The 119,997-nt window shown below is 41.2% G+C and overlaps 1 protein-coding gene across 1 annotated transcript; it reads left to right on the forward strand.

Annotated features, from left to right (window-relative positions):
• The first annotated feature begins 26,366 nt into the window (after positions 1 to 26,366).
• NECAB1 (N-terminal EF-hand calcium binding protein 1) lies at positions 26,367 to 114,267 on the forward strand. The gene is made up of 13 exons (XM_053467297.1): positions 26,367 to 26,638; positions 28,831 to 28,855; positions 34,019 to 34,127; positions 58,407 to 58,432; positions 64,863 to 64,960; positions 97,669 to 97,805; positions 104,468 to 104,580; positions 105,548 to 105,624; positions 106,057 to 106,110; positions 108,512 to 108,624; positions 110,597 to 110,674; positions 112,087 to 112,178; positions 114,104 to 114,267. Exons 1-13 carry the CDS (start codon positions 26,540 to 26,542, stop codon positions 114,130 to 114,132), a joined length of 1,050 nt encoding a protein of 349 aa, XP_053323272.1. The 5' UTR covers positions 26,367 to 26,539; the 3' UTR covers positions 114,133 to 114,267.
• Positions 114,268 to 119,997: the final 5,730 nt, after the last annotated feature.

The following is a 119,997-nucleotide window of genomic DNA, read 5'->3' on the forward strand; positions in this document are numbered from 1 at the left end:
CTCACACACACACAGAATTACACATCCATGCTCACACACATCCATGCTCACACACACATAATTACACCTTTATGCTCACATACACACACAGAATTACACCTCCATACTCACACACACAGAATTACACCTCCATTCTCACACACAGAATTACACAATTTGGAACGAGGAGACAGGAACAAGGGGTCGCAATGGTCACACCGCTGCAACCCCTGTCATTAGACCACTGGATCTAGGTTTGTTTAGCTTGTTAAGTACCACAAACTGCACCACATTCCTCATTGACTTGAATGGGCCCATTCTTTTTCTTTTTTAGTTAATAGACCCATCTCTTTCTCTTTGCCTCACTATAAAATCTTGTGGTAGCAATGTTGTTCCTTGGTTTTACATTGACAAATTTTCTTGCGTCCGTTTGAAAGGTGATATCCCAACTGTACTGGTCATTCCAATTAGAAAGCCTGCATAGATGCCCTCAGTTGTGTATAATGGTTTGTTATGCACTGGTATTAAATAACAATGGACTGCAACAACACACCTGACAAGCATGGGCTATTTAATACCATACCCTATTTAACAATTGGAATGGAATGGCCATGCTATAAACTGTAGGGTAAAAAGGATATGGAAAATGACAGGCACTTAAACATTTCCTATCTGTCTAGAATGTTATGTTACAAGAATGTGAGATTAAAGGCAGCTGTAATAGATATCAGGCGCCATTATAGCAATATGACTCTAACAGGTGGAAAGGGAGACTGGGAACTGTGTACATGTATACCAGCAAGGGCACCAACAAATCCATGAGATAAATTATCTGACTGATGGAACCTGAGAACCACGCATGTTCTAGAAGTGCATTGATGGTTTGTAGAGCATTCACACTATAAAACAGAAAAGAAAATCCAAGCAAAATTAGTTTATAATTAGAGAACAGGTCTTTTTGATTGCCATAGATTATTAAAATGTTCTAATTTTGCCCCTCTGGTGACAACGATGATGATCATAAAAATATTTATTATTATTTTTGATTATTGTTTTTATTATTAGTATTATTACTATAATGGGAAATGCACCTGAAACACAAACCAGTTATATTTTGAAGCAAAAACTTACTGTCCCCAAACCCATGACTTTTTCATAACTGTTAACCTACCACGACATTAGTGAACCTAATATATACAGTCTCCTTCACTTGTTGTTGTATGTTGTACTTATGGTACTGCATATAATATAAATTATAGCATAGGTCTACTTTATGGTACAATGTCATTATAGGGAAAGGTATGTTTTGTCTAGCCAGGAAATTATATTTCAAGTTAGTTGTGTAATGGAGCATGCAGAAAAATTACTGCCAATCTGCTTCTATTTATAACATCATTCTCAAGAGACGTGAACTCTGCCATGGAAAACTCATTAACTACACAACGTCCTTTTTTTTAAACCCAATTATCTAATCATCTGTAATCATGGCAACAATAGCTTTCCAAAAGCAAATTACTACTAAGCCTACAGCTCTCCATCAGATTATTATGTCAAAACCATTTCAAGACCATCATAAATCAAGCAAGTGTATTAGAAAACAAAATGTACTGGGAGTATAGACATGGGCAACTTGGAGACACTTGTTTTGGTGTGACTACAACAAGTACCAACAAGTACCAACATTAAGATTATAGCTAATCAAATAAGCAGGAAGATATAAATTATCAGCATTGTCCTGGAGTAATAAAATAATCAGTTTTACAGTTAACACATACAACAAATATATTTCTCATTTACAACAGAATACAAGGAACTATTGTCATAGAAAAAAGTAATTGGGAGATTTAATGAAACAAACTAATCAAATCTGCTACTTTTTTAATATTCAATGCAACAAAGAGCTTTCTTTGTAATTTTCTTTCTTGCCCCTCTACTTTTTTATTCTTGCCTGTGCATAGCACTATGAAGCAGTCCCTCCCCTGCATACAGCAGTATCCAGCCCCTCAATCCCCACACAATGATATCATGCATCCCATCATCCCCACTCTCCCCCTGCATACAACACAGTCCAGCAGCCTCTCTGCATACAACATTATCCAGAAGCCCCGTACACACCTCTCCCAACACTTTACATTTTCTGGACCCCCTCTCCTCCTTACATACAATGCTATCCAGCAGCCACTTATACCTCTCGTTCTTCACACTACAATATCCTAACCATCACATCTCATTTTTTTTGTAACTACCACTACTGCATTATCCCAAAACACCTTTACGATACTCAGCAATATCAAACCCCCACCCACCTGCATCATTAACTAGTACAGCCTCCAACAATCTTAGTGGAAAATCACCCATGAATTTGCAGCCTCACTGGAGACCACATGCTGTCATGCAACCAACTGAAATGTTTTAGTCAGCTGCCATGAAGGCTGGCCAGCGACGTGTGAAATGTGTATGCCCCACTCAAGAAATGGCTGATATGGAAATGTTGCATGGGGACTGATGTCCCGCTTGTCAGTTTATCTGTACTGTCAGGGGTGTACCAAGAGTATTTAGCTCCCTGGGGCAGATTCTGTATGTGGCACCTCCACCCCCACTTCGCAACAAATTAATGTCAGCAAGAATATTTATTGCACATATTTGTGAACTGTATGCCAACTGGAAAAAAACTAGAAATCTGAAAAAAATTAATATTAACTTAAAAATAAAATAGATTGTAAGGTCGTTTGAGCAGGCCCCTCCTCAGCTGTTGTCTCTGTTAGTCAATTTGTTATGTTACATGCTACTTGTTATGTATTGTCTACCCATTGTACAGCGCTATATAAAACAATAAATAATAAAAAAAGTTTTAATAAATAACATTTATTGAACAGATATGGTACAGCATAACTCCTATCACTATATACTGAGCCAGACATTGATGGTGGTACTGTATAACTCCTATCAATATATATTAAGTCAGACATTAACGGTGGTATAGCATAACACTGAGCCAGATATTGATGGTGGTACAGCATAACTGCTATCATTACATACTAAGCCAGACATTGACAGTAGTACAACATAATTCATATCACGATATATAGAGACAGACATTATGGTGGTACATCATAACTCCTATCAGTATATAATGAGCGAGACATTGATGGTGGTAAAGTGTAATTCTTATCACTATACACTTAGCCAGCCATTGGAGTGGTATATAGTTATATGAGTTATGCTGTACCACCGTCAATATGTAACATTCCACCCTTTGCAGCCTGGAATACACACAACCTTGTGCTGCTCATTTCCTTTAGTAACCACTAGTGGCTGTCCTTGTCACTCTGAACCACTCAGACCATCATCATGTACAGCTGCACCTTGTTACCTGATCAGCCTGCCTATATAAACCTACCCAGCCCTTAAGTCAGGGTCTTTGCATTGTAGTTAGTGGACCGTTTGTTGTGGCCCTGTACCTGTTCCTGATTTACTATTTTGCTTCCTGAGTACTTGATCCTGACTTGTCCCTGCCTTGAGCCCATCCAGAGGGCTACCTGTTGTGTGCGCCCATCCAGAGGGCTACCTGTCGTGTGTGTCCCATCCAGAGGGCTACCTGTTGTGTGCGCCCCATCTAGAGGGCTACCTGTTTTGTGTGCCCCATCCAGAGGGCTACCTGTCGTGTGCGCCCCATCCAGAGGGCTTCCAGCTAAGAGACTTACCATCTGTATGTGTTGTTCTTAACATCATCTGCAATACAGATCTTATCTACATATTCTGTCTCTGGTTTGTTTCCTGCGCGTGTCTGTAACAACCCTAAGCAATCATGCATCGCGTGCCCCTTTGGAGCCCATTGTATCCCGTGCACCTGGGCTCCTACCAGACCTGTTTACCTGGTTCGTGACACAATATCTGACTCAGTATATAGTTATAAGAGTTTTGCTGTACCACCATCAATTAGATTGTAAGCTTGTAAGAGCAGGGCCCTCTTCTACTTTTGTGTCGGTTTGTTATGTGATTTTTAATTTTACTGACTGATTCTAACAGCCCTGCAGAATCTGCTGCAACAACATACATTCACATTCATGTAATGATCTATTTTAGAGCATAACGTCATACTGAGCCAAAAATCTCACAACTGAGTGCTATATCCCAACCTTTGTTTCTGTGTCATACTGAGCCAGGCACTGATGGTGGTACAGCATAACTCCCACCACTATTCACTGAAGAAGATATTGATAATGGTACAGCATAACTCCCATCACTCTTGAACACTTACTAAGGCTTTCTCACTCTCTCACTACATTTCCTTTGTCACTGTTACTTTTCCTGCTGCAGCTCCTTTTCCTCCTTTACCTCCTCCTCTAGGCTCTTCTTATCCACTGCGGTGGATGCAGAAAGTGATGGGCGTGGCTTCAATGTTGTGTACCAGGATATGACATCAAATCCTGACACACAGCATCGGTTGCCGGTGTGCATCGCAAGGGAGCAGGATCGGAGGTCTGTATTAACAGACCTCCCGCTCCCTTGATTGATTTTAAGCCGGTTATAGGGAGATCCTTGACCTTCCCAACCGAGTATGCTCCTCTAGCTGCAGACATTATAGTCCATCTCTGAAGGGGTGCACACCCGATGCTGGCCTGGTGGCACCTCCCCCCAGATGAAGGGTGAATTGCCCCCTACGCCCCTGCCCTAGGTAGGCTACTGTGTACTGTTACTACAGAAACAAAAAGATTGTGAAAACTGGCATAATCTGCATTCACACTTAAGTAACTAACAGCTTCTTAACATGGCTAGTCAGCAATGGCTTGAATTGCTGATTAGTGTAAAGACAGGTCATTCTAATTTAAATGGTAAAATGATCTCACAACAGCTCCTTTCAATGTAACTGTAATCCAGAGATACATTTAAAGGTTTATTATGGGACAAAATCCACACACCCTTCTTTCTTTACACTGTGTCTGTAAAAGATATTCCTGAGTGGTTGAAATTTTACTCTGACTTCTTTATTCTCTGGAAGATTTAAGTGATAACAAAGCCATTAATAAAAGCAACACAGATACTGATACTTGTATCAATCTATGTTTTCTCTGGTTGACTTAAAGGGGAACTATCACCTTTATAGATTTTTTGCAAAAATAAGTAATTTTATTAGTCTAAGAATTTATTAAAACTACTTGTATTTTTTTTGGCGAGGGGTATATAGTTTATATATATTGTATATTCAAACGGGTATATTGTTTGAAACTATGGAATTCATTTCTGGAAGACGGTAAGATTTGTGGTTAAAAAAAAAAGCAAAACTATAATAATGAAACAATTTCCAGTCTTTCACTCCCTGTAATTCAGGTATAGATCAAATAAACAACACATGTAAACAGCACGTGCATGTATAGATCAACCGAATAAGAACCCTGTATTTGCAGGTATACAAAAATAATGTATGAAAACATAGCAGGTATATATCAACAGGAAATCACAGGTATAGATCAACTCAATAAGACATACAAACCGTGTATTTGCAGGTATACATAAATAATGTATGGAAACATAGCATAGAGGATATGGATCAACAGCCGACGCCACTGCAAGTCCTTAGACTGCAAAGAAAGAAAGATAGCAGGAACATTTGGAATGCCCAAATCAATACTTTGGTATATTCTAAGGTACAAAAAAATAACGGACTGGTGAGCTGCAGGACTACATCTCCCATAATGCTCTTTCAGCTAAGGGATTGGCTGAGGAGTGCCAATTTAAGGACTTGCTCATAAAAATACTATATTTTATCTTTATATTTAATGGAAACATTTTCTTTTAACTGGATGGCTCCCCTTATGCTTTTATGGCATGCTGCAGGATGTGTGTCTCCATTGGTGAAGTGTTGCTGATGCTGGTGGTCCTTCAGTGCAAAACCGAGTGTGGTTCTCTTCCTTTACCTTGAGATGGTGCTGCTGTAGGTGAAAGGTGAGTACAGAAGGCATCAGAGACCTCCCACAAAATGTTGTCCCTAAATGAAAAAATGCTCCCGAATGTCATCGGAGCCTAATGGTTGGGAAACCAAATTGGTTGCCTTGAAAATGAATGTGGCAAAAAGGAAACAAAATTTTTGCCAAAGTCATGTAGCTGTTCTCCTTATAATGCCTCAGTAGAATCATGTAAGGGTGACTGGGCAGATTTTATATATATATATATATATATATATATATATATATATATATATATATATACATATTCTTTAGGACTTTTTCCCCGAGTGATAGTTCCGCTTTGCCACCAGCTACCCCTTCAGTGCATCTTTCTAATGATGCGCAGTGCTGGGAGAAAGTAAGCTATGGAGGATGTAGCAACTTGTAGAGTAAATGGACCAATTGAAGAGATCTGTGATCTTCCTTTTAGCATTGAACCAGTGGCGGAACTACCGGGGTCGCGACTGCGACCGGGCCCTGGAGTTCTGCAAGTCAGGGGGGCCGACCGCTCGGCACCTCTTGGGCCCCCCTGACTGACAGAAATCCAGGACTCCTCTGCTCCCCGCTGCCGCCGCCTCCTCCCTGAGCGCTGCCCAGAGTACAGTGTTGGGAGCGTGAGGCGTTTGTCTCGGGTGCATATGACCTCATATGCCGGCGCTCAGCAGTGAAGCGCTGGCACCCGAGACAAACGCCTCACATTCCCAACACAGGAGTTGACGGTAAGTGACCTACAAAGGGGGGTAGGGAGGGAGTGGGTGGATCATGAGAAGGGGGGGTAGGGAGGGAGTGGGTAGATCATGAGAAGGGGGGTAGGGAGGGAGTGGGTAGATCGTGAGAAGGAGGGTAGGGAGGGAGAGGGTAGATCGTGAGAAGGGGGGTAGGGAGGGAGAAGGTAGATCGTGAGAAGGGGGGTAGGGAGGGAGAGGGTAGATCGTGAGAAGGGGGGTAGGGAGGGAGAGGGTAGATCGTGAGAAGGGGGGTAGGGAGGGAGAGGGTAGATCGTGAGAAGGAGGGGTAGGGAGGGAGAGGGTAGATCGTGAGAAGGGGGTAGGGAGGGAGAGGGTAGATCGTGAGAAGGGGGGGTAGGGAGGGAGAAGGTAGATCGTGAGAAGGGGGGTAGGGAGGGAGAGGGTAGATCGTGAGAAGGGGGGTAGGGAGGGAGAGGGTAGATCGTGAGAAGGGGGTAGGGAGGGAGAGGGTAGATCGTGAGAAGGGGGGGTAGGGAGGGAGAGGGTAGATCGTGAGAAGGGGTAGGGAGGGAGAAGGTAGATCGTGAGAAGGGGGGTAGGGAGGGAGAGGGTAGATCGTGAGAAGGGGGGTAGGGAGGGAGAGGGTAGATCGTGAGAAGGGGGTAGGGAGGGAGAGGGTAGATCGTGAGAAGGGGGGTAGGGAGGGAGAGGATAGATCGTGAGAAGGGGTAGGGAGGGAGAAGGTAGATCGTGAGAAGGGGGGGTAGGGAGGTAGAGGGGAGATAGTGAGAAAGGGATAGATGGGTTGGGGGGGCCTTAACAGATTCTCGCACCGGGGCCGTGAGGTTTCTAGTTACGCCCCTGCGTTGAACAGTAATGCAACAGGGAGCCTTATCATCCAATAGGTCACTTGGCTCCCTGTTACAGGCCAATAGATATTGTAACAAAAGCATTTAAAAATATTTAAAAAGAAAATGGCACATCTACATTATTTATAGATTTATTTTTAGTTAAAAAAAGGATTTGGGTCATTTCATTGGTTGCTATTGTGATTTTTTTTTTGCACTTTTGCATCAAAATTTCCTGTCCATTTCTTTGTTTAGGGTTAGTTTTACCCATATGTGCAGTTAGACAGACCTGGCCAAATCGACTACACCTACCTTTAGGAGCGGGAGAGAGAAATATCCTGGAGATCAGCTCTGGGAATGTCCCAAGTATATGCAAAGTACACACTCAGATTTGTTTATATAAATACAAGACTGCTACATTCTTCAGAATACATATAACAAATATTAAATCATTCCATAAAAATATAAACAAAAGAGGCATTTCTAAAATACAAGACAGAGCCAAATTGAGCTGCCTGTGTCGAGATTTTAATTATTTAGGTAATTATATACCTTGTTACCAGTTACTTGTTCATTATATATATATATATATATATATATATATATATATATATATACAGTTAGGTCCGAAAATATTTGGACACTGACACAATTTTTTTTATTTTTACCAAAATAAGTTCAAGTTACTGTTAAATAATCCAAATTGGAGGAAGGGTTTGTAAATTACAGCTCTTTAATATGTAGCCCCCTGTTTTTTCAAGTGGCCAAAAGTAATTGGACAATTGACTCAAAAGCTGTTTCATGGACAGGTATCCTTAGTTGTTTCTTCATCAATTAAGCAGTTAAAAGGTCAGGAGTTGATTCGACTTGTGACATTGGCACGTGGAAGCTTTTGCTATGAACCCACAATATGCAGTAAAATGAGCTCTCAATGCAAGTGAACAGTGGTGTCGCCAGCTTTCATATTTACGGGGGCACATGGGGGGACAGGGACCAAAGCAGGGGGGGGCAATTATAAAACACTACATATATACTCTATGTATATATATATATATATATATATATATATCTATATATACTTTAGACATGCATTTTAACTACATAATATGTACTTATCTCTTTGAAGTAAAGATTGTGATTGAAACTGGCAGTTATTTTTCATTCTTTAATATTAGACCCTCTTGCCAATATATATTAATATTAGACCCTGCTGCCGATATACATTATTAGACCCTGCTGCCAATATATATATTAATATTAGACCCTTCTGCCAGAGTCAGTGCAGTCTTCCCTCTTTCTGACCCTACCGTGACATTGAGAGGTCCTCTCCCCGCATAATCATCCCCACAGTCCCTTTGTCCCCTCATTCACTAAGGCATCTTTTACTTACTCCCTGTAATTCAGGTATAGATCAAATAAACAACACATGTAAACAGCATGTGCATGTATAGATCAACTGAATAAGAACCCTGTATTTGCAGGTATACAAAAATAATGTATGAAAACATAGCAGGTATATATCAACAGGAAATCACAGGTATAGATCAACTCAATAAGACATACAAACCGTGTATTTGCAGGTATACATAAATAATGTATGGAAACATAGCAAAGAAGATATGGATCAACAGCCGACACGACTGCAAGTGAAACAGGCCATCCTTAGACTGCAAACAAAGAAAGATAGCAGGAACATTTGGAATGCCCAAATCAATACTTTAGTATATTCTAAGGTACAAAAAAATAACGGACTGGTGAGCTGCAGGACTACATCTCCCATAATGCTCTTTCAGCTAAGGGACTGGCTGAGGAGTATGGGAGATGTAGTCCTGCAGCAGCTAGAGGGCCGCAGGTTGGACACCCCTGGCCTAGAGGTCCATGGAAGACAACAGTAGTGGATGATCGTAGGATCCTTTCCAAGGTTACAAAAAGACAAAAATGTTTCACAACATCCAGCCAAGTAAAGCAAACTCTCCAGGCAAATCATTATTTTAGTCTACCATATAGAGAAGACTTCACAAGAGAAAATACAGAGGGTGCAAACCATCCATAAACTTCAAGAGTAGAAAGGCTAGATTATACTTTGCTCAAAAGAGCATGCCCAGTTTTGGAACAGCATTCTTTGGACAGATGAAACTTAGATTAACCTGTACCAGAATGATGGGGGGGGGGGAAAGTATTTCCGAAGCATGATTTCGTCGATTTGCCCTGAATTAAATAAGGGGGCTGTGTATGAAAATAGTTGCAATTCCTAAACGTTTCCTATGATATTTTTGTACAACGCCTTGAAAGTCTGCACTTCAATCTTGGTTGTTTCATATAAAATCCATTGTGGTGTCGTACAGAGGCAAAATTATGAAAATGTGTTTAAATATTTACGTATATATATATATATATATATATATATATATATATAGCTTTTTAAAATCATTTTGTTACTTTGAGGCAAATACACAATGGTTGTCATCCACTCCTGTATACTGCTAAGTTTTGTCTAAGTGTGGATCTCTTGCCTTTTTTTTTACAGCAGGGTACTTTTTTTTATAAAGCATCAGATAACTTGGCATTGCTCAGTGAGTGTATGTGTTAGAGGGAATGCTGTTAGAATGTGTGCATGTTATTTTATGTCATTATACTGTGCATATATTAGTGTATGGTATTAGCATGAGTGTGTATATGGTAGTGTATATGTTAGCATGAATGTGTGTTAGCATTTAAGTTTAGCATGTGCGGTTGTTAATGTATAGTTTTAGCATTAGCATGTATAGCAGAATATCGAATTAGAGTGTGTGTGTTAATATTTTGTGTCAGCATAGGTGTGTGTGTGGGGAAGGTGTCAGAGTAATGTTTTAGGGTGTCAGGGGTGAGCATTGAGTTAATGGTGTGTGTGTGTGTATGTATGTGTGTATGTGTAAATGTATGGAGTTAGCATAAGTGTGTGTCAGAGTGACTTTGTATCTTAGCACGTGCAAGTATTTTTTATGGAGGGGGAACTGAAGAAATAATGCACTTACTAACTCTAGACTCCATGACAGTTGGCACACTTGCAGCCAAATGTATTTTCTAACTACAGTCTGTATCTTTAGCACTATTCCAGAAGTTAACTCCTTCATGAGACAAGTGACAAAAACTACAGTTTTCAGAGTAGCTGAAGATTTGCTTTTTTTCACATTTTTCACATTCAGACACTTGCTGCTCTTGTAATGTGAGCTGCTCAAGTTACATCACTTAACAATAAGTATCACAGAAACAGCTGTCTCTATTTGCTTGTGTTACCTCCATTGTTTCACCTGTTTTCTGTCTCTCATGAGCAAAAGGCTTCTTTTGAAATGTCTGTTCATATCATACATTTGGATTCTGCACTAAACCATTTAAAAATATACAGTATGCAGAAGATTATTCTGGGTATTAAACACTGTAAAGTAAAAAAGTAAAAAATCTAGATCCAGAGTTTTTTCTTCCAAACTACCTTTCTGGTTAGTCTTGTTGTTGCTTTATTTTGTATTAGTGCAGTAGGTCTGGTTTTGTTCTTTTTCAGTAAATTATACTATTTGTGTTAAACAAATGATAGTTATAGATCCTAAGCTCCTGTTGCAAGTGAGAACAAAGAAATGTGTTGCCTTCTGTTCCCAATAACCCCTTTGCCCAAGCAAAATACATTAGGAGACAACCCAAATTCAAAAGTCAAAGATTAAATGTTGATAATCATCACAGCACAGGGACCCGAAAAGGCATTTTATGCAGGGTCTGTCCTAGACCAAATGGCGCTCCAGACAAGAAGCCCCCTTTTTTGCCCCCCCCAACAAACACACCGTGTTTGTTTCTATAATTTTATAATGCTACATATTTATAACCACATTGTGTTGGCTTCCAGTACACTCCCGTAAAACACCAGACTGACTTCTACACATTGAGGCCTGGCACTAAAATGGCCTTGACCTAATAACGTAGCTTTTTATGCCTGTGTATATATATATATGTGCATGTTTGTTTGTGTCACAGTGTGTATGCGTTAGTGTATGAGCATGGATGCGTTAGTGTATGAGCATGGATGTGTGTGTGTATGAGCATGGATGTGTGTGTGTATGAGCATGGATGTGTGTATATGTGTGAGTATGGATATGTGGGAGCACAAATGTGTATATGTGTATGTGAACATGGATGTGTAAATGTTCGTCTGTGAGCATGTATGTGTTTGTGTAAGGGTGTATGAGCATGTAGGTGTAAGTGTGTGACCATGTTGGCGTATATATATATATATGGTTTGATAATGATAATGAAAAGGTGGAGATATGGGGACAAAGACAATTGATAAAGAAAAAGAAGAGAGAGATAGTAAAGGATTAGGAGAAAGGAGAGCGATAATTAGAAGTAGGACATGGGAGAGATAATGAAAAGTGTAAAAGATAGGGAGAAAAGGATAGGCAAAAGTGAAATAAGAAGAGAGGTAAAGAGAAATGGAAGAGATGAGATAAATAAAAAGTGGAAAGGTGGTGGGGAAAAGGGTGAGGACAAAAAATGGTAGATAGAAAGAGGAGGAGTGATAAAGAGAAGAGGAGAAGAGAGAAAGAGGATAAGAATTAAAGAAAAAGGTGGAACGATGAAGAGGACAAAGAGACATAAAGAAGAAAGGGAAGAGATAAACAGGGAAGCGATATAAAGGATAGATAAAGAGAACAAGGAGGAGAGATAATGAGAGGGTGGATCAAAAAGAAGGGGGAGAGATAAAGAGAAATGAAAGTTATAGAAAATGGAGAGATGAAGGGAAAGAACAGAAGGGTTAAAGAGCAGAGTCAGAGCTGAGATAAAGAGAAATTGAAGAGATAAATATAAACCAGAGGATCAAGAGGATACCTGAGACCCTGTGAGACCATTGTGGGTGCAATGTGAGTGTGGGGACAAATCTTCTGGGTGCAATCTGGGAGCAGGAGAAGTCCTTATGTACATAGATTTAAAACTAGATGTCTAAAACAGATATGTGTGTGCTTGTGTGGGTATATGCAGCGACCATTCTTAAAGCAAGCAGTCTCCACTGCTATCCAATCAGCTGTGGGCTTTTGGAGACCTAGCAACGCCCCTGGCAAACAGTTGTTGTAAATGGAAAATTCCGAAACTGGATCAATCCCTTACGAAAAAATTACTGCAGTTTTTCTGAAGTAATACTGCAGTTTTTTGGACATGAAAAAACTGCAATACTGCACATTTACTGCAGTTTTACTGCATTTGTACTTCACTGTACTGCAGTTATTTATGTACGGAAGTACAAATGCAATAAAGCTGCAGTACATTGAAGTACAATGCAGTATAATTGCAGTAAAAAAAAAAGTGCAGTAAATGTGCAGTAATAATGCAGTACAGTGAAGTACAAATGCAGTAAAACTGCAGTAAATGTGCAGTAATACTGCAGTAAAAGTGCAGTATTGCAGTTTTTCATGTCCAAAAAACTGCAGTATTACTTCAGAAAAACTGCAGTAATTTTTTGTAAGGGATGTATTGAGTGGGGTACCTCAGGGGTCTGTCCTGGGTCCACTACTTTTTAATTTGTTTCTTATATATATGTAGCATTTATGATACAAAATTAGGTTGGGTAATACAGTCTAACCTTGATGTTGAGTGGGGGACTGGGCAGGCAAGTGGCAAATTAAGATCTATACAGACAAATGTAAAGTTATGCAAAAAGGAAAAATAATAATAATGTAGCACAAAGTTTTGTGTGTAAAACTACTAAGGAGAAGGATTTAGAATAATTGTAGAAACAATTGATTCACAAGAGGAGGATATCATCTTTCCTCTTTACAAGTCAATGGTAAGACATCACCTTGAATATGTAGTACACATTAAAGAGCTAGAAAAGGTGCAAAGGAGGGCTACAAAGTTTAAAAAGAGAGACTAAAAAAGTTGCATCTACATACACTTGACAAACGGCATCTTAAAGAGAATATTATAACATTGTATAAATATTTGCAGGGCCAATATAAAGAACAAGAGGTCATTATCTGAGACTAGAAGAGTGATGATTTTATACATAACTACGAAGGAAGGAATTCTTTATAGTAAGGGCAATAAAGGTATGTAATTCACTGCCAAAAGAGGTGATTCTATCAAATACAATGGATTTAAAAAGGGTCTAGACATTTTTTTAAAATCCCCTAAGTGGCAAAATAGCTCAATTGGGGGGGTTTGGTCCTTCTTGTGGAGGAAGTATAGGGTAGACTTTAGGTCTTTTTTCAACCTAAATTACTATGTTACTGTAGTTGTAGCAATTGGGTCGTTTCATTGGTTGCTATTGTGATACATTTTTGCATGAAAATCTCCTGTCCATAGTTTAAAGCTAGTTTGACCTGTATGTGTGTAAATATCCTGAGGATCAGCTCTAGGAATGTCCAAGGTATATGCAAAGTACACACTTAGATTAGTTTTTTTGAAGACTGCTACATTCCACGACTGCTACATTCTTCAGAATACAAATAACAAATACCAAACCATTTTATAGAAAGTATAAACAAAAGTGGCATTTCTGAAACACAGAACAGAGCCAAATTGAGCTGCCTATGTTGAGCTTTAAATTATTTGTGCAAGTATTATATATGTGGTTACCAATTGCGAGATTAAAGGGACAATCTACTGTTGTGTTAGTGTGAGTGTGTGAGTGAGTGTATGATGTTAGAATCAGTGTGTGTGTGTTACTAAATGTAATTAGCTTGTGCACATATTAGCATATGGTGTTAAACTTGTGTGTGGTTATGCTGTTAGTATGTGTGTGTTAGTGTATGGGGATAGCATGAGTGTGTGTGTATGTAGTATATGTGTTAGGATGTGTGTATTTGAGATTAGCATGTGTGGGTGTTATTGTATAGTTTTGGCAAGAGTGTGTATAGCAGCATATGGCTTTGAGTGAGTGTATTGATATCTTGTATCAGCATAGGTGTCAGCATACGGCTTTAAAGTGTCAGGGTGAGCATTGAGTTAGTGGTGGCAGGGTTATAGAAGTGTGTGTATGAATTAGTAAATGTATGGTGTTAGACAAAAACGACAGTTTTCAGAGTAGCTGAAGAACTGCTTACAACTGATTGTTTTTCACATTCAGACACTTGCTGCCTTTGTAACGTGAGCTGGTCAAAGTAGATCAGTTGCCAATAAGTATCACAGTAACAGCTGTCTCTATTTGCTTGTGTTACCACCACTGTTTCACCTGTTTTCTGTCTCTCATGAGCAAAGGCCATCTTTAAAAGTTTCTCTTCATATCACGCCTTATATGCCAGCTCTTCTTGTTGTAATAATAGCTATTATGAGTCTATGCTAAACCCTTTAAAAGTATATATATTATTCTCTGTATCAAACATTGTATTATTTTATCCCAATTTTTAAGTCAAGTAAAAACGCATTCGTACGAAAACGAATGAGCAAGTCTATTCTTTAGTATCCAAACATGTTATTGAAATAATATAATTATTTATTTAGGTAATATATTCATTTTATTTTTTTAGGGCGTTTTTGCTTTTGTTTGATATCTGGGAAGTGGAAAAAAGCAGCATACACTTTAATGCAAAGATATATCTTGTTTTAATAATTTAAGATACTTGTGAAAAGCTATGACAGTTGTTTGTTTTCTTTTATAACAAAATTAATCTAGCCTCAAATAAGTACTTAAACGGGGATTGGCTGTCACATGAGGACCATATAGAGGCAGGGTTTGATCCAGTCGATGACCCTTCACTACATGATTATTCTCACTTATGGTTTTGAACTTCTGTTGGTTTTGCAGCTCACTCTGTGTTTCTTTTTCTTTCTTATGTCACAAAGACATTGTTTTACTGAAGCATTCCTCAAAAATACAGTTAATGGATTAGAAAAGGTTTGTATTTGATTAACTTCATGATCCTTTCATTGTGCTTGTAATATTTAGAGCGGTTCTGACAACTGATCTTGCTCTCCTGTGAGTCAGGCAGTGACAGTGCAGTCAGCTGCAAATTTATCCAGACAGTAGATACGTTTCACTCTGTCAATACAGATAACAAGCGTGACAACACAGTAAACATGTGTGAAAGCTGTCACGATTCACAAAAGAAATGTTAAAAGGAAAGAATTAAAGGTCAGATGATGTTGTCACTGATGGTCCCATGACAAATGCTTTTTTCATGTTCTGATAATGGGAAATCTAGATTGTATGTGTTCTTTTTTTGGGATGTGGTAGTAAAATAGTTTTATATCTCATGTCACAGAGAACCTTATTAAAAGTAAATAATGGTATTGGCCTAATCAGCAAATGCAGTTTATTATCTTAATGGCGTGCTGAAGGCCATTTCGTCCTGTTGATACCACCATGTCGTACTAGCAATAATTCACACTCTTCATTCTGGCTCGTCTTTATCCCCTATTGACTGGGGAAAGAGAAGAGCTTGAGATGTATCAAGAAAACAGAAGAGGTGTTATGATGGAGTGCTACATAGTTATTGGGGACCAGGGTTACATCTCCAGGTCTCCTGGTCTCTTTATCCTGGCAAGGGGGAGCAGTGCTTGGTCATGCCCACCCCCTCACACTTTCTCTCCTACCCAAGACTGCCCAATGCTAGACTGACTCCATGCACAGCTTGCTACCCCCCCATACAGGTCTAGCATTGCCCACCTGACTAGCTTGCCCAACCGGTTGCAAAGAAGATGAAGAGCTCTGGGTAGCCTGCCCATGGAAATTCCCAGATATTCTTACTTATAGTATAGTAATTACTAAGGTTTATACGCTGCGGACGTGTTTACCAGTCTTTTAACTTTGGAAAAAAAGTTTAAAAAAACAGGGCCATAAAATTGTTAATCATCCTGAAAATAGAGATTCCTACCATTTCTTGGGTTCAAAGGTAATGTATTGTAAACAGTGATTAGAAATATCAGTTAGAATCTTTACCCCACTGTCTCAGCCAAGAAATCTATACATGATAAGAGATACAGTCTATAGTACACCGTGTTTTATAATATAATGGAAATAGCTATCAACACCCTACTATTACTATTATATATATATTATATACTATTATAAAAAAAGGCCAACATGGTATTCTTCTGTTGTTCAGAGAGCTATGTAAGTGTTCGGCTTGGCCAAGGCAAGTCTCAACTCTCGCTGCCTCCATCCTTCGCTGTATAGGGGGGTATTTATGAGGAATTCTGCCTTAGACTTGATACTGGGCGGCACCCCTAGCATCTACCTTATGCAGGGTATTTTCTTTGTGTACCAAGTCCTCTATGTTGGTTGCCAATCATTTTACCGCAGAAGGTGGCAGACAAAGAGACACTACAGAGGCTGTACAGCCAGGCAGATCTAAATCTCTGGTCTCTTTTACAGACCCATTGAACAGCGATCTGTTTTCAGTAATGTGGCACATGAGCTTCCACCTCTAGACCTGTATTCCTAGGACTAGAACTGGATGGCCTAGGTATGAATTCATTGCTACCACTTACGCCTAACATTATTCACCCATTTCACCATTGCAACACCTTCCTATGCTTTGCAACATAGATATCTAAAATTTCTCTATTAGAGGGTCTCCTAGAATATCAAACTGATCAAACTGTAGGGGGCGTATATAGGATGTCACATCTCAACACTTTGTGTTGTAAGGCCACTGAAGCAATGTGAAGGATTAATATGAGACCCATTTACTAGAAGAGGCATGCTGAATGAGAACCTGTTATGGAATAGTGCAGAATGTGTTGTCCTACAGCTTGTCAGCTATAGCTTAAATATATACCTCGACTAGATCTCTGGTCAGACCACACCTATTCAGAAGGATATTGACATTTTGGAGAGAGTTCAGAAGAAGACTTTGCAGGATACAAAAACATTAGGAAAGACTAAGGGAACTCAATGAGAATGAAGGATAAACATTTATATATATATTAAAAAAGGGATTTAACAGAAGTTAAGTTTATTTCAAAGGAGAAGTAATGTTAGTACAAGAGGGTCAGAGGTTTCTATTTAATGTAACAAAGGATAACTTGACTAGGGGAATAGCCTCCCGTCAGAAGTGGTAGAGATTAATACAGTAAGGGAATTTTGGCATAGGCATAAAGCTATCCTATATCTAAGACAAGATCAAGGATAATAAAGATTACATTTATTTATATAGCACAAGCAGATTCTGTGGCGCTTTACAATCAAAAACAGCAGGATAAATTTAAAATCACAAACTAAATCATAAACTGGTAGAAAAGGAGAAGAGGGCCCTTCTCTTGTGAGCTTACAAATGTTTTTTTATCTGCCATCAGATTTTATGTTTTCCTGTTTCAATGTCAGTCCAATGGAAAACATTGTTCAATTACCGGTGTTTTCAATAACAGAATGAATACTGTGTTTGGCAGACTATGTATAGAGTCATGTATTCATAAGATAATCAAAGTGTGTGTTACATAAAAGTCACTTCTGCCCTGTGCAGTGTAGGATGAAACCGATGAAGAGAATTAGTCCAGTGGGGTAAAATATTTTACAAAAATAACATTTAATTATTGAAACACCTATATAGATGCAGGTCTACAAATAATATTCTATTGTGAATGCTGTTTTTACTAATTCAGTTTTCAAAATACATTTTTTGCACCAAAGCATTACCTACATAATAAGCTCAGTGAGAGTATTGATCCTCGACTCCCCCTAGTGGTAATTTTCTGTTACTTTTTAAATGAAAGTGTTAATTGTTTGGTTTCACCATTGTATTTCCATCAGTGTAATGAAATAACTTATCTTCATACAATATTTTACCAAACTATACATTTAAATAACATAGTGCATGTGCACACTAAATGTAAATATTTTAAAATTTCCCACTTCAAATCCATTTTAGCACACTGTACGCACTGTAAACAGAATGCCCTGTTTTAGAAGGCTGGGAGGAAATATAGATTAAGCATTAACTTTTTCCACTGATAATATTGTTTGGATGAGAACCAAATGACCTTGATTGATGCAACTGTTATTCATATAGAAGTGTTCATTGCGCAATGACTGAGAACACTCAAAAGTCACATACTGTAACTAAATTCTGGATAAAGATAGGGTTGAGTGTTACTTTAATTGACAACTATAAAACTTGAAAACTAATTGAAAACTACATTGAACACAAATCACTGGGTTGTAGTATGTTGCATATCATACTGTGCTGCCTGGGTCCAAGCATGAAATGCTACCGGCATAAACATACTCACACACTCACTCTCCCCCGTTTCATTTACTCAATATCTTCCTTCTCCGCTGACTGCTTCTGTGTCCCTGTCTTTCCCACAGCTCTGCTTCTTCTCTTGGCTCTCCTTTTTCTTCTGCCCTCTTTCTTTGCCTCGCACACTCACATACACACCCAGACATACAACACGCGACTCACAACACACACAGTCACATATGAACAAATGCAGACACACACAAACTAACATACCCAATGACACATGTTAGCACACTAACATACCCAGACACACACACTTTCACTAAAATACCCATATACACACTTTTACTAACATACCCAGACACATTCTCAGACACACACACTAACGCATATCCACACACTAACCCCTTACAAAAAAATTACTGCAGTTTTTCTGAAGTAATACTGCTATTTTTTGGACATGAAAAAACTGCAATACTGCACTTTTACTGCACATTTACTGCACATTTACTGCACATTTACTGCATTTGTACTTCACTGTACTGCAGTTTTACTGCAGTTATTTTTGTACGGAAGTACAAATGCAATAAAGCTGCAGTACATTGAAGTACAACTGTAGGTTTGCAATATAAAAAAAAAGTGCGGTAAATGTGCAGTAAAACTGCAGTACAGTGAAGTACAAATGCAGTAAAAGTGCAGTATTGCAGTTTTTTCATGTCCAAAAAATAGCAGTATTACTTCAGAAAAACCGCAGTAATTTTTCGTAAGGGACATAACAAGGCACTCACACTAACATACCCAAGCACTCACACTAACATACCTAGACAAAGACACGTTCACCCACTGACATGCCAAGACAACCACACTAAAATAACCAGACACACACTTTCACTATATTACCCACACACTAGCATACCCGAGGACACATGTTCATATACACCTTTCCATACATACTCAGACACCGACACTAAAAACATGTTCACACACTTCCTAGATACGCAGAGTAACATACCTAAAGACACAGTTTCACTAAAATACCCCCAACACATACTAACATACACAAGCTAACAGACCCATATGTACTCACAAACATGTACAGACACACAAACACACCCAGACACACAAACATTGCCACCCCCATCATAGCGCTGCCTGGGTCCCATGGACTCTATTGCCTCTGCCTCCATCCCTGCCCTGTGCAATTGAGGGGTACTAATTAAATTTTAAAATAATAACAATAATTATAATAATCTAGTGTAATTAAAATAAACTGCTTTCCTTACTACCCTACCTCATGGTAGGAACTTTGGGTGCTAGGAGGATGTACAGTGCAAATCACTGTCCACCTCTTTGGCCCATTTCGAATCCTGTCCAGCATTGCAGATGACTCCCAGAAAAGGCCTTCCTAAAGGCACCCTCCCACACAACCAGCAATTTTACAATCCAGTGCTATGGGGTGCAGGTAGGATTAATTTTCTTTTTCATTTCACTGGCTGAACATGTGCAGTGCATATTTTACAGTGAAAAATGGTTTGCGCAGTGGCCACACCTTAGATTAGCTGGGAACTTGAAGGCTCCGGCTACCCCAGCCTACTCTTTTGGGACATGGCCAGGACTGCCCACTGGCATTAGTGGGCAGTTCTGCTGACATCGGTGTGGGGTTTTACTGATGTTGGGATTGCCCACTGACGTCAGCGGGAATGCATGTGAACATGCAATGTTTTACTTGTGCTGATGTGGAATATGTGGGCACTAGAAAGGAGGGTCTCTTTTGTAGAAATGCTACAGGGCCCCAATATCTTTAATCTAGTCTTGCACAGGATGGAGTTTGGAGCAGGAGTCCAGTTTGAGTAACCAAACAGAAGGAAGGCTGCCGTGGCACTGGAGGCTCAAGACTAGAATTTTTAGAGAGCTGGAGGATAAGCAGCAAAAAGAATAGCTCCAGAGGAGGTCAGGATCAAGCTTAGACGACAGCCTGGGTGCTAAACAAACGAAAGATTAGGTCTAAAACAAACCAAAAGTCCATAAGTTACAAAGCCAAACCGAGGGCAAAATGGGTCAGGAACGGCGAGGACAGGGACAATACAAAAAAATCCAAGTTGAGGTAGCAGACCACCATAAACAACAAGTGCCCTTAAGAAAGATGCTCAAGGTAAAATATGGTCAGGAGTACACTGCACATGACTGCTTAGGCCCATAGCCACCAAAACCATAACCTGGCACTGCCCTTAACCTCCCTAAAAATACACAACACAACATATGTGGGTAAGGGTGTTGGCCACAGCTTTATTTAAAACATCAAGAACCAGCACATCATAACCATAAACATCCTGCCAGCTGTCGGGTTTACTGACAGGCAGATACCCCAAGATATTACCAAGAGCTCTCATTCTGGGTACCGTCAGTCTCCACAGAACTCGTCTCCCCAAGCGTTCTCCGGATATCGGATATTCCAGCGAAAAGGGGCTGGCCATGCGTCCCTTCTGTGACTTAAAGAAAAACAGAAACAAAATCAACACCAGCAAAAGAAGATACATGACATGAACAAAGTATACAGGAGGGTGAGAGGGAAGCTTGTCAAGAGTGTCAGAACGACTGAAGCCCAGACACAAGGTAAGACCCCTTTATTCCTCCCCTACACCTCTGCAACAATGTTCCTCAAACTTCTTGAAGCAGGATAAAATGAGCTTTTGACCCCAGGCAAGGGCCAGCAGTCACGTACCCCCACTTGGGCATGCGCACAAGACATGCACTAGAAAGGTGATTGGAGCGCTGCATCCTTGTGGAGCCTGTTTACACAGTGGACGGTCACCACCATGGTAAATACTGACAGTAAAAGGTGGGCTTGTAATGTTGGAGTTAGTTGGAGATAGTTTAAAAACAACAATAAACCGAGAGCAGTGGATTATGGGCAGAATACCACACCTTGAATAAACTCCAGACCTTTTACCTGCTTAATTGATGAAGACATAACAAAGGAATTTGATATAGCGTCACACGCACATAAAAAAACAAAACTGTTCCAGTGCTCTCCCTTCTATGCCAGCAGCACCTTAATGATGTGGTTTCCCATCCACATACAAATGTGAGTACCACAAAAAATAGTGCAAAACAAATATTAAGTGCGCTTAGCATACATCCACTGATAATAAAAAATATTTATACACAACCTGTATGTGTGGTCTAAAAACGGGTAGTTTCTTGATATGATATATCTTAGTATAAAAGAGAAAAGAAACAGAGAGCACACAGTAGTGTAACAAAGAATAGCCTACAGCTGTCTATCAAAACAGCCTTTGAGTCAATTGTCCAATTACTTTGGTCCTTTGAAAAAGAGGGGCTACATATTAAAGAGCTGTAATTCCTAAACCTTTCCTCTGTATCTATTTTTGTAGCCCATGGAACCAGCGTAGCTAAGTGGAAGGGGCCTTGACTGGGTGAGTAGGTGGGTGTAGGATAATGGGATTAAGGGACATTGGTTTGGGGACTTTGGGAGGTCGTGTATAAACAGGTCCCTTCATTTTGTGACTGTCACTTTTAATTAGTTTTTCTTACCTGAATTTCCCTCCCTGTTATTAGTAGGATGATTGAGGGTCTTCTCATCAGTGTCACAGTGGCAGGGCTGGTCAGTGTAAGGTGGGGGTGGAATAATGGTTGGTTAATAGGAAATAGTGTGTTTCTGGTTTGGTCGGTGTTGGTGGTTTCGAGCTGGTCGGTGGCTCAGAACCTGGTGTGGAAAATGTGCGTCTCGGTATGCTCTATCCTGATTGTTTTTTTGTTGGGGTTAATGGTGTTGTTGTATGTATGGGAATGGGGGTGTCATTGTCAAGGGGATGATTGGAAAACAATGGGGAATGTATGCACTGTATTACTTGTGGTGTTAATTCTGACAATGACTTTATTGTGTTAATAATTGTGTTTCTTTCCCATACATTCCCATTAAAATCTGTGACCAACTTTTATCCAAAACAGTTGGTGTCCGTGTGTTATTTGGTAGGTTAAGGTATTGGATATCCGGCGCCCACGAAATCGACGATTCCTCACTCATGTAGTTTTTCACTTTTTTTTCTTATTCTCTGTGTGTAAAAGAGACAATGTGGAATAGCCCGGAAGCACCAGGGTTAAAGCACTGGAATAACTCAGGAACAGCTACATTAAAAATATCAAAAACAATCATTTTTAGAAGTCATGAGTTTTAATCTTGTTTTCCATGAAGAGATTCCTTTCCCCCAGGGCCCAGATCATTTGTTTGCAGGAGACGCATTCAGTTGAATATTTATACTTAGAAAGTACTTTACACAATTACAACATACAACAAGAAAGAGAAACTGAGGTCTGACTTCTGCCAAAGTGCATTTATTATTTGTTTTTAGATTTACTTACGCAATCCATTGCAGTTTGTCTAAGTTTTTTCTAATGGTTTGATAGTATGTGATAGTTTGTGCAACAATAAAACTGTGTCTTATGGAAGGCTGATGCAGCCCTTCTCGCTTAGGAAACATGTAAGAATCGACCATTCTTAATACACCGATCAGCCATAACAATATGACCGCTAACCAGTGGCGTCTCCAGCTTTCATATTTAGGGGGGGCACATGGGGGGCCAGGGACCAAAGTAGGGGGGCCAATTATAAAACGGTACATATACACTATATATATATATATATATATATATATATATATATACACACACACGTTAGACGTGCATTTTTAACTACATAATATGCACTTATCTCTTTGAAGTTAGCCCCTGCTGACAATATATATAAATATTAGACCCTGCTGCCGATATATAGAAATATTACACCCTGCTTCTGATATATATTAATATTAGCCCCTGCTGCGGATATATGTTGATATTAGCCCCTGCTGCGGATATATACTTATATTATACCCTGCTGCTGATATACATAAAAATTATACCCTGCTGCTGATATATATAAATATTTGACCCTGCTACCAGTATATATTAATATTAGCCCCTACTGCCAATATATATTATTAGTCCCTGCAGCCAATATATAAAATTAGCCCCTGCAGCCAATATATATTAATATTAACCCCTGCTGCCGATATATAGATAAATACTAGACCCTGCTGCCAATATGAATATAAATACTAGACCCTGCTGCCAATATGTGTTAATATTAGCTCCTGCTGCCAATATATGTTAATATTATCTCCTGCTGCCAATATATATTAGCCCCTGCTGCCGATATATATTAATATTAGCCCCTGCTGCTGGTATATATTAATATTGGACCCTGCTGCCGATATATATTAATATTAGACCCTGCTGCCGATATATATATAGTATCGGTCCCTGCTTCCTATATATATTAATATAAGCCCCTGCAGCCAATATATATATTAATATTAGACCCTTTTGCCAATATATAAATATTAGCCCCTGCTGCCAAAACATATATAAATATTTGCCCCTGCTGCCAATATATTTTATAGTGAAAAAATTGGACCCTATCCAAGCATTTCCTTGGGCCCCGCTCAACACTTCCTTGCATGCAATCACTCCCTCCGCTACCACAACAAAAAAAAGAAATATTTCCCACACTGACTGCAGATCAGGGAAAGACCGTGAGAGTCAGTCCTGCACCGTGACATTGAGAGGTCCTCTCCCCTGTAATCATCCCCAGAGTCCCTTTATCCCCTCATTCACTAAACCATACCGCTCTTTTACTTACACCCTGTAGTTCAGGTATAGATCAAATAAACAACACATGGAAACAGCACATGCAACTAAATGAGATATAAAAAAACAACTTGTATTTGCAGGTATACATAAATAATGTATGGAAACATAGCATTGCAGGTATAAACCAACAGAACACACAAACCCAGCATTGCAGGTATAGATCAACTGGAAATCACATGTACACTCAGCACTGAAGGTATAGATCAAATAAACAACACATGGAAACAGCACTCCAGGTATTGATCAACTGAATAAGACATACAAATCCTATATTTGCAGGTAAACATAAATAATGTATGGAAATATAGCCGATACAGATGAACAGAATGACACAAAACCCAGCTTTGCAGGTATATATCAATTGGAAATTACATATAAAGTCTGCATTAAAGGTATAGATAAAACACCCTAAATTACAGGCATAGATCATTGGTCACACACCCCAAAGCCAACCCTGGTGTCCACACTTCCCACATAAAACCCGACCAGCACCCAAATTACATATTGTGTCAACTTTGTCCCCAAACAGCTGAACGTACGCCAAGTTTGTCCCATAAACACCTCTCCCTCCTAATCTATCCTATCTACCCCCTCTCCCTCCCAATATATCCTATCTACCCCCTCTCCCTCCCAATCTATCCTATCTACCCCCTCTCCCTCCCTATCTACCACCTCTGCCTCCCTATATACCTACTCTCCCTCCCAATCTATCCTATGTACCCCCTCTCCCTCCCAATCTATCCCATCTACCCCCTCTCCCTCCCAATCTATCCCATCTACCCCCATCTCCCTCCCTATCTATCATATCTATCCCATCTACCCCCTCTCCCTCCCAATCTATCCTATTTATCCCCTCTCCCTCCCAATCTATACCTATCTACCCCTTCTCACTTCCTATCTACCTCTTCTGACTCTCTAACCCCCAACCTAACTTTCTACCCCCCTTTGAAGTTCACTTACCTTGGGCTTGTCCAGCGGTGAGATCGCAAGGTCTCTGTATCCCTGGCTTGAAATGCCGGCACTACGACCAAAGCAGAGGCCTCGCGGTCGCGGAGAAGAGTGAGAGGCGCCGAACGGTTGCTGAGAACTTAATCCTCAGCGACCGCTCGGCGCCTCTCTTTCTCTCCTCCGGGTCTATTAAAAAAAAGCCGGCGTTTCAATTGGGGGGGCACACCGGGGGGCACAGCATGATGTTGGGGGGGCCATGGCCCCCTCTGGCCCCCCCCGCCTACGCCACTGCCGCTAACAGGTGAAGTGAATAACACGGATAATCTTGTGATCATGGCACCTGTCAGTGGGTGGGATAGATTAGGCAGCAAGTGAACATTTTTTCCTCAAAGTTGATGGGCTAGAAGCAGGAAAAATGGGCAAGCATAAGGATCTGAGCGGCTTCGACGCCTGGATGGCCGGGTGCGTCGCTTACCTGGAGAACAAATGGCACCGAGATGCGTCCACGGAGGCCCCACCTCGCAAATTACAGGACTTAAAGGACCTGGTGCTACTGTCTTTTAAGGTGTTTCCGATACGACAGCACACATTCAGAGATCTAGAGGAGTCCATGCCTCGATGGGTCAGGGCTGTTTTGGAGGTAAGAAGGGGGCCTACACAATATTAGGCAGGTGGTCATTATGTTATGGCTGATCGATGTATATTATTAAGGGAATGCATTGTTCTATTTTACTACAGCTCATTTCTAGCTTATTGTATAGCTAAATGGTAAAGATTGTGCTCTAATGCAAGATACTTGAGGACTAGTGGATAATGCATAACTTACATTATCAACAGTTTCTAAAAATTTACTGAAATGCTAAACAAAGCCACTAGATGGCGCACGAATACCGACAAGAAACAAAGTATGAATGACTATTTTTTGCCATAAGATTTAAAAATTACATAATAGCCAATGTAATTAAGACACAGATATGACAGTTTACTTTGTCAATACTGTAAAATGTATTTTATATAATAAGAAGATTCTAGAAGTAGAACACTGGGAATAGTGGGAGAGGAGGTTTTCTCTGGATTCTGTTGATAGAGGATGATCACACTTGGGAGGAGCTCAACGAAACTGAAGGAGGATCTGCAAAGAGGAGATGCCAGCTGAAAGTGAGCATCACACATTCCCAGACCTGTATTAGCCCATACTAAAAAGCACTAGTTAGCCACCTATATCCAATACATAGCACTGGTAAAGGAAACCTCGGACACCTCTTCCACAAGCCATGGATGGTCAGGAGATGCCCTCTCCATCACGGACGGATTCTTCAGAGGAACTCAGCTCATCAGCGCACCTGACTAAAGGAATGTCTATCTTCCTAGATGTAAGTATAATAATTAGACAATGAACATTTCTTGTGTGTAATAATAACAAATAACCAAACTTGTTTCTTTTGTGTTCGAAGTCCTTATTTCTGAACTTCTGTTAAACACATGCAAACTATATGTTATCTTCCTTCCATCCCCAACCTCTGAACCAGTGATCTTTAAGAGGTTTTTTTTCTTTCATCATTTGCTGTTATATGACTTATATGGCATTTTGAAATAGAATGTTATTATTTATAATATATACACTTTCTAATTAATTTACATTTCCTTCTTTCACTCAAAAATACATACAGAGAACATACATCTTGAAGGAGTGTGTATGTGTAGATGGATGGATAGATAGATAGATAGATAGATAGATAGATAGATAGATAGATAGATAGATAGATAGATAGATAGATAGATAGCAGCATAGCAGTAGATGTATAGCTATACAAAAATATAAAACATCTATTTTAAATATATGATTAAAGTATTTTTTAAAAAGCAATACATATGGTTTTTTTTGCCATTGTGCAATTATTTCCATGTTTGCTTTTTTCCCTGTTATCATGGAGCCCTTTTAAATGCATCATGTGTTCTGACTATTATGTAATATTCTCCATTACATTTAAAATCATTGCATCTCAACAAGAAATATTTCAAGACCAGTCCAATGGAACTAATGGAAATGAGTAATTGCTAAATGAACTTTAATAAAAGAACAGATTGTTTTGCTCTGCAATTAACCTAGATATAGAGCAAATATTATGAAGTCATGCTAAAAAAATAGATTTGTGAATTTACATACCTGCATTTGTACATATGACATATACGGTATTAGCCTATGACTAAAAACACAAAAATATTAGAGCAGGAATGATAGGTACATGAATACGTAATAGTAAATGAATATAGTACATTAAAAACACAGGTTATGAATTATTTCACAAGTGTCTAAGACATCAAATCCACCTACACAATAAGAATATTTATGTATGGGTAAAATTATTTCCCCAATATTATGATTAAATAAATACCATAAAATTCATAAAACTGTTTTCAAGGAGCAGTGTTTCTCGGCTTGTGGCATGTGTTTTTAATAAAAATATCAGTAAATGCGGACCATATTATTCAATATTTATTATTGTGTACGAGTGAAAGCCAAGCATCTGTGTATTATGCAAACCACAGGGTGCGCATTCTCTGCACCACATTTTTACATTGGTTACAAATCCTAGGGTTATTAACCATGGGTTGAGCCAACCCGAGAAAACCCATAAAGGCAATAAGTGTTGAGGTCCAGGCCTTGGGCCATGAGTTAACCTGTTATTTTCCACATTTTGTGTGTTTCAATGAGGTTAAGTTGTCCGAACTTACCTCATGTGCTTCATCAATTGCCACATCAATAGCCAATCATTTAGGGAATAGTGAGCAGATAGACAATAATGAGGACCTTTGTGGATTGAAAAGTGCCCAAGTCAACGGCAAGAAATGAAACAGGTTGCATCAAGTGGAATCAGTTACCTAAATTCTTTATTAATCCTCTCGCAGATATGCAAATTTATATGTCATACAGTCTCAACGGATTTAAACGTGTAATCTCATATAGCTGACTACATGAATTCTTCTAACCTCAATGAAAGTCATGAATATGCAAAAGAAATTATACATTTAGGTCAAAATAAACTGTTCCATATGTGCATCACCGTAGGAATTTTCAGATCTTATATAAAGAATATCTCCCATTTTTTGTTCTAAATTCAAAATTGATTGTTGAGACATTCCTTATTTCCCTGAAGCATTTAATTGAGGTTATATATAAAGGGACATTGGTTTCACATTTTCTTTGAATATTAGATGTTTTAAGAATATTACATTATTGTTTTCTCTTCATACTTGCATAGCTTCAGGAATTCTAACTGCTGTGTATTTAGACTTTTTTTGTGTTATATACTGTATAACTTTGGCTTTAATGCATAGAACTATGATGATAACTTCCCATTCATTATGTTTGGCTCTTTGTGGCCCCTGCAGCTTGCATATCTGTGTTCACTGTCCACAGAGTAACTGTTGCTATTTCACAGATGGGCTCCTCGGATGGGCTCCTGGGCATACCCTGGGTAGTGAAATATGGCAACCAAGTTTAAATTAATAAGCACCTGCGCATACATGCCAGCTGACTTTTTATTTTATTTTGTTATTTCAGATACTGAGACGAGCAGACAAGAACGGTAAGAATATTACATCACAAAAATATAACTAAATGCACTTATATGCAGTAAGTGTTTCCTTTGTTGTGGTGAATAAAGAATCTGGTAAAGTCCTATTCTATGGGATACATGATACAAGGTTTAGAATTCTCATTTTAATGCAGTATCACTGCTATAGTATCACAGGGTAGTAGTAGATATAGCAAATCAGATGGCGTTTTAAAACTCTGTCTAATATTAATTGTACGTAAAGCAAAAACAAGTTACTTCCAAAAAAATATATATATCTCTAGACCAAAATCGGGTTCAGAGGACATTAATGTAGTAAATGTTTTAATCTTGTTACTGACCCCTTTAAAACTGGAACATTTAAACTATTATTAATGTTTAATTATATAGACAAGACGGCTGGCAAGGGGAGCTGGGGAGAATTTGCCACCCAGGCTCGTAGTTCAATACAAGATTTTTTACCATCAATGGTTTTATGCAGCATTTACCCCATGTCTAGATCCTTAGAGTGCTTTTATTGAACCTCTTATTCTATGCAGCCTCCTTTTAGTGAATTTATGATGGACAGGACATATATATATTATATATATTAAGTATGTTCTGGGGGCCCTTTTCAAATGCAAGTGATGAAAATGATAATGATGCTTAAATTAAGGAACACATTTCTGACGCTCGCAGCTTTCTTAAAAAATACATTATAATGATAAAAATTTAAGAGCAGTCCGTATCTCGCCTATCCCGATATCTTCCTTTAAGGTCATTATATGTGTGTTATTTATTGCTTTGAATGTACGTAGTCCTAAATTACCATTATAGACTGCAAGATAACAGATCATTCTGTCAGGGCCAATTATATGGATAGTGGTCGGGATTCACAATACAGAGAAGCCGTTATGAAGAGAAGCAATAAGCTTCAGTAGGAAAAGAGCTAGAATCTTCTTTCTGCCTGAGGTTAATAATGCACACACGTTATTTATGTGGAAGTTCCAAGAAAAAGAAAAATGCACTATTGTGATACATTTCAAATTTGAAAATCATATCATTGTTTATGACACTTCTGTTTCAAATGCTATCGCAAGAAGATAAAAGCCGGAACATTCTGCGGAGTAATTTTATTTCAAAGTCACCCATCAAAGCAAAAGAGATTTAGGAACTTCTCTGTGTAACAACAAAGAAAGGAAAAAAACCAGAGCAATTACCAAACAAAGTCTATTTTATCCAAGGAGCGTAAATACATTCTGATTTTTTTCTATAAATTGCAATGATATTGGCATGTCGTGTTTGCAAAAATGGCTAGGGACAAAGTATAAATGTACAAATAAATGGTATTGTATGTCTTAATGAGAGGAAATACAGGATATTAATAGGCACAGATTAAAATTGTTAGTTTCTTAGAATAACCATCATCTGGGGTATTTCTTGACCGCATTTCTTGACCGTGGTGAAATACAGTATTTGCTTTGCAAGCTCAGCGATGTCCAGATACCTATTTTTGAATATAGATTATATAAACATATAGGAAGACAAGAAGAGCAGAATGTTGTGGAGCAAAAGAGTCTAGAGGGCTTTAGAGGAGGGTTCTTCAAACTGTAAGTTGCAGGCTGGTACTGGGTCTTGCCACCACTTTACTGGCGAATAGTTCTTGCAAGCCCACACGTGCTGAGATTGACACTAGGTCATGGGAAATGATATGGAATGGACATCACAAAACTAGGTACTATTTATGTAACACAATGAGTGATAGATGAGTTAGTTGAATCCTCAACCCAACCTTGGCCAAGGAAATCTCATTCTAGCACCACAAAGTCCTAGGATGAATTAAGTGTGTCATACAGCCTGCACAGAAACATCAAAGTAGTGCCTCACTAATGCATTGCTGACACCACTCAACTTCGTACACACTGAGGGGTCTATTCTCTAAAGAAGGAATTCGCTGGGGAGCTCCTGAAAATACAAGATAAAGCTAAGAAACACTGCTTATTGAAAAGCCTAGAAGAATATTTAGGCATAATATGAGGAAAATAATTTTGCCCATATATGTGATTCTCACATGGTCCGTACTACAACAAAGCAGGGAGATAGGAGACGGAAGAGACAACTGCAAGAGAAGTCGCTGCTCCATGTTCAGCCTGATGAGTGCATATGAGTGCATATTTTGCACACCACACACATGCATCACATTTGGGTTCAGTCTGCCCTGGCGGGGGTTTGGGGAAGTTGTGGCACAGAGCTGGAGGGCTTGGGTTTTTGGGAACTGCCTGGGTCTGACATAGCAGCATCTGGGGTTGACCGAGAACAGTTCTCGCCCCTCAGATCAGATTGCAGAAGGGACAAAAAAAAATGGAAAGTTAAAAGGAAGGTAAGGAGAAGGAGCAGGACCGTTTCTTGGACTCTACAAGATGGGAAATCTATGTATGCTTAGGGGTTGGGTTAGCATGTATTTTAGGGACAAAGAGATTACTTTGTGACAGATGCAGTCTCTTAATTTTTTACAGATAGCTTGTGATTGTCACATCATTATGTTAGGCTGACCGGGGATCTCAAAGATGTTTTCCTTAGTGACTGCAACAGGCAGTTTGTCTTTAATGATGGGTTGGAGCTGTTTACTGATGTGGCAAAAGCAGACGACTACAGGGACTATGTCAGAAGGAGTTGGAACGTGGTGCACTGGTAGGGACATTACTTTGCCATAATGGTGAAGCATAAGAAGCTTAAGTTTTGATGAGACAATATTGGGGTAGTTGAGGTCATTACTCACCTTTCCGCTTCTTTCCTGGTTGGTGCCACTGTGTCTGCAAATAAATATCTGTATTTGGGACATTTTCCGTGTTTTTCTAATGCAGCAAAGGGCTCATTTTCAGCAGTTGGCTCCTGGAGCCCAAGCAGATGGGGTGGTCTGTCCGGACATTCAAGGACAAAATGCCTTGAACTTGTTTGAGGGCCAAATCTCCTTGTTGCTTTGGTTCGTTGGGGATGCTTTTGAAAAAGGGTACTCCAGACTGAATGTTTCCATGTTTATGTCTGCCCTTTTACTTTAGTTTGCCGAATGTGATCTGATCAAGGAATTTGTGGTGCAGCAGGCTTTGAAAGGTTATCCTCTTTTGAACTTTAAGAATGGGCAAGCTAGTCTGTCCCTCACAGTCTTTTTGGGGTGGAATACGAGTTTGGTTGATATTTCACTTCAGGAACAGTTATTGGTTATATTTTTGAGAAGTTCCAAGGCAGTCCAGGGTTATGGGTTCCACATTACGTCGGGGTCTTTGGCAGTAAATTGGTAGTTTGGTACGTCCCGTAAGGTGTGTGGCAGAGTATATTGTTGTCATGTGGGGGCCCACTCTTCCTTCACAGAGAGGATTTTTCTCACTCATTCCACCTTGGCATGGAGGCTGCACTTGAACTGAATATTAAATAAAAATATAAATAACAATGTGTGTGAGCATGAATGTGTAAGTTTTTGTGTGTTAGAATGGATGTTTATGTTTAAGTGTCATGATGGTACGAACAGCTATTTCTTGCTTGGGATACTTGGGGACCTTGTAACTAATTGAGAGCCAGGAGGGAAAGAGGCCAATCAGTTCGAAAATGAACAGATCATGCAGAGTATGAGAAGAGCTAAGCACTACCCATTCTACCCAATAAGTGAAAGAAAGTCATGAAGTCCCCTTATTCATCTGTTCTTGTGCTATAATTCTTTTGTATTCCCTTAGAAAAATAAATATAAAAAAAAACAATATAGTTTTCTTTGTTTTGAATAATGTTCTCTTCCACAAGATTCAAATTGTTTTTTTTCTCAATTGAAATGCCAAACGGCAAAGCTTCCCAAACCTCATAAATATGTTGATTAGAAAGATGTTTGATATTCAGATTTGGCCAAGAGAGACTGCAGTCATCTAGCAAAGTAACAGCTTCACAATATTTTTTTTCCCAATCCTAATGTGTTTTGCTTTTCACACCTGTGTTTACTATTATGGTAAACAAATTTAGAACACATACAGCCTACAAAATCAGTAATGTATAATTCTAATGATGCCAATACTGATTATTTGAAATGTTCTTTAAAACAGTGGAAAAATGTCACCTTTAGGTTGAGCAGCATTGTCCATATACACCTACAGAATCAATTTTGTAGTGTATACTTTTGTTGTATTCTTAAACAATTCAATTATTTTTCAGTTTAATAAGGATTTGTTCCATAGGTTATGTGAAACTAAAAAGCAAAACAAAAGAAAAAAACAACACAAACATTATGTCCAGCAATATACTTTTCTTACAGTAGTTCCCTACATACAGTACAATGTTTAGAAGGCCAAAATGATCCCTGATGCCATTTTTAGCACAATTTACATTTGTGGTCAGAAGTGTATAAGGTGTTTTGACAAGTTTTCTTAAAAAAAAAAAAAAAATATATATATATATATATATATATATATTTATTTATTTTTTAAACTTTTCATCACTGGATATCCCTTTGGGATCTCTCCTGTAACCTCCACAGCCCTGCAATCCTGATCTCATGTGTGATCAGTCAGAAAGGGTCATCAGAAAGGCCAAACTCTCCTGGTTCTTTACGATATTGATCCATTCAGAAAGGAATGCCCAAGCATGGTTACATTTTATCTGTCAGCCTTGAGCCAGAGATGCTGGCTCCTGATGACTGGGTTTTGCACAAGAGTTTGAATTAAAAATAAGATTCATTCGTGTAGATCAGCTCATGTTGCCTACTTTTTGTGCGACCCCGTGGCTGCCAACAGTAGAGCCACTGGCAGTGTCCATAGCTCAACGTTGAATCCTCACGGGAAGAAGTGTATGGGCAGTTAGTGGCACCACTTAGTAAATCCCACTATATATCAGCAAATATGAAAACCTGATTATTAATCCCAAATTAAATTATGCAAATATCATTTAATGTGCTTGCCTGTGTCATCCAAAGATAAAATAGAACAGGCAGGAGTGCAAGACAATAGAAAAACCAAGAGAGAAAAACAACATTGATTAACTACAGACAGAAACTGTGCAATCTAGGTCTTTGGTAAACCTTCGGATCCATAAATATAATGATTTTCCTTTCCTCAGACTGTAATGGCAGAAGTGGTTAACTTTCGCTTTGTAGAAAAGAATAGAATGGGTGTTTCACATGCATCTACTAATTACCTGGCTTTTTTGTTCTGATTGCAGATGATGGGAAGTTATCCTTTGAAGAATTCAAGGCTTACTTCGCTGATGGAATTCTAAGTGCCGACGAACTCGGCGAACTTTTCCGCAAGATCGATACTCACAAAACTGAGTAAGAGACAATTGTATTTTTGATATCTTTTGTCACTCTGGTAAATAAATACTGTAAAATACCGTAGCAAAAAGGAGATATTAATGTCTGCTGCTCTTTGCAGCCATACTTTGTGGAGGATGATCCCCTGGAGTGATTTGAAATAAGTGAGAATATTGCTGTGCATTTTCCAAACATTATCAAGACATATTCCTTTTTAGCGAAAAAACAGGAGACATTACATGCGCTCTAATATTTTCCTTATCTCTTAACACATGCTGCAAATCAATGCATTTCTCATAGACATGCATCCAGCAATGATCTGCCTTCTGGATTTAGCCTTATCTTTTTACGCAGGTTTAAAGTGAGTTTAGTAAGAATAAATATTTAGGCATCCAGTATGTAGATTGTAAGGTCATTTGAGCAGAGCCTTCTTTTACCGCTTGTTTCTGTAAGTCAGATTGTTATGTTATATACTACTTGTTATGTCCTGTTTACCCATTGTACAGCACTGCGGAATATGATGGCGCTTTATAGAACAATAAATAATAATGATAATAATATATGTTAGCATTAGAAAAACGAGTTTTATTATATTATATTTTATTATATTATATATATGACTGTTCAAGCATCTTACCAATTCCCAAATGTGGTTTGAAAAAAGGGAGATTGGGTGACTGTCTGCGCCGTCTTTTTCTTCTTTGTATTTTTTGCCGTTCCAACTATAGCTGCCAGACATAAAGAACTTTAGGCAGCCTTTGCGTCCTGACTGGGTCATGTCTTGCATGTGTTTTTGGTTTTCTATGCAATGTTTTTCAGTTTATGTATAGGAGGCTAGAGAGCACTGAGGTGTTTTAGGTCACCATATTAATGGGCTAATTGTGCCAGTCGCCTCCGGCCCTTGTGCTGAACGCTGCCAGCTGCCCCTTGTTTTTTAACCCATACGTCTAAACATTATAAATAGCCAAGGGCAGAGTGTGCCCTTGAGTGAACGTGTATTATGCTGTTTATATAGTCTTGTATTACATGTTCGCTCAGGCTCATCCTCTTTTAGCGACATTATGGCTGGAGAAATATGCGATATACTCTTGCCCAACTGATTATTTTGTTTTTACTTGAACGGTGCCCTCTCATTCCATAGCACAGTACAGTGTGCAAGCAGAACCTAATAAGTAAGTACACGACATAACAATTTGGACTTACACGACTGTGCATAGAGTGCGGAATGGCTGATAATCAGAGGTTTATCGGAGGTTTGCTATAAATATATCAGGGTAGATTTTTAATGTATGCTGATCCCAATAAAATGTTGCTGCTGAACAGATTCCCCCCCCCCGATTATTTGATTTTCTAGGAGGTAAACAAGTAATTTGAGCTGCAAGGGGTACCCGTGTATATATTATACACCCAGGATATTTTTGCTAATGTGCTCTTTACATCCTAAGATTATTATAGGGCTTCTTTTCTCGTGGTTGCCCTTTCTTATTGATTTTTTTTAAAATTTCTGTATATGATTCACTTCTTATATTTCCTCCTTTTCTTGTCATACCAACATATCCTTATGTGTTACATAGGATTTAGTGATGTCAATCATAGGCAATTTAAATAATAATAATAACAACCAAAAAAATGAAGCTAATATAATTCATGGCTTGGTTGTACGCTCGCAGAGTTTCTGATTCCCTCCAGCAGATTGATACTTTAAGCATCTGGTTTCACGGATCTGACTGCCTGCATTTCTCAGGTTTATGGGTCACCAGTCATGTATAATTCATTACATGGCGCATCTCGAGTGAGGTCTGAATACCTGTTTTAACACGAAATGAAGCAGGGAATAATCAATTACATTTTGTGTAGCCATGAGCTGAAGCAAACACTAAAATATTTTTTCCACACGGCACGATAGTATTTTTGCTTCAATTCAAAATGCTATATCTTGCGTGCAGCTATTAAAATATATTGCAAACATGTGAATGAGTTTGTTGTTAAAGCAAAGCCTATATGTACTTTCATGCCTTCTGGCTAGAGATTGCTTTATACGACCCATTTAATGTTTTGAAAATGCATCAAAGCAATTTAACACATTTTACTGTAGCCATCATAATATTTGATATGCGGTATGTGTGATATATCTTACAAGGTTTAGAACATCCCACAGATTTTGTGCCCTCTATGATTAACCGTTGTAGACGTAATATTGTGTCTAGGGGGATATAACATATATCATATAAGAATGATCTTGTTGATAGACGTTCATTTAAGCCTTAAGAGGGGAGAACAGTGTGTTCTGGCATAGCCCAGATAGGTGGGGAGCTAGCGCCTTTACCTAAAAACCAGAGGCAAATCACCTACATGCACCAAGTCAGACTAGGTCAGAATAGGACACCGGGTGAGCTACCTGTGTGGGCTGCTGTGTGGTGCCCCCTGAGATATTGGCCCACGGCAGTGCAAGCAGTGCATCGCAAGCAGCTGTGTTTACTTGTCTGTTGGCAGCCTGGACACTCATGTGTCGGCAGGAGCCAGCATCGCTAGCCAGTGCTGTACAGATGCTGCCTAACGGCGCTTACACTAAATGCTGTCAAATTGAAAGCGATTAAAATGCCTAAATGGCACGAAGTATCCTTCAATGTCTGAGGCTCTGTAAGGTCTCTGCGCATGCCCTACTTCTTGCTGATCACACAGTTACTGTCCCTAGTTATTAATTATCCCCAAACGTTGAACTTCTTGAGGTTAAAGGTATGGTTTAAATATGTTTTTCTTTAAATACCTCATTAACACTGCAAAAGCCTAGTCATTCTGTTCAATAATACCCTTGAAGAATATATTATTACATATATGAAAACAAATCGTACTTGCTGAAATTCTTTCCCGGGTTAATCAGAAAGGTGGGATTAATTCAGTGAAGCATTCATTTTTCAGTGAATCTGCAAGAGTTGTGGTTTCACCTAAGTGACTTCCCTATATATTTTGAAAAATAAATCTGACCTTCTCCAGTATAACATAAAGCTCAATCAGTTAGATTTCTTAAAATAGTCACCTTATGAATTCAAGGTTAAAGTAAAAGCCCCATGGAGGGGCTGAACCAAGAAATATAGACTGGCTGCCATTATTTATCTAAATATATTTCTTTAGACTGTCCTGCTTACTGTATAAGCAAGAACAGACAGGTAAAAAGCAGCTCTTGTGCTTTAAGGCCAGTGGCCCATAAATGACACACAAGGAGCGACTGATGGATACTCCCAGCCACCATGTTTGCAGTTTATCCTGCAGATGGTTGCACAGTAAAGCATTGGCTCAGTCAGATGGATGGTAAGAAAGGTACATGGAAGACCATTAGGATCCACCGGCACCACTGCTTAGTGGGCCAGTAAAAAAGAGTGCTCACTGATCTTCTCAACTTGGCCCATTAGCGCTGTAGAGGACTGTGCTGAGCCGGTGGCATGTGTCCTTCAAAAGGAAATGACATCATATCCCAACACCCAACAGTAAGGTCTGCAGAGTAGAAGGGAGGCTGGTGGCCCTGCTCTGGTTTAGGCCTTGGACGGCTCTGAAGATTAATTCTAAATTAAAAGATTAAACTTAATTAAAGTTACACCTTTTGTATATCCTTTTCAGCATTGCCTCTGCTGCATTTCTTTTTCTCTACCCATACATTTATCATACAAATTAATTAATTTGCTCCTAGGTTTTTTTATGCATCATCATTAAAATTATAATTTACCTGAGCAAGAAAAGCATCTGCTAGGTTTAGTGTAACCTCATACTCATATATACTCAGTCTCTACAAAGTCCGCCTATATCCGTATTTCCAAGGAGAGTGTGTTATTGTCTCGCTTCTAATAATAATCCCAAACGGCTGTGTGTTCTACGATGCATGTTAGGAGCATATGTTCGCCCTTGTGATATCGGGAATTCCAGCATTAGCCCTGAATGGTTACTTCTGTTTTCCTCCCACTTAAAATTATTCATATGATTACCGAACCAACTCTTCCAAACAAAGTATTTACACAGTAAATGTGCATAATGTCAGCAGATCATCAAAGCTTGTAATGGCAATAGTTTGGTTTCAACAAGATACATTACCATCACAATCATTCATAGAACAAAAGTGATTGTGTTTTCTTTGCTAAGCAAAAAATGCAATACTACTGAATCCCGTGTGTAACAATTAAATTAATGAATGCAATTATTTTTGATAGATCTGTCATTATAAATCCCAGTGTTCAATCAGGACGCTTTACAAAAGCCTGTTGTTAAAGATCAATGTGTGTTAAAATTCGAATTTTGATTACATCCAAATAAGTAATGGTGGGCTGGATTGTTATGTTGAAAAATGAAAACGAATCCTTCTTTAAGTTCAGAAAGGTTGAAAAGTTGAAATACTCATGCTATGCAGTTCAGACTACACTATTCCCTGATCTTTTGTTACAGCTGTTGGAAAGATTCCGTCATCCCGTAGGGGGAAAAAACAAGAACAGACCTTAGGTTCCCATTTAGACTGAGAATCTAAAATCAGACTGTGTAACCAAAGTACATATGACATCATATCCTGATTCAGCACACCAGCAGGTGATGCGCAGACCATGAGGTAGGAAGCGCTGGTGGGAAGGCTTGTGCTGGGGACTGCACAGACCTTCTCCTCTAGGCTGAGATAGCAATTTCCAAGGGACAGCTAACATGGGGCCCTGACATATGGCTAAGCTCAGAACAGCTGCCCCATTTTCCTTGCTTTTAAGATGAATCTGGAATCCACTATATTATGGAATCCACTATATTAAAGCAGAACCTATTCTGTTATTTGGTCTTAATTTTACACAACATTTTTTTCTAGAATCATCAGTTATCTTATATTGTAACGTCCATGGCCCGTTTTATTTATTTAAAGCCAGTACCAATTTTTTAGCACCCTATAGAGGAAAATCTTACTGTGGTGTTAGTTGTTGGTTGTTATTAGGTCCTGAAAATAAATGGCAATCTTTACTGAGTGCAAACAAAAATGCCTTACATATGTATGTAGCAAGTACTGTGACATAGTGCCTGTCTGATGTCTGTGTTTACAACGCTGTATGTTGCTTTTATGAATCCTCAGAAGGATTTAATATTTGTATCTTGCAATGTGGTACAGACCCTCACGGCATGGTATCCGGCAGGGGAAAGTCGTATTTGTGGAAAATACCCAAAAATCCATGGCTGTGAGTCTTTGCCTTTGATCTTAGTGGTTTGTGTATCTTTGTAATCTATTATATATAATAGCTACTTAAGATTGACTTGTGCCTGTGCACAGAGTCTTAACTAGGTCCCTTGGCGCCTGGGGCCCCGTACTGATGTCACGGCTGTTTCTGGAAGTGGAAGGGGCCACAATTGTTTTGCCGCAAGGCAGCTCAATCACACAACTCATCTTGTAGCACCTGGACAGCTGCCCATCTTGCTCCGTGAGGGTTAGGACCCTGCCGCTGCCTACTTTCTATACCTCTACTATATTGATTGTTCTATTAACCAGATGATATTCTTCGGAACATACAGAACCAAAAATTGGCTAGAGGTATTGCGTACTCTTGTGTTTTAGGTGACTGGGTAGATCCCTTACAATAACAAATTGTTTCACTTATTTAAACTGATTTCTATACAACATTTGTAACAGTTTCAGCAGAGTGACTGCCCTCCATGCAAAGATACTTGGAAGATATATCCGTTTAATGCCAGAGGGACTGCAAATTTTACTTTAAAAAGTCAATGTCATTTGTTGCCAGATTCTGAGAAACACACAAATATGACGCCTACCGCGATTTGTCTTTTTTTTTTGAGAGAGATCAAAACAGCATTAAATTTTAATTCATTGTTGACAGAGAAAACCATTTTTCAGAATTCCTGCTGTTTCCAGTAAAAGGCCTTTTTTTCTTTTTCTCTTTTCTTTCCCATTATATTTATTTTAAGATTCTAGCTGCACAAACTCCTCTCGTGGATCCTCTTGTGTGCGAACGAAACAATTGTAGGCTCCTTCTGGCTTTATTTTTAACCTAGTTTAAATGCATGACATTTGATGCAGGCTGGGGATCTGAACGTTTCTTTTTGTAACAGTGATGTTTGCAGAAGATTGATTAATGAGGTTAAAAAAATGTTTTGCATCAACAACTTTACATATTGTTGAAAGGAATGTGGGAAACATACCTTGAAATATCACATATACGGAGATACATTTCCACATAAACACCTTTTGAACCAGATATGCCATTAACAAATAATTTATATTTAAAATAGCCTTCTGTGAAATTAAGCAAAATTTCGAATAGTCATATTATTTGCCTAATTTACATAAAAGCCAGGATTTAGATGGGCAATTTGACTTTAGGGGGTTCGATTACAGGCATGAGTGAGGCTTGAATAAGACTCTTTACGTAAATTTTGTTGCCTCTTTATAGCTCTGTGTAATTGAATAAGGCATGTAGAACACTGGCAATGCACTAAATGATGGGGCTTCTATGATGGAGATTCCGTCACATATTATGGCCATAGCATGCTGAGCCCACCACTACGCCAACGTACTCCAATTTATCGGTGGGTCCTAACACTAAACCCTGCCTACCGAATTACTAATAAACAAACTAAACATTGAATCTGAACACATATCAGAGAGATATACCTATAGACTGCAGACTGAGACAAACATAACGGGTGGGGCACAACTTATAAAGGAAAAAGAAGCTGAAGCTAAGAACAGGACAGGAATCAAAGAATCAGAAGTTCTGGACAGAGCATAAGGAAATTCAGGAATGGATTGTAGCGAAACAGGGGAGACTGTACCATTTATCTAGCACTCTCTATGATCTCGTGTTCTAACATTTCTTCTTCTTTCGAATAACCATGCCTCCTATACTTTGTTTAATCCCTTTAATTATCTGAATGTTTCAATTACACCTCTCCTCTCTTTTCTTTTCCCCAAGCTCTACGTATTAAGATTCCTTAGTCTTCGTTGATACTGTTTATCCTGAAAACCACTTACCATTTTGTAGCTCTCCTCTGAACTCTCACCAAAATGTACACAATATTCTAGATCTGACCCGAGATATTTAAAATGATATATAACCACCTCCCTCTTCCTGCTACTAGTGGCTCTTGGTACAAAACCCAGCAGACTGCATTATTTTTTACTGACACTTTATTGCATTGTCTGCTTACCTTTAAGTCATCAGAAACCGTTCCCCCAAGCTATATTCTACCTTGGAATTCTTACAAACCAAGTGCATTATTTTACATTTATCAACATTAAACTGCAGCTGCCACACTCCTGACCATTCTTCTAATTTACTTAAATCATTTGCCGTTTAACTTGTTCTGCCCAGATGGTCTAGTCTGTAGAACAACACACTATACCATTAGGACCCTCTGTAATATTACTAATAAAAATACAAAAAAGTACAGGTCCCTGATGTACCCCACTAGTAACAAGTCTTCCTCCAAATGTATACCATTAACTACCATCTTCCTCCGGTAACTCAACCTTCGCATTATCCATTCAACTATATTGACATCCAAACCCAAAGACTGCAATTTGTTTTTATGTTTTCTATGAGGGATAGTGTCAGGTGACACCTTACTGCAATCTAGATATTATATCAACACCTCCTCCCTGGTCTATCATCTTAGTTACTCAGCCAAAAAAGTAAATTAAGTTTATTTGACAGGATTTTCTTGTAGTAAACCCATGCTGTTCCCGATCATTCAAACAACTTCCTTTCAGATATTTAACAATCCTATAGTTTAGCATGGTTTCCATTAATTTGCCAACTACTGACGTAAGGCTTACCGGTCTGTAGTTGGCTGAATCATCTCTAGTACCTTTTTGTGTAGTGGTAATATGGTTGCCAACTTCCAGTCTTCTGGAACTACTCTTGCCAATAGTGACTGGTTAAAAAAGTCTGCCAACGGTTTTCAGTTACTGATCTGTTCACAAAGCCTCAAGTCTTAGAAAAGCGACATAGGGTAATCTGTGTGCCCCTATATCTGAAGGCATTAAAAGGGGTTTGATCAGTAAGTCTATTTATCACCTAATAAGCCACTGCCGTTCTGTGTACTGTCCTACTGTTATCTCCGAGGTATGTATCTTTTACTAGATGTATTTCCATGAGTATTAATTTAATTACCTCCCTCCTTCAGCTGTGAATTCATTTTCTCCTTCTCTTTCATGGCCCACTGAACAACAACAATGTTCTGTTTTTTAAAAGGGGCTCTCCGTGTGCTTAATTTCAACAAATAATATCAATTATTATATACAGGTATACTGTAGCTTCATGCTCCTGTGAACATGCCTGTCTAGCCATGACCTACTCTTGTAGTCCCTGTTCTGTCTTAAATATTACACTGGGGCCATCATATTCCCCGTTTGGCATTGAGGGAAAGCCACATCATTACATTACAGACTAACCCTTTATGTCAGAATCCCAAAATACTTTAGCAAAAAGGTAACCATGGTTCCTAGCCCACCTGATCACAACCACCCATAGCTTCCGTTAGAATCTCATGATTTCAGGAAAAAAGATCTTAAGAACATAGAAGACTGAAATTATTAAATGTGAACTTGGGAAATGTAGTAAAACTAGAAACTTTACCTTTTAATGGATCAAACAGACATATCAGTGTTGTACAGCCAGCCAGGAAGGCAAGACTGCATTTACATTATTGTCAGTTAACTTACTTATTACATCAATCATTATATAAATACAGCATGGCAACGTGATTTGTAAAGAGCCTTAGCACTCATACATCAGTTCTACATAGAAATATAATGACAGTTAATACACAAAAGTGCTATAATGAATTACTGCGGATCTAACAATATAATGTTACATAATAGCTACATGGCCTTAGCTAGCTACATTTAAATGACCTAAGTTACATGGCTTTTTGTCAGACCATGTATTAAGCATGTAACCCAAAGACATATTGTTGAATAGAACCAATAATTAAGTCACTAAATGGAAGAAGTGATCTTGAACAGAGCTTTATTGTAAGGCAAGCTCTGTTTGATTACTAGTTTAACCCTATCCTCTGCCTCAGATCAGTTTTCCAAAAAGCAAACCATCTATACACCTCTCGTACAATTTACATTGGGCTCCCAAAAATGTCATTATTTTTATTTATTGATTTACTTATTCTGATCACACTATCATCAGCAAGCAGGGCTCCATAGCCTTGCATTGCTGATCGCAATATATGTGAAAAGCCAGCAGGGAGAGCAATGAGATCACGTGACGAGCACCATTACAAGTGATCCATCGTCAAGATCTTCTGACAGGGGAAAGGCTGTCAATAAATAACAAAGTCACAATGTATTGGTACAATGGGCTTCTTGCCTCGGGTTTTAAGGACATACCGATATTTCCTAAGGGGGCTGAATGGGTTAAAGTGATTGTATTGCATGATAAAGTATGTAGACCACTTTTGAGTTTGCAGGAGAGTTATGGTTTCAACTCTTCATTATGACGGGCCAACACTGGCAGGCTCTTCCAGCTAGAAAGGCTGAGATGGCCCTGTATAATGCATACTTTATAAAATGAGGAGAATTTGAGGAGGAGGCCACGTTTCCCCAATTACCAGAGACTTTGAAAACTGTGGAGCTCAGACACAGATTTGGAGGACCTGCATTTTGGGAGGGGTTTTATGTGTGGTGTGTTACTCTCCATCGGGTCAGGACTTACAGGACAGAGACCTCTATGGCCAGTATTTGCACCAAGAACCAAGGAACCACCCGTGTTTACCATCTTCCCCACAGACTACAATAGCGACCCCCTGCTGGGCTAAGTTGGGCTGAGTACAAATACTGAGCCGTGTGCAAAGGTGGGGCTGATGGAGAACTATGTGTGTTTTGCTGTTACTATTGCATGTAAATTACCCCTTGTACTGTTTTAAATACCAGTGTGTTTCCCATTAAACTCAATTCATGATTTTACCCTCAAGAATCTAGTCTCGGCTGATGTTTCTTGAAGGGAAACGTGGCTGAAGTTATATATAAAAGTGTGTACTTGTATGTATACATAATTCAGATTTTCTTCACTTTCTTGTTCTTCATATATACACAATGACCCTGAATATAAGCCTATGTATAAACGCATACAAATGGGTACATGTATGTTCATAAGTTGGTAGAGTTATCAATGTATTCCATATAGTGCTAGACAATATTTAATATGTAAGAACTACATTTATAAATGACATTAATGACGCTTATGGAAAATTATTTACCTAAAACTATATGTGACTATTTTTCTAATTAACCTTCTAGTATCATGCAAATGGAATTAGGCGTGGAAGATTAATTTTCTGCCTTTACATATATACCATGCCTCGCAGTATGCCCATTACTAGCAGTAATGTTGAAAATACATTAATATATTCAGCTTCATCATGTAAAGAACGTTTCCCTTCTGGTATGATTTATTTTATGCATGAATCTGTAGCTGGATATAAATTGGGAAAAAATGATTTTTTCCCCCTCATTCTCAGAAAGTGATTTTAAAATGTACGGGCAGGGTTTGTCTCACCAGGCAAAGAGCTTGATTGAAGGTTGTGTATCCTTCCAAGAAAATGATTGATTTGAAATGAAAAGAAGAGCTTGGCATGGCACAGATGTCTTTTGCTCTTTTGCGTAGGTTGTCAGTTAGAAAATGTTACAAAGTTCAACTTAAACCATACTATTTATCAATTAGTTTTACTAAATATCAACAGTCTTTGACATATTTTGAATGTTGAATAGTTTGCTAATGAGCTGAAAATTGAAAAGAACGTGCTATATACCACTTATTGATATGAAACCAATGTTCCATATTCCATTAGGTGAAAGTAGAGTAGAGTAATAAGGTTGAAATCATCATGCATCTCACACTGGAACACAGTTTGCTTCCGAAGACCAGTTGCCTGAAATAGACACAAAACCACATTAGTAACAGTAACCAAATGGGCACAAGCCACCCAAGTATATGGGAGCACGAATGGGACAGGTTCAGAGAGACAGTAGAGAAGGATAAACCAACAGAGCAGTCAAACAATCTAGGCTCAGCGGCACTCGGCGCAGGTTTATTGTCAGGTAAGCAGATAAATAATCGATACCAAAACAGCAGGTTTGTGTTTAGTGTGATGGGATCCTAAATCTTGCCGAGATGCCTAACTTCCGGACTTCTGCTGTGACACTATTCATTCACGTAGAAATAGTGAACTTTGCCAGTGCTTTCTGGACTTAGTTATTGGCACTTTGTTTATACTTTGTAACATAACAATGTCATTCACCAGTATTTTAATAGATAATCTTTAAATAGAGATCACCTATAACTAGATCTATAACTAGAGATCAAGAAAAGTTGATTATGTGACGTTCCTTCTCATCTGGTGTATAATAGCTCAAAATAAGAATTTTTTCAACTACTGAGGATGCCCATTATTCAGAAACACTACATACTGTAAGAACCAGCTGTGTACATGGTATATAGATGGCCTGGGATGGCAACTCTGTACCAAATAAAAATGTTTATGCAGTAACTATATATTGTTCCTTTACTTTACCCTAATTATGTGTAGTGTCAGGGGGCTTCATGTGCAATCTACATGTATGAACACGGATATATGATATATGAGATATATATGTGTGTGTGTATCACATATATGGTCACATCTGGGAACTTCTCAGCTCTTCACATGGAGCTCTTCACCTAGAGGCTACAGGTGAAACTCAGAAAGTTTTGCAGGTACTCAAATGGTTAAATCCCAAACAATTTTACCTATACGGTACAGTGGTGTAATTATAAATATATCAAGTATATTTTCTGTTTAAATTTTAAATTCACGTTAATCACTTCTGCATTATTATGATTTACTCTGGTTAGTTTAAAGCTTGATTTGCTGCAAACCAAAAAGAAGCCAATTTCTGACCCAGTGGATTTTGTGCTGGCTGTGATAAAGAACCTAGCATAATCCTTTCATGTGTAATTCATTGGCCAAAACAAGTCCTTTTTATTTAATAATAAAAACCTGAAAGCATTCCCAATCCAGTCTGCCTCTTTGAAACAAAATGCAGTTTGCTTTCTTTTCCCACAGCACACTCGTATGTTTAATTTGATTTTAGAAGTCAAAGAAAATATATTTTTTGCAATGTAAAGTTGTAAGACAGGCAATTTTTATTTATTACTATTGTAGATGCGGAATACATTTACTTGCTAGTTTATAAGTATTGAGTAAAGCATCTCACAGCAATGCAGTGCTCACCAATCTCCTGCTCAAAAGGTAAACATGAGCGCCAACCTTAAAAAAATAAAAACCTGATTTAGTTGGGTTGGAGGTTAAGTCCCAGGTTTTCATGATGCCTCTGAGGTTCATACTTGCTCAGATGTGCCTTTTGGAGTATGTATTATAGTCTGCTGGCTTTAACCCCTTAAGGACAATGGGCGGTTCCAAAACCCATTGAAAACAATGCATTTTGAGCCCGTACATGTGCGGGCTTTGTCATTAAGGGGTTAATTATAGAGGTAACAGAGTCTTTAAAAAGAGGAGTTTGCCCTCATTACCAGTTTTACTGAAAATAGATGACCCATACCGTCCCTCTAAACATTGCGCAATATATTTTTTAAGTCTGTTAAGTGAGAACCCGATATTACTAGCTGCACATTTTTATACTGTGGTTACTTAGAAATGAATGAGATTAATGATAACGTGTAATACATGGCATAAACTATTTAGCAGGATGAGCAATGTAAATAAATTATATCTACTGCAGCATGTTGTACAAAACTAAACAGCATATTCTACCCAGGATCAAATATAGCTCAAGGAAACATCTTAATGCATCCCAGAGCATCCTTATTCAGCAGCAGAAACACAAGATGTGCTATATATAACCTCGCCAGAAAGCTGGATCAATAAAATATTTGGATTTTTCACATTTTCCTCTTGGTTTGCACTTTCATGGAGCCTGTTCACACTTACAAATTAATAATCGGATTGGCTTCTTGTATTTGCACTTTTTTATATTTCAATGATGTCTTTCCTTATGGAAAATGAATAATTGATATGGATATTTTACAGGTTTAAATTTTAACACCTGCCTTATTTATTATGTTTGAAGATTCTTGATCAGTGTAGATCCCAATTTTTACTATTTTTTATTGGTAAAAAAGTAAACCTATTCTATATATATATATATATATATATATATATATATATATATATACCATGACAGCACAATACATCTATTGCGTAGAATACAATATTACCAGCATGCACCTGAAATTTTCTTATTGCTCATTATGTATTCTTGTATCTTGATTTATAAATGGCTCAAAAAACTTAAAAATGTATCTATAATAATATGGTATATATAGAAGATTAATATTTAAATTAAGGTTACTGAAACAGATGGACAATTTAAGCATGTTAGCATGGCGTGAAATGCTTTGCTTTGGTTTTCTTTTTTTTTGCATTATAATGTAGCTCATTTTAGTTTAATAGATATAGGCTATTGGTACTGTGGATAACATTTCATTTTGTTCATGTAGACATCTGCATATTCTGAAGGGAGCTGGCATTTTTGAATTAATTACATAACTCATCAAAGCCTTTGGGTTTTCTCAGGCAACATGGAGAGAAATATATATATAAAAAAAAGAATTTTCAACTTCAATGGAAACCAGACTCTTTCTGAAATAAGCTCCCTCATCACCCATCTTCTCTACCGTAAACTACCAATTCTTAGTTTAACCCTAGATTACAATTTTTGTTTTCTACTATTGCAAATCTATGTATTTTTAAATTATTAATAATAATGTATGTACAAACAACAAACCTTGTGGGCAGAGGCGTATCTACCGAAAATAGCGCCTATGGCAAGCGCTGAAATTGCACCCCTGTCCAAATATCTAATCCCTCTCCCTCCCTTATCACTCCCTAACCCCTCTCCCCCTTTGTAGTTCTCACCTTGAGGTCCAGCGACGAGAGCATGAGGCTTCTGCCTTCTTGCACTGCTGCGGTGCCCGCTGCTTCACTGCTGAGCGCCTTAATATGACGTCATATTTTGCCGCTCAGCACTGAAGCAGCGGGCACCGGGACGGAGGCAAAGGCCTCGTGGAGGAGAATGAGGGGCGCCGAGCGGTTGCTAGGCGCCCCCCTCTCTCTCCTCCGCATCAAAAAAAAGAAGAAAAACAAAGACGGCGTTTGAAAGCCGCTCACTGGCGCCCCTTTCAAATGGCGCCTATGGCAGGAGCCATAGGTGCCATAACCTAGATACGCCTCTGCTTGTGGGACACTTATAGAAGCCACCATTTGTATATCTGCAGCTCTGGAAATTACAATATCAGCAATATTTCTCTTTTTCACATCTTTACTCATCTTCCATGTAGCAGATAACATGAAAAGAGTCTGTTCCCAAACCCAATTGATGATTCTCAATGAGACCTGATGCTTAATTAATGTTGTCTAATGTATACCTTTCCATGCACTGCACCGCAGGACTAGAGTTATTGCTTTGCCGGTTGATATGGGGGCCCACATCATATGTAGGGTCCCTCGTGTACAGTAGGTATATTTGCAGACTCCATTTCTAGAGTGTGGTGTGTGACAGAATCAGCCAGTAAGAAGCTTCTTTTGTAGTCTATAAGAGCGTGACTCTCTACTTGTAAGGGAAAGGCAAGGCTTAGAGTAACTGTGTCAGGATCCCCCAGCCTCCCAACTTCTACCCCTTGTGAATTGGGACGTGGGGGGCGGAGCTTGGTAAGTAGCGTGTCAGCGCATGCGCAGTGTGCATTCTCTGGTGAAATCAGGGCCACTGGATTGCGTTTTTGAATCCTGCTGTCCTGCTGAGCTCTATCTCTGTCCAGAAAAGTGGGACAGAGGTGGAGCTCGAAGGGACAATTGGGAGGCGTATGTTAGAGGTTATGTCACTGTCACCAACGGTATACCAAACACAGCTGAATACAAATACTAAAAGGCATCAATATATAGTCATATATGAATCTCTAACATAACATATATAGGTTAAAGCTGGCATGCAGCAACTTTTATTAATAATGTAAAGCGTAATATCTGAGTAGAAATAAAATAGGAACATGAGCTGATACTTGATTTCTGCATTTCGTTGTCCAAAACTACCACTTGGTAAATGACAGGCGACTGTAATTATATTGAAGAGATTTATTCTCTAACGTACATTTCCCTCTAATATTGCAGATGAGCACATGGTGAGAGATCCATAAATAGCTATCCATACAGGCACGCAGTGGGGATTTTTATATTTGAATGCACACATTTTTAAAGTATTCCATTTTGATGCTTGCCAAGAGAGACCAATAGACCAATTTATAAACATCCTGATTTATAAAGACATGGAGGCTCCCATTATGCTTATCTCTTTTCTTTATTTCCCTCAGCAGCAAAGAAAGAGAAAACATTTTCAAACGAAAAAATATAACCATATACAAATGCACCAATCACAGGAATACATATATATCCAATGAGGGCCCTCCAAGGATACCCCTCCTTCCTATATAAACGTCTGTATCCTGAACCTCTTCCTCTTTTCTTTGCTGCTCCCTCAGAGATAAGTATTCCTGATTCGTTTTATTACTGCTAAGCGGTTTTTTGCTTTATTGTCACTCTCCCTCCGCCCCTGTTCGTCCGGGGCGGGTGGGCTTTTTTGTGTTCTCTTGCCTGTACCCCCCTTTTACGTGTTTCGGCGCTTTTAGAGCTCCGTTTTTCGTCCTTACCTTCTCTGTTTTTCCTTCGTCTGCCGCTCTGCTTTGTCTCTCTGCGGCCTCCCGGGGTTTTTTCTCTATTCAGGTTCGCGCATGCGCGTCATACGTCCGACGCGCGGCGGCCATTTTTGATCAGGTAAGTTCTTTTTCTTCTTGCCAGGTTGTTTCGTATCGCGGTTTCGTGCCGCGGCGGCCATTTTTTCGGCAGTTACACGTTGTTTCTGTCTTTCCCTTCACTTCACTTCAGTGCTTGTTGCGAGATTGCTCTCGTTTTACATCGTGCAGGTCAGTTATCGATTGCAGTATGTTTCCTAGTAAGCCTGCGGCTCCTGCTGAGCTACCAATGCTTTCTGGTCACATTTCATCTGGCTCACATGATGAGGGTCCCGGCCCTAATGTTTCTCAAGGGGATGCATTTAATTCTGAGGAGTTTCATTCCCTCCTGGATGCTACTATGGCCAGGTCTGTTAATCAGGCTTTACAATCTGCCATGGATGTTATGTCCTCTAATATTACTCAGTCTATTGCTTCAGCATTTAAGGCCGTGCAATTGCCTGTTCTGTCGCATGCCCCTGATGTTTCTGACCCTGGTCATACTGAGATTGCTGTAGGGCGCAAGGCTTCCTCTAAGTCTCATCATACTGTTCCCATAAAGCCCTCCAAAATTACCAAGACGGACAAGGTACGCCCTGTCACTGAGGACGTGGTTGCACCACGTAAGAGAGCCCACCATCGGGCAAAATCGATGCGTAGGTGGAAAAAGGCTAAGTCCTTTTCTGACTCGTCCGACTCTGAGTCAGTTTCTGAGGAGGCGTCGGATTATTCTGACCAGGCTGATCTCTCCTCTTACGAGGATACTGCTCACGAGGAGGCAGAACGCCCTGTGCCTGACCGCCCCAATGTTGACGGGGATACCCTTGTGGACCCCCGGGGCGAGCCACTTTTCAATCCAGACGACCTGCAAAACCCTAGGTCGGCGGAGTGGTTCCCGTCACCGCATGTCGCCCAATATGTGGCCTCCAGAGTGCGTAAGCCACTAGATAAGGCGGCTCGCAATAAGCTACGAGCCGAATGCCCTAGACCGTCCGTACCGGACGACGCGTGTGCTACCCCCGAGGTGGATCCTAAGATCGCCCAATTTTTAGGGAAAACTGGCTGGAAGTCCAAAAAGGGCCTTGAGTTTTCCCTTCGTAACTGCCAGGATAAAATCCTGGATATATTGGGTCCGGCTACCAGGGCCTTCGAAATGGTGGAGGCTGCTCTATCCGACAATGCCCCGGTGGATCTTATGGAGCTCCGTGGCTGGGTTCAACGCATTATCTGCCTTGTAGGCAATGCCAATACTGCAGTGGCTGCTGAGAGACGCAAGGCTATCTTGCTTAAGATTGAACCCAAGTTGGTCAACATGGCGATATCTGAGCCTGGACCACGGGCTAAGGGTTTGCTGTTTGGCGATTCCTTCGTCAAGGACTTGGGATCTTTTGTCCATACCTTCACGGCTTTGGATAAGGCGCAGTCCAATATGCGCAAGGTCTTTAGAGGGAAGGTTTTTGGAGGGGCCAGTAGACACAGGGGCCGTCTACCAGGCCGTGCTTCCAGAGGATCATATTCCGGTCCTCGAGGCCCCGCACCCTCCAGAGCACACTTCCAGGAGCATAAGCCGACATCTTCATCGTCGTCCTTCTTTCCCCAACGCCCACGACCGTGGCAGAACAGAGGTGCTAGAGGAGCGTACCAAGGCCGACGCCCTTACGGTGAGTACAAGCCTAACCTTTTTACCTCCCGCAGGTCAGGTCGGGGGCAGACTGCGTTTCTGTTTCAGTGCCTGGAGGGCACTAACGTCGGACCCTTGGGTCCTCGATGCGGTTCGGGGGTATCACATCGACTTTGTTCAGACACCGGTGCAGTATCAGCTGCCCCGGGTAATACAATTTTCGGAGGCGGACAGGGCTCTGGTTTCCGCGGAGGTCCAGGCGTTGTTCGCCAAACAGGCCATAGCCCCTATCTCGGATGCGTCTCCGGGCTTCCTGAGCAATTTATTTCTAGTGGCCAAAAAGGGCGGCGGTGTTCGCCCAGTGATCAACCTTCGCCCTCTGAATGCTTTTGTTACCTATCACCACTTCAAAATGGAGGGCATTCATTGTCTCCGGGACCTGCTGGAGATAGGAGACTGGATGGTCAAGCTCGACCTCCAGGATGCGTATCTGACGGTCCCGGTGGCCGTGGAGCATCAAGATTTCCTTCATTTTCGGTGGGACTCGCAGAGGTGGAAATTCACGAGCCTACCGTTCGGCCTGTCGTCGGCGCCGTGGTGTTTCACCAAACTTCTGAGGCCGGTTGTGGGCAAACTGCGAGAGCAAGGTGTACGTCTTATCATCTATTTAGACGACTTGCTCATTATGTCTCAAGATGTGGTTACTCTCGAGGTTCATTTGTCGTGGACCACAACCCTCCTGCAGAACCTGGGCTTTCTGCTCAATTGGAAAAAGTCGGATCTCACGCCTTCTCAGTCGTTGGAGTTTCTGGGTTTTCTGATCGACTCGGTTCACGGGTCTATGCACCTCCCGGTGACCAAGGTGAAGTCAATCAAGAAGGAGATCAGGAAGATTTTGAGGCGGCCGGCTATATCCGTTCGGTGTCTCGCACGGATGATAGGGACGTTGTCGGCTTCCATCCAGGCGATTTTTCCTGGCCCCCTGCACTATCGGGCGCTTCAGAGGCTGAAGAATCGCTCGTTGCTCCAAGGCCTGTCTTACGATGCGGTCGTTCCGATCGATTGCGAAGCAAAGGAGGAACTCTCTTGGTGGCTAACTCATATGGATGCTTGGAACGGGAGGGCGATATTCGGGACTACTCCCGACATCGTCATAGAGTCAGATGCCAGCCTGGCCGGTTGGGGGGCACGGTGCGGTCATTCCTCCACAGGGGGAAAATGGTCTCTGCACGAGAAGCGGCTTCATATAAATTGTCTGGAACTTCTCGCAGGTTCTTTCGCCATTCGGAGTTTTTTACGAGATTCCTTGAACTGCTCCGTGCTTCTTCGGCTCGACAATGTGTCGGCGGTCAGATACATCAACCACTTGGGCGGGACGAGATCTCAGGCGCTGTCGGGTCTGGCCAAGGAGTTTTGGCAGTTTTGCCTGGCTCACAATATCTCTGTCCAGGCGGAGCATATTCCGGGCCTGAGCAATTCTGTCGCGGATTGGAACTCTCGCCATCTCAGAGATTCCGGCGACTGGCGGCTGCTCCACTCGGTGTTTTGCCGGATCTCCGACCTCTGGGGTCCGTTCGAGATAGACCTGTTTGCCTCCCGGCTGAATACTCACCTTCCCACATTTTTCAGTTGGAGGCCGGATCCGGAGGCTTTGGCATCCGATGTTTTTCTGCAGGATTGGGCGTTTCACAGGAGTTATGCCTTCCCTCCATTTTGCCTTCTAGCGCGTACGTTGCTTCTTCTTCGGCGGTGCAACACTCTTTTAGTCCTTGTTGCTCCTCTGTGGACCTCTCAGCCGTGGTTCCCTACTCTGCTGGGCATGTTGGTGGATATCCCGCGCATGCTTCCCTCCAGTTTAGATCTGGTGGTGGATTGGGAAGGGTCTCCTCATCCTCTCCTTTGCCAGGGCTTTCTGCCCCTGCTGGTTTGGAAGGTCTCCGGGGACCCTGGTGTATCCAGGGAGTTTCGAGATCGACTCAGGCACTCTTGGAGGGAGCTTGGGCTCCAGGGACTAGACGGGCTTACTGTCATGCCTGGAATGTGTGGGAACGTTGGTGCGTGGGACAATGTGTGGATCCCGTTTCGGCTTCTGTAACAGTGGTCTTGCGTTTCCTCACTGAGTTGTTTGACGGGGGTTTAGCTTATCGCACCATTAACGTTTATCGATCCGCTATCTCCGCGGGTCACGTCGGTGTTGCTGGAGTGCCATTGGGGAAAATGGCTGTTATTTGTCGTCTCCTTAAGGGCATTAGGTTGTCTCGTCCTCCTCGTCCTCGTTACTCAGGTTTATGGGACGTTGATATTGTTCTTCGGTTTTTAGTCGCGTGGCCTGATAACGCCCTGTTGTCCCTACAACAGTTATCTGCCAAATTGGTCATGTTGTTTTGTCTTGTGTCTTGCAAACGCGTGTCTGATGTTCGGGCGCTGGATATTTCGTCCAGGTCCTTTACCCCAGAGGGTGTTCGGTTTGACATCTCGAGGCGTACCAAGACCTCTCTTACCTCGGTTTTTTACCCTTCTTTTCCTCATCAGGTGCGGTTGTGCCCTGTTGAGTGCCTTCGGGCGTATGAGGAGCGGACTGCTCCTTTTAGGGACGTTTCTCGTCCTGAGCTGTTTTTGTCGTTTCGCAGGCCTCACTTACCTGTATCGACGGCGACCTTGGCCCGGTGGGTCAAATGGTTGTTGGACTCTGCTGGGGTTGATACTTCCATTTTTGGCCCCCATTCTACTAGAGGGGCCATGGCGTCTAAGGTTGCGTTCCTGGGCTGTCGACTGGAGGATCTCCTCAAGGCGGCGGATTGGTCCAGGGAGTCTACGTTCAGGGAATTTTATTTTAAGCCTTTAATTCATTTTTCTAGTGTCGTTATTGACCAGCTTTAAACTAGCATAATGGGAGCCTCCGTGTCTTTATAAATTGCCAGATTTTACTAGTTTATGACGTAAAGTCATGATTTATAAAGACACGGAGGCGAGCATTATTCCCACCCTGATTTGTTTTTCTCTTCTTTTTAGGATTGGGGTTTGTATTCCCTCCCATGTGATTTGTGTTTTATGCACTGTATGGTATTTTATTGTTATTTTATTATTCTTTCTGATTATTGTGATTTGTATAGTCGTTTTATTTATGGGCTTCTTTCCATTTTTGGCCCTGATTGTGTTTTATGGTGGTGAATTGTTTCACTCAATATCTCGATTTCTCTTTATTTGCAGCGTGAGGTTTTCATGGACTCCGGTTCCTGTTTGACTGCCTGTTTTCCGTCCATGTTCTGGTTGCTGTGACGGTTTCTTCAGTTCATCGGTGTTCCAGTTTAATTCGACTGTTTACTGCTCTTCGGTGCTGTTCAAAGAAAAGAGGAAGAGGTTCAGGATACAGACGTTTATACAGGAAGGAGGGGTATCCTTGGAGGGCCCTCATTGGATATATATGTATTCCTGTGATTGGTGCATTTGTATATGGTTATATTTTTTCGTTTGAAAATGTTTTCTCTTTCTTTGCTGCTGAGGGAAATAAAGAAAAGAGATAAGCATAATGCTCGCCTCCGTGTCTTTATAAATCATGACTTTACGTCATAAACTAGTAAAATCTGGCAATTGTCTTATATACCTCAAATTGGAGGATGTACATAAGTCAGTCTCTCACCAAGCCCACTATATGCATTCATGGATTAAGCGTCTAGTTATAGAATCAGAAAAAGAAAACAACTGATGCAATATTAATTTGAAGGTGCTGTTTCACCTTGGGGGTCTCTTAAAATATCCCTAGACAAGTTCTGCATCATGTAGAGAGAAGTTGTTTCGTTTTCTCATAAATACTCACTGTGTCTTAAAAAATGTTTCTAAATATTGAAATACTTAACATTCCTCCAAAGCCCCTATGTATTACATCACTGAAGTCCTATCGCCTTCCGCCACTTCCACCTGCCATATCATGCTCATGCGTGTGAAACGGCAATTCTTTACACATACACAGTGATGGGAAGTGAGTGTGATTGGCTGATGTGTTTTGTTTGATGGTTATGATGGGAGTTATGCGTGTGATAGGAGCAGTGTGAGGTTTGTGTCGTAGGTGTAGTGAAAGTGATGTGTGATTGGTATGAGGTGTTTTGTGTGATAGATGTGATGGAGTGATGTGTGTAATAGTTGTGAAGCATTTTGTGTGATAGATGTGATGCTAGTGATGTATAATAGGTGTGAGAAAGTAAGGTCCCTATAAATTAGAAGACCTTTAAGGTAATGCCCATTCTATGATGTCAGAGATGGTGGGGCTAAGCAGTGAAGACAGACAAGATTAAGAAGCCCTGCTGAAATGCCATCTAAGAAAATGCAGCAAAATGGTATGTTATTTTATAAAACAGATACCCTTATTTAAGATGTATACCATAGTAGTACATAGCAATATAAAACCTAGGGAAGTTGGGAGAACAACATATATGTGGAACAGTACATTTAAGTATTCACTGGATACAGTTGAGAAGAAATATAAAAAAAAATGTATGATAATATATAATGCAATTAGTTTTGTTAAAACTGCGTGAATTCACCAACCTCTGTTTCCAATGAAAACTCAAGTGAAAACCTCCAAAGTGAATGCTGCGAATGGCTCACATAAGGAGGATAACTGTATGTTATAGTATAATGGTAGAAGAATGATAGGTCGTGTGGAAAGAATACACTTACCTCCAGTTATTGGGGAAGAGGAATAACACATTGCTCACAATATTTTAGAAATATAGCAATGTTAAGGTCACGCATCCCCTAAAATTGGTAACTTTAAAGTGACACTCCAACCATCATACGATAGCTGAGAATCCCTCTTAAATGTGCATGGTATCCTTGCAAATGCATGGAGAGAATGTATAGAAGGCACATCCAATGATGTCAATGAATCACTTACCTACCACTGACTGGCTGCTTCAAGTAGCCAATCAGCGGCGGTGATCCATGGACCAGGGGGAGCTGTGGCATAAGTTTTTTTAAAATATCTTTTTAATTTTTTTTTAAAATACATGTTAAAGTATTCACCAAGTTCTTTCATGATGTGAGGTTGTTTTGGACATTAAGCTGTCTTTATTGGTTTTATTAATAAATGTCAGAAAAAAACATAAGACTCCCACGCAATGACCTTACCCAACCTGCAAACACTGCATGAATGTAAAATATGGTAATGCCCTTATCAATTTCCAGAAGATCCCTAGTATTCTAGGAGGTAGTTCAGAGGGCCACGTCAAAGCAAAATAAGTGAAATGTGTAATCTAGAGAATACGGTGTGCTGTATATGTCCAATGATTTATGCATAGAATCATACCTAGGAACATCCTAGAGTAGGCTACACATGCTGTAGCTATCACTTTGCTGGGGAAGTATTTCATGAAGGGGCAAGGCTAGCGGCACAGAGGGGTGGGACTAGCACCCAGAGAGCCTTTAGTTTGCGTAAAACGGGCATGACCAAATGTTTCTTCACTGCCTGGAGAAAGAGGAAACTGCCCTGGAGACCCAGGGAAGCAGGCCACAAAACACACCCACACACTATTGCTTCTCAATGAACCAGGCCACCAGGAGCAATTCCCCAAAAGGGCAGAGCCACAGGGACAGCCTCTGGCACTTTACTCCAATTGGGGGAGAGAGTGTGCCTGGGAGGTTTGGTTCACGGACAAAGAAAGAAGACACAAGGAGAAGCGAAAGAAGACAGAAGAACAAGAGGAGGCAATGGAAGAATGGAGCTACGGAAAAGGAAACAGGGACACGGAAGCGGTTGGTGAACGGCATAGGGTGGCATTGAGCGAGAGTGCGAGAGAGAATGAATGAGAGTGTGGGAGAATGTGCATGTGAGAGAGAGTGAAAGCGTGAATAAGAGTGAGTCACAATGAATTATGCTTCCGAATGCAAAACCCATCCAAATTTCATTTGAACCAAAAGGGCAGGAAATTAAATTTGTTGTCTGAAAACTAATGGACCAAAAGACAAAACAAAACATTTGTCAGAATCGTTTTTGTTCCATATGCACAAGTCTTCTAATTTCTACATACGCTTAATTTAATTCCTGCTAGAAGTTATCACTCAAATTGCATCGTTTAGAGCAAAAGGGTTTAACAATTCTAACCTGATAAACTTAATATGAGCGTGGTTCTGAGCTGTATATTGGACTGTATTTGTGGTCTGAAAAGTGTTGTAAGCAGTGTCATATTAATTCATCATTGGGGAAGTTCTTTTGTGCTATCTATGATGAAACTTTAATACTTTGATGCCATTTTAATTATTTCTGCATAGGGAGCCATTGTTTTGTGATGTTGGGTTTATTAAATCTATAAATAAATTAACATTACCATCTTTATTTCTTTCAAGGATTATTAAACAGAAATCTTGCTTACATTAAGAATCAATATTAATCTTTTATGTACGTTGCAACACTGATGTGTTATGTGCCTTTGTCGCACTTATAACATTAGTTCTTTTTTAATTAAGCCATGGCATTAACATTCAGTGACATAGGCTTGTAAATGGCCAACCCGAAATTCCATTGTTCTCCTTTCTTGTCACACAAGGTTTGCCTTTGTCATAAGACACACTCTGTGTTATGTTTTCCATTTGCCCTTGGGTGCTCATGAATGACTGTGTGATGTGAACTGACACATTTACTTATTTTTGTGGATAGTTGGAAAACAAATCATATATTTGCCAAATAGTTGGTGCTTACCTTCCAGTGGAGGTCAGGTAGTTCTCGACATATAAGTTTATCTTTCTAGGGAAGTATATGATGTATTGAAATGGTTTGTTCTGAACTATACAAATGTATAATAATAATCACTGTTTATTAATTTATTAAGAATTTTCTTTTGTTTGTTTTTGAATTTTCAGTAATCTGGACACAGAAGAATTATACGGTAAGAAAATGTTCTTGTATATTTGTCTTCACATCATTTAAGTTCCACAGTGAATATTACTACTTGTGTATTACTAGTAAGTGTTTATGATCAAGCTAGTCACCTGTTATTAAACGTAATGCTGCATTAACATGCGCTGAGCTCTTAGATACATAGAACTGGCTTCCAGTAGCAGTGGAACTTGTTAAACTTGTGAGGAATTTAAAATGCATGATGTAGGCAATCAGGGTAACCTGAGCAAAAAAGAAAGACTCACAACATCTCATAATGATGCAAATGTAAATTATTGAACCACAGCCAACTCTAGACATTTTTGTCTCCATTGATGCTTAACTTATTTTAGTTCATTGGTTCCACTGAATGATATAGGAACCAGTATAGCACCAACTTCTAACCCACCCTTTAACCTATGCTGAGCAACCTAATCTCCAACATGACAAAAATACAATAAAAACATGTGGAAATCAAATGTTCAACTCAAATAATTTAACAGATAAAAAGCATCTTAATAAACAATATCACAAATGTTCATATAGGAATATTTCAAATTTTGTTTACACAATAATTCACATTAAGTCCTTTTAACTCCAGTGTCCACTACAGGACAATATCCACATACAATGATGACTATGGAGAATATGCAAAGTTATAAACTAAAGATAGCAATATTGTGTAAAGTGAAATCACACTCTTTAAGCGCCTCTTCTGGAGCCCTAATGAAGCATAACATGCTTTTTTTGAGAAGCAGTGAGAGGTAGTTTACTGACCGTGATTCATCGTACAAGTAGACCTCATATAATAGAGTATGAGAATCCAATGAAAAAAATGCAGAACTATATTGATTGGCAAACTGAGCTGGCACACGATATGACTCCATGATATCATATACTGGCTTTCCACTGTAAGGATGGCAGCTGAGAAGGGGGCAGCTGGGGGTGTTGATTCGGTCTGCCTTGGGACGGCACTCAAGGTAAAGAAGACCCATGTGGTAATAAATATATAGCAAATGCAACCTTGACAACAGTATGTGATTGGGGAATTACCTTCAAAAAAGTTTAGCAGGTTCCACCTTCCAGCTGTTGAGACTTCATCACTTAAATCAGCTTGAGATTGTCTGGTTTAGTTAATAGAAAATTAGACTCTACTGGAGTAAAACAGATTCTTGTTCCTGATAGCATACATGTGATTGGCTCCTGCTACTGCAATTGACACAAACAGTACTTCTGCCGAGCATATGCAAGAAGCACACTAAGGTGTGCTCCCTGCTATCAAGTTGAGGGAGTTGGGATAGAGTTAAATGGTACAGAGGAACTGTAATAACAAATAAATACCAGTAATGATTTGAATGTGGTTAAAAATGCATTAACATGAAAGTAGGGCTGGAGTGCTCCTTTAAATTACAGATACCCCGAAGCACTCCAGGGCTCCCCAGACGATACTGACGTTTGTAAAATTAGTATTCACAACCAACAACTTGACTGAAACTGCATGGAGCTAGGTGTGTAAGAAAAGCCCTTGGTTATGTTATTTAACGGTCATCATAGCCTAGAAGTCTTTGCAACTGCTAGAAGTGTAAGGAAATGATCCTGGTGCCCAGCAGCAGACTGCATGCAGACTACAAAGAAGGACGCATTAGTGGAGAAGTCTTTGCTGATGTTTTAAACCCACATGCAAGTGAAGGTGGGGCATAGATGATAGTTTTCCCTGGGCCCTATTCTATATAAAGACAGGTATGATTACTAGACTAGCGCATTCGTTTTTGAATATTGGCGTTTTCAAATATTGCTGTTTTGTCCATTCGTCCATATAATGAGCAAACAAATGCAACATTGAACGAAAAACAGATAACTAATCTGCGCACCACAAAATCTTCATTCATTCGTTTGTCACCGTGGCTGCCATTTTAACTACACTAAGAGAAGGAGAATCTCACCATTTTAATTCAACTTCTTTTACACATTCATTTCCATGGCAACCCGGATGGACAAATGGGATTTCCAAAAATGAAAATGTTATTGAATACGAAGACACAGCGGGCGAAGTTCGTCGAATACGAAGAATCTTTCCCCCCCAAAAAACGAACACGAACTCTCAGCTGGCCCCAAAATCTAATGATTACGTTACTGTGGTGCAGAATTAAATCTATAACATATAACCTTCAGTAGTTCATTTAAAACCTTCAAACTTTCCTCTACAACAGACAGGAGTTCTCATCTGTTATGCAATTCCCTATGATGCATTGCAGTGTGATTATACTTACTTCATTAATACCCCTGTGCATCTGTTTGCATTGTCTGTGTGTAATTATTATCTCTATGAAGACCATTACAACTTCAAGCCCATACTGATTTACAAATGTAATGGAAATACCATTTGTTAATCATATTCCCACACTTCCTTCTGCTTAAGAGATAACATAAAAAAATAGTTTAATGCAGGCGAATTTCATTGCAATGCTTTGGCTGGTCAGGCATCAGTACATTCTATTTAGAGACTAATTAGAGATTATTTTTCATACGATTATTTAAAATGGAATATAACATTAAAATGTATTTTCAATGCACCCAATAGCCTTCGCAGCTTGGCAGTCTAAATCCCATGTTTTATATATCCCAAACAGTTTGGCAGGCAGAGGCTAATCTTCAAGTACTTAGATCTATTTTTGTTACCTAGTTGAAGAGTAGCAATTATTAATGATGTGTGCAACACAAAAAAAGAACAGTTCTGGTTTATGTTAATGAAATCTACCCTTCAAGTGTCAAACTAAGGTAATTTAGTTTAAATCTACACCTGAGATTGTTCATGGTGAATAAACAGTGGGTGGCTGAAATGTTGCTTGTCTGCCTATTCATTAAGAAAAGACTAGCTGTATTTTTATAACAATCCACTCGATTTCTGTCCAAACCAAAGCATTGGGATATAGGCACAGAATAATGAACATGCTAAACTGGATACTGTTACATATCTATTGTGTCTGTATATCAAATTCAAATACGATAACTAGTTTGATTTGGGGTAAATTAATGTGGCTTGGGTTAAGTTCAGGTTATTATTTTTATTTTACTTTGAGGTTATTGATGTTCAGAAATGGCAATACAGGTATCTTGACTATTTAATGGCTATGTTGTGTACCTACAGAGTATAGCGTGGCAATTTATGATATATTTTTATGATACTCTAAGAAATTATTTGAGTTTGTGATAATTTCTAATACCTTGTGGTACACATGTGGCAATGAATCATTCTAAAATCTAACTCTATTAAGAGTGTATGTGGTAATATAGATATAGTCGTGTGAAAAATAAAGTACACTCTTTTTAAATGTTATGGTTTTACATATGAAGACATAATAACAATCATCTGTTCCTTAGCAGGTCTAAAAAATAGGTTAATACAACCTCAGATGAACAACAGCACATGACATATTAAAGTCTCAGGATTTATTCAACAAGAATAAAACCAAAATGAAAGTCATGTATGAAAAACTAAATACACCTTATGACTTAATAGCTTGTAGAACCACCTTTAGCAGCAATAACTTGAAGTAATCATTTTCTGTATGACCATATCAGTCTCAGGGTTCGTTGAGGTGGCTCTAAAGAGCAATCACAAGTGCCATTAGTGACTGACATTGCTGCCACTCACAAGATGGCGGCACCAACTGAAACGCTAATGAGTTTACAGAGGGTCTATCCATGCAAGTCAATGGAGCCCAGCTCACTAATCATGTATTAGTAAAATAATTTTAAAAAAATTAAAACATTTGGTAACATGTACAAATAATTCCCCACTGATGTCACCATCAGGGGAACCACTCTGTTCCAACAAAAATGTTTATATTATATTTTATTATATAATATAAAATAATATATATTATTTTATATAATATTTTTAATATTAGTGCTATATCTTCACAAAAATTGTCACATGTTAAATGTCTAATTTTAAAAAAATGTATTATTTAATGGGGTAAAAAAAATTGGCCAGGCTCAAAGATGTTCCAAAAATAGGATATGGGCACAGACTGACCAGATGTCAAAATTCCAAAAAATGCACACCTCACAAAGGTGGCCTTTTACCTCCCAAATAACCCGTTGGGGGTATCACTGTACTCAAGAGATGAACACATATTAGGTTGTTGTTTGATAGTAACATATACCAGGAGCTGTAAATTCTTACCTAAAGTAGAATGTGTGGAAAAAATCACACAAAAATACTACTGCAAACTTTGGTAAAATGTGTGCATTGAAATGGTGAAAATACCAGCATTTGAAATACCCTGTGATGTCTATTTTTCAAAAATATATGATTTGATGGGGAACATTGAATTGGACAGCTACAAAGATATCCCAAATAGGACATGGGGCAGTTAAAAAAAAGTTTAAAAAAAGTAATGTGGCCTATTACTCCCCAAACAACCCAATAAAAATAAATGGTGGTAGAATTGGTGCAAGAGTTAAAATACTAGCACTTGAAATACCCTGGGGTGTCTAGTTTTCAAACATATATGGTTTGATGGGATAAACTGAAGTGGCAGGTTTTAAAGATGTCCCAAATAGGACATGGGAGCAGTATGACCATTTTTGAAAAACAAATAGTTTTTAAATAGCAATATGCTACTTATTACCCTATAATGTGCGAAAAAAATGCGTATTTCTAAACTCAGGACAAATAGTAGAATCTGTTTAGGAGTTTTTTTTCATTAGTTTTTGCAGGTGAGTAAGAGATTTTTCAAATAAAAGTGAGAAAAAGAATCACCATATTTTATTATTTTATCATAGCGGTATGTCATATGCATATTTTGAGGGGAGAGGGGTTAGTAAAGCAATGGGCGAGGGCATAAACCTTGCTATGTGCAGCATTAAATAACTTAACTAGTCCTTTGCTGCCTTATCTGCAGTGACTAACTTGTCCCCTGCCCCAGCAGATGTCAATGACCCTTCAGCAGGCCCACTTGTCACACTACTCCCCTCTGGCACCCCCGCTGCCTGGCTATCAAGTCTGTGTCCAGAGGCCTATACTACTCTCAAACAGCTGCTGGCATCACCACAGGCCCTGATTCACCACAGGCCCTGATTTACCCACAGCAATATATATCTCACGCTGGATAAAATCGCAGCCGTCCTTGGTGTGGCCTCTCTCTTGGGCTATCCTCTTGCGAAAATGTCTGGATTAGTGAGGAAATAATCCGGCTCCTCACCATGCTTCCTCCACGTGGGGCACCTGCCCGCATAACCCCTAGATGAACAGTTGTAGGACCTGGATCTCAGCCTGGTCTTGTGCGCTGCTGTTTTGACTCCTGCCTCACTCTCCTGTGGTCTGTCTCCTACGATCGTTGGGGATGGAGCCCATTGTCCCACTCTGCCTGAACCTGCTCCTCCTTTTCCTCCTCCTTTAAACCACTGGCTGAGAGCCTGTCCGCAGCTCCCCACAGTCCCTCCTGCTGGCCTGTACTGGTTGGCTCCTGCCCAAACAAGGGCATTTCAAACCACGTTGGCCTGACTGGTGCTGAGCTCTCTTCTCGCCAAAGAAACTCCAGGTGTCCCACTTCTCTGTTGGCCTGTTGAGGGACGCGATCTGGCAGTGGTGCTCCCAACAGCCCATACAAATTGCTTCTCGGTCAATGACCTGCGCTAGGTATTGAACTCAAACGTGATGGCAGTCTGGCTCACCCCACCGGCATCGCTCTGGTGCCATCTTCGCAAAAAGGTGGAACAGCTGGAGCCTCAAGCTGTTCAGCCCAGCCAATCGGTCCCATTTGGGTGATGAGCTCATCCAGTGTAGCGTCGCCCATCAGCCCAGTAAATTAAAGCTGCTTTAGCTGTTGGAAGCTGTTCCTCCGTGCGTTGCTCAAGAGAAAGGCCGTCCTCCAAAACCCTCCCTGTTTTATTCATCTGGCCTTGCAGACCACCCCTTTCTTTTCCGTCCACACATTTCCTTCACGGCCCAGGGTCTGGCAGCCCACTTTAGTCTCACTGACCCCCTAGGGAATGCCCAGTATGCAGTTATTTCGCCCCTTCCTTATTCACTGTGGGGCTCTATGACACAACTGTATAGACACTGGATGGTTCATCTTTTCAGCAGGGATTGGGAGGGCTCAGTTCCTAGCAGCTGTAGATGTAACTGGCATGCCCCAAGACAGTGGGATAACAGGGATAACAGTGTACATGGGGGTTTTAACAGTTGGGAGGGGGTCAGTCTTTGTGGTGGGGGCAGCGTTTTGTGTTATTCCATTGGTAAATGGTCAATTTCAGAAAAAAGCAGAAGGAAGGGCAAAGAATAAATTAGCTGCCAATTATTTCCATTTCTTGGCAAGAAGAACATAGACTATGTATTTTTTTTTATTTATTTCTCTTTTGTTTTCCTTCTTATGTATGGTTGCTTACTCTTAGACAAATCAAATATACAAAGCATATATTTTGTGTTGCAGATTACTTTTCTCAGCATTTGGGAGAATATGAAAATGTGCTTGCAGCACTGGAGGACCTCAATCTTTCCATACTGAAGGCAATGGATAAAACAAAAAAAGTAAGGAGCCTGATATTTCAACTAGTCATAATTGTATATTTCATAAATGCACAGTAAATTTAAATTGTATGGATGATTTTCTACCTCAGTTGCACATGTCAGCACAAAGAGATTAAGTCATGCGAGTTGGCAGTAGCAATTTCACTAACGCCAACTCACATTGTACTTGTGAAATATTACTCTCAACTACACACTTTGCCTCAGGAGACTCAAGTCTATGGACCCAATCGAAGTCTATGAAGCCTATTCAACTCAACTTCGACTTTATTGGTTGTTCCTACAGACTTTTAACTGTTGGAGCAGGGAGACCAGTGGTCCCTGCTGGCCAAGTTAACCCCTGATGGCGAAGTTATGGATTTCTGCTCCCGCTATCTATGCAGCATCGCAGGGGTTAACTGGAGCAGAAATCTGTAGGTTCGCCGTCAGCTAAAAAGGCTGTGCGAGTGAGCCTGGTGGTCGTCTGCAGGGTCCTCCTCTGGCATCAACCAATTGGTTGATGCCAGAGGAGGACCTTGCAGGAGACCAATAGAGTCGTTCGCACGGCCTTTTTAACTCCTGACGGCGAACCTACAGATTTCTGCTTCCATCAACCCCCGCGATGCCGTGAAGATAAGGTAGGCTAGATGGGGAAGGGACCAGGGAGATTAGTAGACGAAGACTAACACGAAGATTCTTTGTGGTATGTGTCTTCGTCTTCGTGTACGTTTTACTGCCGCTATCTTCGCTTCTTCGTTTCCTCTGGAAAAACAACGAAAACACACTCTTCGTGTTCGTTTTCATGTTCGCCGGAGACGAATGCACAAGTCTACTGTATAGACAATATGATGTAAAAAACACATGGTCTTCTGTGATGTCTCAGGTGTATGGGTTATAGTCTGGATTTATATAAAATACAGTGTTATACAAGTATATCATGCCAACATAAACATATATAAATATTAAACGACTAAGAACCAATGACGGTGTTGTTATCAACTGTAAACTTCAACAATAAATGTAGAAGCAATTCACTGTGTTCCAGCCACCTGAAAAAGAAGAATTATGTTATTTCTAGCTATAATGGCATTTTCGATGTACAGAAATGTTCTGTGTTCCCAGGAACAAATATTACTGGTGCCTTTAAAAATGTGTGGATAGGACATGTGTTGAATAAAGGAAGAGTGTCACTTGAAATGTACAGTTTAGTCCCTTAAATTGTTTTTGATTTTTTGTTATTGTTTTGTTTTGCTTTTCGCTGCATGAAAGTCAATGAATCCATTTTTTGTCATAGGAATTTGAAAATTGTTATTTACCTCTCTGTCTTATTCTGTTCATTGTATTCATTTCATTGCTTTGTTCTTTTATTTTATTAACCACCGTTTTTTTGTCCTGCTTCATCATTCCAATCCTTCTGAAGAGGAATAATTATGAATCTTTTTTTTTTAATTAAAATTAGAAAATTAGACCATTTTCTTTTTCCTTCTGAAAACAGGAAGCATACTTAAGTAAAAGAAGCACTCACGTTGAATTCAATAAAAACTTCCATTAAAATCAGCAGGAGACGCTTGCTGGACATTGATTATTAAGAATGCCTGTAAATGGTTGCACCCTGTCCCACTTAAGTCTGACATGTGTAAAATAATGGTGGACCCAGTCACTAAACATATGGTAGTGCCAGTCTGCCGGTGCTCTTACAACATAGGTGCATACATAATATACAGTATTCCATGCTTAGTTTCTTAAGTGTATTCCTGAACAAATAGTAATATATTAGGTATTTTTTAAGAACAAGTAGTTATATATTTGGTTGTAGATACAGACTTAAAAATAAACTACACAATTTACCACGTGTTTAGAAAAGTAAAAGAAGAGTTGCCATCTTATAATTACGTGGAATACAGTTCTACAGAGTTATTTCAGACATTAATTATAGGGAAAGAGTCTCCACAGAGTACTGATAACCTCGTACAGCAAGTATCATGTAGACTGGAAATGTGATAATACAAAACCTTAACAATAAAACTGTCTTAAATTAGAGCAAAAAGTGTAGCGCTTTTTACTATATTTGATTGTAATTTTACTTCTTCTCCAGCCTCGAAACCCTTTCAAAATCTGCCACAAGGTTTATGTTGCTACCACTTTATTAGGGGTGACCGTTCGGGACACTCTTCTGCAGATATTTGCAAGAGAAAGGCTAAACCTGCCACACATAATGCATTATCACAGCTTTAGCCAATTTAGCTGCACATTATACAGGGCTTGCTAAGTCATTCTTGCAGTATGTCAATGTCACCTCTGTATTGTGTATAGTTCATATGGGGAGACACAATAGTTAATTGCTCCACAAATCCGCTATAGCTCCTGATAGTACTAAATGTTTTAGAAAAAAATGCAATATATTTCCAAATATGGAAATTAAAGGGGAAACTACTGCCATCATATAAACTTTAATGCACATGAGACCTGCCTGGTACCTTTAAATTTTCATGAGGTCCACCTTTTGAGGTCCGCATCTGTGTGCATAACCTGACGGGAACTTCCACCAAGAGTGTGACGCTTGCAGTGACATCCTCCCCCCTGATCATCCAATTGTGTAACAGTCTTCTCCTCTATTCCAAATCCGGGGGAATGCACCGTCATTTTGGCCTAACTTGAATTCGGGCCAATATTATGGCACACCTGGTAACTGTCCCACCCCCGATCCTCTAATCGGCCATTTTGGCCACGAGACACGTCAGCATTTTTACTTACCTTTGGAGTGCATGAGCGCCTCCTTGTGCACCAGACTGCTGCAGCCACTGTCTCCATTGAAGGGACCTTCCTTTATGTACACATGCTATGTGCAAGCCTCTTAAGGGGATGCTTCCCCATAATACATTATCCCCTAATAAAAGCCAACTTGCCACTCCCTCTTTGCTAAGTTGTAGCAATGAATTGTACCAGTGTGTGTTCTTGTATTTGTTCTGATTGGTCTTCTAGATTTTTGACTCTGCTTGTCTACAAACCTTTCTGCCAGCTCTGACCTATTGATGTCTGGCCAAGGTTCTTGTATTGTCCTTGTACATTGTACCACATACCCAGTCTCCTTACATTTGGGCTCCACAACCTGAACATTTACAAAAGCATACATAGGAATGCCATTCTGGTAAACCTTAGAGAGGTCCCATCTCTTTATGAAGACAGGAAGGCACCGCAAGCACCACCATATTATCCTGAGTTCAAGTTGCACATGTTTAATGTCTAATTTGTTGTACGATTCTGTTCATTCACTCACCAAGATTATGGTGAATTAAAATAATGCCCTTTTCTACAAGTTTTTACCCAGATGAATTGCAAACCAGAAGTAATAAAGTATGATAATAAATCCAGTCTAAATATTAGTCTTTTTTTGTATTCAAAACTCAGTATGAGGTCTCGAAGCTAGTAGCGCCTACGGGGTTATTACTAGACTTGTGCATTCGTCTTCGGGCGAACATGAAAACGAGCACGAAGAGGCCGTTTTTTTGTTCGTTCCGAAGGAACGTAGAACAGAATACAGTGCCGGCAAACCGTAGGCGAAGACGAAGACTCACAATCACGAAGAATCGAAGATTCTTCGTGATCGTCTTCGTTTTTGCCGCGCAACCGCCAAAATTTCAAACAGGAGTGAGCTGATCCTCGTCTGTCCAATCAGCTCACTCTTGTGACGTAACGCTAAGGGTCTCGTCCAATGCCTGTGCTGCTGTTTTTTGAATTCTGAAGGCGCCTTTATAAGACCAGAGCTTGCCTGAGAGATCCATTCATTTTTCGCTGTGACTGCTTTGGCAACACTGCTGTGCTGCATCCGAGCGTTACAGAGAGAGATTGTTCTGTTCTGTGTGAGACTGGTAAGCCTTTCTCACAGTGTACTTCATCCTCACTTCAGTGCTACTTAATATAATTAATTTAATAATAATAATTTGATTAATTTAATTTTTTTAAAATTAATTTGTCATCAACTTTAGTGTAAGTGCTGTTGAGTTGACAGTGCACCCAGTGCCTCAGTGGCACTGGGGTGCCCTTGCCCTGGGCTGGCACTAGTGCCTATTGCCTGTCCTGCTTAAATAAATTAAATAGAATTTATAAATTACAATTTAATAGAATCTATAATTTAATAGTTCATTATAATATATATATATATATATTTGTCAGTCATATATATATATATACTATAGTATACTAGTGTAGAGTGTACTGTAGACATTCATCTACTAGTGTCTAATTTAAAATCAGTAATATTAATTAATATAATTAATAATTGAATTCATTATAAAATTATATATATATTTGTCAGTTATAGTTAGTAATAGTATACTAGTGTAGAGTGTACTGTAGACATTCAGAACATCTACTAGTGTCTAATCTAAAATCAGTAATATCAATAATTCTCTAATTCTTTCTTATCTTAATAGTTAATTAAATTAGCTATAAATAAAAGTAATAATATTAATTAATTACTACTAGCGTATAGTTCAGCTAATCTTATTAGTACTGGTGCTGCAGCTCTATAGTTTGTGCTTTGTTTTAGCAACAGTAAGAGACCAAGTCAATTTTTCTTAATTAATCTTTCATTTTATTTCATTTGTTTTGCTCACCTCAGTCCATCAGTGAAGTGAACTTGTTGGGCTAGTGAGTGCAGCCGCATAAGTGCTGTGTTTTTTTTTGATCAGCAAGCAGTGACGTTAACTGTTTTGCAAAGATTTTCTCATTTATTTTACATTTTATTTCAATTTTATTAAAAGTACCCTTAGTGTTTTGCTCACCTCAGTCCATCAGTGAAGTGAACTTGTTGGGCTAGTGAGTGCAGCAAGCAGTGAAGATAACTGTTTTGCTGTGACATTTTATTTTATTTCTAATTCTTTTCAAGAAAAATTGACTGTGACGAGCTGTACTAAGCAAAGCTTCAAGCTACTAGCTGTAGTACTAAAATAATTCTAATCTTCTTTAATCTTAATCTATAATATATTATAAATAATAATATTCTAATTCATAATCTATAATATAAGTAATTCTAATTCTAAATTCTAATTCATAATCTATATTCTTCTATCTATAATACATAATATATAAGTAAATTAGTTCTAATCTATTAATATTATATAACTTAATATTAATTAATAAATCATATACTGAATCTGATTTAACCTCACTTTAGCTTAGTGGGTTTGAGAGCGTCTGCCTAGAGGTAGACTTATAGTAAGGAAATATAGCTTTAGGCTAGCATAGTAGTAGGCTAAGCTCTTAGGCCCGTGTAAATTCAAATTAAAAATAAAATACTGCTAGTTATTAAATAGTTAATCTTGAGTTAATAATTTAAATAACTTTAGGATTTTGGCAGATTGCACACAGCACAGTGCAGTAGTGCATAGTTTTACTTTTTAAGCAGTAGCACTGAAGAGAACTTCCTCTAATTTTTTTGTCTTTAATTCGTTTTTCCTTTTTTTTATTTTTATTTTTTTATTTTTTTTTTATAGTTTTTTAAACACTACACTACACTACACTACACTACACTACACACACAACACAAAATTTGAAATGGATCCTCCTTTTGGGACTAAGGAGGGACAAGCTCCATCTACCACCACCACCACCAGCACCACCACCAGCACCACCACCAGTTCTAAGATGCAGCCTTTGCGTCAGTCTAGTCGGCCAAGTAGGCCAAGCTCTCGCTTATCATTTGGGGAAGCATTGCTTGAAGGATCATCAAGTAAAGGAAAGGCACCAAAAGCAGGCAGTAGTAGTGCGGCTAGGCCCACAAGCTCTATGGTTTTTTACGGAAAGCCTAAAGCACCAGAAGCACGTTCAAAGTTAAAGGGTAGCACAAGTAGTACCAGCCCAGTGACTAAAAAGAAGTGCCTTTTGCCCCAAGCAGCATCTTCCCCATCCACCAGCAGCATGCAAGGTACCAAGCAGAGCCAAATTAGCAGCAAGACTCAGAGGGGTCCCAAACCAAAGCGATCTCATTCCTTTGTAGGGAAAACCACCACCACCACCCCCACCTCTACCGCCTCTACCACCACTAGTGCTGCGCCTACTGTTCCCACTGGTACCGCCACGCCATGTCCTCCTAGTACCTCTAGCAAGCCACCAAGTCCTTACAAAATTTTTGTAAAGACAGTTAGAGAGAGGGCTACACATAGTGGAACTCCACCTAGCGAGGTAGCAGAGGAGCCTGAGACTGAGAGGCCAAGTGCAGAGTCTATTCTTCCTGCTCGCACTACTACTAGTCACGAGTCTCACGACGATATCAGTCTTAGCTCCAGCCTAGCAGGAATTCCATTCGATCTGGCTAATGAAGAGCTAGACTATGAGCCAGAGGAAGTAGAGGAGATGAGTGGTCAGGAATCAGATTCCTCAGGGAGCAGTGTCCAAATGACTAGTGCACAATTTTCCCCTGAGCCTCCACCTTCTCCGCTACGATCATCACCATCACCACCACCAGCAGCAGCAGCAAAACCTAGCAAATCTAAAGCAATTAGCAGTCCCACTATGGCCAGTACTGTTACCACCAGTCCCACCACCACTAGTTCTGCCTCTGTTCATCCACCCCGAGCAGTAAGAGCAGCACCCAAGGCACACTCCAAGGCTATGCGCGCCCCAATTTGGGAGCACTTTGAAAATGTTGAAGAAGGGCGCTATGGAAAGTGCAAACATTGTGGGAAGCTAATAAGCAGAGGGAAAGTGTCTGGCCATTTTACCAGTGCTAGCATGAAGCATCACCTCAGCACTCAACACAACGCTGTGCTATTGGGGAAAGATGCAGAGGTAAAACTTAGTGCAGGCAGCATAGCTGGTGGCCGTGGAAAAACCCCAACAGCTTCTTCTTCTGAGCCAATAGCAGCAGCAGCAGCAGCAGCAGCAACTAGTGCTGGCAGCCAGAGACCAAGGCAGGTTGGAGCACTGCATGCCCAGCCCACCCTGGAAGAATTTGGGGCATTCCACTCCAAGAGAACGATGCCCAAACAGCAGGCCAATAAAGTAACGCGACTTATTGGTCAGTTCATTGCTGTTGGAGGGGCATCCTTCTCCATGATTGAAGGGGAGCCTTTCAAACAATTGATGGCGGCTGTGGCTCCACAATACACAGTTCCGTCACGTTCCACTTTCAGCAGGAACATTGTCCCCTCGCTGTATCGGTCCTGTGTTGCAGCAGTGAAAGAGGAGCTTTCCAAGGCTGCTGGTCAGTGTGTTCATTTCACTACAGATTTGTGGAGTGCACCTAGCGCCCAGCATGCCTTTCTTTCTTTGACAGCACACTGGTGGCAGCCCGGTGTGTCTAAGGAAGTTGCTGCAGCAGGCTACCGATCATTCCTTCTCCATGCAGAAGTGATGGATGAAAAGCACACTTCCCAAAATATTCTGCATGCGATTAGGAAAATGTTTAGCCTTTGGGTGGGAGCAGAGGCGGGCACCAATGTTGAAGTTGGTTTTGTGGTAACTGACGGAGGTGCCAATATGGTGAAAGCGCTGCGAGATGGTCATATTGTTGGTGTGCGCTGTGCAGCCCACATCATCCATCTTGTAGTGAAGGCAGCAATGTCAGAAGGAACTAATGTGGCAGCAGTAGTTCTGTCCCGCTGCAGAAAGATCGCTGGGCACTTTCACCATAGTGTTAAGGCTAGCCAACTTTTGAGGGAAGAGCAAGAGAGGTCAGGTCTTCCCGTACACTGCCTACGTCAGGATGTCAGTACACGGTGGAACTCCACGTTAGACATGCTAGAGAGGATTTTGGAGCAGCAGAGGGCAATCCATAATCTTGCCTCAGAGCACAATATAGGGATTACCTCTCCATTGAATAGGGAGGATTGGACAGTGATCGCCCAGCTAGTGGCAGTCCTTAAACCATTCAGGGATGCCACAGAAAATTTAAGCTCAAACACTGCCAGTCTGGCCCAGGTAATCCCAGTGTTCTCCCATCTAGGCAGCAAGATGGATGTGTTCCTTGGAAACCGTGAGGCTGTTCAAGGTGGCACTCTACATCCTGACGTAGCAGCCATAGTCAGGAAGCTGAAGGATCTGCTAAAAGTACACCTTCGCAAGCGAATGGAAGAGAGTCCCGAAATGATGCTAGCGTGCCTTTGTGATCCAAGAATTAAGGGAAAGCTAGCTTTGAAATTCAATGTTCTCAGTAGCTACCGGGAGCAATTGGTCAACAAGGTGCGTGACTGGCAGCGTAAAATGGGAATGCTGTCCGAGGAGGGTGAGGTGCAGGAGGAGGAAGAGATGATGTGGTCTGCTACCCCTAGCAGCAGCATCAGCAGCAGTGCCACAAGCAGCACAACACAGCTGAGTGGAGCAGCTGCGTTTTGGGAAGAGGCACTTGGCAGTATAGTTGGACCATCTGACAGAGCTAGCAGCAGAAAGGAGAGTAGTGCTGCTGAAATGGTCAAACTTTACCTCTGTGAAGTTCCTTCTGCTCCTAATGTTGATCCTCTTAGCTACTGGGATGAAAAGAAGAGTGTGTGGCCTGCACTCTCATGGGTTGCGCAGCAGCTTCTATCATGTCCGCCAACCACTGTTCAAAGTGAGCGCGTGTTTTCTATGACTGGAAACATACTGAGTCCACAGCGCTCACGCATGGCACCTCATCTGATGGAGCAGATTGCCTTTCTTAAATTCAATCTGCCCAAATTGGGTTACCCAGCTCTTAGCTTGGAAAGTTAAATTTTTTCTCTCTAATGTTTAAGGTAGTTTCTCCCCCTGGTTGCACTTGCTGCGGTGTGGCAATGCCTGCTACCTCCGCTGGTGTAGCCAATTTACGCTAGGGCCTAGTGTCTGAGCTCTGTAAGTCCGCTCCCAAACGCCTAGGACTGACAGTCTTTGGATGCTTTGCCCTGGGGTGAAACAGGTGAGTGGGTCGTCAATTGCCCACTCATTCACCTTTTTCCGTTTCCAACGCTGCTGCTGGTGGTGGTGCCAGTATCTTTTGCCAGTTCGCTTCCTGGCTGAAATCATGCCTCAGATGTCCCTAATGGAAAGGGTAGTTTCTCCCCCCTGGTTGCACTTGCTGCGGTGTGGCAACGCCTGCTACCTCCGCCGGTGTAGCTAGCTTATGCTAGGGCCTTGTGTCTGAGTTCTGTAGGTCTGCTCCCAAACGCCAAGGACTGACAGTGCTTGGATGCTTTGCCCTGGGGTGAAACAGGTGAGCGGGTCGTCAATTGCCCACTCATTCGCCTTTCCCAATTCTGCTGCTGCTGGTGGTGGTGCCAGTGTCTCTCTTCAATGCCAGTTCGCTTCCTGGCTAGTGTCATGCCTCGAATGTCCCTGATGGTAAGGGTAGTTTCTCCCCCCTGGTTGCACTTGCTGCGGTGTGGCAACGCCTGCTACCTCCGCCGGTGTAGCCAGCTTACGCTAGGGCCTTGTGTCTGAGTTCTGTAGGTCTGCTCCCAAACGCCAAGGACTGACAGTGCTTGGATGCTTTGCCCTGGGGTGAAACAGGTGAGCGGGTCGTCAATTGCCCACTCATTTGCCTTTCCCAATTCTGCTGCTGCTGGTGGTGGTGCCAGTGTCTCTCTTCAATGCCAGTTCGCTTCCTGGCTAGTGTCATGCCTCGAATGTCCCTGATGGTAAGGGTAGTTTCTCCCCCCTGGTTGCACTTGCTGTGGTGTGGCAACGCCTGCTACCTCCGCCGGTGTAGCCAGCTTACGCTAGGGCCTTGTGTCTGAGCTCTGGAAGTCCGCTCCCAAACGCCAAGGACTGACAGTTTTTGGATGCTTTGCCCTGGGGTGAAACAGGTGAGCGGGTCGTCAATTGCCCACTCATTCGCCTTTCCCAATTCTGCTGCTGCTGGTGGTGGTGCCAGTGTCTCTCTTCAATGCCAGTTCGCTTCCTGGCTAGTGTCATGCCTCGAATGTCCCTGATGGTGAGGGTAGTTTCTCCCCCCTGGTTGCACTTGCTGCGGTGTGGCAACGCCTGCTACCTCCGCCGGTGTAGCCAGCTTACGCTAGGGCCTTGTGTCTGAGTTCTGGAAGTCCGCTCCCAAACGCCAAGGACTGACAGTTTTTGGATGCTTTGCCCTGGGGTGAAACAGGTGAGCGGGTCGTCAATTGCCCACTCATTCGCCTTTCCCAATTCTGCTGCTGCTGGTGGTGGTGCCAGTGTCTCTCTTCAATGCCAGTTCGCTTCCTGGCTAGTGTCATGCCTCGAATGTCCCTGATGGTGAGGGTAGTTTCTCCCCCCTGGTTGCACTTGCTGCGGTGTGGCAACGCCTGCTACCTCCGCCGGTGTAGCCAGCTTACGCTAGGGCCTTGTGTCTGAGTTCTGGAAGTCCGCTCCCAAACGCCAAGGACTGACAGTTTTTGGATGCTTTGCCCTGGGGTGAAACAGGTGAGCGGGTCGTCAATTGCCCACTCATTCGCCTTTCCCAATTCTGCTGCTGCTGGTGGTGGTGCCAGTGTCTCTCTTCAATGCCAGTTCGCTTCCTGGCTAGTGTCATGCCTCGAATGTCCCTGATGGTGAGGGTAGTTTCTCCCCCCTGGTTGCACTTGCTGCGGTGTGGCAACGCCTGCTACCTCCGCCGGTGTAGCCAGCTTACGCTAGGGCCTTGTGTCTGAGTTCTGGAAGTCCGCTCCCAAACGCCAAGGACTGACAGTTTTTGGATGCTTTGCCCTGGGGTGAAACAGGTGAGCGGGTCGTCAATTGCCCACTCATTCGCCTTTCCCAATTCTGCTGCTGCTGGTGGTGGTGCCAGTGTCTCTCTTCAATGCCAGTTCGCTTCCTGGCTAGTGTCATGCCTCGAATGTCCCTGATGGTGAGGGTAGTTTCTCCCCCCTGGTTGCACTTGCTGCGGTGTGGCAACGCCTGCTACCTCCGCCGGTGTAGCCAGCTTACGCTAGGGCCTTGTGTCTGAGTTCTGGAAGTCCGCTCCCAAACGCCAAGGACTGACAGTTTTTGGATGCTTTGCCCTGGGGTGAAACAGGTGAGCGGGTCGTCAATTGCCCACTCATTCGCCTTTCCCAATTCTGCTGCTGCTGGTGGTGGTGCCAGTGTCTCTCTTCAATGCCAGTTCGCTTCCTGGCTAGTGTCATGCCTCGAATGTCCCTGATGGTGAGGGTAGTTTCTCCCCCCTGGTTGCACTTGCTGCGGTGTGGCAACGCCTGCTACCTCCGCCAATGTAGCCAGCTTACGCTAGGGCCTTGTGTCTGAGCTCTGGAAGTCCGCTCCCAAACGCCAAGGACTGACAGTGTTTGGATGCTTTGCCCTGGGGTGAAACAGGTGAGCGGGTCGTCAATTGCCCACTCATTTGCCTTTTCCAATGCTGCTGCTGCTGCTGCTGCTGCTGCTGCTGCTGCTGGTGGTGCCAGCATCTCTTCTCTGCCAGTTCGCTTCCTGGCTAGTGTCATGCCTTAATTGTCCCTTATGGTAAGGGCAGTTTCTCCCCCCTGGTTGCACTTGCTGCGGTGTGGCAACGCCTGCTACCTCCGCCAATGTAGCCAGCTTACGCTAGGGCCTTGTGTCTGAGCTCTGGAAGTCCGCTCCCAAACGCCAAGGACTGACAGTGTTTGGATGCTTTGCCCTGGGGTGAAACAGGTGAGCGGGTCGTCAATTGCCCACTCATTTGCCTTTTCCAATGCTGCTGCTGCTGCTGCTGCTGCTGCTGGTGGTGCCAGCATCTCTTCTCTGCCAGTTCGCTTCCTGGCTAGTGTCATGCCTTAATTGTCCCTTATGGTAAGGGCAGTTTCTCCCCCCTGGTTGCACTTGCTGCGGTGTGGCAACGCCTGCTACCTCCGCCAATGTAGCCAGCTTACGCTAGGGCCTTGTGTCTGAGCTCTGGAAGTCCGCTCCCAAACGCCAAGGACTGACAGTGTTTGGATGCTTTGCCCTGGGGTGAAACAGGTGAGCGGGTCGTCAATTGCCCACTCATTTGCCTTTTCCAATGCTGCTGCTGCTGCTGCTGCTGCTGCTGCTGGTGGTGCCAGCATCTCTTCTCTGCCAGTTCGCTTCCTGGCTAGTGTCATGCCTTAATTGTCCCTTATGGTAAGGGCAGTTTCTCCCCCCTGGTTGCACTTGCTGCGGTGTGGCAACGCCTGCTACCTCCGCCAATGTAGCCAGCTTACGCTAGGGCCTTGTGTCTGAGCTCTGGAAGTCCGCTCCCAAACGCCAAGGACTGACAGTGTTTGGATGCTTTGCCCTGGGGTGAAACAGGTGAGCGGGTCGTCAATTGCCCACTCATTTGCCTTTTCCAATGCTGCTGCTGCTGCTGCTGCTGCTGCTGCTGCTGGTGGTGCCAGCATCTCTTCTCTGCCAGTTCGCTTCCTGGCTAGTGTCATGCCTTAATTGTCCCTTATGGTAAGGGCAGTTTCTCCCCCCTGGTTGCACTTGCTGCGGTGTGGCAACGCCTGCTACCTCCGCCAATGTAGCCAGCTTACGCTAGGGCCTTGTGTCTGAGCTCTGGAAGTCCGCTCCCAAACGCCAAGGACTGACAGTGTTTGGATGCTTTGCCCTGGGGTGAAACAGGTGAGCGGGTCGTCAATTGCCCACTCATTTGCCTTTCCCAATTCTGCTGCTGCTGGTGGTGGTGCCAGTGTCTCTCTTCAATGCCAGTTCGCTTCCTGGCTAGTGTCATGCCTCGAATGTCCCTGATGGTGAGGGCAGTTTCTCCCCCCTGGTTGCACTTGCTGCGGTGTGGCAACGCCTGCTACCTCCGCCAATGTAGCCAGCTTACGCTAGGGCCTTGTGTCTGAGCTCTGGAAGTCCGCTCCCAAACGCCAAGGACTGACAGTGTTTGGATGCTTTGCCCTGGGGTGAAACAGGTGAGTGGGTCGCCAATTGCCCACTCATTCGCCTTTTCAATGCTGCTGCTGGTGGTGGTGCCAGCATCTCTTCTCTGCCAGTTCGCTTCCTGGCTAGAGTCATGCCCAAAATGTCCCTAATTGTAAGGGCAGTTTCTCCCCCCTGGCTGCCTCTGTCTGCGGTGTGGCAACGCCTGCTACCTCCGCCGGAGTGGCCAGCTTACGCTAGGGCCTTGTGTCTGAGCTCTGGAAGTCTGCTGCCAAACGTCTAAGACTGACAGTGTTTGGGTGCTTTGCCCTGGGGTGAAACAGGTGAGTGGGTCGCCAATTGCCCACTCATTCGCCTTTCCCATTTTTCAATGCTGCTGCTGGTGGTGGTGGTGGTGCCAGCATCTCTTCTCTGCCAGTTCGCTTCCTGGCTAGAGTCATGCCCAAAATGTCCCTAGTGGTAAGGGCAGTTTCTCCCCTCTGGCTGCGTCTGTTTGCGGTGTGGCAACGCCTGCTACCTCCGCCGGAGTGGCCAGCTTACGCTAGGGCCTTGTGTCTGAGCTCTGGAAGTCTGCTGCCAAACGTCTAAGACTGACAGTGTTTGGGTGCTTTGCCCTGGGGTGAAACAGGTGAGTGGGTCGCCAATTGCCCACTCATTCGCCTTTCCCAATTCTGCTGCTGCTGCTGCTGCTGGTGGTGCCAGTGTCTCTTCGATGCCAGTTCGCTTCCTGGCTAGTGTCATGAATCAAATGTCCCTAATGGTAAGGGCAGTTTCTCCCCCCTGGCTGCCTCTGTCTGCGGTGTGGCAACGCCTGCTACCTCCGCCGGAGTGGCCAGCTTACGCTAGGGCCTAGTGTCTGAGCTCTGGAAGTCTGCTGCCAAACGTCTAAGACTGACAGTGTTTGGGTGCTTTGCCCTGGGGTGAAACAGGTGAGTGGGTCGCCAATTGCCCACTCATTCGCCTTTCCCAATTCTGCTGCTGCTGCTGCTGCTGGTGGTGCCAGTGTCTCTTCGATGCCAGTTCGCTTCCTGGCTAGTGTCATGAATCAAATGTCCCTAATGGTAAGGGCAGTTTCTCCCCCCTGGCTGCCTCTGTCTGCGGTGTGGCAACGCCTGCTACCTCCGCCGGAGTGGCCAGCTTACGCTAGGGCCTAGTGTCTGAGCTCTGGAAGTCTGCTGCCAAACGTCTAAGACTGACAGTGTTTGGGTGCTTTGCCCTGGGGTGAAACAGGTGAGTGGGTCGCCAATTGCCCACTCATTCGCCTTTCCAATTTTTCAATGCTGCTGGTGGTGGTGGTGGTGGTGGTGGTGGTGCCAGCATCTCTTCTCTGCCAGTTCGCTTCCTGGCTAGAGTCATGCCCAAAATGTCCCTAATTGTAAGGGCAGTTTCTCCCCCCTGGCTGCCTCTGTCTGCGGTGTGGCAACGCCTGCTACCTCCGCCGGAGTGGCCAGCTTACGCTAGGGCCTTGTGTCTGAGCTCTGGAAGTCTGCTGCCAAACGTCTAAGACTGACAGTGTTTGGGTGCTTTGCCCTGGGGTGAAACAGGTGAGTGGGTCGCCAATTGCCCACTCATTCGCCTTTCCCAATTCTGCTGCTGGTGGTGGTGCCAGTGTCTCTTCTCTGCCAGTTCGCTTCCTGGCTAGTGTCATGAATCAAATGTCCCTAATGGTAAGGGCAGTTTCTCCCCCCTGGCTGCCTCTGTCTGCGGTGTGGCAACGCCTGCTACCTCCGCCGGAGTGGCCAGCTTACGCTAGGGCCTTGTGTCTGAGCTCTGGAAGTCTGCTGCCAAACGTTTAAGACTGACAGTGTTTGGGTGCTTTGCCCTGGGGTGAAACAGGTGAGTGGGTCGCCAATTGCCCACTCATTCGCCTTTCCCAATTCTGCTGCTGCTGCTGCTGCTGGTGGTGCCAGTGTCTCTTCGATGCCAGTTCGCTTCCTGGCTAGTGTCATGAATCAAATGTCCCTAATGGTAAGGGCAGTTTCTCCCCCCTGGCTGCCTCTGTCTGCGGTGTGGCAACGCCTGCTACCTCCGCCGGAGTGGCCAGCTTACGCTAGGGCCTTGTGTCTGAGCTCTGGAAGTCTGCTGCCAAACGTCTAAGACTGACAGTGTTTGGGTGCTTTGCCCTGGGGTGAAACAGGTGAGTGGGTCGCCAATTGCCCACTCATTCGCCTTTTCAATGCTGCTGCTGGTGGTGGTGCCAGCATCTCTTCTCTGCCAGTTCGCTTCCTGGCTAGAGTCATGCCCAAAATGTCCCTAATGGTAAGGGCAGTTTCTCCCCCCTGGCTGCCTCTGTTTGCGGTGTGGCAACGCCTGCTACCTCCGCCGGAGTGGCCAGCTTACGCTAGGGCCTTGTGTCTGAGCTCTGGAAGTCTGCTGCCAAACGTCTAAGACTGACAGTGTTTGGGTGCTTTGCCCTGGGGTGAAACAGGTGAGCGGGTCGCCAATTGCCCACTCATTTGCCTTTCCCATTTCCTTTTCCATTTCATTATTTTCCTTCTGATACACAACCAACCAAACATAACACACACAATAACACATATAACACATATAACACACAGTGACATCACACATAACACACATACACACACACTTACAATGCACAAAACACAAGGACGTTTTCCTTGTTATTTGCCCTGGCCTTCACTCACTAATAGCATTACATTAACACTATAACTCACACTTCACCCTATAACATTTTTCCATCCACATACCTGCCAACAGACCCAACTTTTTCAGGGACAGTCCTGCTTTTTTCCAGTCCTGTCCCATCTAATTTAGCTAAACTAGGTATGCAAAATGCAAATACACATAGGTAGTTATAGCTTGGTAGGTAACGCTACTATAAACATTTAATAAATATAATCAAGTACTAAATAATAAATCTAACTTTAAAATACATTTAAATAAACCCCTATTTTTTTTAAAAAAAAAAACATTAAAATTAAATTATTATTATTTAGACATAATCCATCTTTAACCAAACCAGTGCACTGCTACTAATCTTAAACATAACCGTACATTAACCCTAAGCTATTTTTTAGTTCTTGTCCAACATTTTTCCATCAGCATACCTGCCAACACACCCAAGATTTTGGTGGACAGTCCTGCTATTTTCCAGTCCTGTCCAATAAGTAAGTTGGGTTGTTGCAAAGTATGCCATTGTAAATAGGTAGCAAATGTTAGGCATGTAAAGTGGTCCAAAATCAATTTAAAAATGTAAAATATTCCCTATTCTTTTATTAAACATCTATGGACAGTACACCTCGGTATGTGTGTGCAACTCTATTGGTCGTTTCGGCAGGGGGCTCGCCTGCCATCAACGAATGAAGTGCATTCTGCAGTTCTGCAATTCACTCGTTGATGCCAGACCAGCCCCCTGCCGAAACGACCAATAGAGCTGCACACACGTACCTTCACGGCAGCTGCTGCTGCTGTGATGTGTTATTAACCCCGTATTAACCCCTGCTAGGCAACCAGGAGGAAAACGAAGATTAAACGAGCACGAAGAATGTCCGCGAATATTCGCCCGAAGAGAAGACAGGAACGGGCGAATATTCGCGGAATACGAAGATTTTTTTTTCCCCGAAGACGAGCACGAAGACGAACACGAAGAGCCCCCTGGTGCCCAAGTCTAGTTATTACCTCCTTATTTCAACCAAGGTCATTCTGTAGTAAATAGCTCTTCTGGTTCTTGTACTTCTGTTGGATTACCTTCTTCTATAGATAAAGCATTCACTAATAAGGTTCTTAAAAAGGTATTAGATCATATTTTCACAGAGCCCTTAATCTTCACTGCATGAGATGAGTTTAGAAATTATCCTCTGTATGAAAACAGGAAGATTTAGCAGGAACTGATGATCAGAAACATAGGCATTATAAAAAAAATCCAACAGAAAGAGATGGAAAAATGCAGGTTAAAACCCAATGCATAGAAAAAAATTAATAAAATATAAATAATCATAAAAACTATTTGTAACTTCTGCTAACTGAACAGAGTATTTTTTCCACACTTTAAATATAATAATCTAGGATAGCTAGTATTTATCCATAGTGTCATTAATTCAGCCAGTAGGTAAGATATAGTGAATGAATCTTTAAAACTGCAGATTATTATCTAAAAATGCCAGAGCATAATAACAAAATCTCACAAAAAGTATTCTTGTTATATTGTGCAAGAAAAGATATATTATTAGTTAAAAGCAAAGCAAGTATGCAACAGACCGAAGTGTATAAAAAAAACAATTTTCAATAGGGTATCAGATGCTTTGTATTAATATGATATCACATAGCCTATTTTAGGGGTTCTTATCATTTTTACAGTTGCAGAACCCCAGTTGCCCAATATGTCCCCATGCCCCATTCATTACACTGTCAAAATCATTATAATCACCAGCCATATTAGGTACCAGTGTGACTTCAAAGTTACTTTACATATGGATAGCTAGGAACAGAACAGCTGTATGAATATATATTTATATTAGACTTGTGCAATCAGATTTGTACGTATTGCAAATTTACCCAATTTTGGTTAATTCGGTGATTCCTACAAAGCCACAAAAACAAGGCCAGCTCTGAATTTTCATATTACTCACACTCTCTGACACTCTAATTCTCGTTCATTCACTCTCTAAATGTTTCCCTACCGTCACTGCTGACCACTTCCACAAGCCATCTACTTCTAGCTTGGAATGCATCCCCTGCTGATAAAGAAATTAGGTCCTAACGAAGATGCACTGGTTCCTAAGCAAAGCCTGTAGACCGGTACCATCTTCAGGACTTTAACTTCCTGTTTGGATTATCCTTCGGTACCTTACTAATGTCTCCTTGTGATAGAGCCTGTTATCCATGTTGTCACATATGTTCACTTGGTTGAAATACCAAGTGACAAACCCTTGTCTGCCTTGAAATGTCTGCCTGGGAGAGACCTTGCTGATGCAGTATAACCACCTTTGTCTTGTTGCTGTGCTCAGTCTTGCCATGATATATGATTTTTGACATTAACCTTGTTCCTACCCCGTTTTATTGCTTCAACACAGCTGTTCTATTTCAGTGAATGTTTTTCTTTCAACCTACATATTACATTGATGATCATTAGGGCCTGATTGGTATATTTATTTAATCATACACCTAATTATATGACTATAAAATCTCTGACTTTGTCCAGGTATACCTAGAAGAATTGATGCTGTTTAGAAGTCAAAGGGTGGTCCCACCAAATCTTGATTTGATTTTTCTTCTGTTCACTCACTTTGCATTTTGTTAAATGGTAAAAAATAAACCATTAACTTGCCTATCTTTTAGCTCATTCTTGCTTTACAACATTTTTTCATACATGCCTAAAACTTTTGCACAGTACTGTATGTGTGTAAACTATTTTATTACTCACATATATGTAGCTGATTTATGTTTCCCGTGGGATGAGAAAAGACAACCGTAGTGAGATAAGCAATACAGCATTGGCATACTGAATGATTTCAAGTGGATATGATGGCACTTGATATTTGATTACATCTCCTTGGGGGATTTGTTACTTTGATTTGCTACAACTGTGCATAAAATAGCTAGGAACTGATTACATCTTCTTTAAAGGAAACTAGAAAAATATTCTTGGGAGGTATACAGTTTTTCATCCCTTTCATGTTTTCTTTCTTTATTTCTTTTAACAACCGTGATTCTTTGCTAATGGGTTGTTTTCTTGGCTGGTAAAGCCCAATGGTAGTTATTGTAGTTGAAAGTAAGGTTATAACTATAGGGCTGTAGGTGGTAGACATGCAGCTTGTACCGTATCTTGTATCTGGTGGTATAACAGGAAGCAGGGGTTCTCCCGTGTTCTATGCAGGCCTATGCATTGAGAAAACGTAGCCAATCAGACATTGGGAGACAGTAGACCCTATGAAGACAAAGACCTATGGGATCTCTCACTTATCCTGGATGATGTCAACTCCCTTATATTTGGATCTGACCTAGGGCATTGCTTCAGATGCCCGTAACAGCTTACCATTGCAGTCCCTGTGGTTTCAGCTGAACACGGGGTTATGACATCATATCATGCACAACATGCAGCACTGGCTTATTGATCAGCAGCACACAGTGAACCCGAGCGACAGCAGAGCTACTTCATGGGTGTAAACTGGAGATTTGGAATGAGGAGTGGCGTCCCCCAATATATTTATAACATATGTCTGGTATGATATAGTTTCTCTCCAGGACATCCATGTCCTACCAAAACATTTACAGGAGTCCTCCAACACAATTTGATTTGTTGTTTAAGGCATTCCTCTTCGGTCTCAGCATGATATCCTTATTTTTACCTAATGCATGTTGTAGAGCATGAGTAAGTATAGCCCAGAAGGGCTAATGGATAACACCATTATATTTATATTGCAAATTACAATAACACTCATATTATAGATATTAATATTATGTGCTTGTGGAATGTACTAGTTTATTTCATTTCCACAAATGTTCTCGCAGAGCGGCTGAACATTTAACTGACAAAGTAATTAAGACAATAATATCTACATCGAAAGTACTTCAGACTTGATGTAATTAAATCATGCTGACAGCAACTGCTCAAAGAAATGGAACATTACATGGATTATGTAAATATTCGACGCAGTGAAAAAATAGCCTTTGGTGTTTAAATAAAAAAAAAATATTTCACGCAGACTATTTGCTGTATATCACTAGTTCTGTTTTCTTAGGAAAAGGTCCTACGTTTTCTAGAATCCCCTGTGGAAATAAGTGGTGCCCAATCCTCCATAAAAAAAATCAGAAAGTTAAGTATCATACATACACTTGCAATCCTATACTCACACATAAATACTTTACATAAGCAACTTGTTTACCGTGGACCCCCTTGGCACTCTAGGACGGAAAGCTTGAGAAAAAAAAGATCCTTACTTAATTTTCAACCCAAGGAAAAAATACCGTATTTGCTCGATTATAAGACGAGGTTTTTTCAGAGCAAATCAGGGTCGTCTTATAATCAGACCTCAAATAGGTCTGACTATGAGACGACTAAGATCCAGATCCCCCGCAGCTGCAGGGGACCTGGATCCTCCTGACAACCCCCCGCCCCACTTACCGGTGCTTCTGAGTCCCCGGTGTGCAGCCAGGGCAGTGTGTAGATGTCTACGCGATTCGTGATTCGCGGCACCGGTGCAGGGAATTCTCTCTGACAGTCGGGGAAGGTCTGTGCGATGGACGCAGACAACCCCCATTGCTAGCCACACCTCCTTCCGGCTGCAGCGTAAGTTGTCTACATGAATCGCGTAGAGCTCTACACGCTGCCCCGGCTGCATGACAGGGGAGTCAGAAGCACCGGTAAGTTTGGGGGGGGGCAGGGGAGTGTTAAATGGGGGGCATAAGGCATTTCTGGAGGCCGAGTGCTCTGTGAAATGCCTTTTAACCCCTTTAATGCCACTCTGCCTCTAGAAATGCGTTTTTAACGCTCTATACGCCACTCTGCCTCCTGAAATGCCTTATACCCCCATATATGCCACTCTGCCCCATAATATGCCTTTTAACCCCCTTAATGCCAGAGTGGCATATAGGGGTATAAGGCATTTCTGGAGGCAGAGTGGCACATAGGGCGTCAAAAGGCATATCATGGGGCACAGTGACATATAGGGTTAAAAGGCATATCATGGGGCACAGTGGAATATAGGGGGTATAAGGCATCTCTGGGGCAGATGTGCATAACTGGGGGGGCAGGTTGGAAAATAAAATAAAACCAAAATATTTTTCTCAATCATAGCTTTTATTAAAAAAAATAGTTTATATGAATTAACATTTACTGGTAAAACTCTTTTCCTATAGGGTTGTCTTATATTAAGGCTTTTTCTTTTTTTTCCTAAATTAATATTAAGATTTGGGGGTCGTCTTATCATCAGGGTTGTCTTATAATCGAGCAAATACGGTATATAAAAATAAGCCCGACACAATAGAATTGTGATCTTGGGTACCACAGTTTCTTTTTTTAAATGTATTTTTAGTAAAGATTTATGCACGTTGGATGGACTCACAAGGGGTTGCTTGGTGAATTTTGCAACATGCAGGTTAGGGAATCTGAAAGTTTCCTGCATTGTTCAACTCACATATACTTGATTGTCCTGCAGGGAAGTGTATGTGTCTTGAGTTATTTTAGCAACGACAAATGAATGTTGGCCTTATTGTATTTATTTGTCCAACTTGTACGAGTTGGCTGCTCCAGTTTTTAGCACTTTACTAAACCAAGCGAAGCTAAGTGAGGATCAGTAGAGCATTGATAGAACTAGTGTATGTGGGGCTCAATTCAATTAATCGCGGTCCATAAAGGCCTGGTTGAATGAGCTTGGTGTGGAAGAACTTGACTGCCCCCCATCTCATCCAACAATAGCGCCTGACTTCACAAATGTGCTGGTGGATGAATGGGCAAAAATTCCCACAGAAACACTCCAAAATCTTGTGGAAAGCCTTCCCAGAAGAGTGGAAGCTGTTATAGCTGCAACGGGATAATACTTATTAATGTCTATGGATTTAGAATGCAATGTTATAAAGGCCCCAGTTGGTGTAAAGGTTAAGTCTCCCAATACTTTTGTCCATATAGCGTATGTTGTTGCCATGAAAGCTGATGGCTTCTATGTAGTTTTTAAGTTATTGATCTTTAAGATGGAATGGATTTAAAATAAAGGGCAATTAAATCAGTTAAGAAACAGCATAAGCTATATTGATAAAAAACATTATATCACAACTGGCTGTAATTATAGTTAAATGTGATAATATAGTTTTAATGGTAGTCTCCATCTAGTAGTCACAAAAGCAGCTGGAGCAAATGTTGGCAATATGATGAAATAATGATAAAATAGTTTTTTATATTAGTATAAAACCCCATAGCAGTTATACTAATGAAATGAACAAGAAATATTTGCTTACAAAATATCTTCGGTATCACCCTGTGAGGTTTATGTACTCTGACAATACCTTTTTGCAACACATTATTTTATTTATGGAATTAAACATGGCATTATAAAGTCACAAGCTTTGTCCTTACTTACCCCCTGCTAAAATGAGGGCAGAATTAATATATTAATGGCTCATTCAAAGACTAATGGGTAGAAATAGAACTAGTTGTAGGAAACTAAGGTGAATTATCTGTAGGATAAACAACAAACCAGTATCCTTCTACTGCCACAGCCTCGATGCTTCATCGGTGGGTAGCTGAACATTAAAAGAATGAGCAGGTTCAGGTACCGGTCCCTTTTTAATATGGAACAACCATAAACTGTGTGAGAATAGGACAGGTGCCACAAGGGAAGGAGAATTATTTATGTATCTGGATTTATATGTATGTGTGTGTATGTGCGTGTGCATGCAAGCCTAGTGGCACCGGATGGGATTAATCCAGCACGCAGGGTAGGCAACAAACCTCTATATAGTAAATTATTATAGGTTATGAGCAATACCAATCACACTGCATGAATCCATGTAAATATCACATAGGGCTGTGGATGGCCATGCACTTGAACTTTTTTAGCTGTAATGAGGTTCATAATGACATGATGACTAAAGTTAGCTTCGATCAAAAAATATATATGGGATTCGCAAGCCAAATTAACCGAGGCCATATGGGTTCAGAAACCCAGGTACATGGAGAGCTTACATTGTCGCAGAAAAGAATTGAGAATACATTTTTTTTCCCAAAAAGGTAATTATTGCTTCTATCCGTATTGGGCAATACAAGGCATCTAGAAAAAACATTTTATATATACCGCTCCTTAGAGGGATATATTTGACAAATTGTGAAAGTACAGCTGATCTTTGCTCTGCAAAGAAATCCCCAAATAATTTATTTTCATGTACGCCAGACAACATAGAAACTTGGCTTAATTGTCGTCTTCAATAACTCTGTTCTTTTCCTGGAAGAGGGTAACTTGTTTTCATGGTAGGTATTTGGCCAAAGATGCATTTCTTTTAATGGGCAATCTACAATCCATTCATCTCTCAGAAGGTTTTTACATTAAAGAAAACGGACCACGCAGCTATATACAGATGTAGCTTGTGAGTAGTAATGGATTTTATTTTATTCTTGCTGAAAATTCTCCATTGCAAGTTCAGCGTGCCATAGAATATCAAACCGCTTAGGCAGTAAATGAAAACAGACAGATATGTGCCAAGTATGCCCAGCTTACACCGAACAGGTCATGTAATGTGCTTGAAGTCAAATTTAAATGAATTCCGACACTCGCACAGTACACCGGGGCCGCTCCACACACGACAGCTACAAACATTATGTAAATGGACCCAGTGGAATATTACTAATAACACTGAAAATATCTGCTATTATTAATTTTACACATAATTTAGCCTAGCGTTTGGCACTAATTTTAATGAGACATGCAACTTCAATACAGAAGGAAAATAGCAAATAATGTTTGTTTTCTACTGGATAATTCTATCAAATACACAGATGACTTGACAAATTAAATGGTTGAACCTCTACATTCCAAGAGCACTGGAAACAATGGAACAAAGTGTATTTGTATTGAATATTAACAGTTGGTGTCTAATAGGCTGCAAAGCTTCTAAACCTTAAAGCCCGTATGTTTGAAGGCAAAATGCAAGAAGTCGGCCTCTAAGACGTTGAACTAGGTCATGGGAATGGGGAGGTTTGGCAATGGAACTTTGTTTCAGGGGCTTTAAAACCGATTGCTTGCAGCATTTTAAGAGTCAGTCTAATAACTGATTGTTCAAGCATTCCTTTCTGTGGTATAATCTATTATATTTGTAATGCATATTGTTTAAATATTGTATTTATATCTTGTCTTTTACTATATATTTTAATGGAAAATGTATACTTATAAATTATTGCTGTCCTCTACATGTATCTTTTGAAAATGAAAACAAAATAATCATCAATGCCATATTTTACTATACTATAGAACAAATTCATTATTGATGAATGTAGATAATATTTAGGTAAATCAATTTTTATTGTTTTAACATGTCAAACGAAGAAGGGTACAGAAAGAAAAGGGTTAAGAGGGAGAGCAACATCAGAGTTGACGATCCAGCATGATACAGTACGGTATGATACATACAGCTATTGTGTGACCGATGGTGGACACGAACATAGGTCATTGTTGTGATCATTACAGGGGGGATATAACGTTCTGCAGTGCACCATGGTCTGCCTGGCGTTACAACATTACAATTCGATACACTACAGTCAACCACGATGAGACATAACCAATAGGAACAGGTAGTGTCATAAAATGAAAATGTCGCGGGCCGCGAATCTGCATGGAGCGCCAGCGTCCAAGTTAATACAGAGTGGTGCAGTACATACCGGTGCAATGTGATACAGAACGAGCCCAACCATCAGTCATAGGCGCAATGATAAAGTGAGGGTACAACATTCTGTGGAGCACTGCGATTCATGAGGTGAAAGGACTAGATCCAGCGGATTACGTTGCAGGAAAGAAGAAGAAAAAAAAAAAGGGAGGGGGGGAGGAAGGGGGGGGAGGAAGGGGAGGGGAGGGCAAGGGAAACACATCAGGTGAGGTTATGGGGGATAGACAATGAAGTTAAGAAGGTAGGTGGGAACGATCCAAGCGCAATCGGATGCGTTCAGGGTTGTGTGAGAAGAGCCCGCAGCGAGGCGGACGACAGGTAAGACAGCCAGCTCGCCCATACACCCATGTACTTGTCCATTTTATCATTAGACATATGAATGAGCTCCTCCATGACTCGTATCTCCTCTACGCGGGATACCCAAAGGCGCAGGGAAGGGGCCTCTGTGCGTTTCCAGAATAATGGAATTAAGCTACGGGCCGCATTAAGAAGATGACGCAGCACTGTAGTTTTAACCAGGGTCCGTGAGGGCCCACCGTGCAGAAGAAGAGCAAGGCACGGGGAGAGCGGAATCAGCTGACCCACCACTTCCCCTGAGCCTCGAAATACGCCTTGCCAGAATGGTTGGAGACTGCTGCAGCCCCACCAAAGATGTAGGTAAGTACCGGGTTCCGCGCCGCATCTCCAGCAGGAGGGATCACTGCCGGGCAAGAACCTAGCAAGAGTCACAGGGGTCCTATACCACATCGTCAACAGTTTGTAGGCTGTCTCCTGCATGCTGGTTGCTATTGAGCATTTATGTGCCAATGCGCAAACCCCATCCCATTGTGGTTCAGTCAGAGTCTCACCCAGGGCGGCCTCCCAGGAGCCAGCAAACCTCGGCGGTGAGGAGAGGTCGGCTGCCATCAACAGACGGTAGAGCGAAGAGACCCCACCCCTAAGCAACGAGTCGCGGCCAGCGAGCTTCTCAAAGGGTGTCAACGCTCTAGAGATGTGGTGTCTGCCCGGGATAGATGACGCATATCGGGTAAGTTGGGCATATCGGAAGCGTTTTAGCAGAGTGAGCTCCGTGCCAGGAATTGCGCGGTCGATAGGGAGGATGGTACCCTGACCCCACACCGCGGAGAGGAGCGTGCGCGGGGGCAACCCCAATGAGTCCAGGTAACCCCGCTCCATGCCAGGTGGAAAGTCAGGGTTACCCTCAATGGGGGTCAGAGGAGAGGGGAAGGAGGTGAGAGTCCCACCCACATGCCGCAAGCGCCACACCGTCAACGTGGCGCGGACAAAAGGATTCTCTGTCTCGGAGGAATGGAGAGCCCCCGGGCGGATCCCCAAACAAGATGACAGAGGGACCTGCGTAGTGGCCTGTTCCAGCGAGATCCAGAGCTTAGCGGGTGGAGCGAAGCGCCATTCGAGCATGCGCAGAAGGTGAGTAGCGCGATAATATCCCCGAAAGTCCGGGAGCGCAAGGCCCCCCTTCTCTTTTGGCCGAATAAGCGTAGAGTGCCTTACTCTAGGGCTCTTACCCTGCCAAACATACCTGATGATTAGGGAACGAAGTTCTGAGAAGAACTCCCTCGGGATGGAGACAGGGAGCGACTGAAAAAGGTAGAGGACTCGTGGGAGAACGTTCATTTTGAGCACGTTAACTCTACCGTGCCAAGAGACATGGGGAAGGACCAACGTCGCAGGTCAAGTCGTATCTGCGCCAAGATCCTAGGGAAATTCTCCCGATAAACCAGTCTCAAGTCACTTGGAATCCAGGTCCCCAAGTATCGCAAGCTACCCTGACACCACTTATAACCGAATGACCCCCTAACCGCCCGCGCCTCATCAGGGGATAACGAGACGTCCAGAAGCTCGGACTTATCCGTATTGATTTTAAAATTAGAGAGCGACCCGTAAAGCCGCAGCTCCTCCTGTAGGACCGGCAGGGAAATCCTGGGTTGAGTCACCGTGAATAACAGGTCGTCAGCGTAGGCCGACACCTTGTAGGTGTGACCCGAGCAAAGCAAACCGTGGATATCTCGATTGTCGCGGATCGACTGCAACAGAGGCTCCAAGGTCACAGCGAATAAAAGCGGGGATAGGGGGCAACCCTGCCGGGTGCCATTGTGAATGGTGAAGGGCTTAGTGAGAGCGCCATTTATGCGGATACGCGCAGAAGGGGCAGAATACAAGGCCGCAATCCAAAGGAGCCATGATTGGCCAAAGCCGAAGACCCGCAGGGTCTGCAACATGAAGTCCCATGCGACCCTGTCAAAGGCCTTCTCCGCGTCAGTTGACAGGAGGAGGAGCCTCTGACCAGTCACCCGGGCCAAATGAACCGAATTCAGAACTCTATAGGTACTATCACGACCCTCCCTACCCAAGATGAAGCCAGTCTGGTCCGGGTGAATTAAGGAGCCTAAGACAGCTTGAAGTCTAGTGGCGAGGACTTTCGCAAAGAGCTTCACATCAGTATTTAAGAGGGAAATGGGCCTATAGCTTTGACAGAGTGCCGGGTCTCTTCCCTCCTTAGGCAGAACGGAGATCGTTGCCATGAGGGAGTGGGGATGTAAGGGGCTCCCACTTCGGACTCCATTAAGCATGGACGTGAAGGGTCCTTGCAAGTGCTCCCAGAACGCCTTGTAGTACCTGAGAGTCAGCCCATCCGGGCCGGGAGCCTTCCCAGAATGCATAGTCTTCATGGCAGCCCCAACCTCGTCACCTGAAATTTCGCGGTCAAGGTTCCCCATTTGCTCCGCCGTGAGTTTGCGGCGAACACATGTCGCCAGGTAATCCCTAATGAGAGACCCCCTCTGAGCATCCGTGTTAGCACCAGGGAGATGATAGAGCGTTTGGTAATACTGACAAAAGGAGTCAGCAATGTCGGCGGGAGAGCAGGAGGTCAGTCCCCGGGGCGTCCGAATTTTGCTAATATAAAGTGATTGCTGTCTAGCTTTTAGAGCCCTCGCAAGCATTCGCCCGCTCTTATTGCCAAACTCATAATAGTGAGCCTTAGAGTACAAAAGAGATTTCTGAATTTTATAGTTAAGCAACGTGCTGAGACGCTTTCGCAAGAGCAAAAGTTCCTGATAGTCATCCTCATCACCTGATTGTTTATGAAGCGATTCCAAGGCAGCTATGCGACTCGAGAGATCTGTGATCTCTTGAGTTCTCATTCGCTTAATCTGGGTGGTTTTGCTGATGAGAAACCCTCGGATAGTGCATTTATGGGCCTCCCAAACCGAGGAATGGCCCACTCCAACCCCCGTGTTTTCCGAAAAATATAGTTGTAATCGTTCGGAAATCTCACGCTTCACTTCGTCGTCTGCAAGTAAGGATTCATTAAAGCGCCAGGAGGTAGAGGTGGGATGGAACAGTCGTGCCCGAATACACAGGGTGACAGGCGAATGGTCCGAGAGCCCCGCCGCCCCGATTGTGCAGCTCAGCGTTGACCCCATTTGGTAATGCTCCATCAGGAACAGGTCTATCCTGGAGTACGTTCGGTGGGGAGCAGAGAAACAGGTATAGTCCCTGCCCTCCGGATGGAAGGCCCTCCAACAGTCGACCAATTTATGCTGACGGAGAATAGAGTTAAAGCGTTTGAGATGGGACTGCGACAAGCCGGGGGCACCTGAAGTGGTGTCTACCCGGGGATCGGGAGGGATGTTAAAATCGCCACCTAGGATCAGCGCACCCTGCCTAAACTCCATCAGGACCCGAAGAATACGTGAGAGCGCAGAGCATTGGCTGCGGTTGGGTATGTATACGGAGGCGAAAGTGAACATCTGATCATTTATTGTACCCTTGAGGAACGTGTATCGACCATCAGGGTCCTGTCGGATGTCAAGCATTTGAAAGGGAACCCGGCGGGAGATCAGGATGGCAGTGCCTCGAGATTTAGAGGACGCGTAATTACTTGTGTACACATGGGGATACAACGAGTCGCGAAGTGTCGGGGCATGGGATCCTCTGAAGTGGGTCTCTTGCAACAGCACCACCGAGGGGGAAGTCCGACGGAGCTCCCTGAACAACCGGGAACGCTTCTCCGGGGTGTTAAGTCCGCGCACATTGAGGCTCGTTACCACCAAAGGGGAAGGGCGAAAGGATATACCCAGAGTGGGCATGGTGAAGGAGGGTTGAAACACGAATTAGACAACAGAAGAGGGGCAACAAAAGGATAGGTAGGGGCGGTATGAGGAGAGAGAGAGAAAAGAGAAAAAAAAAAAAAAAAAAAAAAAGGAAGGAGGGGGGTTGTGAGAAGGGTAGGGAAGAAAGTGCCCTGACCGATTAAGGTCAGGAAACTCAAAACGAGCAGTCAGTAGCAGGTGTCGGGAAGAGCGGAGGCAAGGTCTACGGAGTTTAGCCGAGACCAACCGCTCCGGTAGAGTCCCGAACTGCCAGGGGTTAATGGAAGCCGTGCCCGGAGTGACCTCCTTCAGAGTCCCCGGGAACCCAGTCTCCAGGAGAAAAACCAAGAAGGGGAGAATCACAGTGCTCCACAACGTACGCCCAGCTACATATGAACAATGCATGTGACCATCCGACGGTAGCGGAAAAAGGGGTCACCAGAGCCCCCCAACAGTGAAATAGAAGCTCATGTCCCGACTCAAGAGCAGTGTGGCAACCAACCTGGGTAACAGCAAACACCCACCCAGCCATGTGTGGGGAGCGTGTGGGCAGTCCCCACTGCCAGGTGCCAGTGGAGAGCGTCTAGGGACGCCAGAAGGACTTAAAACCGACCTGGGTGCAGGAGTAAGCTACTGGGACTATCAGTGAGGAGTAAACAAACAGAAAAGCTCCAAACGAGAAGCTCCCAGTCAATGAGTAATGCCCCAGAGGCCTAATCGAGTATATCTGGTCATTTAATGGGGGGGCCGAAGCAGTGGCGTTGTCGGCAGTAGCATTGGGCCCCACATAGTAGATCAGTAATAGCATACAAACCCATAACACAGCAAATACATAGTACAGAAGTCTCTAAATGAGGCCAGCAAACGTATCCCAGTAAACAGGCGAGTTAACGACTCATGCAACAAGTAACAGGCAGATCGCAGAAGTAACCAAGTAACCGAAATAGGTCAAAATGCTGCAGGGAGTTTAAGAAAAATAATAACAGTGTTAGTGACCCACGGAACCATCCACTATGGAGCGAGTATCTCTATTAACGGAGTGCTTCCAGAGGGAAAAAAAAAAAAATAAATAAATAAATAAATAAAAAAAAAAATACACACACACATATTTTTAGAAAAGGAGGTTTGTATGCGGTATGCGGAAACTAAGTAGGTGAATCAGTGGAGTGTAGTGAATGTAGTGGAGTGGATGTAATGGGGAACGTGTATGGAGCGGGGGGGGGAGAAGAAAAAAAAAAAAAAAAAAAAAAAATATTACTAAAAATAAATAAATTAAGTATAGGTACATATATATATATACAGATATATAAAAGAAGGGTTGTACGCGACATGCGCTGTAAACCGCAAACTAGTTATAGGAAGCAGGGGTCCCACCTTCACAAGCTGAGAACCAAAGCTAAATGTAAAGAAGTGTATGCAATAGGGTACGTGTATGAAATGGGGGGGAGAAAAAAAAAAAAAAAAAAAAAAAAAAAAAAAGGGGGGGAATATAAAGCGGTAACCAACTAGACCCACGATACTACCACCACCCCCTGTTAATACAGGTAATAATACAGTTAATACATGACAATGTTATGCAAAGAATACCGCAGCTGACGACACCGCATCCGAAGCAGTGGCCGCAGAGAAGACCACGTGGGTATGGCAGCAGTAGGGAAGTCAAATTAAGGGTCCCATGCATCCAACGCGCCGAGGTCGGGGCCCACAAACGTACAGTGGAGTGCGGTCCGAGGGCAGCCGAGGCAGTCAGTTGAAGAGCGTGATGACCCGAGACATCAGGAACATGCGGAGGGCAAGACCCAGAATACCGTCCTTGAGGAGCAGTGCGAGTAATCACCTTATGGGAACCGGATTGTGCGTGCGGCTGCAAATGAGCGTCCACAAGCGGAGGTGTTTGTCAGCCGCTATCTGGAATAGAGGACGGTCCCCGTCTGTGTGTATAGATGTATGTTGCAGTGGAGAAGGAGTGTCCAGCGGGTGCGGTAGTCGACTCTCGCAGGGCCACAGTATCACCGAAACAGAGTATAGCCAGTATAGTCAATAAAAAAAAAAAAAAAAAAAAAAAAAGGAATATGGATGCACTCAGATGTGTAGTGTGTAAGCGGAGATATCCGTGGGAGGTAGCTCTGGGCCGGTCAGCCCTTCATTCTTCGTGTGTGAAGGCTGAATATCTACCATCAGCTACTTCTCCCATGCGTCGAGCCCGTGGGCGTTGAGGAGCTTGCGGTTCCCGGGGGGCCGAACCGGGGGCAAGGAGCCAGTTTTCCACTTGAGGCACGGGGATCCCCAACAATCTAGCCACCGGCTCGACATCTCCAGGCTGTTTCACAAAGTGTGTCGTGCCAGCATGCGGAATTATCAGCTGAAAGGGGAATCCCCAGCGGTAGCGAATGCCCCTATCACTCAGGAGGGTCGTCAAAGGCCGCAGCGCGCGTCTATTACGCAGGGTTATGGAGGAGAGGTCCTGGAAGAGCGATACCGTATGACCCTCAAATTCGAAGGTGCGGGAACTACGGGCTTGTGCCATGATTTCTTCTTTAAGGAGAAAGTCTGGCAGGCAACAAATCACATCCCTGGGTGGGTCTGAGGGCCTACCTCGCGGCCGCAGGGCCCTATGGGCTCTGTCCATCCTAATGGGGGAGTCCGATGCACGGCCCAGGATGGAGTTAAAGAGTCGGGTCAGTGAGGCCCTTAGGTCTTCGGGGCCTTCTGGTTCTGGTATGCCCCTGACCCGTATATTGTGGCGCCTACCTCGATTCTCCAGGTCCTCAACCGTGCGGAGTAGGTCTGCTGTCACGGTGCGCAGCTGTGTCGTGGTCTGCCGCAGCTCTGTCAATTGGTGCACGGTGGTGTCCAGCGATGATTCAAGGTGAGTAGTACGTCTGTCGATACCAGCGATATCTGCTCGCAGTGCCGCCACTTCCTCGTGTAACACGAGTTTCATTTCGGAGATGAGATTGCTAAAATCGGCTTTTGTGGGAAGAGATCGGAACATGTCCTGCAGAGTTGCAGCCGACGGCACAACATCCTCCTTGGGTACGGTGCGCGGATTCTCCTCCGAGGATGATGTACTGGCAGGTGAAGGCGCCATTGCAGGAGATGGCGGCTGCGTGTCCAAGGTCGCGGGGGTCTGAAAATATTGCCGCAGAGATTGCCCAGATGGCCTGGGTTGCGAGTCAGGGGCTTCATGTTGTTGAGAGGGGCGCTTTAGGCGACCCATGGCGAATTTTGAGCGAGGATGGATGCGGATTTCTTCGGGCACGCTGAGGAGCTAAGAGCCTAAGCAGCCATCACCAAGCAAGGCAAGCCACGCCCCCGTAGATAATATTTAACCAGGAAGAATGCATTGTGAGTTTTCTTATTAATTATATATTAGGGAGCCTTTACAGTACTAGGTTACATATGTAGAACAGTTAAATACAAAGGGATTACCCAAAAACTGGTAACAACCATTACAGTGCCATTTTGAGAAATACTAGCAGTCTTCATTAAGGTCAGCGCATGTTATTGTAAAGCCTTTTTGGGACCTTCGCCTCTTCTGCCTGACTTCCATGTGACTTTACATCTTTTTCTTTGCCTTGCCCGATAAAGGGTATCAAGGGTCTAATATGGCTATATTCATTTTAATAAATAAAAGAAGCAAACATTTCCAGAGGATCTCAAACAGGAGGAAAATGGAAAATTTTCTGGGGTCCTTTTTTCTTTGATGTAAGTTTTTTGTTCAGTATGATTTGAGCGCATTCATTAGAACTCACATTGGAGGCAAAACATCCTGCTTTTTCCAGAACCAGAATGAGTCTATGAAAGAAGAAAAGCATCTCCATAAACCTCTGCTTCTTCTCTCTCAAGAGCTTGATGGTACCTAAGCCAGGGAATCTACCTATATGACACCCAAGAAAAAGCATTAAAAACTCGTATACACCTTTAACAGGTCCTTAACAATATTAGAGTTATTATGTGACTTTGATGCATACCTAATTTATAAAAAAAAAAAAAAAGATTGTCCAAAAAGCATTGCACATCCATAGAGTTGGCTAAAATGGGACAACACAGGCTGGCAAATTAAAGGTTATGGTGGCCAAGAGAGCTCCAGTTGTGGTTGGAAATCAGCTTTAATGATCCTCAGCCGTTGGCAAAGATTGTCGGCATTGTACTTTAACAAGACCTGCCCTTTGGGTCCGAGAGTGGGACGTGTACATGTGGTAGATGGTGGGCAGCAAGAGTGCAGATTAAGAATAAATGAGAATATCAGATGGGGAAGCAGGAAAAGTCATGGAGGGATAAAGTAAATTAGAGAAGAGTAAAACAAAATGTTTACAGAAAAGTAAGAATCCAGCTTTAGAAACATATTGCAAAATCTATGAGTAATTATGGTGATTGTGTACTTGTTGAAATAATTGTGATTCAGTATGCAGGCTTTTTATACTCAGAGAATGTATATGAGCTTTGGAAAGTAAAACAGTTTTGTGATGATGTGGAGTTACTCATATATTACAAAATCTCTTTATTCACAAATGTTACATTTATGCTTAATTTTAGCAATATCAAAATGCCTCAAAATTGGAACAGTTCGTGACGCGTTTTTTGTTGAAGGAAACACTCAACCAGCTGCAGTCTCTCCAGAACTCTTTAGAATGTGCTATGGAAACCACTGAAGAGCAGACACGCTTGGAAAGGTAGGTGGAATCTCACTTACAAGAACATGTCTTCCTTTTTAATACTCTGTATTCATGAACAGCATAAAGACATGCTACACCACTAGGTACGGGTATGGCACCAAACCAGAAGAAACTTGAACTTTGAATTAGGATCTTCCATACATTCCATTTCAACATACAATGTGAAACTGGTAGATATGGTCTCTGAGTACGCAGAACATATCTAGTAATTAAAGTAGGCTTGTCCAAATCATTAGATTGACCAATAATGTTACTGACGTTATACTAATTAAGTCCTGCTCAAGATGTAAAAAGGTCACGGTGCACATTGCTCTATTATTATTATTATTTTCACTATATACTGTAGTACTATAATAGTAGTATTGTTTTATAACATGGTCACTTGTGTAAAACAGGGAATAGTTAGTATCTTTGTTTTCCTTAGCCTTAAATAATTATGGTGTGGTCTGTTCTTGCTAACTTTATTAAGTAGATTAGACATCTCCTGTGATTTTACTTCTCTAGCTGTTGTTTGGCATAGTGTGTGTGTGGAGCCAGTTGCTGTAAGAAACATGGCTTGTATTTTGGCATAAAGCAGCATGATTTTCTCCATATATTAAATACATATAAGATAATATAGCCGTAGCTAAGAAGGGGAGAAAATGCATATTGTTTTCTTACATCTCTAGGTAGCGTAAATGTTGACCCCAATGAGTTGTTTCACTTTTGTCAAACATTTTTGGCACTGGCACTGTCTGATTGGATGTGACAGTGCCGTTACATTCTACAGGGAATTAAATGCCTGATCAAAGTTCAGGCATTTCCTTTCGGCAACCTCATCATTGATGTCACCAGGGAATCCTCCTGATATGGCAGGGACTCATGGGGTCTGTAGATACCCTGATTGGGTCTCCTGCAACAATATGACAGAGCTGTAATAAATAAATGTAATTAACAACGTTTTTTTAAAAAGAATGTAAACTTTTTTTTTTTTTTAAATCCCATTGTATCCACACCTATATTTTTTAAGTGAAATTCCCTTTCCAACCCCTACAAAGATTCACAGTTACCTAAAATAAATAAGTAAAACAGAAATATATGAAAAATATACTTGGTTGACTACTTTATAGGATATGTAGTAATTTGAATTGGGGGCAGTTAAACTAGCCTAGGGGAGACTGCTGAACATAAAATAGTCTGTTTTATGTGCAGGCGCTTACTTACTGGGCAAGAAGTGAAAAGCATGCAATGTCTGTGTGGAAAAACACAGAAAAAAAAGTAACCACAAAGTTTGGAAGAGATTGGAGATAAAATGGCTACATGAAAAGTATCCAAGTGGCCATAGTAAAATTCCCTGGGTTGTCTTTTTAGTAATGAAAATGTTTATGCTAAATTTGAAGAAAAATCAAGTTAAAAAAAAAAAACGATGTGCAGCTGAAACAAATAACAGATGAAACAAAGATGAAGATCAGTGGATGAGTGGATAGATAGGATAGGAGTGTATTTGGAGATAAGTTGGGAAACCGCTTTGAAAGTACTGTAAGAGTCAGCATTTTATTATTGATTCTTAAGTGTATAGGCAAACTAGTGACTAGTGATATAAGTCTGGCAGCAGTATTAGTGATGGATTGTAAAGGGGCAAGACATGTATGAAGAGACCAGCTAAGAAAGAGTGTTACAATAATCAGGAAGAGATCGCTGAGTGGGATGAGTTGGAGGAGATAGAGCTAGTGAAAGAGAAGGGTGCCTGGGATGAGAAGAGGGAGAAGAAACTAATGAGGAAACAATAAAAATATAATGTTGTGGTGCTGGTGGCTGGGGAGAGAGAGAAACATTCTACTGATAATAGAGGAGACTGAGAATAAACACAAAAAAATTATGGGCATGGTGAATGGGAAACGATGGGAGGGGAAGAGAAATGGTGGTCAAGAATAAAGCTAGTAGATTTTTGCAGATGGTAAAGGATGACTGGTATATTGATAGAAAGGGAGCTTCCAAGTTCCTCGTCCTTACTTGTAGCCTACTTGGTAAAACCCTTTTCAGTGGCACTTGGCACAAGATGGAAATTGCCACACAAGTGGCCTGTGTCTCCGGTAGGGTTGTGCCTACAAGTCAGTCTAGATATAAAGGACGGCTGCTTGGTAAGTATTTACCAATTGATTAGTTATCCCACAATAATCACAGACACATTTCATGTTTTTTTTTTTAATTTGTGAACTATAATAGCCATGTTCTGGATTGCTACCATATCTGGTTATAAGCTTTTTTCTAAACTTTTTTTTAAAGTAAATTCTTGTTTGGCTTTTTGGTTATGGCTTTACTGTGTCTTAGAGTGTTTGTTCTGACCAATGAAATATTGTTTTATATGCATTTTATTGTCGTCACTCAATATTACATCTTTAGCCCAATACAATGGTAATTATTTCTTGTATTATTTTTGTCACATTTAATTGTCTGTCTTATATCAATTTCAATATAAGGCAAAGACAACCTGAGTAAACACAAAATGGAGATTTGCAATGATCATTTCATTTATGGTAAAAGGTAAAGAGTTCCCCTCGGGAAGAGGGCAAATACTTTCACAGCACTGTAGCTGATGTTTGATCAATATCAACATTGTCGATTTTACTTGAAAGAACGTTTATGTTCAAATCAATCTGAACAGTAGGTTCTCTGCTAAAAAGATTCTTATTTAGAGAATAAACATAGACAATATACTGTTATACTTTTATTTAGATGATTGGGTTATTATCAGATTTTGTCTTCTATTATGATTTATGTAAAAACTAAACAATTGGATCCTAGTTGGATGGCCTAAGCATAATAAATGAGTTATTGTTTGTTATATTCTTTACCCACTTATGTATTTAGCAAGTTTTTAAATAAGACACAAGTCCATCAATTTCAACTCAACCAAGATATCCCTGATTGCATTGATCCAGATGAAGACATAACACCCTTGAAATCACTTGGCAATTTTGCTCAGCAGTGGTAACTCCATGGGAAGTCAAAATAATCCTTGGCTCAATAACTTTTAAATTACTATGTGTACTGATGACTATCTTTCCTTGTAAAAAAAATCCAGTGTATTCCTAAAGCCTCCACAGTACCTGCAGGCAGTACATGTAGTGTATTCCAGAGCTTTAATGTTCTTACAGAAGAAGAAATTCCTTCACTGCTATTAAAAATGTGGCTTCTCTGATTGTAATTGGGTCTGTCCATGGGGTGAAGATTTTTCCGGCTATGATACTATACAGACTTGAATGCATTTGTACATTGTGACAAGTACACCTGGGAACTTCCTAGGGTAGCCGACCTGGAGCTCTCCCTCTTCTGCAGAGGAGAGGAGCGGTGGCTTTGTGAAAGGGTGGTGAAGCAAGGATTCACCGGCAGACTCTGTCAAACCAGTAATGTTAACAGGTATAGTGATGAGTTCACCCCTTAAGCACCTCTTTTCTAGAGTAGTCCAGTTTTATTAAATTTATTAAAATATTCAATTTCCCTATTGATTATGTGACCCATTTTGTACATATTCCCATTCAGTAAAATCTTTGCATGTAGGTATAAACACATTTACCTCTGATGCATTGATGCTCTTTTAGCGCATAGTAGTAATTTGTTAACCTCAGTAGATGTTAACCTCGCATCACAGAACGTTACGGAATTAGGAGTCAACTAGTGGCTCAAAAAATGATGAATCCCCAATCTGGTCCCATTTAGATTATAATCAGCATGTATGAGTTTTACTACCCTTCTTTGCATAGAAAGACCAGCAGCATATTCTGGCCTAGGTTGACTAAGAGGGCAGTCCATGTGCCCCAGAACTAGTGAAAGATGGCCCTATTGGGTGCTCTGCCGCTGGTTAAAAGGAACTGACAGAGTACTCATGCTGTGCTTCTATCTATAAGAGGTGGGATATTACATCAAACGTCAGTACCCAACAGTACTATCTGTTTTTAGATTGGTACTGATACATTGAACCGTGTGATTGTACTAGTGGAAATATTCCTGTTATAAAGATTTGGTCCCTATCTGTGTTTTTACCTTTTAGGAAAGTGTTGTCCTTAAACCCAAAAAAATGAAAATGCATTGTGAGCCCGTACATGTACAGGCTTTGTCGTGAAGGGGTTAAGCACGTCAAATTGCATCTAATTCCATGGCTGAATCGCCTCAGGCCTCTCAAAAGTAGTATCACAATCACTTTATTTTACCAAGTTACCTAACGCTTTCCCTTTGCACAATGGACTGACAAATGACTGTTGTAGCCTTGACCTCCGGGCTAGGCTTACCCCGCAACACGAAAAATTACTTTGGGTAGGAAAAGGCCACAGCCAATTTAAAGTTTTTGTCACACCAAATCTGAAACAATAAACAAAGGTGCATTAACAAAGACAATACAGGTAAACACAAAAACACAAACAGGTAAATATATACAACAAACCCACAACGCATATCAAGTTATCCAGGTATCAGGGCCAAACGCCAATTAGGGAAGGGACATATAACCTGATGCCCCCACCCGGACATAAGGTTCCAAGCACCACCAGCCAAAAAACTCCCACCGGTTGTTACCAACACCTATCTTACCCCCGCATTAAATGCCTTAGATACCTGTTAAGTTGTTGGCCCTAAGACTGTGACAAACTCCACTAACATCTCCACTAAGAATTATAATGTAAATGGGAGGCACACGCAACCCAGGCATGCTTGTTAAAATTGTCTCCCAAGACCAGCAAACCCAACACCTATCCCTACTGTGCACGCCAATCAATGCCCACTATAGCCCATTCTGGCCCCTCATGGGCTTCATTCATAAAACATGATAATACGTAGTGGAGAAGGCCATGAAAACCTGCAGATGGAAAAATGCAGCCACTGAGACAAATATCAAATATAGATTACAACATTATTTATTTTTACTTTCACAGTTTTTAGTTGGCTGTGACTGCAACAATTCACATTGTTAAGTGTAACAATTAAGAGGAAAGTACTGTTGTTTTAAGATATAAGAAAAGAAGGAGCGCTTAGACATAATACCACAACCCACAGAGACGACACAGCAAGAATGCCTTTCTTTACTATCAATATGGACCCCAGGGGATAATAATGTGGTTATTTCGCTTGTTACTGTAGCTCAAATTGTATGGAATAAAATAATATCACACAGAGGATTATGTGTGGTGTGACCTCTTTTAAAGATGTTTTAAAATTTAACAGCAAAGTAAGAAGCCATGAATAAGCGTTACCAATGAATAAGCCCCCAGAGAGCACATTTTCACTTTATGAGTTACATTAAGAAATATGTTTAGTTTTTTATTAGCAAATGTACTAATTATTGTATTTTAACAATGTGCGCCCTTATGCGCCATTAAGTTGTTGCAGAATACAATACATGAAAGAAGTACAGACTTTTAACTAAATACATATAGAAACACAGAGCCATTGCACTGTTATTTTTAGTTAAATGCTACTTAATAATATTAAGAGTGGTTTGGTATATGTGTTTGGTTGATTTTGATATATATATATATAAAATTACATATATCATATAAGCATTATGCAGCAACCTGATAAATAAAACACATGACACCATCAATTAAACAGAGAATGATGCCCACGGGGGCCAGAATATGCCAGAGTGGGACTTGACTGGGATGCCGCATTTTTTTAGTTTTTGGGAGCGGAGCTAGGGGAGGTTATTTAAGGACAGGTGTTATTAGGTTAGGGGCCATTTTGTGTGTCACCCTACTTTGTGTAGTTTGTCTTACCCTCCCTCTCTTCGTGGTGTTAAGGTGGGTAATTTTGTCACAGTTGGGGGCCGAAGCTTTCCAGGCATCTAAGGGGTAAATGCTCTGGAGGGGAGAGCATTTGGTGGTATTTGGCTGGGAGGTTCCTGGCTGGTGGTGCTCGGAGTCTGGGGTTGGGCACCCTGGTATGTCTTCCCCTGAGTTGGTAGCACCTGGATAGCCTGGTAAGCGTAGGGAATTTTTGTAATTTGTTGGCGCCCATTATTTGTTATTTATTGGAGTTCAGTTTTTGGTAGTCATTGCCCTGTTAACACATCTAGTTTTGGTTTAGGTTGTGTGGCAATGGCTAGGTTAAATAAATAAATCGGCTGTGGCCTTTTCACCCCCACTCCTGGTGTTGTGTCATTATTTAGTTAAATTGGTTGGGGATCCTGGCCCGGGCATCGAGGGTACACCAGTCAAGCATTTTTCAACAATCATTTCAATACTACAGAAAAATGAAAGAAAAAAAAGTAGAACAAAAATTGTATCCTCATAAATAGTAACCCCCCCAAAATTAGGGCCCCCAAATAATGACAATCAAATACTTTAGGCAAATGGTCATGTAACATTTGTAACAATTATCAGGTCATTTCTTTATGTAAATATATCTCTAGCCAATACATCCTAATGTTCTAAAATAATTTAGCTCAGAATAGAAATTAAGATGAGAAAATACATTTTTATTACCTATAAATTATCCTTGTGGGGAATAGACATCATAATGGGCCTGGAAATGACTTAAAGCGCATGCAACATATTTTTTGTTAGTTTTACATTCAACATTCAAAGATTAATGTTTGTACTCATTTGTATTTATTTTCAAAGGTAGATTATTTAGCATAAAAAGTCAAGGGACCGGAATAAAATCACATTAACTATCTTTATTTACAGACAGGGTCCTGCAAAGCCAGAAGTCCTTTCGATCCCATGGTCGGGAAAGCGATCAAATCGAAGACTTCAAAGGAACAACAGCTTTTCTCCAAACAGCCCTCAGTTTAACCTTGGTAACGCATTCTTATTACATATCAGCTGATGTAAATGAAACATCTGTAATACTGAGTCCTCCAATTTCTACCAAGAATCAAATAGGAAGCAGATAATAGAGAAAAGGCTGGCCAAAAAATCCAACATGCAGAAAACATTAACACATAGTGAAGAGTGATGGTAAGTCACTAATAACCTTCCGAGTGTGAGCTCATCAGAAGTTATAAACTGGAAGAAACCTCTGAGGTCATAAAGGTTCATCACTCTCCATTACTCTACGGACGTTGGCCAATAATAACTTTGTCTTGCCTGGAACCAATACAGCAATATCCATGGTGGTTTGTATTTTAATTAAAGAAGTAGGTCACAGAACCCCAATGAGAGTAACGCTAAATGGACTGGGTAGTCATACATTACTTATTTATCATTTTAATGGTCAACAAATCCCTGGTGTATGAATCAGTTATCATGTAAAGTGTATTTGATGTTCCCTTCTACCTAGACAGTGAACTCGACTGGTCCCTTCGCAACTGTTGCCATAACTATTACAATAGTAAAAGCTTACTTCTTACCCTGGAGAGGTAGACAACTTGTATCTTTGTTGTAATCAAGAAGTCCCAATCTTATATAAAATGGACCTCTCGCTGTGGTATTGTAATATCTTCCACTTTTATAACACAGAGCCTTCAAGTTACAATTCTCTAATGTATTCATGGGAAAAAGTCTTAGAAACACTCACCGCTACGAGATGTGCTCTGAACATTTGTTTCACAATCTCTTTCACTGCATAGACTTTAAAAAAAAAAATCAATTCACGGTTGATTTCCATATTTCCAATAATTTTTATTTTTCCAGAATATAAAATTAAATGTTATGCTTAATCCAAAGGGGAATGCAGAATAATAATCCAGTCAACAGAGTGTTTTTTTAGCATCTTATTCTGCAAAAAAAATCAATTTTCTTTTCCATTATTTATTCTTCCCAAAGGCTTGTTAGATGAAGATAACCAGTGGATGACCCAGATAAACAGACTTCAGAAACTAATTGACAGACTGGAAAAGAAGGTATTAAATCTATATTTGCCTATATGGTTTTCATTTGCAAACGCTGATAAAGAGTTATTTTTCTATTTTTTCACTTGGTTGGAGCGGAGACAGCCCTCGTTCATACAGACACAACAATTCTCTCCTAGTTAAAATAAAATAAAATCTGGAATGGTAAATGCAATTTTTGTAGATAACTATATTATTTTTATTTAGTGTATTTTGTACCCTAATCAAATTCCATGTGTTAATAATACTTGTAGCTTTAGAAAAATTCAAATGACATGTTAAAGCAGTTTTTTCAACATAGATTTCTGGACCACCGGATTAATATCGTTGGAGCATTACAGAAATGTGGCTGGGGTACAATCACCATAAACATATTTATTGCCAAATTTCCTTAACTCTTATTTAGTTTCTGTTTTTTAATACCTTCCTAATCATTTATAACAGGATCTAAAGTTGGAACCACTGGAGGAAGAGGTTTTAGACGGAAATACAAAATCTGTAAGTGTATAACTTTTACAATTTCGCATTGGGCAGAAGAGTGGATTGCTATGACCTAATACATAGGTCATGGGTTTTGACCCTTGAAGCCAGTGCATGGGGGTGTGGTGGTTCTATGACCTAAAACATAGGTCATAGGTTTTGACCCTTGAAGCCAGTGCATGGGGGTGTGGTGGGTCTATTGGGGTCCAATGCTACTGCCATGGACTAGGCCATGATGATGCCTAACTGAAGCAAAGGACCTCCAACATGTCAGTTTGTACATCCTGTTCATAATACTAGATTAAAAATAAAGGGAAATTGTGGTCCTGCAAAAATGTTCTCTTACTTCTTTAGACGTTTATACAAATGATCAAATGTCTGCTGAAGGAAACATTTAATCAAAACAGTTTATGGCTCTCTTGCTGTGCCCTTTGTACAGAATGAATAGCCATGAGGATACTAAGTAAGATAGACGTTCTCCAGGGATGTAGAATCCGTGGCTATCATGACCTTTTCAGAGCTCGAGTTCCTGCCGTTTTTCTGTACTTCACCTTTGATGCTTTGTTCTCAAAATCTACTAAACTTCAAATGTCAACATAATAGCTTTCAATGTTCTACATATAATGGCCTTATGAAAACAAAACATCAAGTGTAAAAATGTATAATGCATGAAATCAATACAGCAATACAGAAGGGATACATTCCTCAATTCTAAACTCGCGCCTAGACAATTTGTGCGTAGTAAGGACACAGGAAAGGTTGTGTTTACCCACGATGACAAAAATTATCCATAAACAAACGCAAATGTAAATAACATTGTGGTAGCCCCCCCCCCATGTTATTTACCATATTTTCTTGAATATAAGATGAGGGGACCTGGATCCTCCTCTCTGGCAGTCGGTGAACGTCTGCAGAATGCGCGCAGACAACCTTCACTTCTACCCGGTACTTCCGCTGGGACTTCTATGACGGAGCGCTGGCGTGACATGACCTTCTAGTGCTCAGTCATAGAAGCCCCAGGGGAAGTGCTGGGTAGCAGCAGAGGTTGTCTACGCACATCGCACAGATGCCCACCGGATGCCCCCACTAGACACCAGGAAGTCCGAAGTAGAGCCCTGCGCGGGACTGCTTTTTTAATCCCGCTCCCGCAATGTGGGTCTTCCGCTCCCGCCTGGAGCGTGGCCAATCATGCCCGCCTCCTTACCTGATTGGCCAATCCCGCCCGCTCCCGCCACATTTGTGGCCAATCACGCCCACCTCCTTACCTGATTTCCCGCGCAGTCCCGCAAGCTGTTCCCTCACAGCGTCTCTTCTCTTGCTCCGCCCAGGAACAAGGCGGAGTCACAGGAAGTGACGTCACATCACGTGACTCCGCCTTGTTCCTGGGCGGAGCAAGATAGGAGACACCGTTATGGAGCAGCGAGAAGACAGCCTTGCGGGACTGCGCGGGATTACCGGGACCCGCAGGTACAGTGCCTGCCTGACCGCCCGCTCCCGCCCCAGCAAGACCGCCCGCGCCTGCAAGTTTTTTGGACCCGCCTCCCAATGCAGTCCTCTAGTCTGAAGCACAGGGGACAAGTCTGGGGATGCATTGGTAAGTCTGGGGGGCAGAGTGGTATATCAGGGAGGCTGTCATATAGGGGGTATAAGGCATATATGGGGGGCATAGTGGCAAATAGGGGGGCAGATGTGCATAACTGGCGGGGAAGGTTGGCAAACAAAAGGAAATAAAAACAAAAATGCATTTTTCTCAATCAAAATTTTTATTAAATCTGAAAAAATAGTTCACAGGTGAATTAATATTTAGTTTATTTTTTCTATAGGGTAGTCTTATATTCAGGCTTTTTTCTTTTTTTTCTAAATTAATATTAACATTTTGGGGGCCATTCATAATGTATACTGATGCCAGTCAATTGAAACCACAACTCCTCCTCAAACCTTCTTGCCAGTTCCTTCCTTAGCGAATAATCCCTTGTTTTAAAGAGCTTGATTGTTATGATGCAATAGACCATTACTGGAACTTATGTTAAAATCCGCTGACGTGCTGACATATCTCTTAAGCCTGTTTTCTATTGTATTTATTTCCGTTCTTCAATGAAACATGGGAATTTGATTGTATCCCAGAACAATATGGATAATTAGTATAGGAAGTCGATAAAAACTTGCATGAACATGAAAAAAAAACGATTGAACATTTTAGCACCAGAAACCACTTCTAGACTACGGATATTATTTTCCTACATTGCAAATTGTATAAGTATCGACAAGCTTCCTGAGTCGAATATATACCAACACAAAAGCTGGAAATTACCATTTCTTTGTCTTTGCCGTTGGAGTCTATTCTAACAAACTATGCATGAATTAATAGGTCTTTCTTTCTCTAACTGTCAGATTGTGTCAATCTCTTTGAATCCCTTAGCACATAATGATTGTTCAGCGCCAATTATCTGTGCTAACAGAAGAACTAGACGAATTTCGTCTCTCCCTGAAACACTATGTGGAGTCAGTTTCATCTCAAACCGGGTGTTTGCAGTAAGTATGTGAATCGGCTGTTTTGCCTCTTACTGTTTTATAGCATTCAGGCTTATGAAAAGGGACTATATATATATTGCGAAAAAAATACTATTTATATATATATATATATATATATATAAATAGTATTTTTTTCGCAATAAAAATATATAAAGCTTTTCAATCCATTTACATTTCCAATAACCTCTAACGCAGGTACTTTCCAAATCATGACACTGTTTTGCACTGGTAAGATATTATATACTATGACGTGAATATCAATAATTCATCGTAATATTTTGGATGAATGGTGGGTGAGGGGTGTGTTTATTTGACTGAATGGTTGAAAGGGGGTGTTTATATTATATTATGATATGATGTTAAAACCCAGCATCATAAACAATAAGAAAACACCTCTACAAGCTTAGATTTCACAAACTACACAGTAAGAAATTCATAGAAGCTGGAACTTAATGTCAGCCGCAGAGCGCAGCCGGTCACAGAGACTGTTGGTCTCTGGCCCTCTACTGTTTGGTCCTTGGTCCACAGGTAAGCCCTTGGATGCTGGTGGTGACATCTTTATTACCCACAGCATATGTTGTGAACATACTATTGCCATTAGTGGCATACTCTTTGTAGCGTGTATGCGCTTTAAATTGCATAATTTATTTGCATATACTAGGTTCACAAGCACGTAATGACGTTTTCTGAGACTGTCATTTTGCGTCTCCAACATACTACATGTATATAGAGTGAGCCCCCCACAGCAAAGTATGCACTGACACATAATTCTCCATTATGTCACTCAGAACAGTAATTAGGGTTCTGGGGTGAGGTCAGAGGTTGTGCACCGTGGTGATGTCACATGAACCTCTGGAAGCAGGGGGGATTGAAGTGGCCCCTCTCCTTGGAGCACCTAAGGCAGCTGCCCCTGTTGCCCCATGGAAGTTACGGCCCTGGTAACACCGTACAGATGTAAAACAGAATTGAAGTGAGAAGTAGAAAGCGCTGCAGAGTTTCTCTCTGTAACAGAATTTGTTATATATGTATTTTTTAATAGCAACACTTTAAATAAATGTACTGTTTACTGTAGAACGTCTGTGGTCAGTATATGATTACAAACGGGAATACTCCATAAACAGAAGGTTTCAGAAATGTGGTGTGAACATTTGTAAAACTGAAACATTCAATTATTATAAGATGTGTGCCTAGCGCCACCTGCTGGAACTCAATTATAACACGTCTAACAGTATTCCAACAATGTTGAGCACGAAACTAAGAGTATAAAAGTAAGAAATGCAAATTAATACCATCAGAACTATTTTTATTTATTAATTAGAAAAACATACTGATATCAGCTATGCCGTTCAGGACAAAGAGAAAGCATGATGTTAAAAAATGCCAGTGCCACCCCACTGGCTTTTGTGCATCAAGCTTTTAGGTGTTTGGCTTTACGTAGCCAGTATGTCTTATTTACTAGCCATTGGACTTTTATTTATATTAGCCCTGATGTCTTTGTGTCATTGCAACTAACCTTCATGTGCACTAATAGTAGCCTCATAGATTTAGAGCATTGACTGTGCTAGCCTACTCTGCTTTGTGCTTTCGTTGGCACCAGAACAGACCAGCTTTGATCACCCTTGCTTCCTAATGCGTCCTGTGATATTGAGTTGTTAAATGAAAGAAATACCTAAATTGGCCAGCTGAGCAATGTTCTTATAATTCTGTCTTTGCATACACCTTACTGAAGCCTATTTAAAGTGCGTTTATGAACACATTTAGACATTCCATCTTTATGACATTATATGTAAATGCAATAAAAAAAAATGCTTGGAACAACAGGTGAGCTTTTTTTTTTACTTTTATAAAAAGGGTTTTTTTTTTCTTCCTTGAGCTTTAGCAGTGAATAGTAACATTTAATTTGATGTTTTGGGAAATCTGGACATATTTTCAGATCTGTGTTTCTATCACCATTTTTGTTTTCTTCATACAGCGTTGCCATTCAGAAGCTTTCGAACGAGTCTCGGTTCATAGTTTATGAATTTTGGGAAAGCAGCAGCATTTGGAAGAAGTAAGTAAAACTATTTCTAGCTTGTTCTATTTCACATTTTAAATTATGGCTGCAAAATTCTTGAATGGGTATATGTGCACATTGGCACCCCTTAAATGTGCTATAATTATTTCTCTATATATGCAGCATAGTAAATATGATGCAAAAATGTATGTAGGGCTTTGGAGGTAATTTAGGTAATTTAGTTTCACAGGGCATCTACTGATACAAGAGCACCATAACATTCAATAAGCTGTTCATACTATCAGTCGATAAATATATTAGAAATACAAGAAAAAATATTCTCAAGATACTCCTGTTAAAATAACAGCATTTCTAGTAAATTAAATTCAGTTGATATTGGGTGTTAAGTGAAGCAGCTTCTCAAAATATGCATTAACATAACATGATGACTAGGACTAGTCACTTAGAAGTCAAGAGGTCTGCCAAGTTAAACAACTCTTGCGAGTGCATAATAGTGTCTACGACTTAAAATGTTCGTCATTACAGGTGAGGGCATGTAAGTTCAAAGCGAATTTGCTGCCCCTGCATGTAACTCGCAAAATTAGCATTTTCCCCAATACATTAAAGAAAACATAAATACTGGGCTGGGGGTAACTAAATAACCCTGGGAGGTGTATGCCCCAGTAGCAGGGGTATGAAGGTTTAAATAATATAAAAGGCCCCATCTATTGTATAGAGCAGTTCACCTACGCCAACACAACTAGACACTCAGCTATAAGACACACACCCAGACACCCACACTAACGCACATGCATACACATTAACACACCCAGACACCCACACAAACACATGTTCACACACTAACATAGCCCAGACTCAAAATTTCACTAAGATACCCACACACTAACTTACCCAGACAAACATGATAACATACCCAAAGACACATGATCGCACACTAAAATACCCCCACACACTAACATACCCAGACAGATGGAGATACATACATAGACATATTCACCCAACTTACCTTGTGACGCTTCAACCTGGCGAGCTCCCAGGCTACTCCTGCAGGGTCAAGCAATGCGACCTTGTGTAACCCACCTCATTCCACCTCCTCCTGGAAATTAGGGAGATAAATAATTAAGTCCCAACACGCCTCCATCTATCTCGGGAGGGCAATTGGATCCACCAATGGTTGGAGCTGTGGTTACGGCTGCAGATCTCATGCGGGCAACACCTTGATATACGATGTGCCGCATTTAGCCCACGTATAACGAGTCCATAGTATATAGATTTAATCATCTTCCTGGTCTTTCAATATCTTTCAAATACAAGGATTCTTCTGCCTAGATTAGATCTTTGTCATTGTAATTCTGTACAGTAAATATCCACGTATATGCTGATGTATATTTAGAATATAAAATATATAAAGTACTCATTATAGTTTGAATTGATTAACATTTACACAGCCACCTTCAAAGCAATTACAGCAAGACCTTTCAAAGAAGTAACGTTGACTTCCTGGAAACTCCAGAACTCATGACGACAATGCTTGTACCTGGTTAGTATTGTTGTTGCCTGATAAAATGATTTATGGTTGATTGTTGTTTCATTATATATATATATATATATATATATATATATATATATATATATAATGCCACCAAGCATTCTAACTCCTAACATCGTGCAGATTCATCTTCAGAATGAGAACATTTATTGTGAGGCTCAAAGTATTAATGTATCTGCGCTGAATTTTACTCTTTTGAACAATAAAAAAAGCTCTTCTTTGCCTAAACTAGGGCAGCTGATATATCCTTTGAGTTTATGGAAAACCCACTGTGTCTGTCATGTCTGCTCTTCCGATGACACATACGGCCTTTGTCTAGTTGGTGCTTTTAGAACTGCTCAGCTTTTGTAAACTGTGTAGCTTCAGAGCATTGTCCTTGTCACTTCTATAACATGCAGAGATCATTACAGTAAAAATCACTCCTAAAGTTTTAAACCAGATAGTTAGAAGATGAATCATTACAGCCACCTTTACATTTTGCAATGAATATTTGACTATATATATATGTGTGAGCATAAATATATATCTATATATGTGTCTATCTATCTATCTATCTATCTATCTATCTATCTATCTATATATATATATATATATATATATATTCTACAACCCCATGATTTTTAGCAAGCCATTTTAATGAAACAACTTTTAACCCCTTAATGACAAAGCCCGTACATGTACGGGCTCAAAATGCATTGTTTTCAATGGGTTTAGGGACCGCCCATTGTCCTTAAGGGGTTGAGCACCTCCTCAATATGTATAGTTTAATAACTGATAAATAGTCTGCTCTGACTTTTTTAATCTTAACCAATATAATGCAGGAGAAGAAAACCAGATGTATTATCTATTTTCTAGAGTTTCGAGAACTCTGTCTTTGCAAGACATTACATGCAATGGTCTTGCTGGTTCGGGGAAAGCTGTACCTTGAGCATGTGTGCAAAGCTTGTCCATTGATTTTAATGGGAGCACTTTTCTGCCACTAAATGACTGCTTCAGGCAGCCAATCAGTGGCAAGAAATGTCAGACTATGGGGGGGGGGGCAGCTGCTCCAGCTGGGCTGCAGCTTCTGTGTCAGGTAAATGCTTTAGTTTTATTTTGTTTTGGAAGAATGCATATTAATGTACTCACAGAGTACTTTAACTGCTAAAAGACATAGGACCTAATATTACGTCCATGCAAAAACTGCTAATTGTAGTCACTGCTGCTGGCTTTCGAGAGACCTAAGCAGACCAACAGTAGCCAATAGGAGCCACTATCATGCATGTGATGGCTTAAGCAGCCAGTCACCTGCATGTTGCCAATAGCAGTGTTTATCCACTACTTCCTTCCTTTTTACTACACATAGATCATAAAGAGGGACTTATCTTAATGCTGATATATAGATTTAAGGTAAACATTTATATATATTTTTTTTTAAAGTAGGTGTACATGAGCTAAATAAAAAAAAAAAGAAAAGAAAGATACAATGGCAAATGGCACGTTTATGAAATCAGGACAAATAGAGGGTTAAAAGGCATATCATGGGGCACAGTGGTATTTAGAGGGTTAATAGGCATATAGGCGGTATAAGGCAGAGTGGCAAGCCTGGGGGCAGATAAAAACAAAATATTTTTCTCAATCATAGCTTTTATTTAAAATAGTTCACATAGTTTAGATGAATTAACATTTACTGGTAAAACTTTTTTTTCCTATAGGGTAGTCTTATACTCAGGCTTTTTCTTTTTTTCCTAAATTAATATTCAGATTTTGGGGAGTCGTCTTATAATCGAGCAAATACGGTATTTAGCTCTGACCATATAAAAAATAATAAAATAACTCTGGTACAAGACAATAGAAGATGCATTGTATTTATATGTACTTGCAATGATGCATGTAAGTCTTTATTTCTCTTTAGTAAACCCTCTATTTTTTTCCAGCTTCTTGGTGGATACTGAATAACAATTAGGTCTGCTCTTCATATCTGCTGTGGAAGTGTGGTAAATGTGCAACACTGTACAATACTGTACTACGTCATGTACCTGTGTGTCTGTTCATGGCTTGCCTAATGTAATCATACAACTCTTGTGACATGCTAAGAAAATCATTGATACGGACAACATAATTCAGTAATTGTGGTACAGTGATTTTTATTAGAGATGAAGGAAAGGTACATTGAGGTAGAAATTGCCAGGGTGACCTCTTTCCAGATTCTGTTAGTGTATGAGGCTTGTGTATTTATAGTCTGATTTCTATTGGCAAGACTGTGGCCTACAAGTCCTCAAGGACTGCAGATTTACTATCAAGGGAAATGGAACTGAATGAGTAAGTCAGACAAATATGAATAGGAAAGGTTATAAACTCAAACACACATGGAATCTCCACGGACAAACAGATAAGATGCCACATTTTCAACTAGTCCATCAACTATCTACCCTAGTCAATTGTAAGCGTAATTGTTGTTGTTGGAGTTATAAGCTACATGAACTTCTAGAATTGGTATGCAGAGTCCTCAATCATGAAATAATTGCTTGTCCCCAGTTGGAGCACTTATTGCAGGGTTCCAACTGCATCTGTAAGAAATAAACACAGTAAATTTGGAGCTTCATGAAATGGCTTTCTACAGCAAAGCCTAAAATCACCACGCAGAATGCCAAGGGTGAGCTGTGGCCAAGTAAAGGTCATCGAGATTGTACTCTAGAGCATCTGGCAGTCCAATGGACAACTGAGCTTGGCAAGACGTAGTGCCAAAAGTAACATACAGCACACTGTAGGGTGTATTCATAGGAGAGTTGTGGTTTCAACTTCTTGAATTTACTATTCAGCACCAACGAAAGTGTGCTGTAGAAAGAGCTTGGCTGACTTATTTTAATGCATTAATACAGTCAAATCAGGGAGATTTCTTCTCACTGAGAAGTCTCCTTAAAACTTTGAATTGTGTGTTATACAGGGCCAGTTGCTGGAGACGTGTTCCTGTGTTTGCTCTTCTTAATGAATGGTGATTTCAGAGGCTTGAAACCACAACCACAAAGAAAACTCACTTTTAGTGAATAATATTCAAGGGGACCCTGTGCTACTTTTGGGGCAGGTGTTTTGAGCGCGAAATTTCAGCATGACAAATCCGCTGTGCACAAAACAAGATCTGTCTAGCAATGATTTGTCAAAGATGAATGGAGGAACTGGCCTTCAAGAGCTCTGACCCCAACCCCATACAACATTTTGGAATGAACCGGAATGTCGACCTCAAAAGCAGGCTACGACAAACCACCTAGGATACGTACCCAACCTCACTAATGTTGGTGTAGCAAATGTCCGCAGCAGCGTTCCAACATTTAGTGAAAAGTCTTCCGAGCCGAGTGAAAGCTCAGTAACTCTTTAGTAATACAGATTTTGTAAAAGGCAGGTGTCTACATGATTTTGGCTGTGTAGTGTATTTTTCTTCATGAATATTCTATGAATTTACCTCACTGCTTGTGTTACTGCTCATATTATTTGTAGGTCTTTGATAGTATAATGGTTAAAATGTATTGCTATCCTTTGTAGACTTTGTTAATACCATTTTAATAGTTTGATACGTATACACAACATATTAAGAACTTCAGGGCCAACATACAAAGAAAGTAATATACTTCTGAATAGTTTTATAAGAAAGGTTTATCGTATGATATGTGTAATGTACCAGAATAAGAATAATAAACTGTGTTATGTCATGGCTTCTGGAGTGTGTTTTATAGAATTGTTAAATACAGAGTCAGCCTGTTTAACTTTGAATACTTTATTGGATAGTATTCTCTGCAGCTCAGTGCCAGATGCTGCACTGTTGCGGCCTCTACTACGCCACGTCACCATGCTGGGAGCCACGGTTGCCAGTTGCCCGAGTGTCCCTGGCCATAAGCATATGGAAAAGAAGCTGGTAACGGTATCTAGGCCCTAGGGAATAGTTCTGTTTTTATTTTAGTTAGCTTCGTACTCACTTGCACCCAGTCTGGTTGCTGGGGAGTCATCGTGAGAAAATGCAGGGCTCTCACGTTCTTATTATTGCCTCTCATGATGTTAAGTAACGTCGTTACCAATGGGGAGCCCTGCAAAAGTCCTCGGCCCCACTAGGGACGGACCTGGATGGAATTTACTTTAAATTCCTTGGTTTAACAATATGTTTGCTGTGTGCTCTTTCCTTCCATCCACCACCTCTTGAACCATGAAATATTTCTTAACAAGCGACAGAAGCTATAAAGTAGTTCTATTAAATAAATGCAGCTATAGTAAGCACAATGACGGCACCAGGTCCCTTTTAAAGACTCTTAAGAAACAACTTGGGCCTTAAAAGACCGTTCTATCATAAACTGCCTCATCCTGTTAATGGACAGTTTTTAGCCTCTGGTTGCAGGTTTTTTTGTCCAAGACATGGTTGGATGGGTTTGGTGTGGAAGAACTTGACCAGCCACACAGCGCCCTGACCTCAACCCCGTTGAAAAATGTTGGGATGAACTGGAACAGAGATTGTGAGCTAGGCCTTCTCATCCAACATCAGTGCCTGACCTCACAAATGCTCTACTGGATGAATGGGCGCAACTATTCCCACGGAATCCTATGGAAAGCCTTCCCAGAAGAGTAGAAGCTGTTATAGCTGCAAAGGGGGGACCAACTTTGTATTAATGTCTATGTATTTAGAATGTGATGCCATAAAAGTCCCTGTTGGTGTAGTGGTCAGGTGTCCCAATACTTAAATGTTGGCATAAATATTGATATTTCAACATATTAAAAAAGTGTGTGTTGGAGTAGAAATACATTGAGTGTAAACGTAAGAAGTAAGGGAGTGTTATTATAAGACACCAAAAGGCCTAAAAACCAGAAAAAGTAAAAGCATAAAGTGATCTCCAAAATGTTTCCAGAGTAGATAAAGCCAAAAATGTGGATCTATAAAAGGACACAATCATGCAATAAAAAGAGGCACTTAACATTTTTTTCCACCCAAAAAGACATTGTGCCACATCCACAGTTCGTATAAAGGCTACCAATTCTGTTTATGTATTGTTCTGCTACAAGGATATTGCACCCAATGTGTTTGTAATACATATTACCCACCTGAGTCTTATACATCCAGTAGTTTGCCAAGATAAAATCGTTTAACATACTGCACAAATAGACTGAGGAGTCATCACCAATGTTACAATGAACTCCCACCTGTAATAACTAGATCGCCATTAGATGGTAAACTGGTAACATGGTAAACTGTTATCTGCGCTTAGTGTAAGACATGGCTGAGTGCCAGAGTGGCTCAAGACATGTACTGCCACCACAAAAACTGTGCCCACATCCATTTTTCCATTATTCTTAATAAATTCACTTTCACACTGTCTCACACTCACTTTCTCATTCGAGGTCTCACACTCATTGACACTCCCTCACTCGCATTCACGCTCTCTCTCTCTCTCCTTTCTCACAGCACTGCTCTTGCCCCTTCTTGTTCTTCTGTCTTCTTTCTTTGTCTGCTTCTCTGTGAACCTGGCCTCACATCAGGGGTATACCTAGAGCATTAGCACATAACACACTTTCACATTTGCACTGACTTAGACACCAACACACATGCACATACTCCTTACACACCCATGCCCACACACACTTACACACACACATCCGTACATAATAATGTATGCCGGCAGATTTCCGGGGAAAAACAAAACAATTCATCTGAATCTTTTTGGTCTATTTGCTTAAAATAAAGAAGAAAAAAAAGTGCTTTAACTTGATTCTGTTCCTTCTTACACAAAAAGTCCAACCATACCTGAGATTTCTTTGAAGTCTTCTCCTGGGAACCGCACAGAGGACAAGCCCATATGCTGGAAATCGGACATATTTGTGCCAACACACCTTCGTCTAGGGGTAAATTGTTTAAATCTACATCTCACAAATAACAAGAAAATGTTTCTTTAAGAGGAAGAAGAGTTAAATACTGCGATAAAGCCTGTGAAAAGCAAACACAAGATTATAGTGGGGATGAGCCGAGGTATGGTAAAGACGTAGCAGAGATGTAACTGAAACGTAACATGGTATAGGGGAGACAACTCTTATTGGGATAATCATATCACATGTTTACACTGACATTTTCAAAGATAAAAAGACTCACACTACCAAAGTCAGTATATAATTTACAAACAAATCAAACAGGGAACAAATCATTATTCACACTGTATGAGTCACGTATAGATGGTATCTTGCCAGTTTCTAGCTACATTTTCAGTATCGTCTTTTCTTATACAGACTAGACATTATTCACACTTTACGGTTACAATAGCAAGAAAACTCAAACATCAACTCAAGAAAAACACTTTGAAAGTGGAACTTCACTCAATGTATAAGTGGTAATGTAACAAAATTGTCTGGAAATTGAACTCAACAGGGGCATTTGCGGTGGATGAGCACCAGTGGTTCTTGTTAGACCCCCTGAAACAGCTAGACGCAGAGGTAACACACTCATCAACCCCCATTACTATGTAACTCACCACAGACCCACTTACCATGCCCCCATCATGTGAAAGTGTACAGCCGCTCAAAATCCATCTCCGAGATCAAGTGGCACAGAGGAGATAGCTTAAGATTCACACCGTGGAGAAGACCTTAGAATGTCTCTTCAAGAATATGCAACGAGGAAGCTGACCTGCTCACTGTGCTCCCCATTATAATCTGAGACACTTACCAAATTATAATATGAATCAGAATTAACCCATTTCATGAGTGCTGCCCCATGATATGGTGCATAGTGGATCATTCAGTATGCTCCCTATCGTTATAACATGAAAACACACTGAGAGGGCTCCCACTGTTGACAGGGCTTGGCTAATCGTTATAATGCAGAAAGGAAAGAGAAAAGGAACGAACCCATTATTTGTAAACACGTGCATTCTAAAAGACTGGTATGTGTTGTGTTCTCAAAAGCCTAATCTCCGTGTCATATCCAAACCAACCACTCACTATATATTAAGGATGGTATATCCGGCCATACAGCAGGACCGAGGTGTATTGGTAGGGCGATTGTGTGTGTGTGTGTGAAAACTCTCCGATGCTCGATTTACCATTTATATGGATCACCTGGACTTGTAACAATGCTTGGTGCAGCAAGACAGCTAGGATCACCACAAACATACATACATTATACATATACGAACTTATACAGCATATGGTTGGATGACCATATACTGTGGTATATGGTTGGATGACCATATAATGTGTAAATTAACAGCCTCCTTCCTTCACACACTATGGCAATGAGTATATGAAGATCTATTATTTCTACTTCGTGGTGTTTTTCGATATACATTATATTACAAATGTTTTAAAAAAAAATTACATTTTTTACCCTTCATTTTATTAGTTTTTAAATTGGAATATAGTATGTAAAAAAACATCAATGCAATTGAGTTGGTATGAACTATGATTATTTTCTAATGAAAAATATTTTCACCATTTGTGACTATACTAAATACATACAGCAAACTTCTTATTTGTATAATAATCTTTATTAGTATTTCTTAAAAAGATACAGTATAATCCCTATCGAGCTAACATGTACATTTATCATACAAACAGGTAATGTGACTGACTTACAGTTGTGCTCTGGCAGTATTTTTTAAATGAATTATCCTCTTAAGACTAATTTACAATACAGACATTTTCCTTTATTTGGCTAAATTTATTTGAATAACCGCATACATAGTAGGCCTCGGCCACCCAAGTTATATATCATTTATAAATCTAACCTTGGTAGATCCTTTAAACAATGGAATACAAGGAGACACCACATATTTCAGATGGTATTAGTGTGATATTTGTTCCG

Source organism: Spea bombifrons, chromosome 5 (genome assembly GCF_027358695.1).
Source record: "Spea bombifrons isolate aSpeBom1 chromosome 5, aSpeBom1.2.pri, whole genome shotgun sequence".
In the NCBI taxonomy this organism is placed as follows: Eukaryota; Metazoa; Chordata; class Amphibia; order Anura; family Pelobatidae; genus Spea; species Spea bombifrons.

What these genes read in the sequence shown, in the direction of transcription:
- NECAB1 (XM_053467297.1), top strand. Translation starts at nt 26,540, where the DNA reads ATGGATGGTCAGGAGATGCCCTCTCCATCACGGACGGATTCTTCAGAG. An exon ending in CAATGGATAAAACAAAAAAA is followed by an intron (nt 64,961 to 97,668) that starts GTAAGGAGCCTG and finishes GCTTAATTTTAG; the next exon opens with CAATATCAAAATGCCTCAAA. An exon ending in CAGCCCTCAGTTTAACCTTG is followed by an intron (nt 104,581 to 105,547) that starts GTAACGCATTCT and finishes TTCTTCCCAAAG; the next exon opens with GCTTGTTAGATGAAGATAAC.